Source organism: Amblyomma americanum, chromosome 8 (genome assembly GCF_052857255.1).
Source record: "Amblyomma americanum isolate KBUSLIRL-KWMA chromosome 8, ASM5285725v1, whole genome shotgun sequence".
In the NCBI taxonomy this organism is placed as follows: domain Eukaryota; kingdom Metazoa; phylum Arthropoda; class Arachnida; order Ixodida; family Ixodidae; genus Amblyomma; species Amblyomma americanum.
Window position 1 is genome coordinate 64,917,640 of NC_135504.1, and position 121,896 is coordinate 65,039,535.

Below are 121,896 nucleotides of genomic sequence, written 5' to 3' on the forward strand. Positions count from 1 at the left end.
TTAAGGCGCTGTTGGCAGTTCCTGGCTCCGGTGGCGTGGTCGCCTCCGCAGTTCAGGCACTGTGGTTGTCATGTGTGTCCCTCCGGCGGATTCTGTGCTCCGTATTGCCTGCAGGTCTTGACGTTTGGTGTCGGGCACACGTCCGACCTGTGTCTCTGTTGATGGCATACGTAGCAGACCTGCCTTGTGGGACGGTACGGGTAGCACGTCAGCTCGCCCCCGCAGTAGATTACTTGTTTTGGGGTGTAGGGGCCGTCGAAGGTAATGACGGCTGTCTGTGACTTCCCCAACATCCTGGCTCCGAGGATCGTAACTCCTTGGGACCACAGTCGTAGCTTCGCTTTAATAAATTCTTCCGATGTTCCGGCGTCGATCCCGTGGACCACCGCTCTCTTGAAGTCTTCTGGTACCGCTACGTAGGCGTTTACTGCGTAGTTATGGCCTTGCACGTTCAGAGTGGTTATTCCTCTGATCATTCTGGCGACGTCTTCTTTTGGAGTGCTCGCTATGATGATGTTAGAGCCTGGCCTAAGTCTCATAATGAAGTCCTCGTCCTTACAATGGTTCTTGCACGCTTGCACTATGGCTTGGGCCACTCTGTACCCCTTGAGCGTTCTGACCGGTAGGCCGTTTTTTGGTCTGATGATAATCTTTGCATCGGCTCTCGGGAGTGGCGAGGCCCTGCACCGCGGCTGCCGCGCCGCTTCCCTTTCTCCTGTTTTATTCGAGCCTGTAGCTGGCGTGCCTGACGTCACGCCACCTGTCGCTGCACCGCCGGCTGCGCTGCTCTGCCTTGCGTCATCCGCCGGCGCCATCTTGCCATTGTTCTGCCCCGAGTGGGGCTCCCCGTCTTTCAAAATGGCGGTTTGCCGTTAACCGCACTTGTGAGCCTGTTATTGCCGTCGGGATTGGTATAGGGTCCAAACTAATTCACTTTTTGGCTGTTCGTGCAGTCCGGCCGAAGCGTCCTGCACGCTGGTGTCGCCGCGCTCGCCGGTCCCCGATGCCTCGGAGTCGGAGAGATCGTCGAGGTGATCCGCCTCCATGTCCTCATGAACTTCTGGCGAAATGTGGGTCATTTCGCTGGGGGTGGGTCTGAAATCGGTATTTTCAAACGCGGGTATTGTGCTAGCTCCCGTAGCTACCGTGGGGCTGACTTCCACGTTTGCGGGTGCCGGGCAGGCGCCGGCCCCATGCTAGGCCTAACGGTGCGTTCTCACCTGTGGCTACGTGGCGTCTTCCAGAACGCGATAAAAACCTGAAAAATTGGCCTACCGGTCCGAAAGTGGTATCCTCGTGGTCCTGCCCTTGGGGGGTCTTCGGTCCAACCAACGGTTGATGGCTTGATGAGCTTCTGCGGTCTCGATGGGTCAAAATCTGCGGAGCCCATGCGGCGCACGTCCGCACCCTCCGCCTCGAAGCGTTCCTTCGCACAACACACGGGTGTCTTTTCCGTTTCCCTTCAGTCTCCGAAAGGGAACGTTATCGCGTGCAGGTTCGAACAAGAAAACAAAGAGATCAAACAAAACAAAAAGAAGCCGTATTTATAATTTAAAGTAAAGGGGCCGATATGAAACACACACGCCAACAAGAAAAACACACACTCAACAAGAGTACAACACTACAGAATAAAACGAAAGAGTTCACCAGGTACTGATCGTGGCCGGTGAAGCGGGGATGCCTTGCAGACAGGGCGAACGCAGGTCGATGTAGTGCGACGCGTCGCTGGCGATGCGTCGAAGGAAGCGACGGAATGGAGCCAGGTGGTAATAGGAGCGGAGAGGAACACAGGGAAATGCCGCTGGTCTCCCGTCAAGAGCCCGAAGTACTTGGCAGCAGCAGGAGAATCGTAGTCAGATCCCGTCGACAGCCGCCCAAAACGCCAGAGGCTTTTAACAGGCTATCCAAGGGTGTGTTTAAGCAGTACAGACTCTCAATCATCTCTCATCAGACTCTCATCAGCTGCCACCTCCACACTTGCAAAGAACGCAGGAGGCTTACGTAGGTGATCCAAGGGAGGTCCACGGCAGCACGCACCCAACGTCCGACGGCTGCCACCTCCCCGCTTGAACGACAGGACCTCCGCTGCGCTATCTTCCTTCACACCTCGGTTTTCTGACACGTCAGCTCTCCGCTCCTAGGGCTCGCCACGCTTTTTGTCACCGTCGCCTCGCACACACCATTCGCACGTGCACACGCGCAACGCTGGGCTGGCACGCGCAGCGCTCCGCTGTCCGACGCACCACTGTGGACGCACCGCGTTCACAATTCCTCCGAGGATCTTTTGTGCACCTCATATATGTCCCCCTTCGAAAAAGGTTTTCGCAGAAAGAACTGCCGTCGGTACACACAACACGAATGTTCATGTGAAAAACTCTCAAGTTAGACGCTGCCGTAGCCACCAGAGGCATTTTACGCAGTGACAAATGAAGGCACATGTAAATGCGCACAGAGGGAACTTGTCAAACCTTATACACAGAGGGTCAAACCTTATAGATGTGACAAAAGGGAAAAGAAAACTGTACAAAATATCAGAAACAAACTTTACATATGTCTGTATACCATGACGGTGAATAAGTACACACTGAGCAACCGATAACCGGAGAACTAAGAGAAATAAACAACTTGTAGACACTCCTAGACTACATTTGCACATGTAACCGTTGCAAAAACGCATGGATAGAAGCACTGTACATTAAATTGCGGGAATTTAGGAACAAAACATGCAAGCAGCGCCTGCGTTCTTCGAGCTTGAGCCACCTTCTCCGAATACAAAGGGAGATGACACCTGCACGGTCTCTTGGGACGCACGCTCTTCGTATCTTTTCAGCATATTGATATGGAAAAGCTTTAGTGTGACCCAAGTCGAGCCAATAATCCACGTCGTCTTTTTTCGACAAACCACAAATGGAGCTTTTACAGTGGAAAGAAGGAAGGCGCAATCTCCAACACTTAACTGCCGCTTCTTGCTATTCCTGTCATAGTATCTCTTCTGAGACTGTTGGTCACGCAACAGATTTTGATGTGCCGCTCTCACAGTTTGCTCGAGACGTTCCCTTAGATCGAGAACGTAACCATATGTCGTCTTCGTGTCTTCTCCCAGCTCTTCCCTTGTCCAGAGCTCTCTGAGGACTGCGAGCGGTCCTGACACATCTCCGCCAAATATCAACTCAAAAAGGAGAAAACCCCTGACTCGCCTGCGGTACATCTCTATGTGAACACAAGCAGAGCGATATAATGATCCCATGTTTTGGGCTGCTCCTGACTGAGCATCCGCAGCATCCGCTTGAGTGTGCCGTTAAATTTCGCCATCATACTATTGCCCGCCGGATCGTAAGGGGTGTGCTCAGATGTTTCACAGCTAAGAGATCATTGAGCTCTCTCATCATTTCGGAAGTGAAACAGGAGCCCTGGTCACAAATGATCTCTCTCCGAAAACCGATTCGCGAGAACATAGAACATCTCCACCAAACCTTCAGTTACGGTTGCTTAATCTATCTTTGGCAGAGCCACGGCGTCGGGATACCGCGCGGCAAAATCGGCGAGAGTGAGAATGTATCTGTTCTCTTTCACCGTTGTGGGGGACAGAGGACCGACAATATCGACAGCGACCCGATCAAATGGAGTGTTGATAAGAGGCATGCGTCCTAACGGAGCTTTTCCTGCTTTGCCTTTCGGGCACGTCCTTTGAGAAGGGTCGCACGACCTGACATACCTCTTAATTTTCTCCTGCACTGCCGGCCAGTAGAATTCTTCCAGACCTCGATCTGTAGTTTTCTTAATGCCCTGATGCCCCTCCAACGGGCTATCGTGGGCAAGCCTTGTGGTCGGCAAGACTTGGGAAGTACTACATGTCGAACCTTTCTTCCAGAGGCGAGATGATAGAGGCGGTACAGCAAACCCTTTTCAATAGAATACGAGTGCGAAGTGCCGTGTTTTCCATGGAACACCTTCCCTACTTTCAGCCAACACGCCTTCAATGACTCATCGTCTCTTTGCTGCACTTCTAGCATTTCCTTGGTAAACCTCCTGGGACCAACGTTTAGAGCAGTATTTTCACTCCTTCGTCCAGAAAGTTCCTTTCCAACCAACACCACTTCTGGGCCCTCGGCCTCCCCATTTTCACTGGCGACCTCATCATTGGCTATGCCAGGACATAATTTAGCAATGCCCTCCAATTTCTTCCAATTAATGTCTGGATTTGACGGCTCACGGGCCTCCGGTATATTTACAATTATGACATTGTACAACGGTGTCTCCATGCATTTCACCAGAGCCGTGCCAGTGAAATGAGGGGAAGCGATATAGACTTCTGCCTCGGGAACTTCCACATTACTGACATCCATAAGGAACACCGTAGATGTCGCGCCAGTGAGAGCTGAGCCAGGAACTAGGGCGTTCCGCACAACCACTGCATTGCTCCCTGTGTCCCGTAAAACACGTACTAGTAGACCTCGGAGCTTTCCCTCTAGGGCAGGCATGGGTTGCGCGTCTGCCAGCTTTTCCCGGACAAGCCTGACCACCACCTTATTCTCAGCTGGCTCAAGCCTATCTGCTATTGTGGACACAGTTTCAGCCGCAAAACTCTCTTGTTGGACACCAAAGGACGATCACTTCTGGTTTTCGCGCTTCCTTGCACAGGAACTTTCTTCATGCCCTGTTTTTCGACGGTAAACGCAGTAAAGCTGCTTTTGCTTCGACCGACAGTCGGCAGCCTTGTGTCTCGGTCGGTCACAACTGAGGCACCTTCCTGACTGTCTACTCGATGGTACATCATTCACTCTCGAGACGCCCACCTCGAACGATTATTTGAACAAAAACAAGTTCCTTTGCCTCTGGGCCTCCAGAAAGCTGTCAGCCGCCTCAGCCATTTTGTCCAGCGTCTTGCACTCTCTTCCTCGAAGGAAAATCGCCAGACGACTACGACAGATCCTCATGAACTGTTCGGCCACCACCAGGGCACGTAAATCATTGCACGTTTTGGCCGTTCCGGACACCTCGACCCATCGATCGAAAAGACTGAGCAAGCGTGCTGCGTATTCCTTCCCTGTTTCTTTATCAAGTGGCTTACTTTCACGAAACTTCCTCGCCACTTATCGCCACTTATGTATTTGTGTTTTAGTTCTTTTAGTGTGTCTGACGCGCATGCGTCTTCTGGTGTCCTAACTTGGCCGTTTCTCGATTAAACTTCAGTTGTTAGTCCAGCGTTGTCCTGTGTTGTTCTTCTCTTGGTGTCTCGTGTTCTCGCTGGTGAAGTTATCTCTGAACACTAAGAAACACGTGCTTTGGTACACCTACCCGCTTTGTCGCAATCTCGACGAGTGTAACACTTCCACCGCACAGTCTACACGCACAACTCTGAGTAATTACACCACAAATGGCGTCCATGCTCATTAACGCATACTCGCTGCTGTTCTGAAGCACATCTTCTTCCCGGAAGCACACAAAAAAGCTTTAAAGCTTCGAAGTTAAGGGTCTGACGGGTTCTGCGTTTGACGTCTCAATACGTTGCGTGCATTCATTTGCTTTTTCACGACGAGTGTAATGGTTGCCGCGAAATTCGCGCTTTTTTAATATGTTCTTTGCCCTAGGCATCTCATCAACACCGACGTACACAGGCACAAAGTACAACACTTCTAGAAAGGAAAAGCAAGCGAACGCAGATGCTTGATGGCTGCAGAAACGGCAGAAAAAAAACGTGCGGAGCGTCTTAGGATTTTCTTGGCTAAAAGAGAAAAGAGATATACAATCGTTGCCAGGTCATTTTTTTATGTAGCTGATTCCAGTCAAGTTTTGAAGTCTGCTGGTGGAGAGTTTTGGTTGTAAAAGTTGAGAATAAACGCGGAGCTTATCCGAAAAGGGGGCGTGGTCGCTCGCTACATGGTTTTAAGAAAGTGTTTTTCAGGCCAAAATACTACTCTTTAAGAAAAGCGCGACCACAAAATATGTGCAGAAAGATGTGAACTTCTCAAATTGCTAATAAAAAAAAATGATAGCGCAATGTTCTTGAGGGGAGCATTTATGCTATGCTCCCCTTACCAAATGCACTAGTGTAGAAACACCTTAGATGTATATGATCGCCGATGTGCTCAAACAATGCTTTTTGCCACTCACTCTATTATGCGAAACTGCGTGGAGTTGAAAACATATATATATATACGTTCCTGATTGCAGCTTTTGAAATCGCCGGAAGTCATCTACGTGGTGAAAATTTCGGGCACGATGGAAATGGATTTTTTCACAAAATGTCTCAGATCTACATTCCTACGGTCGACGGATAAGGAAATTCTTCGCGAAATCAAGTACAGAGAGAAGATTGGAGTGAGTATGCGTACATACCCGTAAATTAAACCACACTTATTCGTATAAGCTGCATGGAAATGATGTCCTTCACTTTCCATTATGTGAAGCTTTCAAATGATAGAACAGTTGCGATCTTTACATAAAGGATTCACTACTTCATCCTTTACGACGTCTCCCACTAGAAAAAGACCTGACAATCTTTAAACGCCCGCCTTCTGTTTGCTAGCCCATACCGCCGAAAGATCAGTGTAGAAAGTGTCGTCTTTGTGCTACGCTAAGAAGAAAAATAATTCGTTCCTGTATCTGGGTGGAGCTGTACTTTTTCAGCACTGGCGGAAAATGGATCTGCACTAGCTACACTGTGCAGGTAAAAAACTTGCCCCACATCGCCAACACTGCCCCTTAACTAAGACACGCATCATTAGTAGCTGCCATATAAAAATATCCGACGATCTCTCTTTCTATCAATGACCAAGATGTGAACATCTAATACGGATTTTAAAGCAAAGATGGGATAATGCTGCTCTCTGCTGTCATTAAAAGAGCTGCGCACTAATTTTCGGCCGCTGATACGCACGAACAGTCCTCTTGGAGAACCAATAAACACTAAAAGCTGCAGCAACCACGATGGTAGTGTGTTCAATTACACGTCCTGTTACTCAGTCATCTTCAGTTTGATTTTAAATGCATATAAGCAACTAATTAGCCGACTCACAAATGCAATGCGTGGCCTCACATAAGACTTTAGAATCAAAATTACGACTGGTTCGATATATATCATTTATACAGGTGGGAGTGCACATCGGGTAGCACTGAATTACACACAGCGGTGAATTTTATATATATGACTCTAGAGGAAAGTTAAGCCGTGGTAGGGAACTCAGGTTATTTTCTGCTTCAACTACATCAGCGTATCTGGCAACTCGATGTGAACTGACGCTTAAAACTGAATTATTTCTCCCGACTCACGTAGTGCGATAATGCTGCGGCCAGAGCATAATTTTCTGAGTGATCTGGATACGGAGCTAGTCTTTTTTCGACGGAGGAGGTTCGAATGCTTCTCGGGGATGAAGTTTTTCTTCGGCTGGATACCGTTGTCATGACCACGAAACGGCGCTCTAGTTGGCTTCTTTCTTGCCGCTATGGTTGGAATTGGCGCTGACTTCTGTATTTTCTGGGCAGTGGTGTATATAGAAGTTTCCTACACCTTAGGTAGCGCTCAGCATCAACTGTCTGTGACCTATTTGCTAACGTTGAAAATTGAGAAGAAACGGCAAAGTGGACAGCAGGAAAGTAAAGCAAAATCACAAGGAGTTCGTTAGGGGCAAGCCTTTCGAGTAACTGCAGTGCAAGGCAAGCACACTACGAAAATGGTTACTGTTTATGAGGTTTAACATCGCAAATAAACTCAGACTGTCAGGGGTGCCACAGTAGAGGGATCTGTGCAATTCGACCACCTGGGCTTCTTTAACGTGTACTGACATCACAGAGTACACACGTTTATAGCATTTCTCCTCCATCAAAATGCAACCTCCGCAGCTGTGATCGAACCGGTGTCTTTCGGCTCAGCCGCCGAGCGCCATAACCGCTCAGCCAGCGCGGCGGCCTTCTGCGAAAATGAGCCGTGTGTTTATACTCACGTGCGAATAACGGGAGAAAAGAGGGAACAATAATGTTAGATGTGGTGTCATCATTCGTGCAAAAGTAGTAGATCACACAATATATGTTGTCATATGTTCTGCTATGTATAACACTTTATTACGTATTAATACACAGTAATTGAGCTTTATCAGGAAACTGGAGAGCATTTTGCATCTTTCGAAATTACTGGGCTGCTATAGCGGCCTCGAAGTTACTCCACATTCCTGATAACCTGTTTGCTTGCTGCTCTCCTCGACAGATATACGCCCTTCTAAAAACCACATTCTCGTTTTCTTTCCTCACAGACTACACCAAAGCATCATGTTCATAAGGATTTTAACGGTCATGTAACAGTAACCCAGCTGGTAAGACACAGTCACAGATTAAATTCCGCCCTGCACGTACCTCATTGTCTAAATGCATCAGAAGCCAGGAAGCTAGATACGTTTGCCGACCTTATAAAAAAGAATTTAGAGCACACAAGGGAGGATTTTGCCTGCATCATGAAAGCCTTGCGTTCCTAAAATGAAGTTTTCGGTTCTTCAGGAGGGGTTTTTACCACAAAATAAAGCTGTGGACTTCCTCCAAATTTAAGTTCAGGCTCTCTACAGAGCAGTTTATTTTTTGCACGTAGGTTTAATTTATTATGCAGTGGCACCGTTCTTAATATTGGCCTGTCCAGGCTAAGAACGTACTCTAGTGTTTCGTACAAATCACTAAATGTAAAGAAATCTAACGACAAAAACTCAAGTTTGCACATACTACCGAATTGTGGCCGTAGGTTTGCATGATAGTCGATTTTCAAGAAATTTAAACCTAAGTAACCCACGCAAATGAAACTCATTTTTAGCCTTTCAAAGTGACAGTTAACGAAGTGGCGTCGAAGCTTTACGTATGAGACGTATTCTACTCGCCTAAATTTTCACATAAAGCATTCTCCGTTTCTTTAGCCCTTCTACTTCCAACTAACCCATATAGTGCTGTGAATTTAGCGCTGTATATGAAAGCAAAAGAGCATTTTACCCTTATAGCCCATAGAAATGTATGTTATTGTATAAAATTAATAAATATCATTGGAGAATTTCTGACTTCATATTACGAGCAATAAAGTTTATTTATGGCACTCCTACAACGTTTATTTTCCAGGAACCTAAAGACATTTGGCTGACAAAGTACGTAACTTTCCATACTTTGCTATGTACCCCTTGTTCGAGTGCAGAAGTAGTGTGTTGTCCTATTAGAGTTTCTCAAGAGTGTATGTGCTAAGGCGCATCTTTACACCTCTTCTAAATTCCTCTGCAAAATTAGCATTCGCATTCCTTGGGTTTCTATCTGCACAAGGCAAGCTGAGTTTTCGGGTTCCACAAGTTCCGAGTCGTTTCTTGACCACATTCGATAAGAATTTCGGGGCGCAGGCTACCTTCTCATGTGGTGCACCACTGAAGACCTGGGGACCGAACGCCCGATCTCCGGAATCCGTGGCGAGCACGCACAGACGAGTCCACCGTTGAGTGCTGTGTTTTAGTGCTGAATGACAAGGTTCTGTGTTGTATAGAGGAGTACATTGATGAACTCGGGTGTGTGGCCTTCCAGAACTCCGTGGATATCACAATGAGCAGCTTTTTTGAACTTTTAGCCATTTACTTGAAGAGCCCTTTTATAAACTGGAATGGAAATCCACACCTTCAGAAAGAAGGGATTTGCATCGGGCTGTTCACAGCCCCGATTGTAAATGACATCTTTTTATCTAGAGGCGACAAGGCTGTTGCCAGAGACCTTGGAAGCTTGAACGTAATCAAAATATTTAGATTTGTTGATGATTTTTTAATCCTTGTTAAAGGCGACGCCGACGCACTAGAGTCAAATGCTCGTAGCATTTTCACCGTCATGCAAGAGTGTTTTAATCCTCTTTTTTAACCAATGAATTGCCCATAAATAGCTCCATCAGATTTTTAGACATTAACTTCAGCTTTCATGTTAATCATATTTGCTAGGCCTACCTGCCGCGAAGCAACAAATCTGCGGTGCAATTTCACTCAGCGTGCTCTAAACTGGTGAAAAGAGCCATCGCGAATCTGTGTTTTCAAAATATTCTGCGATAATCGTGTACGCACATGATGTGTGAAAGCTTTCAACAGCATTCAAAAAGGTTGACTAATGCTGGTTACCTTGATCACGTTCACGTGTCTGTTGAGGAAAAGTTGCTCAAGAAACTCAAACCGGAAAAGCAATGTCCTCCACACCAGGCTCTTTGTCAACCGAAGCACATTGAAGTACTTCCATATCTACACAAGATTTCCCACAATCTAAATAAAACTGGTCATCGAGCGAATTCAACTGTCGGGTTTTTTGCCCCAAATAAACTTGCTACGGTATGCAAATTGACAAAACTAACAGCGAAGCACGTGGATGCACAACCAAACTTCAGAATCCGTACGTCACGTGTGAGGAAGGTGTGATCTATCAGATTCCCTTGTCATGCGAGAACTAGTATATCGGCCGGACGGGAAGGTACTTAAACGAGCGCCTCATGAAGCACGCTCGGAACGGCAGAAGCGGACGAGGAGGAACGCTAGTCGATTGCGTTCTCTTGTGCAAGTAAAAACGTTGCGCCTCATTTTGAAAAATGCGTTGTTATAGGAAAGAGAAGGAAAAGGATAACGCGTACGATCATCGAAGCCGAAAAGGTAAATAGTTCAGGTGGCACATGTGCAAGCACACCTTCCGTTTTCCTCTGTGATGAAGAACCTGCATTTCTAAGTAATCGACACTGCCTTTTTTCTGGCATATAAGTATGCGGCTCGTTGCTGAAAGTTGGAAGTTAGCGCTCGTGGTGTTCGTTTTCTGTTCTTTGTGTACTCGTCTTCTGCTGCGCTACAGTGTTTGCAAGACCATGATCGAACAATCCCTCAATGCCGCGCTACTGAGGCCATAATAGGGCTTTTACTGCATGGGCCAGATTTAGGGTTACTTAACGGCGGAACGAATCGCTGGTCCGTCGACGCAACCTGGGCTTAAAGTCTGGCTCCATCGGAGGGGGGTCTTTAGTGATTCGAGCACCGGTGGAGAGGGTAATAGAGAGAGAGAAAGATAAAGCGAATCACAGCCTGTTTTTCGCATAGTTCCATGCAAAGGGAAGAAATAAATTTAAGGATGGTTTTTGTAACATAGTTTATAAAGCATAGTTTATATAACATAGATCAGTTTATAACATAGTTTTATACAAAGTGCATTGAGAAATCATCAGTTTATGACACAGACCTTAAACAAGCGACCCCCACGCTCTGCCAGTGTGCGCGATGGTATCTGAAATAAAATATCTTACAGTGAAACGAAGCGTCGGTAAATCTACGATTTGCATATTTATGAAACCACGACATTACAGTATTTCTGAACAGTATACAGTGTACCGTAGTGCTGCGCGCACGAATTTAGAAGAGGGGTCTTCGTATTCTCGCTTGCAAAAAAAAAAGATCGCTGAGTGCACATTCCGATTCGCCAGTACCCAAACACAGTGAAGGTGAGGGGGTCTCGGAGCCCTCTTCATTATTGAAGGGGGGACTGAGACCTTCTGAGACCTCCCTGACTTTAAGCCCTGAACGCAGCGGTTTTGTCGAAGACCCGTTCCCCAAGCATCTGACCCCAGGAGAGCCGAACGCCAGGCCGGCGCTCAGCTTGTACCCATTAGAAAAACCGGCGGATAAGGCGGATTTAGGGTTGCTTGGCAGCGGAACGAATCACTGGCCCGTCAACGTAACGGCTTGGTCCAGGGCCCTTTTCCCAAGCAGTTCACCCCAGAAAAGACGAGCACCAGGCAGGGAGACATCTTGTACGCATTTGAAAACCGCTGCGTACCCGGCGGCACTGGGGATCGAACCCAGCACCTCGCGAATGCGAAGCGGATGCTCTGCCACAAGACAATCACTTCGGACCATCACATGGTGTCCACGAGGTACCCGGTCGAGGATCGATTTGACACAAAGATTTCTGGTGCGACAATACCGTGGGAATTGATTTGGTGAAGGAGTTGATTCCGTAAACAAACTACAAATTTTATGGTTGATTATTTGTCTGAAATAGAATAGATACGCTAGAAAAATTACAGCCTGTTTCAAGCAAGAACACTATTTTTAAAAGGCAAAACATAACATCCGTTCAAATAGAGGTTTCTACTCCCCTTTTATTCCAAGCCAAATTGTTCACTTTAGATCTTTAGTCAAAACAGGGCACCTTTAGCCTTTGACCTTTGCCATTGCAACAATATTCTGCAATTAGCTTGCTCGTTTTTTTTTTATTCGTCCAATAGTACCAAAGAAAACATGGCTGTATGAGGGAAGGTGGACATCTTCAAATGCCTCGGACAAATTATTAAATAAATCGCAGTTACAAACTATTTGTATCGAAGGGAGCCAAATTGTACATATATTTTCCTTAGATCTTTAAACCTCAAGAAGTCACTGACATGTGCCTTACGCAAGTCAGTCCCTTTATTGTGTTCTAAAGACAGCAAAAAATTTTCAAAGCCAAACAGTGCTATTCCGCATATTACAAAATGAGGTTAGATGAAATTGGCGAAAATTGCCGGCCTGAGTGCGCAACTCCCTTCGTTAAAATGTAACCAAAGGAAAATGTTTAAACGCTTTAGATCTAACTTAGAAGGTGAGATTACATTGATGTGATTTTAAAGATGTTTCTTTTTTTCTTTCAGGAATTTCACCGTTAAACTTAAAAAAGACAAAGACACGCTGACGGTTCAAAACACTGGTAAGACCGCTTTGCCATCTTCTCCCCTGAGATATTAGCAAAAAGGAAATATCAGGGTCCAAAAATTAAGGACGCATTTTTGAACAGTTCTATAAAACGAAAACCTATGAAGAATGTTTACAAAAGATTCAAGCAATGTCGGTGACTATAATACAAACTACACTGCGAACACCGCTCGTATTGACGGGCTGTATACTTATAATTCCTCGTCAGAGCAAATTATGTTACTGAGACGTGCACAGTTATTTCTGTCTCTTCTCCCCGAGCGGAAAAAAAATATTCCATATTTTTTTACTTTCGCCTTACACTTCTAAAGGGGAGCTCGAGGTACCTGGTAGGTTCTACTTCCGGCATTGTTTCTTTATGGTACTCAGAAGCATCCGTGCACAGCCAGGCGAATAAAATTATTCTTCGCATTTCCGAGGAAGTTGAACTGCTAAGGAGAGGACTCGTTCTTTGATGTAATTTGATGTAATTGTCGGGGAGGGAGGAAGGCCGGAAGGGGTTTGCTCATTTGAAACCTGAGGCCTGATTGGACTTGGTAAAAGCCGCTGGACAGTAATCGCTTCTAATGCTGTGCCGATAAGGGGCGCCAAGTGTAGAAGTTTGTATACTTATCATAAGCAACCATTCTGCACCCAAATAAAACTCTGATCGCCTCAAGCTGACAATTCATATCGGACTTTCGCGGTGGGTACTTGGGTATAGATTTATCCTGTCTAAAATGGGGGCTTTTTTCAATAGCGACCGCACTGGCGGCCGAGTTTGGAGGAAGGCGGACTCGGAAAGATGCTAAGTTGTTGTACGATGGTCGTGGACAAATTACCGCATTTTGAAGAAAAACATATTTAAAAAGATAGAGTTCAATTTTTAGAATTGATGAGAGAAGCTTCTTTAGGCGCATCTGTTTCATTCATTACAAAGGTTCAATGTGAGGTGATGTTTTGAGACTTCCGAGACATTTGCTTATTACCTGGCGACACGCCTGCGATCACAGTACTTCATTACGTTGGGCACACTAAAGTGTCTAGGGCTCAAGGTACCGCAGACTAAGCATATCTCTGCACCTGAGTTTTCAATTGGTCGTCTGCTAACTTCTCTCGACAAAAAAGTTGACAGCAATTTGAAACAATAATTGCAAAATTCGGCCTTTTCTAACCGCGTACGTACGGCCACTCTCAGATCTAAGACTTCTCGGCTAGCTTTGGCATCTTTGACCAAGAAGGACAACACGCGCAACAGGCAAGCCAGAAAGGGCAAACCATCCACAGGGACCTTCCAAATCGGCACCCTGTCTCCTCTGGCGCATGGAGATATGCGTCCAAGCCTACGCTCGGCCTCCAGCCTGAAGGCGCGTTCGCACTAGGCGGGTCACGGACAACGCGCGGCATAAGCCGTGTAGTTCGTTCGAAACTGGGGAGTTAACTTGTCGCCAGATGATTTCGCCAAAGAAGCAGCGCTAAAGTTTTTCCCGAAATACGATGCTGTGCCTCCTTCATCCGCTAGTTTAAATATGGCGGGCATTCCAGCGCATGTATATCAAATGCCGTCTGATGTCGACAAAGATGGACTTGCGTGTCTATTGTCTATGGCTGAGTTGCTGGCTGCAATAGATGACGCGAAACGGAAAACAGCGCCCGGCCCGGACAATATTCAGTACGAGGTGTACAAGAACCTGAGTAGCGCTGCACTCCCTCAACTACTTGACACCATAAACAAAGTATGGTTGGATGGCGTAGTGCTTGAGAGCTGGAATTCCGCTGTCGTGATAAACCAAGAAAGCCTCCGACGGACCTTGCCAATTTGCGACCTATCTCCTTAACTCCTACGCTGTGCAAGCTGGCGGAGAAAATGCTAGCCACACGATTGTCATGGTGGCTAGAGCAGCACGATTTTTATCACCCAGAAAATCGGCTTTCGTCCATACACTGGTACAGAGGACGGGTTGACTGTCTTAGCATCTGCAGTTTTGTCATCTACCCGCAGCCGCAATGTGCGTACTGTTTTAGTAATGGACGTTGAAAAGGCATATGACAACATCGGTCATGCAGCCATTCTGAACTCCATTGACATGCTTCATCTCCCTCTGAATATGCGTAGTTTTGTCCAGTCATTTTTGGAAGGCAGAAAATTTGCAATAAGCCTCAGCGGCGAAGCGGTCAGATCTTTTGTTTCTCTCTGCGGCGTGCCCTAGGGATCAGTATTGTCGCCGACGCTATTCAATATTGCTTTCATCCCGCTGGCTTAGCGCTTACATGACATCCGGGACATAAAATTTCTTCAGTACGCTGACGACATCACGATGTGGAGTACTCACCAAGATCTCCGTACTCAGGAGGCTACCCTTCAATCTGCCTTGGATCTTACCTGTAATTACGCATAATCCATCTGACTTCAGCTATCCGTGGATAAAACAACATACACGTCAGTCGCCAACCGCTCGGGACGCCGTAAACTTGCTGCTAGTCTAATCCGTCTTCGTCTATCAGGCACACCACTACAGGAAAGTCCCAGTGAAAAAATCCTTGGATTAATGATTCACCAATCAGGATCAGCGACTGCATGGCTTTCTCGGGCAAAAAAGCAAGCTATTCAGACTTGGGGTTTGATTAGAGGAATTGCCCCTAAAACTGGTGGCGCAGGCTCGTTCGTTGCACGGCAATTGGTGAGGGCCGTTCTGCAGCCACGTATTGTTTATCAAGCACAGTTTCAACATCTTACAAGAGCCCAATGGGATCGCCTTGAAGCCATGAACCGAGAGGTTATGAGGATCATTACGCGCCTTCCACGCGTCACACCGGTCATAGCTTTTCAAGAGAATGCGCAGCTCAATACACTTGATGAGCTGGTGCAGCAGCGCCGTGAAGCGCGCATCCTTAAGGGCAGTCTATCGCACTCCACGTATGCACTGAGGACTTATGCAACGTCACACTCCACTCTTTAGCCGCCAACGCCAGTTCTTACCCCATGGAAGTTTGTACAGCTCAGCGACAACAAGCCAACAGATAATCGCCGGCCAACATCAGCTCATTCGGCATCGTTGCTTCGCCAGAAATTTGAGGAACAAGATGCTTGCCAGCCTGAAGGATCCATTGTTGTCTACGTAGACACAAGCGTGCAAGACTGCAAAGCAACAACAGCTATCTACTGCCCGTGCAGACTTACCCTGAATCAAACCTGTTGGTTTCACCCTTATGGAACCCCCTTCGTCCTTTCGTGCTGAGCTCGTTACAGTTCAAAAAGCACTCTTCTCCGTGGCCGACTTAACTATGCTCCTTGCGGCTCGCATTGTCATCCGCACTGACACCCTTCAAGTAGTCCGGTTGCTACGACGTGTTAGCCACTGTCCAACGATATGTCAGGACATCCACAGGCTTGCGGCACGCATCCCGCTGCCAGTACGTATTGAGTGGGTCCCACTTGATCTGCTGACCTATCATAGCCAGGCAGATTTAGCAACCCGCCTTGCGAATACAAACTCATCACCGCCTCGGCTCCTTCATTTGGACAATATTACCCTCCTTTCATCAAGAAAGGAACTCCTCCGGCGCCGCACACGTGCTCTTATCCCTCCGTGTGCGGTAACCCTCCCCAGCGGTCTTACCCGTGCAGAGGAGGTTGTGCTTAGGAGGATCCGCGTCGGGGTTGCCCTCACACCAGCCATCACTCGGAAGTGACCTCAGTACCGAGAATTGTTTCCTCGGCCAGGGCGTCCGATATGTAAACACGAGGACATTGAGGCCGACATTCATCCCTTACTGTGGGACTGCCCAGCTCTCAAGCCTACAAGGATCCGGCACATGATGGTAGCGGGTCTTTCACCAAGCAACCCTGCTTCATACATTGCCTGGACGCAGGGACCGTACCATCGTTCTTTACTGGACTTCATCAAATCAGCTAACCTTTTTCCATTCATTTAATCTCTTCTGCATCATTCATCACACCACCCATCATTGATGCTCTGGGGCTTAAAAAAACAATAAGACGTGTCGTCACGGCGGGGCATCTTCGAAAAATTGCTAGCAGTCGGCTTGTGGCAATCGCTGGCTGTCCAATGTATAGCGACGCGACATCGTCCACGGCGCGGCTTGCAATGATAAAAATATTTTGGGACTAAGAAAGAATTTAAGGAAAAAGGGCCCCTGCCCATGCAACTGGGTATAACGGGTTTAGGGCTTGCAATGACAACAGGACACGCAAAGGATTCTTACTTCGACTTTAAATTCAAGGATCGGCGCCCGGCACCCGCCTATCCCGAGGACTTTATGGGTGCTCGTGTTCAAAATACCCACTACTGTGGCCCCATATGCAGTGCACCCTCTGCTGCATACGTAAATCATTTTTTTTTATTTTTTAAGCGTTGTGTCTCTGTCAAAATTTTCCGCAGAGGCATTCAACAGTGCCATCAATTATAGTAACAGGAAAAGAAGACGAAGCGGACCGCGGCGCAGGGCAGGGCGTTCTCGCTAGGCCCGCCTGCCAATAAATCATTCATTGATATTCAACCACGTTACATTGTTCTCCTTCAGCTTGCCGCCTCGTTGCAGTTTGGTGTCGGTGTTGGGCATAATTTAAATCTCGCCCCGCAGCTTTGGATCTGGTCGTCCTCTGAGGAATTCGGTGGAGTACTCTTAATACGCGACGCCCTGCTCAACCTCAGGACGACCTGTTGTTTCCCACATCGGCGCTCCCCCTCGCCCTGTACCCAGCCTCACCAAACGACAGGATGACCCGCCCCCAACGAGATGCTGAGCTGCTCGCAACGACCCGATGACGACTCGATGCCGCCTGACGATACAAACACAAGGCAACACGACTAGGACCTCTGGCTGCCCGCTCCGCAGGCCCAAGCACGTCTGCTGTTCGAGGCAGATGGGCCGGAAACTCTGTGGGTCTGCATCCTCGTGGGCTGTCTCATCAGCATTCGCGGCGGCAAGCCATTCAGCCTCTTTTATGGGTTCGCTCTCATGCTCATTCCCCTGGGGTGACGAAACAGAGAAAAAGACGAAGCGTGGAGTAGCACGGTCGCAGCGCTGGCACTAAACCCACCTTCATCTCCAGTTTCAGTCACCTTTCCATGTTCTCTGGGTCGGACTAAATGTAGCAAGAGATCGCAGTTTTTTTCAGTCTAGCACAGAGACAACATGTACAAGCATAAATAGAGTGGCTTTTTATGGCTATAGCATTAGGAACGTCTTCAAGGTGAAACCTGTTTGGCGGCGTCACCGTTGACACCTCTGAGAAGACTCTGCCTTCCACCGTGGCAGACTGTATTCAGAGGGATTGCTTTCTTTTCAGTTGCCACCTGCCAATTGTCCCCCTCTCCCCTTTTAATAGAGAGCGGATACGCTGGATGAAAATGACTTAGCAAAAATGAAAATTACGGGAAGACGATAAAGACGAAATTAAGCTGCGGGCTTATTCACCGCTCTGCTACTTTTGTGCTTCTATGTGCTATGTTTACTTTCCAGTCCGCAATCACCTCTTCACGCGTATTGAAGATCCCACAAAAGCCACAGAATCTCAGGACGATCCCTACTACGTTGCCTCCAAAGCGCCGAGGTTCACTCCGTGAGGCGCGTAGGCCTATCCCAGCCTGGCCAACAGACGTGGGCCGTAATTATGACATGGAAAGATCTGATACTGTGATAAACACCTCTGCTGCTTCGGCCACCCTTCCACCTCAAGAATGCCTCCCCAGTACCTCCTGCACCCGGTATTCCACAGCTACTCAAGTCGCCTTCTTCAATTGTAGGGGACGAATCATCATTACCTCCCACCGCCTTGCCTGCTCCTGTGTCCGCCCTTATGCCACTCCTGCCTATTCCTGTGCGGCCTCTTTCTGATGCCAGCACTGCACCGGCTGTGAATCTGTGAATAAGGTAAGGGTGACTCCGATCGATCCTACCCCTTCGAAGACTCCGCCGTCGAAATACGCACTCTCTGAACTTAACTGCTCCTTAAGAATGCACATTAAGCCTACCTTGCAATATGACATAATCTCAGTTCCTTCACATTCCTTCCTTCACGTTCGCTGCAGCAGCTCATTGGCTGGGCATAGGGCACCTAAGGGTACCCCCCATGGTTTTATTTACCATCGTCCCTCCAGTTTCATCACTGTGCACGTAGCATCACTTGGCGATGCTTGAAAGAGTTAACATATCGATAAATTATATATAAGCGAATCCCAGTATGTACCTGTACGGGCATACGTAGCCTCTGGACTTGGCTTGCAAAGATGTTTCGTTTATAACCTGGATCCTAATACACCTCCGAAGAAATTAATGAGGGACTTCTTCTCCAACACGCACTCAGTACTTAAAGGTGCACTAAAGATTAACCTGAACCAGTCTTTTTACCGCGGTAGCTCTATCTACACGCTGCGGGCATTTTTGGAAACATTGAATTAATTTCCTGTGCCACCTATCACCCTAATTAAATCGGATTAAATGTCCCGGCTCTCGTCTTTTCTTGAACTCAACGCGGGAGGTAGGCCGCGTCAACCAACGCGTGGAGTGCCTTTCAGCCAGTCTAATGGCGGCTTCGCTTTCGCGTTTGTTTCGTTTTTTGGGTTTCTGTGAATAACCAGTTTCAGTCACAGACAATAAAGCTGCAATTAAGCCCAGAGAAATAAAAATACACGTGGATTCCAGTGAATAACCAGTTTCAGTCACAGACAATACAGCTGCAATTAAGCCCAGAGAAATAAAAATACACGTGGATTCCGATCTGCGTATCACTCTGCCGATTACAGAGCGGCAAGCCTCCACGCGGCGGGCTGACGCGCTGGTTGGCTCCTCCTACCTACCGCGTTCAGTTTTAAAACATCCGGTAGCCGGGACGCTTAATCCTATTTAATTATGGCAATCGGGCGCACAGGACAATAAATCAAGTTTCTAAGAATGCCAGGAACGTGTGCATAAAGTTCACGCGGTACAAAGACGAGTTCAGATTCCTCTTTAGTGCTCATTTAATGTCCGCCGACTAGGCAACCGACGCACATTTTTTCTGCTGATGGGAGGTCGTGTTGTCCAAGACTTTCTCTGTTCATATTGTTGGCGCCTGTACTTGTTTACAAAGCACCAATTCGCCCAAATGTCAGTGCTATTGAGCTCCATTAAAACTCCCTACACAATTCGTCTACGACGGAGGTATCGTTCATCCAAAGCCTTTCTGTCCTGCACAAATCTTCTGCTACAAGGTCAAATCAAATATTTTACCCTGCATCATAAGACGCTCTGACCAAACCATCAGCAAACGGTCTTCCCTCCGTCAAGTGTCCGTTCCGTAAGACAAACATCCCATTTACCCCTAGTTCCCCCGAACTAAATGCCTTGCGGAGACTTCGCCTTCTCGGTCTGGAGTCAAGATCTCAACCAGTTTCTGCTCTGCCAACAGATACAGATGAGGCTGATAGTAAAACCCGCCAGCATCTTTGCCTCACCTTCTCAAATCCGCCCTTGTTATGTGTCTGTAACGAAGCCAAGTTCTAGTTCTCATTATCAAAACGAGGATGAATTCCCACCAATAATTTCCCCTCTGGCTGATGAGACCTCTGCCATTGATAACCTTATCGGCAAAGTGCGCCAACTTAACCATCTTTACCGGCGTCGCTTTCCCTTACTACAATACGCAGATCGATCGCCTGGTGAGCCTGTGTGCCACATGCTTCCTTTTTCTAATGTGTAGTCTTTCATGCCCTAAATATGAACAATCCAAGCAATCTGTACCTTCATTTTTGATGACATTCCTGATTATCCTGCCACCGAAACTGCCTCAGATGATCGCATATGTTCTGCAAGCGCCAGTGACGAGGTGAGGAGATCCTAGCGGCGGGCAATGCCCTCACTGCGATGCACCCGTTTAGGAACACCACTATGCACCACCTACAGTTCTTCGAGAAACAGGCCTGTCTTCCAATAATGATTCGCATTTCCACTACTGGTTAAAGAAAACGATTTATGCTCGAAGTTTGACTTTTTGCTCGTAACCAGACTGCATTCTTTTTGTAACACTTCATAGCAATATTTGTTGGAAGGACGTTTTATGCCATGTGCCAAATTTAGCATTTAAAAAAGTGAAAATGACTGTGACTCGTACAACATCAGGCCTGTGTGCACTCCTCCCGAAGAACTGTGTGCAAAACTGAAGCTAGCGTCATCTATTCCTTCTCGCGTTTCTAGGGACGAGCAACCAGTGCTCACAGCCGCATCGGTGGCTATGTTTGGTACCGCCGCCAGCCGATGTAGCGCCAGTAGTGGTGTTATGACTAGGCACGATCTCTCTGTGTTACAGATCTTGCGTGGTTGAGTAGCCAGAGTTGGAATAGAATAAGAATTGGATTAGATTGCGGAGTGAAAGACAAGATTCAGATTCATATATAGCCAGATTTTATAAATACAGGCGAGTAAAAGAAGAATACTATCGCATTTCCTCTCCATAAATCAACTTGATCGCCCCAGAATATTTTAATATTATAATTGCTTCGGGTAACATTTCCTGATTGATGATTACCGGTAGGCTTTTCGAGATTCGGCTAAACGCGGAAGCAGAGGGACAGCAAGTTGTAAGCACAAGTCACCGCAGCTAAAAGAAGCAAACTGACTTTCGGGGGCACAATTCGCACTGCGTGCTCCGCTGGGGAAATAGATGGCTTGCATGGTTGGCTTCTTCGTGCGGCCGCAAGCACGGGCGCACACATAACCGCCGGCTCCATCTATGGTGCACCGCAGCTTTTCGGGCTTCCACTTCCAAAGGCGCCTTACATTCGTGCATGATCACGACCACTTCCCATTGCCGTGTGCTCCCATGGTTGAAGAGAGCAAAATGTGATAGTATTGACAGCACGAAAGAGCAGACGCCAATAAAAGATGGTGCGAACGGCGCCTCGCCCGAAAAATCCCGCAAGGTGGGTGCGTTACGGGAAGCGAGTCGCTAATTGCAGTTGCCTGTGTGAACACTTAATCGCCCTGCGCCAGTCGCGAGTCAAGTACAACTAGACACGCGACCTCCGCGACACGCCACTGTGAAGAAACCTTCACATTTGTTTCGGTGTCTCCTCAACGGCCCTCTCTTCCCAACGTCGGCACGCCCCCGAGCTCGGTGGCTACCTGCAAAGTGGCGCTGAATTCACTCGCGTGCTCAAACCCCGCCGACGCCCGGGCATAAGTGTGCGTTGCGTATGCACGGTGTCTGTCACCAGGAGGGAGACCAAGCGAAAGTAATGGCGGTTGGGCCACGAGAGACAGACTGGTGTAGTTGCTCTCGTCGAAGGGCAGGGATGGGAGCAGTTTAGTAGTTCTGCTGCCCACAAAAGGCATATCTAGGTTTGTGTACAAAAACGCAACCAAACGTAAATACCTTTTTTTACTGTGGAAAACTTGTGTCATGAAATTAAAACATTAAAATGTTCAGTGAATCATGCGAAGTTCCTTCGGCTGACATGAACATTGTTTTCTGAGGTACCAATGACAGCTAGGCCAGCAGATGGCGTTCTGAAAAATAAAATTTTATTTAGCCAAAGTTCTCTTTTCGCTTTCCAGAAACATTGAACCGTTTGACCCGCGCAGGTAAATCTCAGTACAAGATTGTGCATTCTGATGGTGACTGTTTGATATTGGGAGACGAAATTCCCCATGAAGGACGTAAGTATGCATGCATAAAGAACATCGTTTCCTCTATTAATCGCATGCAAAATCATATCATTTGACAAACCTCACACTGATAGAGTTTACGTCTGGATTTTCCTCCGCGGGACGCAATAGAGATGGTAATACAGTAAAACCTTGTCAACTCTGACTTGAAGGGTAGGGTCTGAATTATCCGACGCTTCAGAGAACTACGTCACCAAACCCCCAAAAAATACGCCCGAGACCGAAGACATGAAAGCAAGTTTATCGGAAGTAAACATAGCCATTGGTCGTCTGCATTTTCAATGAGAACCATGCAGCAATAACGATTTTTGCAGCTCCGTCATAAGCTTTGCTACATGCACACGGTGGTAAATATCGGGGCATTTCGTCGACATTCCGCGAAGATTACTTTACAAGCGTATAATGGCGCAGGGTAAAAGCGAAAGAATCACGCGGACAGAAGCGAGTTAAATGCACGCTGTCGCCTTAACGATGAGAGGCCTTCTGTAAAGGAAACGAAAAAGACAATGACGCGCTACATAATGGCTGTAACCTAGCAAAACTCTAGTCAATTGGCTTGTGGATGTCCCCCAAGACCAGAGTGTGGGCTGGCTGGAAGAAAGCTTGGAAAAGCGATACCTGAACATTGTGGCGCCACTATTTTTCGGCCACTTCAATCTCCAGTCGTATCTTCCTGCAAGGTTAGGCTATCTTTTCTCAAAAAATCCGGACAGTTCGCGCACGTCCTCGAGATTGACCCCCATGCCTTCACCTGTCTATGCGCGGCACGTCACGTGACCCTCGGGTGGACTTGTGTCGAGGTCCGTTAAAACGTGCACGCGCCGCTGTGCACCTACTGCGCTCAAGATAGCCACGCTTTGATGCAATGTAAGCTGCATGTCATGCCTTTATCATATAAAGCGTTTCTTGAATATTTCTCACACATGCCCGAATTTGCAGTACGTCCCCACGTGTGGGGTCAGCTGAGCAGAGTAAAAAGTAAGAACACGCCGCCAGCAGGATTCGTACCACCCTCCTCCAGATCCACAGATGAATTTCATAACCACTACACCAGGGTCCGAAGCAGTTGGCACTGTTCTAAAATTACAAGTTTCACTATATTCCGCCAGTTCGGTTTGTTCTGTTGAGTGTAGACTTGCGATCGTAGCAAGACTGTTGTCAACGAAGTACGCCGAGCCGTCTTGCAGCCTCTCGTGATGAGCTACTCATATTGTTGATCTGTACCGAACGGTTGCTGACTTTGCACACTGAATTCATCTTCCTGCTGCTCCATTTTCGCCATCTTATATCACCTCTTCTCTTTCCCCCTGTTGAAGGTAGCAAACCAGTTCATTCTTCCGGTTAACCTCCCTGCCTTTCCTTCTTCTTCCTTCCTTGTAGGTGAAGTGTGACAGCGTCGAATTACACCGGTAAACAATTTCAACGCCGACTTGTTGGTCGGGGTCCCATAGAACTCGCAATTCTTCTTGCGAGCGAAGCTCTGCCAGGAAAATGCCTGGCGATATGCGTTAAGTAGACATGCAGGCGTCTAACAAAGCAGCTGAGGCCACGTTCATCTCCCAACTAAACGTGTATAAAAATAAATCAGAAACGCTGAACGGCAGACATTTTGCCTCATTGCGTTTCGAAAGAGAAAGAGGGCATAAGCTGAGAAACGCGGGAAACGTTTGCGAAGCAAGTCCTGCATTTACTTGATGCACTGCATTGTCGCTTGTGAGTCTCTGCTTTGTCACTGCTTTGTCGCTTCCTTCCGCGTGTTTCACGAAATAAGTACCAGTTTATTCTGGGCACGGATGAGCAGCTATGTGTTTCATACAAGGAAGATGTACACGGCAAATGTGTACACATGTGTGTCTCGTGTCATTTGTGTCATGCTACGCATAAAAGCATACAAGCTTGTGTGCAGCCAAATTTATAAGAGACACTTTCGGCGCGCACGAACTCTTAAACGAAAGATCAGTTTTCTTGCGAGACAACTTTGAGACACATATGAACTTGCATGCAGCGCATATGTGTTCAGACGAGATACTAGTCACACCTAAAACTTATGCAGCACATAGGAGTTCATGCGTCGCAAGTTTGAGCATGCATCTCCATATGTTAGTATGAAACCCGTATTCATCTCCTATATGTTCATACTACATAGAAATGACACGTATGAACTCGTATGTATCACATATGAATTTAAACCAGACGCATATCAATTCATAAGAAATTTTTCCTTAGGGAAACGAAGCCAGGAATTATAATATCAAGAGGATCGAGCAGGCTCCAAATAGGAGAGGCAGCCCTCATTGGCAAAAATTACATACATGCTTAAGAAGCAAGGAGGGCTGTCATTACAAGTACGGATTATATGGTAGAATATCGGGAAAATTTTGAAGTCAGTAAAGTCAGTGGTGCGGACCGAATAAAGGTTTACATTCAATGGAAAAAGGGAAGCGGCTGGTGAGAATTACGTAACTGCAGGTTTATTGTTGAGAGAAACGGACATCCTCTCTGAGAAACATGGCATGCATTATACGCCATGCATCACGACCTCGAGAGTACAGGAATCATAGAACACTGACATCAACCCAATTCATAAGGAAGGGGAAATCAAGGACTAGAAAAATTACTCACCAATAAACTTACCGTCCGCTGTATAGAAGGCATTTACAAATGCAATAGCTAATCGAAATAAATAAACCTTAGTCTCTAATCAACCAAAGAACCAAGCTGGCTTTCAGAAAGACTACTTAAACTCGACAATGGAACAGTGTCTCAGCATCAGTCAGGTTAAACACAAATGCGGAGAATACAATGTCTCTATACGTAGCCTTCCTAGATTACTCCAAAGCATTTGATCTTGTCAAAAGTTGAGCAGTGATGGAGGCATTGCGTAACGGCGGCGTTCAAGAGGTGTATGTAAAGGTAAAAAATATCTAAGAGGCGTTCTTTAATAACCGCGTTTGCCTAGGTGAGACCTAGTAATCGGCGATAACTCCGCCCAGCGGAGTACGAAAGAGGCGACGATTGTCCCAATAGATACGCCGTTCCACAACCGTGAGAGTTTCACAGTGCAATAAATTGTTCAAGTTGAGGGCATAAAATATCATTGAAGAAGACCGTCGACGAGGAAACACGATCTCTTCAGCGCTATTCACTGTGTGTTTGCCGCAGGTATTCGGAGAACTGGAATGAGGATATTTGGAGGACAAAGGTGATGGTGAATCCCTTAGAATCCCTCCGATTTGCTAACATTGCTTTTCTAAGTAACTCAGGGAGCGAACTGCAATGCATGATATTTGACCTAGACAGGCAAGGCAGAAGGTGATTTTAAAAATTATTATGAAGAAATCGAAAGACATCTTCAATCATCGGAAGGGAACAATAGTCTCGATAGGCAGCCCATCAATCAAAGATGTCAGAAAATACGTCTACTTAGGAGAGATAGCTAACGCAGATGCGGACCACAACAGTGGCATAACTATTACGAATTGGGTGGAGTGCAATTGGTAGCCACTCTAAGGTGCTGAAATGCAGTTTATCAACACTTTTGAAGAAAATAGTATAAAACAGCTGAGCCTTACCTATATTAACCAGAAGGGCAGAAACATGAAGGCTAAAGAGAAGGGTTGAACTAATTTGTGGGTGAACTAAATTTGCCCTGGTGACGGCTATAGTGGTATCCTGGTAAATGACGAAAACCGGTTTCGCAGTAGCTGCAACAATGTGCAAAGGCGAGACGCGTGCACGCCAGCAATACCCAAGTAGAACGGAGGGTAGCACGCCTGCTGGAGCTTAGTATAGAGAAGGCAAAACGGTTTCTCGGGCTCCGCAGCCGAGTTGATCGCATGTCGCAGCTGATTTCGCAATGCTGTTTAGCACCGCAATGTGCCGGAGGCGCAGTCGAGCCAAGGTGTCATCGGCTCTGACAAATTAAGTAAAAAATATACGGAGGGCACTTAAGACTGGTTGCGTGCTGTGAAGGCGGAATCGTGAATATCTCATTGAGAGTTCATGTGACGTCGGTAGCGATCCCCATCGCCCGCTAGCCTCCAACTTAACGAGCAGATGTAGGCTATATGCAACGATAAATCGTATGACCCACCCGGAACGCTGTACGACGAAAGTTCGCGTAACAGCTGTGAAACGAAACTCTGGACAAGAAATACAATTAAAGGTACATATGTACCCGAGTGGAATCCCAAACAAAAGCAAAAAAAGCATGTTACAACGCGTCAGAAGCGGCGGTCCTACGCGGTGTCAACAGCCTGGCTATGAAGCGTTTCCCAGGCCGGCACTGGCATTCTTCGGTGATTCTTGCAAAGATCGCGCTGCGCAAACAAGTAAACGCACAATCGGCGCAAAAGAGAAGAGCTTGTTTAACCTAAGTAGAACGCAGCTTGCAATTCATTCCGAACTAACGCGCAATTGCTGCCTGTATACAGATACAGATACGTAAAGAAAAGTAGCGCCGAGATGCAGTCGTCGTCATGCGCGCATTCTCGAGGGAGTTACGTACCGGTGCGGTAAATGCTGAATCCTGTAAAATTGTATAGAAGCAGTCACTTAGCGAATACATGTACTGTTTGCTAAACAAGCAGCAGATATCGTAATCAGCAGCCACAGGACCATGAGCAGCCGCGCGTCTGCTCGGGCGGAGCGAAGTGAAGACAGAGACGGATACTGGTCGGTAGGAAAAGTGAGGCATCGTGTCGCTGTAATGTGGCCACGGTTAGCTACAGGCCACGGAGACAGAAGCCGGAAGCGACAGTAGACGGAAGCGAGCCGCTTCGTTTCAGGACTCCATGTTGTCCCTCTCTCGCTTGGCTTTTCTCAGCATATCGCAGTAACGGCCAAGTTTTCCGGCACATGACTTCGAAAGGCGCTGCTATGCACAGCACGTGTACGAGAGCAGACGACGCAGCAATACGTGCGTCACAATTTTTGGGGCCTATGTGACCAGGGTTGCTTCTCTTTCATGATAATGACGGCACAACATACCCTGGCACCCAGAAACCGAAACCGAAATCGCTCAGTACAAAATATGCAATAAAATGCCATTTACCACACAAATATGAATTGCGCAGCGTGCACCACGCGTCGTGGGCCATTACGCAACGTTTGAAACAAAGAACACGCCAACCATAAGTTTGCTGACTCCACCTCTTTAAGAGACGACAGAATGTTAGAACCCATGAGTTCAGGCCTTTTATACCCAAACACGAAGTCGCTTCCTAGCCAGGAGCCTGGAGGAGACCACGATGCGTGCTAAGCTTATGCCATTCTTGTTGTGCCTTTAGAGATTAACAGCACCATGTTTTTGCTCTCGCGTGGAGCATAAATCGATGTCTGTGTACCGTAACCGTATACACGTTTACGTATGTAAACGCAGGCACATTCCCATTTTTAGTTCAGCGTATGCAGACTCCCATGAAACGCCTAGCCTGGTGGCGCCGTCTGCTTTTCAGGACAGGAACTAGTACTGTCAACAAAATTGGCGCTCCTCTAGCCTAGTAGCGGCAGAATCGTCACTCTAAATAAAAAATAAAGCAAATTTGTCACGTATACGTTTACTTATAGGTGAGGTGAGACGAAGCGATGGACCGGTGTCCGATTTATGGCCAGTGAACGCGCTAAAAAAACCGCGACGACGACGAATTCATTCCGAGGCGAGGGGCCGTACGTGGAAGGGCGCCGCCATGCGTCCGAAAAATTTGGGTCCAGCCCGATCGCCCTCGCCGCTCCGCTTTCCGCCTCGCTCGGCGTCGAAAGCGGCCGAATCCGCTTCGCTCGCCGGATTTTTGGACAAGTGTGAAGCTGAAAAAAAAATAGAGGTGCGGTTCAACTACTGCTCAACCTGGTTAGAGAGCGAAAGCTGTGGTGTATCGGGCAACTAGACCCGGTTCGGAAACTGTAACGTTAAGAGCGTTCCGCACGCTGAATATGCAACGCGCCCACCCTGCCAGGTGGCGGTTAAATTAATGGTTGATCGCGAGAGATTGGCAACCCAATAAACGCTGCGGCTTATTGCTGCAGTGGCGCGTGTTTGCCACAACGTTATCAGCAGCCAATTATGCGCCTTCCTTTCCTCAAAATCTTCGGAGCGTTGTCAACGCTAACGCCGATGGTCCATATTTTCAGCGCCGCGTTTATACTACAACGTTGTGAATGCCAACGCATGCAGCGCGCATCTGTCACTATAACGCCACGTAGCTTAAAGCGCGACTGAGGTGTCCACCGTGTCAGGGGCCAGTTATGCGCTTTCTTTGCTTTCGAAGAAAATTGAAGATTGGTTTTAAAATTTGTTTCGGGGGAAAGGAAATGGCGCAGTAACTGTCTCACATATATCGGTGGACACCAGAAGTGGTTCTGAGGAAAGCAAATGGTGTAGTAACTGTCTCACATACGTCGGTGGACACCCGAACCGCACCGTAAGATGTTTGACCTCTGGCTCACTTCAAGGTCAAAACCACAAGCACTGCGAAATTATTACGAGGTAGCGTAGTACAGCTTCCGCTCCAAAACCAAGTTCGTGGCTTCTTTACTTTTGGCAAAGACGGCAAGTCCCTGATTAGAACCGCGGACCGCGCAACGTATCCTCGTGCAGAAATGTGAGGCGCCAGAGAGTGCTTTTTAACCTTATCCCGGATCCGCAAATGTTCATTTTATAGAAAGCACATCTCTCTACCCCAATGGACATCGTGATCGTCAAGTCAACTTCGTTCGAAATAAGTTATTGTTTGTTGGGCTTTTCTGTGTTTGTAGATCTTTCTTGTATACAACCTACATGATGTCTGGTGAACGTGATTCAGTGCGTCTTAGGTATGACTTGTTCTCAACCTTACTGCCGCTTTTTAAGAGCGTTAGTTCTTACTACTTACGTTCGTCAAGGACGCGTCTGTCTGCTGTGAAGGTTAAATTGACCAAAACAATTACTACGTGACCACACTGTACCACATAGCAACGGTGGGCGCGTATCATCTCCATTGGTACCTATACTTTCGATCCATTATATATGTGCCAGTATAGCGGCCATCGAAGGAGGACACCCCCCCCCCCTTTCCCGGGGGATCACCATTTTCATAAAATTTCGGGGCCACCCGTTTGACGCAGAATTTTCCAAGGGGTGTCAGATGATTTGGCAGGCTCCTGAGGATAAAACTGCTAGTTTAAGTGAAGCCCAAAATATGTGTGGGATTCGCAAAGACCTCGTTTCCGCCCCCAAACCGTGCTTTCCGAGGACTTTCAGATGGCCATTGCGGCCGAACCATTTGTCGTAGGTGATTCTAGATGGCCTCAAACTATTCCAAGTGTTGTGATGCACATATGTTTACAAAATTTACTAACTGATATAACGTATCAATATACTCGATATTGCAAAGGGGGCTCTAAATCGCAATGTTAGTGCAAAATTCATGAGGTGGATAGTGCTGCTTGTGTCTTAGAAGGGATGTTTCCGGAAAGGAAACATCTGCGGATGTTTGTATTTGGTCTTCTCCACGTCTGCTGATCTCACCGATGTAAACACTTGAACCTCCCGTAGCTAACGCTCTTAAGTCGAACACTGAGGTAGTGTTGGCAAAGAATTTTTTAAGGTGTGGCTTTGCATGATGCATCTTTCTGCTCCTTCCAGAAAAAACGGTATGCACAATGTGGGTGAAGCAGAAGTCTTTTGGACAGATCTCTAATGGCTGCGAATTCCTTTTTAAGCATTACTGCGCCAAAGAGAACTTCACTCTGGAAGTGTACGAAGAATGGTGTGACATAGCGCTTCAGCGTCCAACCACGACAACGACTCAGTTGCCTTACGAATACGTAGTAGAAGAAATAAATTAGCAGGCTCCATTCATTGCGTTGCATCCATCTCTGATATGGTACGTTAAGGTCCCGCTATGCGAGCTTTACTACAATAAAAAAAGCATGTTTATACCTGGATTCTACGGCTCCTTTTGTACTAAATAAGCCGCGCAATAGGTAGAAAGAATTTGACAGCTCCGAAAATGCTCAAGCATAAAATCAATACTTCTTCAGGAAGTCGTGGAACCACAAAAACAAGACGGAAACATTTCCCTGCGGAAACATTAGTGGCAATGCCTAATGTCCAGCCTGGTTTGACGATTGCACAAGGTTCTCACAAGGCTCACCAAGCACGGACGACCTAGTACAGACGCACATGCTCCACACTCTAATCGAATATGATTAGTCGTGATCATGGTGGAAGACTATAAGAGGTGTATGAGCGAGTACACACCCGGCAGCACAAAACCCACCTAATAACCCGCCCGCCCGTTTGTCTTTCCGTCCGTCCGTCCGTCCGTCCGTCCGCCCGCCCGTCCGTCCGTCCGTACATCAGCACCTTCCCAAGCACTAAGCTTTGGAAAGTACAAATAAAACTGGTTAGCAATAAAGTCAGCAAGGAGGGTAGAACTTATGTTGATAAGCAATGAGAGTAACTAACTCTAGTACGCCTCTTCGTCAGAATTTGTAAATTACCCAAAAAATAAGATGCATCCTTTGGAAAGATTCCTTGTCACAAGTCATTGTCGTGCACCTTCAGGTTAGGTAGCTTGTGGGATAAGGCCTGAACAACAGCTGCTTTAATGCAACTTGTTACCGCCATGAAATTATTCCTACTTTACGTGTTCTATGTCCAATATTCTGAGACAAATATTTTGAAAATTCAAGAACTTTACGATACGCCTATGGAATTATTGAAGGTAATGGTCTATCCTTCTGACTTGTACCAAAATCGTTCTTTTAGATTTCTTCCATCGATCGCATCGAACAGTTATGATTGCCATAGAGAGCCAATGAGGAAAGGTTTTGACGATAGTAAAAACGTTACCAGAAAAAAAAAATGCGCAAAACTGACTTGGGGTGACCAGCGGCTTTACTGATTATATAGCGAAATCTTGCATGATATAAAAAAAAAGATGTTTCGTAAAAGGTTTTTCCGCTCAAAAACGCTTTTGTGCAGAATTGTTGGCAGTAGACCTAGTATGAAGAAGCGGCTCACGCGCGCGTGACGTGCGCAAGGCTGGCTACGAATCTGTTCACATAATTTCCTTGCTTTCTTTGCAAGTCGGTTAAACTTATCACCATTGACTATAAGTTTGGCAACTAAAATTTGTCGTCCCAGCATAGCGGCCTTAACTATCATATAGACTGCATCGTCTGCCATTCTTGTCGATATGACTCGATATGACTCGAGACGGGACTGAGCGTGCTGTAAAGTGACCAGGAGCTTATATTTTCATTTATTATCCTCCTTCGGGCCAGAGGAGTTACAGAGAAGGAATGATATGTATAAAAAATGCAGCGGCAAAAATTAGAGGCGACACTGCAGGTCTACCTTAAGGGCAGAACGCGATAGCTCAATTGGTTAATTAATATCTACATTTACTAAACTGCTCTATACTAAACTACACCCTTAACAAGGGCTCAGTGTGATCTTCTGCAAGCAGTCAATCGAGAGGCTATGAAAACCATCATTTGCCTTTAACACATCACACCGATCATGACACTTCAAGAGAATGCTCAGCCTAACACTCTTGATGAGCTTGTGCAGCAACGCCGTGATGTTCATAGCCTTAAGGCCACCCTTTTCGTCTCACCACGAGCATTCCAGACTTATGCTTCATCACACACCATACTGTCGCCGCCACCCTCAGTTCTTCCTCCATGGGACTTTGTGCAGCTGAGAGACAACAAACCTACCGACCTACGTCTACCAACCTCACCTTATGCGGCGTCGTCCCTTCACGAGCGAATCGCGGAACACGATATTCACCTACCCCGCGGCTCAACCATTATATTGTCACGGTGTTGGTCACAAGACAGGGACCCGGCAAGAGAGGGCTCGGCAAAACGAAGGAAGGAAGGAAGGAAGGAAGGCCTCAGACGTTGCTGGCACATACCCACTACGGGGGAGTGGCCAAGACACAGGCGGTTAATTACTGGATACAGGAAAGTTTTGACGGGAAAAAAAGTGGTAATAGTATGTAGTCTGATAGATTGGAAGAGGGAAGGAAAGGGGTCCAGTTAACTTGGAGACCAAAGACGGGACAATTGCTTAACGTGCATAATAGTACACAATGCCTGTAATGTTGCAATGTCGTACTGACTGAGGGCGGGAAAAAGAAATTAGAATGGGAGTCGCTGCGTTTCTTGAAGAAAATTTTGCACAGCAGAGCGCACACTCCTGTCGCTTCGCCCAAGCAAAGAAGCGCCAATGGAAAGAACAACCACAGAGGACACAGGCAAGCCGAGTTGATGAAAAGGAATTTGCAAAAGACGCTTCCTCAAATGAGAAAGACGGCGGCAGAACAGCAGGAAGTGATCTATTGTCTCAGGTTCAGCACAAAAAGGGCACAGTGGGGAAGCTGCCAGGCCTGATCTGTGTAGGTAGAAATTTAGAAGGGGAACCCGGCAACGCAAGCGCATGAAAGAGACCTCTAGTATGCGTGAGCGCCAGTCTTTGCTACATCAAGGATGCAGAAGATGCTGATATTCGGGAGACGATGTATGAGCCGAGGCAGCAAATTCCTGAAATATTGTGTAGCTGCGAAACCTCACCGCAGCTGTATATGCACACGATGGCAGGACAGCAACAATTGGGCCGCTGAGAGAGGCTCTTGCTAAGGAATCTGCAGCCTCATTTAAGTGAAAGCCCATGTGACCGGGTACCCAAAGCAACCTTACCGAATTTAGATGGAGCGGAATCAGGAACTTAAAGAGGCGTAATGGCAGAGAGTCAGTGTGTGAGGATAAGGAAGAGCAAATGGACAAAGAGTCTGTCATAACCACGACCTGGGAAACGGTAGATTCTAATTTTCGTAAGGCTAAGATTACTGCTAATAATTCAGCCAGAAAAATTGGAGTGATATCAGGAAGACGGAGAGAAAAAGACCAATCCAGTGAAGGCGAAAAAATTCCCACACCTGCCTTTTCGCGATCCTGCGAGGCATCGGTAGCAATAAGAACATGAGAGGGAAAAGACCTTAGGTGGTCCTGCAACAGACCCTGAAGAAGCGGGAAGGGCTGCAGCTTTGCATTCGACGGGAAAATGTCATCAAATTAAATCTGGCCAGATGAGGAGTTGTTATACATTTGGCGGACATCTGTGAAATTAATATTTATGCGATCAAGGAGGGACTGCACGTAACATATCTGCGGGGTATGAAACCGAGACCAGGCAGCACTAAAAAAGGCGGAAGGTTGACTAAGAAATATTATACTGGAAGCGTGAAGAGGTGAGTTGCACAATGTTAAAAATGTTTGAACTGTTAAAAGGCGAAACCTAGCTGATAACGAAGGCATTCGCGCCTCAAGGTGCAGAACAGCATTGGCGACATATTTTGGAAGCCCCAGACAAAGGCGCAACGCCTCACGCTCCAAAAGCACAAGAGGGCGAAGTTTATAGGCAGAAGCTCCTGAGAATAAAACACACCCGAACTCCAAAATTGGGCGGACGTACATTTTATAAATCATCAGAAGCGTATGCCTTCTCATGCCTGACCTATAGCACTACAAAGCCTGCGCAGGATGCCAATGGCCCGAAATCCTTTTGCAGAAACTTGCTCAATGTGTGGCCGCCAGGAGAGAGTAGAGTCGTATATTACACCGAGATACTTCACTGTCTGAACTTGAGGTATGTTATTTCTATAGACCAGGCAGATATTTACAGGAACCGAAACTGGAAATACTTACAATGCGCATTTCTTCACATTAAGGGACAGATGAATTCTTCCTAGCCAGTTGTCAAGAACATTGAGGTAATTTTGCAGGGTTTGATAAAGAGTGTGAATGTCACCTGCTGATGCAAAAAATGCAATATCGTCGGCGTACACATAAGTTTTCACATTTTGAATGCATGGAATTGAGCTTAGAAAAATGTTAAAAAGAACAGGTGAGAGAACTGATCCTTGCGGAACACCTCTTGTCTGAGGAAATCTCCTTGAGGAAACACCATTTTGGCAGCAGTAAAATTCTCTATTTTCGAAAAAAACAGAAATCCAGGTTACAAAATAGCTTGGGAAGTTGAGTTCCTGTAATCTTAGTAATAGAGTCGAGTGCTCCACGCTGTCGTATGCTTTACTGACATCCAAGGTGACAAGCGCAGCCAACGTTTTTCTATTGCGAGCTAATTTAATACGACTCTCAAGGTCAGTAAGAGCACACCAAATTGAACAACCCGGCCTAAAACCAATTTGGCATGGATTCAATACAGCATTTTCTGAAATGAATGACGTGACACGGCTGAGAAGGACCCTTTCAACCAATTTCACTAGGTTCGATGTTAACGAAATAGGGCGTATAATGTCTAAAGTTAAGCCCTCCCCTTGCTTTTTAAGCAATGGAACTATTTCAGCAAGACGCCACTCATGCGGTAACCAAGGACCTTTAATAGAATAGTTAATTAGAGCCAACAAGTCTGCAGGAGATTCATTGAACAAAATTTTGATCATAGATGAAGTGACCTTATCGGGACCAGGAGCCGCTGGGGATAAGCGCAGAACAATTTGCGACAGCTCAGGCATAGAGACCTCAGTGAAATCACTTGAGGTGCATGTGAATATAGTAGGAGAAGGTAAAGCAGATGTAAACCGAAGCTCTAGGCCACACGCAATATCCTCTAAGGCCTTTGCGATGTCAGCAGGGGACTGAACAAGGGATTCAATGTTGGCAGCCGGAGGAATCACCTTGTTGCGCCTCATGAAATTAAACAAAGCTCGTTTACTCCCTGATTGGGAAAGGAAATCATAATGATTTGTATTATAATCCTCCTTTGCACGGGCGACGGTGCGCTTAAATGTTGCTGCAACATACTTATAATCCAGCCAATTTTTTGGGCATTGATTGATGAGAAGTTTCTTCCAAGCTGCTTTCCGTCGTCTATATGCACGCGTGCACTCAGCATTCCACCAATTGTTCGCGATTGCACCCTTTGTTCTCTTAAGCAAAAATTCAGACTTTTGTCTTGCATGGTCCAGTACTGAGCATAGATGTGCAGCCTTGATTTCGGCACTTCTCTGAGCGCGAGTGTCTGAAGTGATTTTGGAGGGCTGATTTTAGCGTGTCTTTAAAGCAATTGTAATTTATTAACGTGCGCTCATGTCGCTCAGGAAGAGTTAATTTACACGCAAACTTGAAACTAATCGGTAGATGATCACTGTTTGTTGCACAGTCAACAGGCGCCCAAGACATAACAGAGGCTCCTGGGGAGGAAGAAGTTAAATCCAAGGCAGAGCGGCATTGACTGCGAACAAACGTAGGCAATCCGGAATTGTTGCAGATCAAGTTGTTGCCAGAAGCCCAATCAAATAGTCTAGAACCAAAGCTGTCTGTTTTAAACCCCCAAGTCACATGGTGCGAATTGAAGTCGCTAAGTAATAGAACCTGATATCAGCTACTAGACATGAGTGAGTCAAGGGGCCGAGTGCCACGCACACCAGACGGGCAATATGCATTAGCTACCGTAAAGGGCTGTTGACCTGGGACACTGAGGTCAACCGCAAGGATTTCACATTCATTGTCCGCATATTGAAAAGAAATGCATGCCCTGTGGCAAAACTTTGTAGACATGAGCACTAACAACCCTCCCCCTCGTGATGACCGGTCAAGCCGGAACGGATGGTAATCCTTGAGATGATAATTGAAATTTGAAGTTAGCCATGTTTCCTGTAAAGCAACTAAATCTAGTAGAAGCTGATTGCATAGGCAATTTAAATCTGTTGAAGCTGAGAATATAGATCGACAATTCCACTGGAGTACACTTAAGAACCCTATCTTGGCGGGAGTGCCGCAGCCGCGACTGCCTTTTCTAGAATCCTGGTCTTAGCGTTTTGACTTGCGTTACTTTTCTTTGTCTTTGACTGGGGGCAAGATGTACCTGCAATATTCAGAGGAGACGCACTTCATTTCTGGGCGCGGAGATCAGACTCCATATCCATACAATCTATAGAGGATGCGTCCATAACGCTATGCGAAGGAGAGGCCTGAGAGGTCTTTTGTTGCTCACGTTGTTTTTGGCCCTGTGGAGCGGAATCGATTACTACAGAAGGAGGTGTAGCTTCCAAAGCCAAAGAAGGCAAGAGCGGAGCGGTGGACGCCTGCAGAAGATTGGTCATCTGAGCAGCTATGACCTGCGAAATGCACGTGGACACGGCTTCCATAATGCGATCCATTGCATTTGCCACAGCTTTCTCAATTGCCGCTGTAATAGCCTGGGACCAACTAGAATCCATTATGGGTGGACATTTGGCGGCCACACTAGAGTAGGCTGAGGCTTTCTCCTTGACTGCGGCAAAAGCCTCTCTCCGCGTGCACCTTCGCTTGTCTATAAGCTCGAGCACCTGAACTTCTTGTGCTCGTGCAGCACAGTCAGGCGAACTCGCAGAACGTCCTTCGGTTGGAGAAACGGCGAACTTCGACTTCCTTCAATCCACGCGCCAGCAGCGTCGTCTCTTTTGCTTCAGCGCCATCTGGCAATATATGTAGATGCCAGCATCCAGGGCTCTGAAACGACTGCAGTCTACTGTCCCTGCAAGCCTGCACTTGAAAAGGCGGCCAGGTTTCGATTCGCGGAGCCCCCGTCTTCTTTCCGTGCAGAGCTGGTTGCTATACAGGACGCCCTTCATCCCGTAGACGCCCTTACCTTGCTTCCTACAGCCCACATTATCATCCATACTGACGCCCTTCAAGCAACACGTCTACTCCTGCGCGTCATCCGCAGCCCAGAAATCTGCCAGAATAGAAATCGTCTATGGGCTCGCCTCCCGCAAGCCATTCCAACTGAGTGGGTCCCGCTGGACCTGCTCAGTTGCCAAAGCTCTGCAGATTCTGCATCGCGCTTGGCGACCCTACCCACATCAGTGCCTCAATTCCTCAACATAGATGATGCTAGCCTCCCTTTCTCTCAAGAATGGAACACATCCGGCGCCGCACACGTGTTCTCGTCCCTCCATGTGCGATAACCCTCCCCCGCGGTCTTACCCGTGCAGAGGAGGTTGCGCTTCGGAGGATACGGGTCGGGGTTGTCCTCACTCCTGCCGTCACTGGGACGTGGCCTCTCTTTCGCCACTTATGCCCCCGCCCAGGGTGTCCTGCCTGCAACTCGCAAGATACTGAGGCTGGCATTCGCCACTTGTGGATTTGCGCAGCGCTGAAGCCAACCAGAATTCGACACCTGGCAGCAGCGGGTCTCCAGCCGGACAACCCATCCTGATATATTGTTTAGACGCAGGGGCTTCACCACCGCTCCTTCCTCGCCTTCATTAGATCGGCCCACCTTTCCTGCTTAATTTAACACCCACTCATACTTTTCTTTCTCTTTCTACCTTCCAGAACCCCTTATGCCCTGAGGCAATAAAAAACGTTATAAAAAGCTGCTCATTCTCACATTTATACTGATAGGTATATCCATGGGAATGAGTCATCGTACCACGCCTGGTGCAGTAGTGGAGCGGTTAAGCGATGCGTCACTGTTGTGCGATGACGGGTACTACAACGGTGAGGCTTCTGCGAACACGGTTGCTTTTCCCGAGTCACCTATCATTAATTTAACTTCTACTTGCCACTGCGGTAAGTTTGCTGACAATACGGTGGCAGGCTGTGCTGTCGTCGCCACCCGGTCACGTTACCTAGGTGGGCCATTTGGTTGCTTCTCCGGGGCTTATTCGCCCACAACGCCGTCCACGACGGCACGGGATTTTCTGCAGAACGGGACCCTTAAATCATTGCGTTAAAATGACATTAGTTACATGAATATTACGGGATAGCCTATGCAGCTCGTTCATTCGAAAAAACATCGCCGTGACCTGGGATTGACAGCATGGCTTCAGAAACATGCCAGAAAAACCGTGACGATAACATGCGCTACAGAGAGAATTTAAAAAAAAACCCTCAAAGCCAGGCGGGGGATTCAAATCTAGACCAAAGCTAGCAGATCCACTCCTCTGTCTCGTGCTTCGTACCACTACACTATCTTCGCAGTAGAGCACCGCACATGTAAAAGTGCCATTCATGTAGCCAGACGACGCCAACACTAAAATTTGCGATGATTTAGTACGCTGTGGCAACAGGCACACAGATTAAAATTTAAAAACTTCGCAGAAAAAAGTTCAATGGGGGGTGATGGGTGTGAATAAACCACCGCCGTGCAGAGCACAACTAGGTATAGACAAAGAGGAAGAAAGTTATGAAGAACAAGGATGGGGTGTATGAAGCACTGGCGCCGTATGTAGTCCACACAAATAACGTAATGTATAATTTAGAATATAGTGTAGTATGTCGTAACCATAAAAAGCAGATGAGGAAAGGAGCGCGCACGCTATTGCGTAAACTCTAAGGCCAAGCTTAAGCATCCTAGTAATTTGGAAATAGCATAAACGAATTCTGAACAATTAAGAAAACACTGAACACATTTCCTTGACTAACAGTCAATATTTAGTTCCTTAAGTTTGTGAAGTAATAGTTTGTGACATACTTTGTGAAATGCTTCTGAAAATCTAAAAGTGTGCATTCAGCTAGTGATGCTTGGTCTAGAATATGATGCAATGCATGTGTGAACGATATTAGTGCATTTCACACAAGCAAGATTTCCGAAAATCGTGTTGCGCTGACGTAAAAACGATTTAAGTTCAAGTAAACTAATAAGGATGGTAAATAATGTATTTTCCAGCATTTTACAAGTATTAGTGGAGGAAATGGGACGATAATTACCGGATTTCTAGACTGGAACCACGTTTCCTATTTTCCACTCAATAGTGAGCGCGGATTGTCAAGAAATAGTAGAAGAAGCTTAGTTAGCATTATGGAAGCAAAAAGGTGACATGCTTTTTTAAGGAATTTTGAGTTATAAGTCACAACCCGGAGCGGAGTAAACGTTTAATCCATTAGTAAGCTTACTGACAGCAGTTGAGTATAAAATTATAGAGGGCATGTTAACATAGTGGAGGTAAAGTGTTGCTATGCTCATCGGAAATGGCTTTAAAGTTCCAAGAAAATCCACGTTAGAAAATAGTGGCGCAAATGTCGGAAGGAATGGGGTCGCCAAAAAGGTCAGTTAAAACGATGCTATCATCGGTTGAAAGGTTGATGATGCGCCACAATTTTTTAACGGCGGTGCTTTGCCTACAGCGCAGTGCATTCGAGTGTAAGTGTTTTTTTAGCATCTTTGATTGTCTTTACATATGCGGTGGACGCCACCCTGTACGAAGCGCGTGGTTCGCTTCCCAGGTAGCACATTACAGCGGGCCAATATTAGAAATCCGTTGGCAAAGCATGGCCCTTAGTAGGTCCAGAGTTCCCAATGAGCTTCTGATATTGGCTCAAACACTCACTAACATATGCAATGATGGCCCTTGTTATCCGTCACTTTTCCAGTATTCGCTGTGCCGTCATCAAATCATTGCTATCATGAGCCACGTTCGCCAGAATTCTATCCCTTCTTGCCATTGATGCCTGTGCCTTCTTGGAATCATGGCTATCATGGGCCATGTTAGCCAGAGTTCCGCTACTGTTTGCCAGAAATGGCTATGCCATTCTTGAAAGCTCTCTATCATTGACCTAGCTTGGTCATCACTCATCCATTGTTATAAGTATACTGGCAAACGCTGGTCAGCCTTGTGCCATCTGCTGAAATCACATGGCAGCGTTCAATATTGCCACAACAGAGAGAGACTTGTTTATAATTTTGTCGAACTCGTAAAAACTGACTTGAGCTCTCTATAAGAAATTGGAGCCTGTCTCGTCTCAGTTTAACTATAATTGGCATGTATACGTGGCCAAAGTAGATGTTTTAGGTTGATCCTTGAGACCAAAACACATTATTGTGGCACATTATTGCATTTCAGCAGTATTATAGTAGTAGCGCTATGATATTACTCCGCTATTACTTCTGCAATTCTATCATAATACCCATGCTACGCGGACTTTTAAGTGGAATTTGAATCAAATGGTACTCGACACTTCGAATGGCATTCGGACCAAACTGAGTTCTAAGGTGCTTCAAAACGATTTCCAAACGCATTTGGAAGCGTTCCAGACGCATTCGCTCACTGTATAGCAATTGCGCTGATGCCGTCGAGTTTTGTTCTCTCAGTTCGCAGGTTTTGGGTGGCACAACGACGTGACCACGACTTCGCTGGTGGTCAGTAGACTGTGCATATTCTTCCACAGAAGAGCCTGTCTGTCGCATAAGACCGACGACGACACCATCAAGATCAACTAATACAGACCTACAAATTCTATCGTTAATACTCGACAACTAGAAGCGGCAGCAATTAACCGCTAAAATCTCTTGTAAAAGGTCCCGTAAAACTAATAATTAATTAACGAATGTTAATTAATCGCAATCAGTGGGCATGACCCAGTGGTAGCGATTCGTGTAATCATATATGGCTTAGCCAAGCCACTAATCAACAAAATATATTCTTTCTTTAGGAGTGCACAGACAGAGCTAACTCTGTTGCATTTCTCCGATTTCTGGGCATAATAACCCGCCTATGCGTCATTGAATTTATGTATTGAAAGCGTTTTTGTACGCGCTTCTTGTGCGAGTAACTGAAAACTAGTCCAAAGACGCTTCCTTTTAAAAAAATCAAATAACTTTCTTTCAGTAAATTTCTTTTATTTAAAAAGCACTTTTTTTGCTTCGCTCTAGAGAATTCACTGCGACGCTGCGCAGCAGGTGTCTGCTTAATATAGATTCTAAATCAAATGTAATAACTTGGTGCAAGTGCATTCGCTAAGCCGACTTTGTGCGCATTTTTAGCAATATCCAGGAACGAAGCAATGGCTAGTAATTTACAATTATAAGTTGCGCACGCGTGAAATATTAGGCCGCCGCTTCATACACGCACGCGGTCACGCGCTAAGAGATTCCGGCGCTTCCTTACGTCGTTCCCTGTGATCGTGCGTTTCCTTGTGTTTTCTTATTTGATTTTCCTTCCTTTTCTGCGAATCGTAATGTTGTAAATTGTAGTTTTTGTGCATTTTATTCTTCTGTTGCGATTTTCAATTGAAGGCTGCAGCTCTTGCTCACGTCTTTTGGTTATTTCATTTCAAAATATATTTTCTGCTTTTGAACATTGCATTTATTGATGAAAATCATCGGAAATAGTTGCGACTAACAATTCAGCAGGTTTTTGTTTGTTTTTGCTTTTTTTGCGTGAAACTGCGGCAGCAACAAAAAATTTGAGTATTCTTCCACGACCACAAATGGTGTTAGACAGATGTTAACCTAGCTTGTTTGCCACATGTCCCGTATATAATGCTATGAAAAAGCGCGAATTTGCTTGCAGATTATTTTATTTATTGCTTTATATTTTTGTTACTTTATGGCAGTACTCTAAGCCATCTTGAATTAACGCACGGCCCCCCAAAATACGCGAGTGTGCTGGAGTCGTTTTGGCGAAATCCATATCGAAGCTCCGCGTTTTTCGCTTGAAAGTTTTCGAATCACGAACATGGTGCTCTTCTTCTGGCTTTGCTACGATACTTTTACGCTATCCGCGTTTCCCATGCCCTTGTTTCTTATAGATATCGCCTTCCGAACTGGCCATGACTCATTCTCCGAGAATTCAAAACACCCTTCACATTGACATGTTTCGGCCCCCGTCCCCTCTCTCTTTCAAGTCTCCTACCTCCGCAACTCTTCTCCCTGCCGTGCCCTTTTCCATGTAGCGCGCTCACCCGCTACCCCAAGAAGCACATTTCTTTTTTTTGTGATTTTACTCACGTTCTCCTGTTTCCACCATGCCCTGATACGCGCTTCGCCGTTCGTGCACCCCCCCCCGCCCACAATACCTTCCTTTCTCTACCTTCCAGCTCGAAACTTTTTTTTGCCGCCACAAAAGCTGTCTAAAAAATAATGGCTCTCCCCCTTGCAGCCACCAACCCTCCCCCACCACCACCACTGTCGGGTCCCCTGCCACTCGTCACAGCCCGATGCATCACCACGACGCGTCCTTCACTGGAAGGGTCCTGCCTTGTCTTGCACGACGGTGCCCTAGCACACAACCAGCGCGACGAAAAAGCATGCACACTCTAGCTGGCACCGGTCGTAGTCTGCGCAGGTGAAAAGCCACATCTGGGGCCGTATTCTGCACCGTTCTCAATACTAAAACACGACTAAAACGCTCACAATGCCGCCATATTGCGCCGCTCCTATTGACCGACGATTTTGGCGTCACCAGCGGCTGTTATTTACGTAGTGAACACGGCTGAAGTGAGGTCGTTGCGCACCTAATTATGCGGGCTTAAAATTGAGATCGAAAAAGGTAGCACCAAAACCGCTCACAATCTTTGTGTGCGAAAATGGCGGCTGTTTACAGCGTCTTATACGCGGGTGGCCGCGCGAGCAGCGGTGTAAGAGGATGCATGAAGACGACCTTGACGCGCGGGACGAGTTATTTCGACGCTTCGACTTAGGAGGGCTACCTTCGCTTAACCTTTCGCCGCGGCATCGCCATCAGGGAGCATCGCCATCAGGGAGCCGCGAGGCAGTGCTACGAACAAGCCGCAAAGGGTTCTACGCTGCGAGCATGATAGTGAGTTGACCACGGCCACTGTTTTTGACCGCATGAGTTTGGCTACAAGTGCGGGCCTCGGCAACGGGAGTAAGTTCATGCTGTGCGTGTTTTCCCTCAGATCTGTTGCGTGAACATGTGTATTCTGGCCGAGGACATGCGCTGACCGGGATCCTTCCACGACGCGTTCGTCTGGCGGCACTCCAAGGCGGAGGAAGGCCTGCTGGACAGAGGTGAGTATTTTCTGGGTAACGGAAAAAAAGCCGAATCAACCTTCGGGCCACCTCCGTCGCATATATTGAGCTCCAGCACTATGCATGTACCCCGATCTGCTAAAGCTACAAGAATCAGTCTGGTTAGTTATATCTATGCAATAACGTTGCAGTATGAAACAGTGTATTGTCACCCTTTTAACATTGTTGAAATACATAGTATTTCCTGTCTAAGAAACCAAGGCAAAATGCACCTTACGGCCCTTGTGTTGTGCAGGCAATCATAGTGCATCATTTATACCAGTATGATTTTAAAGGTCTGACCTTACAGCAGTACTCACTTATACACCTCAATCATGCATTGTCCGGCTGTGAGCTATATAGCACGAACCTCTATTTTATAGTAAAGCTTCCTGTAATGCTGTTGAGATCACCAAGCAAGGATATGCTTAACTGCGTCATTTTTTGTTATGCAGGAGACAATTTCTACCCACTGGAGCCATGGCTGCCTGCGTCAGTGGCGTGGCATCACAGACCCAACTCAGCAGAAGGCCTGTGCAACACGCCATATGCTTTCAAGCAGTTTGTGGTTGAGAGCTGCCTCAGTGCGCCGAAGAGCCCTGCCATTGGGAGTGGATAGTGCGCATCATCACGGCACGTGTTGCACTTCAAAGCCTCTCTTTGGATGCGCCCATGTCAGCAGAGGGTGCAGGCGACACTGCCATTGGCCGAGATAACAATGGCCCACCTCTAAATGGTGGCTACCTCTTTTCCTCTAAGCTACTTTTCCTCTAAGTATTTAATATCCTAGTCATTTTCAACTGGTTGTTCCCTTTCCTGCTGGAGCGGCCTGTATACAGGGTGGCTGAGATAAGATGGAACATAATTTTAAAAAAAACCTAAATGTTCTTCCGAGCTGAAAGGAAGTGCATGTTGTTAGAAGCTATGTAAAGTATTTAAAGGCCTTCAAACACTGCCCTCGCCAAACCCAGCAATACAAACATCACTACGCCTGCTGCACAAAATACAATAACACATCACACATTACTGCCCTGTCCTACCTACCTCACTGCCCTGGATCATACGCAAACTTGTACATTGCCTCTACACATTCATTGTGGAGAACTCAAGCGCTGTGTACCAGCGAACGTGAACAAACTTTCTCAACTTTCTGCCCTGTTGCAATTATCTTCTGCACAAGCCATACAAGCATCTTCTTGCCGGGTTGACTCCAGATCTATTAAAAGATCAGCAAATTACGCTAATGGAGAAAGCTAGTTCCCTCCTCGGTGACAATAGCGAAGTTATCAAATCAAGTGCTTCCTTTCTATCTAAACAAACTAAGTGTAGCATAAACATCGCAATTAATGCATCTTGCACAGGCAAAAAAGATACCGCAACAATTGAACATCAACTGAACGGAGCAAACAAGAACACCAACGGAACATCAAGAGCTTAACCCGATGTGGGCGACATCACTTGGTTACGAGGCAGAAGAGTGATTGTTGCCACAGAGGCAGGCCGTGTCGGCTCTCATTTCCCGCACCGAAATTGCAAGCTATCAGCAGCGGCACCTGTCTGCTCCCGTCTGCCGGTAGTTGCTTCTGTGTGATGCTTCACGTTTGTCTGGTATATTCTAAAGAGAAATAAACACAACGAGTCGTCACTCGGTCATTCATAGTAGGCGCCGACCGAGAACACAGTTGTCTTCGTCGATTTTCGAGTCGAGCGCTCTTTGTATGTTGATCTCGGCAGGGCCGTAGCATCATTCACTGCCTTCAATAAAATTTTTCTGCGCACTTAAGACATCCGCAAAGTACCTTGATTTTAGACGACACGCAAAAAACGGGAACTAGTCGTGGAATCCACTGTTTTCTTGCATACCGCCATGTTCACGCTATACCACTGCCAGCGTGCCCTCATGGCAAAAGAAGTTACCCAACAGCAAACTTAATTGCAAAACTGAGAACGCTTCATAATTTTCCTTCGTGTTGCTGAGTTTTCAACACAATTTATTACCAGAATGAAACATTATTTGTTTTATTCATTGCGTTTCTGTTTATTTTTAAACTGACAAGGTCACAGTTTACCGCTGACAGCGCACCTTCGCGACAACAAAAGTGACTGAACAGCAAACTTAATTGCAAAACTGAAAACACTGCTTGTTTTGCTTGGGAATGTTGAGTCTTAAATACAGTTTCTTGGCAACATAAAACATTGCTCGTTTCATTCATTGCGTCTTCACAGTAAAACATTAGCCTACGGTTACTTGTCGTGCGAATAAATGGTTCCGGGAGGAGCCCTGCTAATAGCCACCGCAATCTTGCTGCTAATTGGCTGATTCCGCTCTCGGCATTTCGCGGTCTGGTCATTTTAACGTCACGCTATCAAAATTGAGAGCGATTTAGAAAGCGGTACAGGATACGGCCGCTGATACTATATGAGAGCTCCGACGCGGTTCACTATCCTGGCCAGCAATATCTTTTTTGTAAGTACTACAAATCTTTTATCTTGAGATACGTTCGGAAATTAATGTAGTTTTGAGAGTCTAAAAGAAATGCGCGCAAAACAAAACAGGAAGAAAGAGGAGAGGACGCAGAAGCTCTACTAAAGAAGGCACATCACCGGCTTCACAGTTATGCATCTGTACAGATTTAATTACAGTTCGCTCTAAAAGAGTTCGCAAGGTATTACGCTCGGATCGAGGCCGCGACATTCCATTGCGTGATCCCCGTTTTCTACCGCTTGTTGGGCCAGCTAGCAAACCGATCATAAATATTTCACGCAACGGACAGTGGCGAACGATGATTCCGCTGAATATTTGTGCGCAGGTTAGTGAAACAAGCAGTTTTGTTTTCTAGCACGACAGAATAAAAAACGTGTATATGGCGTCAGTTCTTGCCAAAGTACGCGTCCATCATATCGAACACGCGCTGCCGTCGCAGTTGTCCTCCAGAATTCCTTTGCTTCGAATATCTCCTACAAAACTTCATGTAAAACAGGAACGGACCGGCAAACGATACTCCCGTGCGAAATGTCAGCGCTAAAAAAAACTAATAGGGGTTTTGTCGAGCATTCTCCAGAACTGTTTACATGCATGCAGTGCCACGCGAAGTCGACCACACCTGTCTGTCGGCGCACCGTGGCCGGAGTGAACTTGCATCATTTACGAGTGGACTATGGCTTGTCGTGCATGCACACTCCCATGGAACTCGGATCGTGTTTAGCCTCATATCTTTAAAAGCTGTGCCGTACGCCAAGAAATGGCGATTGTCATAAATGCACAACAGAGCCCGCCGTTCGAGCGCGCTCTACACAAGCCACGAAAGGAGCACAGCACAGAGAACGGATAAAAATAAAATACGAGAAGCTCCCAGAAAGAAACTACAAATTCGCCCGTTGCGCACATATATGCGTATATGCGCGCAACGGACGAATTTGTGTTGCATTCGCACAAACTTGCTCAAGTACGAAAAAGCTCCTCCGGCCCCGACCCAAGAAAAAAAAAAGAGACAATCAGAGACGTCACAGCGGCTGACTGCTTGCAAATTCATGCACGATATAGAAGTAATTACCTTTGTCGTTACCAAAGGAAAGATGCAGACTTTCAGCAGGAAACTGCATGGTGTACTACGCAGCAGTGACGAACCAGATTTTGCAGCGTTGCAGCCCGCTGCTGCACTTATCGCACTTACGGAATGATCCTTCTGTCTCCAACTTCTGGGCATTTCTAATATGCTGAAGCATGTTCTTACGCTTAGTAAAGACCTTGTAGCAGACGCTGAAACGTCAATAATGATGAGGATAATCGTGATGCGAGTCACGGTCACCGCGATCAGGTTGATGTCGACCTTCGTTGGGACACTGCCGCCATTCCGTACAGAAGCAGGCAGCGAGAGCGGGGCGCGGAGCGCGCGCCCTCGGAAAATGTGGGGAACTAAAAGAAACATAGGAAAACGTGCTTGTCTCCAACCGGACATGACGTCATATAAAATCACATGACAATGACGTTTGTCACGCGACTATGACGTCATGGTTTTTTGACCAATCAGCGTTTCTAGCCTATATACCCGCAAACGCTTGTTTTGCCTACACCCCGTGTCGCTGCCGACCGCGGCGCCACTTTTGTTTACAAACATGACGCTTGTCTATAGCTGCTGCTACTGCATTTACACACAATGAAAAGGACAAGAAATAACTGCAGCCCCACATATAAGACCAAAAAAGTGTGTCGGTTCCCCGCTGGTGCTGTGGATTTTTTGTTTAGCAGAGTGGGTTGGGGGTCAGAAGGTTGCTGGTTCGAATCCTTCAAGAAACAATTTTTCGGTTCTTTCTTCATTATTTTTGCTGTACTTTCTTATTTTGGCTCTTATTTTCTAGTACTCATCCCAATATTTGCGCCAGGATTTACAACGGCCAGTAAGACATCAGAGCTAAGAGCCAGTCATCAGAAAAGCATTCATTAGGAACACATTAGAACCATAGTGGCCAAATTATTTTTGAAAGCCATTAGGAATACATCAGGAAAAGGCACATGCACAGGGAAAGGGCACAGAAGCTCTCTGCCCCCTACTATATATGTGCTCCACACACTAAAGCCATGCTTAGCCACCACCTCCAGCTTGTTTTTTGGGCGCCGGAGGCCGTAGCCAGCAGTGGCAACGAACTCATATGGTTCTAATTTTATCGCGGCGTATTTTTTCTCGGACTTCTCATCATCTCTATCATTTTTATACTTGCAAGCCATACGACATAACTTTTGTTTTCTTTTTTTCTTTCCTTTCCGCGCCCACAACGAAAACTGCGGAACTCCTCTACCTTGAGGTCTTCTGACCAGTAGCGCAACAAGACAAGGGAGCGGGGAGCGAGTACACACACTCAGCGCTAAGCACAGCTTGAGATCGGCGGCTCTCGACGTCAAGCACATTCCTACAATGAAACGCCAAGTACGCAGAACATCTACATTAAGATGTGCCGCCTCGCAATGCCATTGTGCGAAGCATATTCAAACATGAAATTGTCCTAGTCCGCGGGATTGCTTGCAAGGTACACATTCGTTCTTGAATGCTTGATGTCATATGAAATTCCCCGAATTCGTACTCCGAAGCCAAGGCGCAATTTGTCTTTGAAGCGAGAACAATGGGTTAGATGCTTGAAACAGGTTCTTGCCATAACTTCAGCCAGTTAAATCGTTCAGCGAGGTTGCAGAATGCAGCTAGCAACCGTTTTTTACCTTCTTCACTACGATGTGAGGCATAAAAGCTGCGTGCCACACTAAAAAATTTTTGCTGAAAAAGTACAAAAACCCTCTGGCTGCTGCTTTGCCAGAAATTTTCTACAGTCTTTTTTTTCTGTACGGAGTTTTTTTGTTTGTCGAAATGTTTTTCTGTTTTCACTTCCAGAAAAGTTTTTGAAAAGTTCTGTGTTTTCGCTTTTTCTGTTCGATTTTTTTCTAGTTTCTGCTTATGGCTTAATGATACTTTCGGTTCTGTATTTTCGTTCTCTTGTCCGTTAAACATGCATTATGCCACATAGGCGGTTGGTGCAAAACCATGTTTTTTGAAGAAAACAGCGACGGAAACATCGGAAACATGAAGCGTACTTGACCTCGGATTAATAACCCTGGAGCTCCTGGTGCCAGGCCGTGCTGGTCCTTGAGGGCGTGTCCTTGGTGCAGCTGCCTAAATATCATAAACTTTACGGCTCTGCTGGAAGAACTGGCTCAAGATTAGCATAGTAAAAAAATATCTAAATCATTTACGTCAAATAATGAATTCATAACAAATATCATACTACAATTAAGTAAATGGGGCGGAAAGCCACAAAGCCACTGTTTAATAGTGGCCGGGTCGTCAAATAATGCATGAAACCAACATTGTAGTAATTTGTAGCCGCTATCAGAGGTTTGATGATTAGGTGTTAAATAGTGACTTTTATTATTTGCATCCAATCACCAAGTGTTGAGGCTAATCTCTCTAAATACAGCGTGCCAGATCGAGAGTTATCGCGATCGTTGTGTAGGCGTCAGGAGGTTTCAGGTGAGGGAGATATGAATGGCTACTCGAGAAAGCGTCACAGTGCGGGTTGGTCGCGCGGTGTTCATAAGCGCGAGAGGGCTCGTCCAATTTCAAAAACTGTGCTCCCCGTCCACACTAGATAGTATGCATCGATCAAGCCCTTGATCGTGTACTGCCGCGAGCATTTCCGAGTATGCAACACACATTTTGGACTGCACTTTCCTCCAGTCGTTAGGACGGCCGAAGGCACGCGGACGGCAAGCAGCGCCATGAATTTCTAGGTTCGCTTTCATACCGCGGCCGCCTCTGCACTTTTTACAAGAGCGCGTACATACATTGATCGCCCTTAGCGCACGCTCTCACAGACTGGATATTTTCTAAATAGCATCTCCATGGAGTCTATACATGCACGCTGCTAGAAATATCTCACATCGGCCAGGATCCCGCTTTGTCTAGAGATTAGCAGCACCAACTGGCAGAAAGTGCAGCACGTCATTCATACGGAACGTGTGAATCTAACACCGCGTATACCTTGTTTCGCTAATAGTCCAAACAATAAAAATACGCTGAAAAAGCACGTTGTGTGCGTCAAGTACGATGGTGACTGTCTTGAAGAGTGCAGGACCCCAGGAATACATGGGACCGCACAACACAGAATGCAAATCAATCCCTGCAGAAAAATTGTCTACAAATGTACAAGGTAATCTATAATGCGTTGCATGTATTTTTAATACAATATTTTTATAAAACGGAGTAACTATACTTCCGGTGCAGATGCTGTAAGAGCAGGAATTATAGGCTTTATTCGTTAACGGGTTTCTATCGTGCGTCTTTAAAATATAGTTTCTGTATGGCCACAGATAATTTTTGTACACTTCGTGTAGTTTCACACATTTTTTCCACTGCACATGCGTGCTTCCCTTTAGCCCCTTTGCTCTCAGCTGCTTGCTATACAACATATGGTGAATTCCAATCGCAGTCCCGGAGCGGTTTGCACACTCTGTGACAGAGCGCCTGAATCCGGCGGAGAGCGCGCGACCTGGAATTGCGATCGGAGCACCCTTGCTCCGGCCAGAGAATGTAGGTGGCGCTCGCGAACTGCTGGACGCGCTGGAAACTTCCGGTCGACTCCGCCGGTTTCGGCGGAGCAGTCCGACTGCTCCACGGAGCAATCTCAGCTCGGCAACCGCTCCCTGTCTACGATTGGAAGACTCGATCCGTGCCTCAGATCTGCGTTTGGAATACAGTTGCTTTGAAAAGGGCAGAAAACGCTGCTCCCGAAGTGCCCCTACTTTGCGTTTGGAAGTCACCCATAGTGTCTGACAAAGCTGCAATGATTGTGAGCGCTCATTTGAAACACGATGCAATAATATTACAGGTTTTTGGACGCTACTGAAGAATTCTATCATAGTTCTCTAGAAAACAATCGGCAAAAGCACCACACAGTGGGACATTTCGGTATTCAAGCAGATCCGCTGAGAAATTCAGCGCATATCGCCAGGAAATGTAAAGCCTGCACAAGTAATTTGTAAGGTACCACAGTAAACAGGCCTCGTGTTAGCGGGTAGCTTACGGTTGTGTAAAATATTTTCGCAAGTACAATGTCTTTACTTAGGAATCATGAACAGCTGAGATTATGAGAGCAGTTCTACGTTATTGTTTGTGCCCAGCTTATTTTCTTGACGCAATAACGCCTTTAATGCAGCGGGAAAGCACTTACAGCATTTTATAGTGTCTGCCTATCATATCAACGAAGCCGCCGCGGTGGCTGAGTGGTTTTGCTGCTCGGCAGGTAACCCGAAAAACGCGGGTTCGATCGCATTTTGATGCCGGAGAAATCATAGACGCCCGTGTACTGTGCCATGTCAGTGTAAGTACGTTAAAGAACCCCGGTGGTCGAAATTATTCAGGGCACTCCAATACGGTGTCCCTCATAGCACGGTAACTTTGGGGCGTTGAAAAGCACATAAAGTAGTAGTAGTAGTGCTCATTAAAAGGGGAATATAGAAATCGAAAGGAACGAAAAAACCAAACACGTGGTGAAAACCCCAGGAAGGCGTAAAGAAGTGCGCATTTACCATTGCAACCTAATGAAGCCTTACGTGCAGAGAGAGGCCGGGGTAAATCTAACGCTGAACCTTCCTGGGGAGATGGAAGACAACCTTATCTGTATAAGCGGAGAAGAAAGCAGTGCGCAGGAACTTCTCACCAGCACTGGGCGGAGAGGAGAACTAAGAGAATCTCAGTTATCTGATATCGGCGAACTGATGGCAGAGTTTGATGACTGCTTCGTACACATGACGGGCAGAACTGATATGATTGAGCATAATATTGAGCTAACTTCCGAGGAGCCAGTGCGGTCAAGGTGCTATCGACTCTCTCCAAGGCAGACAGATATACTTGATAGTGAGGCAAAGGGCATGCTAGAATTAGGAGTAATCAAGCACTCCGAAAGCGAATACGCTTCGCCTTTGATCTTGGTGGAAGCTCCGGATAAAGAACCAATGCCTATAGTAGACCACCGGAAGTTAAATGTTTCGATGGAGGCGACATTCTAGAGGCCAGTGTACTGTGCGATGTCAGTGGACGTCAAAGAACGCCAGGTGGTCGAAATTTCCGGAGCACTTCACTACGGCGTCCCTCATAGCCTGAGTCGCTTTGGAACGTTAAACCCCCTGAATCAAGAATCAAGGAAGTTAATTGCTCTAACCAAGAATCAAGTGTGCCCTATATCAAATATCGAGGAGAGAGAGGAAAATGCCAGCCAAGCAGCGTATGTAACTACGCTAGATCTTACTCGAGGGTACTGGCAAGTGCCGCTCTCTGACCGCGCCAGCAGATACGCAGCTTTCGTCACCCCAACGGGAAGCTATCAACCAACAATGATAAGTTTGGGTTCAAAAATGCTCCCTTTTGTTTCTTCCATCTGATGGACAGGGTTCTAATGGGCTGTGAAGCATTTGCGATGCCCTATACTTGGACGACATTGCTCTCTTCTCAGATTCACGGGCGGACCATTTATTGCACCTGAGAGCAGTGCTAAGCCGTTAGCATCAAGCTGTGCTCACTGTAAAGGTCGAGAAGTGTTGACTTGCGAGGGCAACCGTAGACTTTTTGAGTCACAACGTATGCCAAGGTTTCAGGAAACCCAGTGAGGTTAAGATCTCGGCGGTAGCAGACTACACAAGGCCTAGAACAAAGACGGACATACGGGCATTCCGAGGGCTCACGGGATATTGCAATTACTACATCCGTTATTCTTCAGCTTTGGCAAGTCCCCTTACCGATGCTCTGCGCTGGGCAGAGCCGCCAAATCTAGTCTGGAACGAAAAGAAGGAAGCGTCCTTCTTAAACCTGAAGGCTGTACTGATTAGCCGCCCGGTATTGCGAGTTCCTGATTACGACCGAGAATTCACGGTCCAGTGTGATGCGAGTATTTCGAGGGCTTGGGGCCGTTCTCTGCCAGAGGGATGACGTCGGCAACAAACATCCCGTTCTCTGCCTGAGCCGAAAACTGAGCTCTCGAGAGATGGCGCACTGCGTATCTGAAAAAGAGTGCGGAAAAAGAAATAACACCACACTTTTGATCTCTCCTCGCCTGTTCTCACGGGTGGACTCTGCAACAGTGGCTCCGCCTGATACAGTGCTGAGCAACTTTGATTGGTTCAAAAATGTGCCTCGTGTTGTATTGGCAACTCCCTGATGGACGGGCGGAACCTTAGGGCATTTAAGGAGTGCGAAAGGACGCTCTGGCCTCTGGCGACAGCGCTCATCCAGTCTCTCAACGCATGAACTCTTAATTTTTATTGTTTGCTCTTTCTTGAATATATAATTCAGTTTCGTAAAAGTGCAAATAAACCCGCTTGTTTTCGTATTCAAAAACTTCAAGCTTCAGTCTTTCCTCAGTACGAAGACTCAGACACGCCACCCAATGGAGCCCAGGTTCCAGATAGCCTGTGCGCCACGACACTATTTTCAGAACTCTCCTTTTAAGCAACATCCGTTGGGTCGAAGCGCCGGAAAAGGATCACACCATTAAAGTTTGGGTGAGCGAATATTTGGCGGGAAATTGTTTATTAGCGCAATTTTCATTAATAGTGAGATGCCGCTATAACATTCAAAATATCCGCATATCTCAACTTGCAAGACTTGCGTTTCAGAGCTCAGTTCTTGGCGCCCGTTCCAGGATTGAGCGGCGCAACCGAGCGCGGAGCACAGAGCAGATTGAAAGACGCCGATAGCGAAGAGAGCGCGAGGAAGAAAGCATAGGAGGAGAGTACGGCGGTAGCGCGAAGGCAGCACGTGAGGCGGCGACTGGCGCCATCAGAGCACCGCGCGCCGTGGCCTGATTGCCGGTGACGTCATCCGTAAGGTATACGTCGCTTCCAAGAAATAGCACCAGAGTAGCGCACGCTGCAAGTGCGCTGGCCGTTAGCCCGAGGCGAGGCTTATTGGCGGCAGAACGCTGTACTGTATATTACAGTATTCCACACTTGCCTCACAATTAAAATTGAGGTCTAAGAGTCCTGGACTGGGTGGCGGCTTGGCTGCAGCGATACGTATCTAAGAAACCGGATGGTAGAGTGACACACATAGCGTAGGCTCTAAAAAGCAGATGCTTATGAACTCTACTGAGATAAATAGCCAAAATAGCAGCGTGCTCTAGAGCGGCACCTCTCGCTCTGGAATGAACTCATTGGTGGTACTGAGATTTTCGGCACGTCATCTGGCTATAAATTCCCTACATCCTTATTCCGCCCGTAACAAGAAAGGTGGACGATAAACTTAGCATGTTTATCACGTCGTTGGACTACTCAGCAGCTCCTAGTTCTAACAGGAAACAATGAAAAACGGCGCTAGCAGTCCAAACCAAACTGACATCCGCTTCCGGGTTTTAGACCAATCAGATCTCGCCGAAAACGGCGATTCCGAAAACTACAGAACTCGGAATACGTGTCCAAGGCCTTCGGAAACGCAACTGTGCCTTTCTCCAGCGCATTTCATTTCAGAGGGCCAGCATGAACGTTCAGATCAATGTGAACAAGAAGGTGTTCCACCCCGCTTGCGCATGGCACAAGGGGAGGGGGGGGGGGCGGAACAACAGCAAAAAAAAATAAAGGATAAGGTCACCTGTTCAGGCGTCAACGCGAGCACAGAAACGGGCACAAAACCAAACAACATAATGCCGCGTGGCATACCAGTTTCACGTGTACTGAAAAAACGCGACAAATCACCGAGGGTAATCGAGGAAAAACAATATACGGCAGTGAACAGGAATCTAAAAGGCATAAAAGGCCAACATAGAAACGCCTAAACACTGCCGCATTTTGTTCTTCGTTCACCAACTACGTCAATTTTTACTTTTTGCCCGGTTTCCATTATATTTTATTGGGCTTGACTCACATTCCGTCTCAGCTGGAGCCGGGGTCTCGTTATTTTTGTTTTTCCATTTACCATCCTTTTGTTCATCAAGTTTTAAACCCCTTATCTTTGTGAGCGGTGCACTTTTGCGCCTTCTTAGTTTTATGACGCAGCTTTGGTCCTTACAACATCTGGCTTTTGCAGCCTTTGTCAATTTTTTGCCCTTACCTTTTACACACATCCTCGGTTCTCTGTCGGGTTTTGTCTGTACACGTGGAATTGATATGCAACACGGCCTTAAGTCGTTTGGTTTGGTGCTGGTTTCTGTGCTCGCGTTGACACCTGCCAAGGTGACCTTACCCTTTATTTTTATTCATTTTGACCCCTCCCTCTCCCCCCCCCATCTTGTGCCATGCGCCCAATCCTCTCTCCTGCCTCCCATGAATGTATTTTGCCTCGCTTCGCTCCTTTCATTAAAGTTGTCAGTCAGCGATATGTTACGCGTCTCGTCCCAACGTCCACGCTGGCCTTCTCAAATGGAATCGCACAAACTAACCCGTTAGAACAATATTTTGCAGTTGCTTCGCATCGCATTCGTGGCTCTAGGATGGAAAGCTTAATTCCTGAGATAACGTTTTATTGTGCAATGTCGAAATATTTCCAAAATTTTTTTTGCAGTTGCTACGTCTCTTTCACTGTCAATTGGACATATTTTTCGCATGAATTCGCCGAGAATAGGAGCTATGATTACTTGATGCCGAATAAGCGGCTTCTAACAACAGCACTATCATAAACACCTGCGCTTTGAAGCTACGCCCACTGAAGAAAAGTTGCGATAATTATGGTCATGGGTTTATCTAAATAGCGCAGGTATTAAGTCGCTGACAGAGCATTTAAATAAGCTATTTAACTTAGATTACGATATATGGTTACGATTCAGCTATGATCAAAATACGTGAAGCCAAGGAAGGTTCAAATAATATTTTACTTCACACAACAACCACTACGTGAATATAAACGCTTCGACCACGATCGCAGCAATCTTGAATTCGACTTCAACAGAACGAAGTCACGAGAAGGGATAGCATGTCTATGAAAAATGCTGCCAGTTTGGTATTTAAAACTCACGCGCGTAGCTTCTGCTAATGATCAAGTTTAAGCGATGATACCACAGTGATTATATACCTCACTCCAACTCTTGATGGCAATGAATTCGAAAGAAATGAATATACTTGCAATGGCTTTGAGGAATGCGTGTGGGAACGGGCAGTACAGTAAAAATGTTTACTGTATGTGACTTCAGAGGTTGATTGATGTTTTATAGAATTGTTCGACAAGATTTCAATGCATTATTAGGGACAAAGAACGCGCCTTGTCACCGCAGCGGCAAATAAATAGGCTTTCTGGCCATTTATTTCTGCGCGATAATCCGTTCACGTGCTCACATACTCAGCATTCCATAAAAAAACATGCACAGTTCTCTGAACAAATACGTCATTCCACCGCAAAAAAATGGTTATACAAAAATTTATATGCGGCTTTTGAGGTCACACTGCTTTTGCTTTTGTGGTGTGCTGTACGAATTAAGTAAATTTAATATTCTGTGATTCCTGGCTTTTTTTACACGTTATGCTTGATGAGTACGTAACATAAAAAATAAAAAGCGTGCCTTCTTTCGCAGCGGCAGGAATGAACAGAATCGAACCAGCAAAACGATTTACACGGAGGGGATTCTAAAAGAATTTGATGGATGGTGTTGTTATACTGCGCGAAAGCTTAAAGGGTGAAGTTCTTTACTCTTCAGTGAGGCCTGTTGGTTTGAGCGTTTTTTTTATTTATCTTGGCGAGTATTGCGACTCCTGTTCCCGAAAACAGCAAGAAAACGGGAGACTCTCTGAAGGCAATGTTCACCTTTTTTTCTTTAGTTTTCATACTCCCAGAAATCTTTGAGCAGGTTTGGGGAAAGTAGAAAAGCGGCCCGTCAATGGGGATCATTGCTCCTTTGATCGCACGCGCACACCTTCCAACACAACATCTGAAGCGGGGAAGCGCAGAGGAAAGCGCACACCCGTTGAGGGATTCATTACTCCCTCGTTCACACGCATGGCACAACACTACCTGCCCCCCGTGGGGGTTGACAAGGAATTTAATGCAAATAACCTGCCCCCAGTGGCACTGCGCATGACCTTTACGGGACCCCGGGAAGAGCAAACTGCTCTCACGAGGACCAGTGGTAGCTACGTTTTAAATACCTCTGCTTAAACTCGCTGTTTCAAACAGAGCCACCAGTGGACCTTGTGAGACCAGATTGCATTTCTCGGGATCCCGTTAAGTTCATGCGCAGCGCCACGGTAGGCAGGGGGCAACTCCATTGAATTTTTTAAAATTAAATTCCTTGTCACTAGCTATGGGGGGGGGGGGGGGGGGGCAAGTAACTCACAATCCAGTGGGCAGGTTGCAGAGTACCATGGTGACCAGTTTGTGATAGCATCGCGAGGTCACCTGACATGTCTCTTCAGACGCCTCCAGACCCGCTCTCTGTCGTCCCCTCAGCTGTTGTCCCACCACTGTGGCACGTCCACTGCATGCTCCCTATGCGGTAACCCTCACGCCACACTCTCCCACATCCTTTTCGGCTGCCCTGCTGATCCTCCCCTGCAGCGACAGCAGGCCATCTCGAGCTGGGAGGACTGGGGGGTCCTGCTCACGTCTGCAGACCCGGCATCGCAGCTTGCTGCGGTGACTCGGGCTGCCGACGTCATGTCCCGGCATGACCTGCGTGATGCAGTGCGCGACCGCGCAGTGGCCCAGGGTACCATCAAGGTCTAAAACTCACTTGCAGCACTAAAGCTTTTCTGCCTGTCTGTCGACCCAGCATCAAGTCAACGGTTACTTGCCACAGTGGGTAGTTCCTCACACTCAGTTTTGCAGGTTTCCACCTTCCACAGTTGGCAGGTTGCGATGACCTCACAAGGCTACGTGACCTCTCTCGACCACTCAGAGAATGTAATGACAGAGAAGCCGGAAATATTTTATGAAACGACAACGTCAATGCTGTCGTATAAATAACGGTTAAGCGAGTCTTTTACGGTGTTCTCTTTTTGTTCTTCTACAGTATCTCTTCGCAATTCCACACAAACCATCCCAAAGTGCCACCTTAGCCCCGAGCACCAGCTACTGACGCAGCAGCGACAGAGAGAACTGCGACTGCGCCAAATACAGCACAACTACGCTTCTAGGTCAGATGTAATGCAAGCAGGACCATACGTACAGGTGCCACTAAACGAACAAAAACAAGCCACTCCTTCGGTGTGTGTCGAAGAAGCCCAACGCGCTGGGTGGGCCGCACAGCTGACGTCTGTCGTTTAAATCGTGCTAAGCGACACAATTCCACGCCAAGTACAAAGACGCGTGAATAAAGGCAACTATTCTCATTGCAAATTCGATAAAGGCACCACACAAATCCACCACGTTCTGTCGCAAGCACAACGTGCCACCGATACCGCGCATACTATATGGAAAGATCTGACCAAAAGTACGAGCAAAGGAGCAAACACGCTGGGCCAGCAAAATGACAAAAGCGAAATCAATAAAAGCCTGAGGCTCATATCCACTGCTGTTGAAGCTTCGCTGCGCAAGTTTCTAAGATCGCAAAACAATTTTTTTAAAAGTGAGTACCGCACACAGCTCACGTGCATTATGGATTCGGTGGCGCTGCGCAGTAAGCGTTCACTATGAAATCGGATTCCTGCTGCCAACACTGAGTGGCAGCATGGCATCACCATAGAAGGTAAATTGCAGTCGGCAACATTCCCATGCATGCCGACACAATTGCCAAACCACGCATTTAAGATATCAGCAAGCGCTGCAAATTCTCCTCCCAGCCTGCTTTTGCTTGAAAGAATACTGTATATGGAATGCTAGGATAACAGCACGAACACAAAGTGGCTTCGCATGTTGCATTATGCGTTGCCACTCATCTCACGCGTTGTTGTGGTATTTTGTTTCTCACTGATGCGGAAAATGCCACGTTGAACTGATAAATTGTCCCACCATGTCGTATATCCTACGCGGCAATCGCTGATAGAATGAAGTAACCAACTGTTCCATAAACTCGCACTTTCAACCTTATAAAGTAGAACAGTCTCCTGAAAGCCGCCGCGGTGGCTGAGTGGTTATGGCGCTCGGCTGCTGGCCCGAAAGACGCGGGTTCGATCCCGGCCGCGGCGGTCGAATTTCGATGGCGGCGAAATTCTAGAGGCTCGTGTACTGTGCGATGTCAGTGCACGTTAAAGAACCCCAGGTGGTCGAAATTTCCGGAGCCCTTCACTACGGCGTCTCTCATACCCTGAGTCGCTTTGGGACGTTAAACCCCTATAAACCAAACCAAACAGTCTCCTGAAGCTTCAATACAATTTCTTGCTTCGGCTGAACGCTGTTGGTTCTGTGGAATACGATTGCCATTCACTACAACTGAATGAAAGCCTAACGACCATTGCATGAAAAGGAAAATGCACCGTCACCACACGTAGACAACGCCCGCAAAAACTTGTGCTGCAGGGTGGCACTGAGATAAATTGGCTTAAACATGCATGCCTGCAAAGTTCTGCTCAGAGATTTCTGGAATTATGAAAACTAAAGAAAAAGGAGAAGATTGCCTTCTGAGTGTCTCCCGTTTTCTTGCTGTTTTCGGGAACAGGAGTCGCAATACTCGCAAAGATAAATTTAAAAAACCGCTCAAACCACCAGGCCTCAGAGCAAAGTCATTCACCCTTTAAGCTTTCGCATAGTATAACGACACCATCCATCAAATTCTTTTAGATACCCCTCCGTGTACAACGTTTTGCAGGTTTTATTCCGTCTGTTCCTGCCGCAGCGAAAGAAGGAATGCTCTTCTTTTTGATGTTCCGTACTGATCAATTTTGTCGTGTAAAAAAAGCCAGGACTCATAGAATATTAACACACTTAGTTCGTACAGTAAACAACAAAGGCAAAAACAGTGTGACCTAAGAATTCGCATATAAATTCATGTATAGGTATTTTTTGCGGTGGATTGATGTATTACTTCGGAGAACTCTGCATATTTTTCTATGGAATGCTGAGTAGGTGAGCACGTGAATCGATTGTCGCGGCGAAATGAATGGCAGAAAGCCTATTTATTTGCCGCTGTGGTTACAAGGCGCGCCATTTGACATGAAAAATGCACTGAGCTCTTGTCGAAGAATTCTATAAACCAACAATCAAACTTTGGAGTCACATACGGCAAACATTTTTACAGTACTGCCCGTTACTGCACGCATTACTTAAAGTCTTGGTAAGTACATTCGTTTCTTTCGAATTCATTGCCATCAAGAGTTGGAGTCAGGTAGAATCACTGCGGTATTATCGCTTAAAGTTGAGCATTTCCAGAAGCTGCGCACGTAAGTTTGTAATACCAAACTGGCAGCATTTTTCATATACACGCACTGCCCCTTCTCGTGACTTCGTTTTCTTGCAGTTGAATTCAAGATCGTTACAATCGTGATTGAGTCATTTTTAATCACGTAGAAATTATTGTGTGAAGTAGAGAAATATTTGAATCTCCGTGGGCTTCACGTATGTAAATTATAGCTGAATCTTAACCATATATCGCTATCCAAAATATATAGCGTATTTCAACTGCTCTCTCAATGGCATAGAACCTCCGTGATTGAGATAAACGCATGGCCATAATCATTGCAACTGTTCCCCTGTGAGCGTAGTTCACAGCGCAGGTGCTTATTATTTTGTCGTTGATAGAAGTAGCTTATTAAGCATCAAGCAATCTTAGCTTCTATTTTTGGCGAGTTCAAGTGAAAATCACCTCTAATTCGTGGCAAAGGAGACTTAGAAACTGAAAAAATATATTTTTTGTAACATTTTGACATTTGTCAATCAAAGGGTATCTCAGGAAAGAAACCTTTACATCCTAGTGCCCCGCACTTTATGCGAAACAACTGCGCTGGAGGAAGACACAGTTGCGTTTCCGAACGCCTTGGGCACGTATTCCTAGTTTTTTTTTCATTCCCGAAATCGTCGTTTGCAGCCATATCCGATTAGTCTAAAAGCCGGAAGGGGGTGTCAGTTCGGTTGCAACGCGAACGATATGTTTTCCGTTGTTTCCCGTTACAACTCGGAGCTACTGAGTCGTCCAACGACGTGAGAAACAGGCTAAGTTTATTGTGCACCCAACTTGTTATTGGCGAGATAAGCCAAATCGAAAACCCTGTGTCGAATTTACAGCCAGATGACGAGCCGAAAATCTCAGTAACACCAATGAGTTAATTGCAGAGCGAGAGGCTCCGCTTGAGAGCACGCCGCCATGTTGGCTATTTATATCAGTAGAGTTCACAAGCAACTGCTATTTAGAGCCTACGCTAAGTGTGTCACTCTACCGTGCGGTTTCTTAGATACGTTTCACTGCAGCCAAGCCGCCACCAAGTCCAGGACTCTTGGGCCTCAAATTTAATTGTGAGGCAAGTGTGGAATACTGTAATGTACAGTACAGATGCAGATACTGTGAAAGTAATGCTGCATTCTTCCAACGCGAGCAAAACCTTCGTTTAAAATTTGTTCATCGCCGGTCTCGACTTGCTCAGCCTGCCATAGAAAACCAATGGGGAACGGTTTTGACGACAGCAAAAGCGATAATGGAAAAAAAAATTAAACGATTCCACTTAAACGATTTCTCTGTAATGAGAATTTTGAGTGCAGCTGCTGTGGTACTCTCCATTTCGACTTGGCAGCGCGCACAGTGTTCTGCCGCCGACAAGCCTCACCTCGCGATAACGGCCAGCGCACTTGCAGCGCGCGCTACTCTGGTGCTATTTCTTGGAAGCGACGTATTCCTTTCGGATGACGTCACCGGCAATCAGACGACGGCGCGCGGTGCTCTGATGATGCCAGTCGCCGCCGCGCATGCTGCCTTCACGCTACCGCCGTACTCTCCTCCTATGCTTTCCTCCTCGCGCCCCCGTTCGCTATCGCCGCCTTTCATCCTGCGCTGTACTCTGCACTCAGTTGCACCGGTCAATACTGGAACGGGCGCCTAAGAGCTGAGCTGTGAAATGCAATTCTTGCGAGCCGAGCTAGTAAACTCGCAATAGAGGCCTCAGACAGACGGCTAAGTCATCGTTGCTGCGTCTGACGCTGTGTTTTCATTGGTCGGCAGCTTTTCCAGGCTGCTCAATCTTTATCTGAATCTTATTTGCAGTGTAGCTGCGGCGCCTCTGAATGCTAGGGGGCAGTAATGCTGGGGCCTAGCTCTGCAATTAAGCCGCATGAGTCGAGATAAGATGGCCGGCCTATGTCGCCTGCGATTGGTTTCTTTTAACACACACGAAGACAGGAAAACTGTCACGATAGCTGAAAGCTCCTCTGATGCACAAGATACCTCTTGATGTGCTCTTTAAGAGGACAAGAAGCGAGGAACATGATCTCACGGCCCTGAACACAAAACTGATGCGGTTGGAAACTTTGACATTTTACGCTCCAAGAGCGGCGCGTGACCTTAATGCACGTTGCTAAGAAAGTTGTTGGCTAAACACTCGAAGCAAGAACAGCGAGAAATTTGACGCAAGGCCGACGAGGAGAGGGACGAGCTCTCTTAGCGCTATACCTATGAATTTAGGGTGAATAAATGCATAGAAAATAATTTCCATCACAGAGAAACTGGAAGTTTAAAAACACGCAACAACCACCCTCGTCTCCAATTCAGATAGTATGAAGATAGCCGCAGCGGCAAAATCTCGCGAAGTTCAGAAAACATAACTGTGTATCCTGTATCACACATCAACCTGCGATGCACTTTACTGACGCCCGCGAAACAAACGACACGACACACAAAGCGCGAACTAACATCTGTTTATTGGTGATGAAGGTTTCTATTTGTGCACAGGAACGATTTTGCTGTTAGAGCGACAGTAATGAACTGTAAAAAACTGACAGTGCGAAAAGCCCGCAGCTAAAAACTTGCTTGGTTCGATACCCACCGCTGCGCAAGGATGGGTACACGCATCGTCTTGTGGGGCACCCCGCTTTTTTAGTGGTGCACGGTTGGAAGGACAACGCTGCGACTCGCTGGTTCCTTTTCAACAGCCAAAGTGCAAAGTCCAAGCAAATCTTGCAAAGCTGATTGGTGTTAATTATTATTTCGAGCGTTCACATTCGTATGCTCTAACCTGCATGTCTAAACTGACGTACAGGTTCAGTTTCACTGCTGTAAGCGATCTTTGGAAAGATGCGCACTTTAGAGTATCACTGCAGTCCTGGACGAGTCAGGATTCACCTCCGGACGTCTGACCTTGTGAGAGAAAATCAACAGGATATGTATGTAAAAAATCCCTTTTATCACACCAGGGCTAACGTACGCTGTAACTTTGGCGTTAAATACTCGCAACCGCCCTGTAATTTTTGTTTCAGAATTCAAATATCACGCTTTTATCAAGTTTAATGCGTGTCTAGTGAGTCACCATATCTACACAAAGTAGTACTTAGACCATCTCGTCACGTGGGGAACATTTATTCGTCATTTAAAGGAACAGAAACGAAAGCTTCATACTATCTTTGTTTTTTTATTAAAAGCCTGTTGTTCATATTTTCTTTGCGGTGCTGATTTCTTGCCAGCAGCGAAGCATGCATTTATTTGAGTGAAAACACTTTACAAATGGAACAATTTCCAGCAACCCCATTTAATCTTCTGAAGTGCAGCCCGGGGCTGCGGCCCCGTCAAGGTTTTCATGGCAGCATTTACTGCAGCTCCCCTTTCTTTGTGCTTACTGAGGCAGGTATAACTTAATTAATAATATGGTTTTAAAATGTCCAACACACTCTCGCGGTCACCGGACTGAAGTCGATGAGATGTTCCGTAACCGCAACTATAAGCCTACAAAACTAGTTCTTGGCATCCTAGTAATTTGCTTATTTGAACGGCTTATGGCAAGGTTCCTAGCTTGAAACTTTGGTCGCATTTTTAAGGCTATAAAAATAAACAATTATGTACTTCTATACGTAGCCCACTCTTCCCTGGAACACGCTAACCTATCGCTTCACACAAACTTCGTGTTGTTTTCAGTCTGTCTTTAAAATATGATAAAGCTATGCTTGAAAGAGCAGTGCCGTGTTCCACAACGGAAACTGAATATTTTTTGTTTGTAGCAACGCGACCTCTCAGGCGCCTAGTACGTGATCTCGAACTTTTAAGAATTTCACTCTCTTCATTCTGCGCTCTACTCAGCAATCTAATGATTGATCTGCAAAACCGAGTATTCTCATCAAACCTGCAGCTGTAAAGCCACAAGTTGTTTACGACATGAATAGCGCAGCTATCGGCAGGCACTTATATAAAATATAACTGAAAATTTTATTCAATTGTTCTTTACTCCCATACCCCTCTCATTTCAATAGAGGCTTGAGCTACAATGTACCTAGGAATTTTCTTTTTTTTTAGTGGTGTATATTGCCTAAGGGTCGAAAAAGGTAATGATTCAAAGAATGAAAAAGTAATGTGGTTGTATGACGTGAAAAGAGATGTGGAGATCTAATGAAGTTTAGGAGCGAGACACGGCACAGTCCCAGCTTTCAAGCAGCATAGGCTGCAGAACTGTCCGAGGAGAAGCACGCAGTGGTCAAGTGCCAGAATCGCATTGCTTTGAAGAGAGGAAGAAAGACAATAATTAACAGATAGGAAGGATGGTTAACCAGGCGACGCACAGTATGATACCCTACGTGTGGCAAGGGGAACGAAGGAAGGGGACAGGGTACACTCTGAGAGCTTACAGCGTTGAACTCAATCCTCAATATCGGCTGCGATTTCTCGCTACACGCGTGCTGGACACATGGGGTGGAGAAATAAAATTCAAAATAACGTCATTTCCCAGTGACGGCCGGAGTGACAGCAGCACCGACCACTGTGTCCTTCGAAGTGCGCACGGGAAAGAAAGTGGGAGGGGTGTTACCGCGCGCAGAAGGGCAAGAACACGTGTCCAGCGACAGGAATTCTTTCCCGTCAAAACAAGGGTGGCGATAGTCAACTCCTTTCGGAGATTTTGGCGCGAGTAAAAATAACTACCATTTCGCCTTGGCGAAATTGCCTTCCGGTGAAAGTTTTGTTGAACTTTCAAAATATAATCAGTTTCGCCTTTTTTATTCCACCCACTAACAAGATTTTCGTACTCGCGGGATGAGCATCTTCTCTTAAGTAACGTTTATTCAATAAAGAACACCACATGAGTGCGTTATCAGCACGTGCATAGCTGGAGCTAGATTTTTAGAAGGCATGAACAGTTGTATTCGCTAACTCGGCAAACCACCCTGCGCAAAATATAAACAGACTCATGAAATGAACTGTAGCTTTCTATAAAAAAACATTGTTAAAATTTAAATATTCATTTGCATCACCGTGCTCTTATATCACGAAATAAAATATTATTGAATAAATGTATATTGGTATAATGGTTATACTCATATTGCTGCCGTTTGACTGTTCAGAGTTGCTTGAAGGAAAATTAAACACACTATTGTTGTCTCGGGGTCTTCTTAAAGGAGAGTAATAAATGCTCACAATACAGAGTCAGAGGGATGGGATTACTTGAGAAGTCCTAAATTCGTGAGATTAGTCTCCTGACACTTTTATATGTAGCATTCTATGATTTTGAAGCCAAACGTCAGACTTGCAAATGTCAACAGAGAGGCGCCCGCTCTGTATCACCGAATTCTCCCACTCTGAGTAGGAACGCAAGACATCACAAGGCGTACATCGGGAGCCCATGGCTGCAGCGACGCCCCTTGCAGTCTAACAAATTATGTACGGGGCTGCTTTGTGTCACATTCTGTTCTTTAACTTGAAGTTTGTGGCGTTGTTAGAAAGCTACACTCATCACGTGGCATTAACGAATGGGCGAAGCGGTCACAACGATGGGGCACTGTCCACTCTCTGGTCCAATCCACCTCCCATGGTGGTGTCGCGTAACACGTGAAAAACGGCAGAGACAAAATGACATATACGGAGTCTGAAACTGTACCACGCAGATCAAATAAGAAAGTGACATGCTTCTTTTTAGACGTCGTTAATCTGGCGTGAGGACTTTCCCCTAGGATTTCTACCTCTCTTACCCGGGAGGACGACTGAGAGGACTCTGGGATATACCTCTGCATATAGTAAAACCTCTGCATATTGTACAGCGCTACTGTTCTGGTACCTCACATGTTAGCCTGCCTCTTTTAGAGTAGGCAATAATAACTGTTTAGTAAAAATGTAAAAAATAATTTTTGCATCGTCTACAACAATCCTTGAGATCTGCCGGCCCGTTAAGAATATACACGTATTTCGTGCTCCCCGAATAATTTTTTAACGAATCTTTCACGTTGGCTGGTAAATGCATTTCCGCAGCAAAACAAATGAAATGTAAGGCAATTACATATTCGACGCAAGTGGGAAGAGTTTTTTATTTGTGCTTGGAGGTCACAAGCCTATACTCCTCGGGTTTCGCATGAGCCTGGTACAGCGTCTTAGTACATTGCGCCAAGTGAGAACGCTATTTGAGAACGCATTTTAGTCCCTTCTCTCTTTCCAGCCCTAACAAGCCCTCGCCAACACCTCATGGAAACATTTTTTTAGGGAGTAATGCTCTGGCCCAGTGATTTACGCGCCTTGTCCTTCGCTCGAAATTGTGCAGAATGTTGTTCTTCGTGATTTACGTGAGCTTCAGCCGCACATTGCCGCCATGGTACTGGCAGCGAAGCGTCATTAATTTCCGAACGCCTGCAATAAAGATTCTTGTGGCCAAGAGCGGTGTTGCGACAGACCACGTCATACCAGAGCTGCAGACTTCCTTTGTCGAGGCCGCTTCCGGTCGCCTAAAACAAGCAGGAATGCTGCTAAGTGCGTGTCTGTTTCCGTGTTGTTAGTTGTTATAAAGAAACTGAGCAGTAGCGTTCTGTGACGGTGCACACCACAGTCTGTATTCATAGTTTCTGTCATAATCAAAACCGTCATAATCGGCTGCACCGAACGCACCTGGTTGATCGAAACGCCTAAATAGGATGCTGCGGCTCCAATGCAGCGGAAACTGGCGGAGAAATAGGTATGTCACGTCACGCGCACAGTGTATACGCTCTACAGAAGATGCTGAAGGATGCTGAAGGACTGAGATAACAGCCAACATGGCGGCGCACTGTGAAACGCAGCCTCTCGCTTCGTAGTGAGCTCGTCGGTGTTACTGCGTTTTTCGGCTGCGAAGTGCGTACGGGTCTTTCGCTTCGTCTTATCTGGCCTACAGCAAATTAGATGGGCGATAAGTGTGGCGTTTTTTTTTTTTTTTTCACTGGACGATTCGGTAGCTCCTAGGCCTAACGAACACCAGTTTGTTGCAGGAATTGCTCATTTCAGCCAAACTAGATATCGCCACTATGAGAGGAGTTATCGAAGCGTCTGCGTTTGCGCACGTTGAATGATGTAACATAAAGCATGTTTTCTCGCGATATGCATTTGTTTACTTTGCGCAAACGTGCATTCCCTATTCTAGAACTGTCAGTTAGTTGTTGAAGCGTTTTGCACCATGATCGAGTGCAATGTCGCGCAGGTTGACCCCGCTCATCATGTGCACAAACTGTCAGTCGCAAGCGACGCGCCAAAACATTGATACGTTTTACATGCCAGAGGTGTCTGTCGGCTTCCATTACGGTTCTCGTTAGCCGCGGTGCTGTGACTCTGCATTGAGCTCACGAGTAGATAGCCGCTATACGAGAGCACTATGGTCTCGCCGCAGCCGATCACGCCTCATGTTGTTGTTGTTGTTGTTGTTGTTGTTGTTGTTGTTGTTGTTGTTGTTGTTGTTGTTGTTGTTGTTGTTGTTAGCCTATCAAAAGATGGCACATACCCACACTGGGGGATCGGCCAAGAATCGGGTGGCTATTCACGTGAACGCAGTTAATGTTAAACTGTAACACACTGTCGTACATTACACGTCGTCGTTTTCATCAACACCCATCTGTGCGCAAGTCACGAAAGGAAAGGAAACACGCTTTCAGGTACCTGGCGTTGGTGTCCACGAACAAAAACCAGCTTTTTCATAATATTTTGTGATTAGCAGTGTTAAAGCGCCAGCAATTTTTCCTGGACTGAGAACCCTTACCTGATGACTTCAGCATCAACCTTTATCAGAACAATGATGTTTATACTCTCCTCTCTCGAATGGGTGGGCTCATCATTGTGATGGCTTTCATATTTTCAGCAATACACCGAGACTTGAAGCATAAATGGAGAAGACTATTGCCGTAACGATGGCAGTGCTTTTTTTCGCCGCTGCTGTCCAGTGCGAGGAAAGAGGTATGCAACGGCTTGTGGTAAAATCGGAACTTCAAACTTGACTATTAAGCATTTCATTCGCTCTAAAGCATTCAAAATGCTGCGGTTTGAGACAAACAACAGTAAAAAAGCTAGAGTTGTGTACTCTCGTTTTGCTGTTCCTGCCATGCATTTTTTTCACTGTTTATGTCTTGCCCAAGCTGTAGGCTAAGAAATAAGAAAGTAGACAGAGCTCTGTCTATATGTAAAGCCGACCAAATCTTCAGCTGCGTGATTGACAGCCGCGTTTTCCGTGCTCCTGCAGCGTATGAGGGAGCAAACGCGAAAATATCAAATCTAAGCAGAGGCTCACTTAAGCCCGCGCTTAATATTGATCTTTCCGCACGTTGGCTTCGTCCTAAAGCGCAGAACAAGCAGATGTCGCATACGCTAGGTAAAGATTTTGCCGCCTGTACATCATTCGTCCTTTGTCAGCACACTGTTGTTGTAGTGATAACTACATTACGTTAACATTTCGAGCCTTCTGTCACGCTGTCACTTGGTTGGTCACGCCGGTGCGGAGCAGCTGCCGGCGGCGCGGCGCCAGGCTTATCACGTGGTTGGTCACGTGGTTGGTCACGTGAACAACCACGCGGTGCGGAGCAGCTGCTGCTGCTGGCGGCGCGCCCGCGAAACCGAGCTGCAACAGCTGTGCGCATGCGCCGTCTCAAGTGGGACGAAGATGAAGAAGGAACGCCCAGCGAAACGGAGCGGCGAGACTGACTTTGCAATTCAACTGAGCAAGTTCCACCCGGCCATCTGTAGCTATCGCGTCACTCCAGGATTAACCAGCGTTAAACCGCTGCCATTTTTTTTGTGTATGTGTGTGTGGGGGGGGGGGGGTTGTTTGTAAGGTAAGGTCACGAGATCTCTCTGCTATTATTCCAAGTTTTGATAAGTTTGATTAGGAAGAGCTTGGTTAAACTTATAAGGTAAAATCAGAAGTAACCCACGAACGACTGATGAGATCGCTCTGCACGCTGGAGGAATAGTAGTACATGACAAAAGACATAAGTGAGCAAACCTGAACGCGAGGGCTTAAAAATAATTTCATACTAAGACAAAGCTCTAGTGCCTGGAAAAGAAAAAACTGACTAAACTAGGCAAAAAAAAATAGCACAGAACGACATGAGTGCGCATCTATGTATGGTGTGAAGATACCACGACAATAATGCCGGAGGAATCCATTTTTATATATATTTTAGAGCCGTGCGTGAACTTTGATTGGCTTCACAAACTGGTACCAATCATTCATCGCTCGTCTTTGTTCTCGCGGAAGCGAGCTTGTGGTGGTGGTGGTGGAAACTTTTATTGCCAACGATATAAAAGGTGGGGTGAAGCCTCTACATGACACTTGGATGCTCCCTTACTGTGAGGAGGCACCTTTACAAAAGCGAAGGATAGCCCCTGCAGAGCAATCCTTCTCAGAGCGCTGGAGATGAGCCGGCGCTGATCTTGGGGAGAAGTTTCGGTCAGAATTGTCTCCTAGTAAGACTCCGCCACGGTCGGTGATGGGGGACGAGGGAAGGTGGGGCATGTGTGTAGAAAGTCTCCTAGTTTGCCGAAAAGTTTGCATGACGAGGGAATTTGGTCTGGGTATCGGGCATGTAGTAGTATGGAGCAGTCCGAGTTGGCAGTCGTCGCCAGTGTGTGGCCTGCGCTATGGTGAGGGATGGGGCTGGGGGTGCGTACACCCTTCGTTATTTGTTCCCGGTAGTACGAGAGAATATCACGGAAGCAGAGCGGGCGCTCCTCGGCCCGTTTGGCGGGCTGCGCTGAGTATAGAACTATCATTAGAAGCGATGGCTGTCAGTAGTTTTATTTCGTGTTGAATTACACATTTGAGAGGCCATTTTTCGAATTCTGAATTGAAAAATTTAAGTAGCCTTGTGCCACTTACAAAGGATTGGTGCGCAAACCATTCCCGTAAGGAATGAGAAATGATACAACGCCTATGAATTTATCTTCAAGCATATTGCTGCTCAAAAATGATTCGAACGTGATTTTAGAGTTTTTTTCACTCATTCGTATTACCTTCAACGCGTAGGCGTACTGATGCAAGTGTCTTCAAGCTTATCTGTTTTGTAGCGAAAGCTACATCGGCCACGAACTCGCAGTTTCGCCGTGCTTGCATTCCCACCGTGGTCGCACCGCACCACGTGACCAACCACGTGAGTGGTCACGTGACCAACAGTGTAAAGATCCACGTGACAACAACTAGCCAAACAACCAGACTAATCTGGACTTGCAATCAAGATTAACCGAAGGCTAACCAAAAGCTATGCTTTAGCTTTCGCTACTTATATCCTGGCATAGCAGAGCTAAGCCAATGCCAATTTTTTGGAAACGAAAATCTTTGCATCCTCAATAAATAACGATCGTAAAAACACATTGGCCTGAAGTTCTTGAATATTAATTCACTAAAGGATTATTCAAAAGTATTATGCGTGCTTATTCACAATTTTATATTTTTATCTGTAAAGATGCGCTTCTCTATATTTATAGGGACGTGAATCGAACGAACCACTTTCCTAATTCACTTCATTAATTGCTGGCTTAGTAAGGTGGACATCCCGTATCCCGCAAAGCTTTTCTGCCTAGTAAATGTGCATCTTGCATTCACAGCCAACTGCACATACAATGGCACAGAAATTGAAGATTTTGGCTACGCTTCATTTAAGAAACCATGCATGGTTGCGGAGTGCTATAACGGGAAAGTATATGAAACACGGTAAGCTGCTCCTATTTTTAAGCTCAGGGAAATCCAATACTAAAGTTAGCATTTTGAGGAATAGTTTATTTAATTTCTGTGAATGCGCATATGTGTTATGGTACACGTTCCTGCGCTAATGAATTGTTCTCTTCAGCAAGCAATGCAATACGGTTTTTATATGTTATCACGTATGTAAAATATGGTTTTTCTTCATAAATCAGCAAGCATATGCACAATATTTATCGTAATAGAGATTGCGGTATGCACAGCTCCGATGTCGCAGTAAATGTTGCTTTAATTTATTCTTGCGCAATGTGCAATTTTAGTCTTGCGCAATGCGCCGCGTGAGAGTGAGCTGCAGTTCAACACGAGGCGTGTTCGGCCTCGGTGATACCCTATGCTCTCGCGCAGCGCCCAGCGAAACTGATCTCTTCGCGCCCCCTCGAGATTGAATCCCACTCGCGGATATTCATCACAACCAGCAAACATCGCGATACCTTTCTCGGAGTTTACCCATCGGAATATTGCTTTCGCGCAGTTAGAAAGGCCCTGAAGCATAAAATAAAAAAATATGCAAGTACCATTCATGTTCTTAATGCTATGTAAATATCTGTGCTGATGCTTATTTTTCTTGTAAAAAAAATTCAAATACCGAAGAAAACTGTGCAACAAAATGATAAACGTCATCAGAGGCAGTTGTTTACATCGAAACAATGCAGATGTTCACGCGGTAGTTTTTGAATTACTGGAAACAATTTGCTGTGTGGCTTCTCTAACATAGTAATGAATATTGAGAAATATATTTACACGAATATTTTCTTTTGCACAAACAAGTTCCGTGTGGAACGTGTAATCTGCTACAAAAGTAAAGCTAATGGCTGTTTTATAGCCTCATCAATTCGTTGCGATTTGGTAGTCAGTATGCGGCTGAAAAAAAAAAACACTTTATACTTTTAACACTACGTGGCTTCACATCAACAGTGAAGAAAAACTGTACATGGTTTCAGCATTTTATGGAATGCGTTGCGTTGTCCTTCCACACTATTAAGCTTCAAAGCATTACTGTCAAGTAGAGCACATTCGTTTAGACTTATACGGAAGAGAACTAGCATTTTAAAATGTTATACACTGCAGTCATGTTTTTGCAAGCTAATTATCTACAGCGTACTTGTATGTTGGCAATACCAAACAGGATATTTAACCCCGTAAGCAGGATTACGCGCTTTCAGTGTACCCTGTGTCTGCTTGTGCGCTCTCAGATAACCAGATTTTCTTTCATCGAGGCGTATTTTGAGGACACCACTGGTCAAGATACAGAAGCAAGAAAATGCTTATCGTAGTTGAAAACAAGCGCTCTTGCCAAAACGTTATAGCTACTGGACGGAGGCTGCTCTTCTTCCTTTGTTCAAATTGTTTAGTAGTGTCAAGATTCCATTCGTACTGCGTTCTCTTTTCACTGTGGATCACCATACTTTCAGGAATTATTGATGGCGTAGCTTCTTCCTTTAAGAGAGTTGCTTTCTTGGGTGTTTATGGGTCCAGGTAATACTCACGTACTATACGCCTGACAAACCTCACTCGTTATGTAAACAGGCCCTCTCCTACAGTAATACTCGTAATAGACAGAGCCAAATTGAATATTAAATCGTATTTTTTTATAGTCATGCGTATACTAGACGTGATGTCGAGTCCACATGTCCTTAGAATATGATGTTGTCTGAACTCCGAGTTAAACTGTAGCAAGAGATAAAATGCGCTGTGCTCGAGCGGGAGGCAACTGCCTCTGCTATTATTTCGCCTCCATGATGATCTTCACTTTGTACAAGAGACAAAAAATTTCCCGTGCATCTCACCCTATCCAGGAGCCAGGAATTTACGAAAATGGCTCTACGGCCTCCCCAAGCCCATTACCTCCAGCCCCTCCTTCCCCCTTTGTAATTCGTGGGATATTCAAAAGAGTTCACCTCCTTTATGGCACGGGCCATTCTAAAGGAAATACCCCTGACCACCTCGAAAGTTCTGCAGTGTTTCTATAAAACTAACTTCGTCGGCGCCGTGTGCCCCGTAGATGAACCTTTCGTGCAGCAACAAAAAATAACTGTCACTTTTTGATTTTGTAGTAGGCAAAAGCAAGAGCCAGTAGGAGATTGCTTACAGCGGCATCACCGCGCATTCAAGGACGAGTCACTGGGGCTGCTACCCGCGCTCTTTAAATCAGTCTTGGCCTGGTTAAACTCGTATAACACAGCGGCCACCCGTATACCGTTGCGCTTGCTTTAGCCATCGAGTTCACCTTAACTTTATTAATATGGTAATACAGACAAACTGAGTCCACATTTTTCGTATTATAAATGCCAGTGACACCGTTTTATTGGTGAGCAGCGACACGAAAGCCATTTTTACGAGCTTTGAAAGGCCCGCTTATCTCCTTGGACATTCCGGACCACGATGCCGATTCAGAAAATTAAAATTAGAACTCACCTTCGATGCTGACAGCCTTCAAATTCAGTATGTAGTCTTGATACTTGATGAACTAATCATGTGTTAACTAATATCTACGACTTTGATAACATCTGCTTTGTTCAAAAGTACACCAACACTGACTGCCGCAATATCTCTCCAACTAATCTTAAAATAAAAGTCTGTAAAATATAAAATATTCACCTGTTATATCTGCGCACACCATACGGACGCGTGCAAGGAAACTGCACAGCGTCCGAAGAGCATTCATATCAAAAGGTGCAAAAAAAAAACAATTGCAGCTTTTGTCAATAGAGCTTATGTTGAATTACTTGGCTGATACGAATTGCTTTCACTATAAGCGCAACTCTAGGCGTGGTAGCAGTGTTTTTTTTTTAATTTTACTATTCTTGGAAGAAACACGAACATTCCGGGGAGGTGCTCATTAGTACTGCGTATAGTACATCTGCTATTTAGATTATCGAATTTACAACATAGTAACTTGGATATTTTGTTCAATGTGTCCTTAGGAAACAAGAACATCTAATTTAAACTTATTTCCTACTATTCAGTGCTTGTCGTAACGCTGACCATGCCATCCTTTGCGCTCAAAGTCCTACAATTGCTGCAGCTTTCAATCGTACAAGCGAACACGGAGGTTTATGTACACTACTTTCTGGAATTCCGAAACAGCAATTTGCTAGAGTCCACAAGTCTACGGAAGTGCCGGAAGTGCAAGAGTCGAGGCGAAGCCACAAATGACATGTTAAAACAGTATGAGGCCTCAAAAGAAAAAAAAAATAGCCTTATTTATATATTATCATCTGTAGCCGCTAGAAAGCACTAAAAACTTATTTCCATTTTTCCACATAGGTGCCCACCAATAGAGCGCCCTAGGGGTTCCTGCTGGCACAAGGGCTTTGGAACATTCCCCACTTGCTGTCGCTGGTTCTGGATCTGCTAGTGGATCGAGCAGCCAGTTCAGCGCAATGTAATCTATGCGCATGAGTCTGCTGGATGGCACCTTGTTCTTCTCTGCATAACGACACGAATTTGAAATTAGTGCTGCGTATATAAACTTCATTACTTTTAGGTGGGACTGGAGACGCTTTGTAGGTGTTGGCAGCACTGGTGTAAAAAACAAGCAATAAATATTTTTTTTGTCGTGAAGAGACGCACATTGCTTCACGCGTGCCTTGAGTCTGAGTGTGAATCTGACACGCGTAGATACCGGACCAAGTACCTTGATGCAGCTAAGCAAACCTACCACAAATTCACAGAATGTGCAGAAGAATTAATAACACGGTTGTGGTTAAAAAAGCCTCAGTTGTAGAAGCCAAAGAGGCTGTCGTAGTGCTAGACATCACGAATACATACACGCACACAGTCTTGAGTGACTCCAAGCGGGCCATTACGAATTTCTGTAAAGGCACGGTAGGCAAGATGGCGGCCAGCAACTTGGGGGTTGCACTCCATAGCATTTAATATAATTGGTGTGGGTCCCAGCTAATTCAGGGAATCCGGGGAATGAGGAGGAAGATCGTATAGCCCAAGGTTTGACGAAACGGGAGATCAGCCCCTCAGACTCGGACCCCCAGGGTGAAGCACTGAGCACGTACCATGAAATAGCTAACTATTATAAGGATCGAAGACAGATTTATCCACCTCCGCATGCGGGCCTTAGCAAAGCACAGACCACGATGCTAAGATGGATCCGGACTCGATGCATTTTAAGCCCCCTCAGGTTACCGTTATTACGAACGGGGAGTACAGCCCCGCATGCCTAAATTGCCAGCAATTGGCAACCCAAGATCACACATTATCGGGATGTAAGGTCAAGCCTCCACCAACTATGCTCCTGCCAGCTCCCTCCGAAGTGAGTTGGAATCAACCGGTGCTGAAGCAGAAGACACAGGGAGCTCTTGTTAACTGGGCCTTGAAGGTCACCCACGTATGGGCTTCACACTTAGGCACAGTCGGCCACGATCTACAAATTGTTTGATATAAAGTTGTTTTCCTCTCTCTCTAGTCACGTACGCCGCGCGTGCCAGCTATTGTGTAGAGGGTAGCCACGTACTCTGGGCCGCCGCAGAGAGGAGGAAGCGGTTAGCTGCATCCCAGCAGATGAGCGTACCGCCGCGGAGAGGTGGAGAGTAGTTTCCGCACTGCGCATGCGCGCGCTTCCGCGGAGAGCTTCGGCAGATGTGCGCTCCGTCACCGCTTTGCGGAGAGGAGGAAAGGAGGCATCCAAGGTATGCTGCGTACTCCTTCCGTGACGTCACGCACCTTGACCGAGTGGAGAGGGAAAGCGTATGCCGGCGTCGCATACGCAGGGCATCAAAGTAGGTTCTGCATAGAACGGAGGTGCACTTTGATGCGTTCAACGGAACGCTGCTTGTGTTCGACGCAACGCCTGCCGTGGAGAGCTCCGGCAGTTGTGTCCTCCGTCGCCGTCACCGCGTTGCGGAGAGGAAAGAAGGCATCCCAGGTGTACAGCGTGCTCCCTCCGTGACGTCACTTACCTTTACCGAGTGGAGCGGGAAAGCGTCTGCCGGCATCGAATGCGCAGCACTTCACCGAACTGGTATCCCATAAGCCACCGTTGAGGCCGACGAATGCCTTAATTGTCTCTTTCGACGTGGTGTCCTCTTGAAGCGAAAGCTTCACTAAGCAGGTAGCCGATTTCGCCGTTCGTTGCCGGTTGACCTTCAAGTGGGCCAGAGGTCAAGTGTGGCTATAGGCCTTACCATATGTGGTCCACCACGGTGTCGCACCACTTGACCTTTGACCTCTCGATTCGCCGGTAGAGGGTGGTAGAATTGGCCGCAGCGTTCATTGGGTGACCAACCTCTCGTGGTCAACCATTAATTTAACTACCACCGGCCAGGGTGGCAGGGTGGCCGCGCTGCCTATCCTGTGTGCTGAACGCACTCAACTTTACCGACGCCAAGCCGCGTCTGCTTGCCCGATACACCACACGTTCGCTCTCTAACCAGGTTCAGCAGTAGTTAAACCACAGCTAAATTTTTTTCGACAAAAATCCCCGCGAAGCTTGCGGTGACCGCTACCCGAGACGCCCTACAACGCGACGACACACTCAGCGCACAAACCCCGGTGAGTGTAAATGATCTGTGCCACCTCCGGGAGCTGTGCCTATCAAATACATATGTCTCGCCAAACGGAGAATTTTACAGACAAGTGAAAGGAACGGCAATCGGAGCCTCCACCTCCGTCGTCATGGCCAATTTAACCAAGGAATACGTCGTAGAACGAGCCCTCAACTCATTCCACCTGAAACCAAAGATTTTCCTCAGGTATGTCGACGACTGCTTCGCGGTTATCAAGAGATCCGAAATCTAAAATTTCCTATCTGATTTAAGCTCCGTAGAACCAGATATTCAATTCACGCTAGAAGTAGAAAAGGAAAACTCCCTGCCGTTTTTGGACGTCCTCGTATCACGAAAGAACGATGCCCTTCAGACCTTCAATTCTCTTCAATTCTCCGTATACCGCAAACCAGCTAACTCAGGCCGATATCTCCAATTCGCTTCGAATCACCTGACAGTCCATAAAGTATAAGTGCTGAAGACATTGTTCAGAAGAGCTGAGGCATACTGCAGCACAGATCTTAGCAGAAGAAAACAACGCACGATATTCGAAGAAGTCACCATGAACGGTTACCCATAAAAACTTTATTCGAAAAGTCATTCGCCTCCAAAAAAACAGCATGCGCCAAGAAATCAACGCACAACAACCGACGCTACCACCAATATACGTCACTCTGCCTCACCACCATGGTTCCAGCGAAACCAGTGCCCGAATCCTGAAAAAAATTGGTCTCCAGGTTGCGCGCAATCCCACAAACACTGTTGAGCTTTGCCTACCTGTTCCCAAAGACTGGCCACGGAGAGAAAGAGTCCAAGGCGTCGTCTACAAACTTCCTTGCGCCGACTGTGACGCAAGCTACTCGGCGAGACCAAAAATCTAAAAGAAAGATTACGGCAACATATAAACGACGTCAGCAACTTCGCAAGAGAGCGCAATCCTTTAGGCGTACATTCCGAAGTCTCAGACCACGGAATCAACTTTGACGAAACCAGCATGCTCGAAAGCGAAACAAATTGCAAAAAAAGGTTCTTTCTCGATTCCTGGCACATCCATGCCACTCAGAAAAACATCACCCGCACAAAAGAAAACCTGCCAGCAGTGTATGTGCAGGGACTTCGCTCTGCAGCTTAAAGAAGAAAATTCGCCATTCACCCACTCCGCATAATCCGACAACGTGACTCACAGGCTTAACACCCCACCCCCATCCCCAGCGCCTTTCGCATCACAGCTTTCGTTATTTTGACCTCCTGCTTCCCTTCGTGCATATTTAAAGATGCCAGCTACTGCCCCCAGTCACCCTTGAAGAAGGAGCCGAGACGGCTCCGAAACGTTGGGTTTTAAATTGAAATTTATAGTATGAGGTGTATCAGAGTTTATTAGACAAATTTACACAGGCTTCAGTCATTGCAAAAAAGAGAACTGCGCTGCATAGAAGACTGGGAACCGTTGTATCATACATACCCATTTTTCTTAAAGCACAATTTACTGAAGACATACGGAATATTTGAACTAAAGCTTGCAATCCATATCAATAATGAAATTACCCGTGACCAGGTTTACTTTTGTGCTTTATGTCTGCACAGCAACAAACCGTACGATTTCATGTATAGTCCTTTTTAAATTGCGGTGTTGAGAACCCACTATGGAGCACAGAAACTTGATTACTTAATTCCTGAATTACTAAATAAACACCCACGCATTATGGAACATCAGCAGCAGCCTCATTTCCGTCATAAATTCAAGAACAATGTAAAAGCGTACCTCCTGTCTTTATCTCACAGATAAACGTGTTTCGTTCCTTATTTTTGCATAACATGCGTTACCCTTTTACTTGTTTTTTTATGTTATTGGCTATGTTGTTTTTTTCCTGCCACCTTCTTCTCACGGCATGTAAGTATGCAGCGGCACTGCCTCCTTTATTGCTTCATGGACCAGTGTTTACTTTGCATTGAGTGTATCTGTTGATCTAATGCGTTTCGTTGTCATCCTGCTGAGCAAAGTAATGGGTAAGGGGGACCTCGTCAACCAAAATGAATTGCCTTTTGTAGCGAAAGCTACATTTGCCATGTACTGGCAGTTTCTTCGTGCTCGCATTTCCACCGTGCTCGCATTCCTACCATGGTCGCACCGCACCACGTGACCGACCACGGGACTGGTCAAGTGACCAACCGCGTGTCGAACCACGTGACAACAGCTGCCCAGACAACCAGACAAACCTGGACTTGCAATCAAGCTTAACCGAGGTTAACCATGCTACGCCTTAGCTTTTGCTACGTATATCCTGGCATAGCCGAACTAAGCCAGTGTCAGTTTTGTCCCGTCACCTGAAACCAAGATTGTCTGAATGAAATACTAATCAATCAATCATTCAATAAATCAATCAATCAATCAATGTCTTGGTGCGCAACCTGCGTCGAGGTCGAACACTCATGACGACACACTAATGCTTTCGCCTTCGCAGCACATATGCAGTCATAAGTTCGCTCTGAAATTTTTAAAACACAACTTTTAATACGAACTGAAGGTCATCGCATTTCTTCCATCATACAACTTTCAAAAAGTAATTCATTTGGCTTCAAGAAACGTTACAAAAGTTCAGGGAATAATTCGAACCAACAACCCGTGTGTTGCGAGGTAGACACGCTACCAACTAGGCCACGAAAAGCTCTGTTTTTTCCTTATTGCCTTTCTTTTAGGCCGCTAAAATCTCGCTTGAGGGACTTGAGAACAAGTGGGAGTTTATATGCATGCCGTTGGTTTTAGTTATGGTTTCACGGGGTTATTTGCACCATAGAGACTCAGGCTATCAGGGGCGTCACAGTGGACGGTTCCGGATCATTTCGACCACCTGGGGTTCTTTAACGTACACCGACATAACACATTGCACGGGCCTCTAGAACTTCGCCTCTATCGATATTCGACCGCCGTGGCCGGGATCGAATCTGCGTCTTTCGGGTCAGCAATCGAGCGCCACAACCAGTGAGCCAGCGGGGCTTTTTTTCTTTATTGACTGAGCCACCGCGGCGGCTGTATGCCTTGAGGTCATTCACGTAAAGTGGTACCTTCCAACAGTATGCTAATGCGTATGTGTGCAATTTGGGAGCACCACAGGCCGCTATTGCGTCATACCCTTAAGACGGAGCTTAAGTGTCCTTTTAATTTTCGATATGTTCTATCGAACTTATGTCGATTCAGGTATCGATTGTCGAGACCATGTGCAGCTGCGAACTGCAGTGACTTGTCCAATGTAGCCTAGGAATTGTGCCAGGTTTAATGGAGAAATTCCTACGCTCTCATAATTTATGACTGTCACTGGCATTTTTTTTAAAACCTACATTAGTAGCTTTTGCTTTTTTACATTTATTTTTAGAAGCGTCAGATTGGACGTGACATTTAGAGGAATTTGGAACTCGTCAGTTATGTCGTCGGCAGTTGTACGAAATGTTTTGATCTTTGTACGCCGGAGCTCAGAAGGTATGCAATTCGGCGTAAATAACAGAAGCCTTTCCCCGAATTGGACTGTCTCTTACGAAGAAATAAGAATGGTATTTCTGCCTCTCTTCGCCCTGTTCTTGGTGGGTGCAGTTATTCCGCTAGCACTGTGCTGGCTTTGCAAAGTCTCGTGGAATCTGCGGCAGGATGTATTAGTCTACTAACGGAACAATCTGAAGCAACAACGGGACACTCAAAGTGAGTAGCACTTAGCGGCTTCAAACTTTAGTTGCTTCAAATAGTCAGGCTAGTCTGCAAATCCCTTCATTTCTATGAGTAATACTTTGCATGAGAGAGTGTTACATACTACAAATAGTTTTGTATGATGTATAGTTCCTTTCTATAGTTTACTGTTGGAACGGTAGCGAGGTGCTATAAGTGGTAAAGCAATATGTCTACTTATTGCAGGTATTGACCGCTGATCCGGATCGTGAGAGGGAAATAGCTAGAATAATAAGAATGGCTTGGAGCGCATAGGGCAGGTTCTCTCAGATAATGAATGGCAGTTTACCAACATCCCTCAAGAGAAAAGTGTAAAATAGCTATATCTTACCGGAACTCACCTACGCGGTAGAAACGGGGAGGCTAACGAAAAGGGTTAAGCTTAAGTTAAAGGCCACGCATCGAGATAAGGAAAGAAAAATGATAGGTGTAACGTCAAGAGACCGGAAGCGGACACAGTCGGTGAGGGAACAAACACGGATCAATGACATCCTAGTCGATATCAAGAGGAAGAAATGGGCTTGGGCAGGGCATGTAATGCGTAGGCAAGAGAACCGTTGGTCCTTAAGGGCAACGGAGTGGATTCCAAGAGAAAGCAAGCGCAACAGGGGGCGGCAGAAAGTTAGGTGGTCGGATGATATTGAGAAGTTTGCGGACATACGGTAGCCGTAGCTGGCAGAGGACAGGATTAATTGCAGAGACATGGGAGAGGCATTTGCCCTGCAGTGGGCATAGTCAGGCTGATGATGATGGTATTTCTGCTCCGTGACCGTGACAGATTTGAAGATGAGCGGCGACACAGTGATAGGGCATGTCGCGCGTGCGCGAGACCCTGGATCCAATGTCCAGGGCAAACGAGTACCCACGGGTTTTCTAATGAACCCAAGCTTTCCACTGGCATAGTCGTTGCTTTTCTTTGGGGTGAAGTGTTGGGGAAAAGTGTCTTAAACTCCACTGTTGCTTTGTTGCTTTGACGGGTCGGTGGTTCAGGCCGCCTTCAGACGACGTCGAACATTTTGCTCCAAGGACTTTAAAAAAATATTACACTTTTTTGCAGTGACCCCTGCTCGCCGGCTTGCCGGATGGATATGTGGTGCGTGGAGTGCCTGGCCTGTATTGAGTTAACTGCGCAAGGTTCTGAGATAAGATTCAGGAGTCAGAGCCTGACCCTAGCTACTCAATATCAACCAGTGAGCGCCGCGGCACTATTGGGTGCTTCGGCCCCACGATGGAAAGATACTAGTTTAACCTCCATAATAAAAAATATTTACTGAATTATCTCGCTATGAGGCACTTCAACGATGCTCCTTGGCACAACATAGATGTGCAATGCAAGTGTAGAACACTGTGGATTGTTATCCTGCTAAGTATTAACACTTATGCAGCTTACTTTAATTATTTAAAGCTTTTAAAGTGGAAAGCTCGACTATTTGGTGATCTTTAGATTCAGGGCGCATGGTACCTGGCGTTAAAGACAAGGATAGAGGAGAGACGGACACCAAGAACGCTAGACATGAACCGATTTTATTCCCGACGGACACATTATATATGTAGGAAAAAACATGTACAAAGGATCACACCCCAAAGCGCATGTGCAACGGCTCCTTCCAGTTCAAGAATAGCAATTCTTTCGATGAGAAAGATAAGGTTGGGTTGCTTACGCATGACTGTCGTTCCATGTAAATGAGAAAGGCTTTCAGTATTTCACGTTCTTTCTGATCTTAACTTGAAACAAAAAAAATGACCGGTGTCTGATTATATATTGGAGCACAATTATCCTCACAACATTTGCAATGTGCCGCCAAGTGTCCCGCACTTGATAGTGCCTCGACAGCCAGTCTGTGCTCTATTAGCCGAACATTGATACAACGGCCAGTTTGGCCGATTTAGCAATTTTCGCATGACAAGGGAATTCTGTAGACCACATTGATCTTGCAATCCACATACTGCATTTGATCTTTTATCGGGCAATGCGTTTTTTTTTTCGTTTTTTTTCTTGAGGCATTACCAATCTTGCATAGCTTACAGAGTTTATCTGGTACAGCAAGCACAACTCGGACCTTGCCGTTCTGCACTATCTTCTTTAGGCGGTGTATCAGCTGGTGGATTTAGGGCAGTGCCACGCATCTAGCTCACTCATGAGCTTGTAGCTCAGTCGTCCGTTGCCTGTTTCCTTTTTACTTTTAAGCGCTTTTTTTTTCTGCAGCGCTTTTGAATGCCACGAAAACAGGAAAAAGCAAATTTGTAGGCAAAGACCAAACTCACTACTGTATGGCTCGAAAAATACCAAATGTAATATCGCTTTAGGAGCTGATGCTTTTGCGACCACGATTTTGCAAGGTTTGTAAAGCCGAAAATTATAGGATCCCAATAATTGTTTCCTCAAAAGAGAACTGTACATGAAGTGGATCGATAACAATGCAAGTCGGTCGAAGTTGGGCGATCATTAATTGTGGACTCATGTTCTTTGATTTTTTTTTTTGTAGCGAAAGCTACATCGGCCACGAACTCGCAGTTTCGACGTGCTCGCAATCCCACCGTGGTCGCACCGCACCACATGACCAACCACGTGACTGGTGTCACGTGACCAATCGCGGAACAACTAGCCAGACAACCAAACTAGCCTAGACTTGCAATCAAATTAACCACGGCTAGCCAAGCTACGCCTTTGCTTTCGCTACGTATGTCCTGGCAAGCCGAACTAAGCCACTGCCAATTTTTTTAGTAATTGAGCGAAATGAGAGCCTAATTAAGCCTAAGCTAAATTTAAAGAGGAAACTGATATGTACACGACGTTTATTGTGCCGAAATTACAATTTGAGACCTCTTAGAGCGGCATATTGGACACAGTGGAAGGAAAGTGGAAGGTGACAATGGTTGAGTGTGAACCAAAGGAATGAACTAGGAAGTTGCTTTTGCATACTGTGGACACGTGACAGAAAAAATTGGAGGGCAGTGGATTGAGCTGCGGATTCAATCTACTGACGATGATGGTAAAAGCAGTATTTTTGCGTTATGATTAAACTATTTCGAAGACGTGCTTGACGGCCAACCCCGCCTTATTTCGAAGTTGACTTCGAAGCTGAAGAGAGGGCTTCGGATGTACCAAGCATTTGTAGCAGCATCACCCTACATCAAACCACTCCTCTAAAGCTGATGGTCAGCGCAATGAGGACTTCTTTCGATTGTAATTACTGCCTCTGCCGTACTCTTTATCTCGGTTTGTCTGTAATCTTCAGTTTTCCTGCAGCTATAACCTTTAAAGCTTAAGTGACGGTTGCGAATTAAGAAGCTCAAGTTGCTGTTTTACCTCATGACTACTGGGAGGCAAGAGAGGCGCACTGAGGCATCAGTGAGCGTTCATAGCCCCATGTGTACAGGTGCCGCTGATTTCTCACTAGCGCCAGGTATTAAGAGCGCGGAGGCATACTGGTTAGCGCATGTTGCTTGCGACTGCCCCAGAAAGCTGTCGTGTTGAGCGGATAACACGTTCTCCCCGCTTAACCGCGGCTGACAAAGCTCAAAACCGGCGACCACACCCCTTGATCGTGAGCGCTACCGAGCGCAAGCCAACCACGGCGAGCTTTGCTTTTAGAGAAACTAAGGTACGACACTGGCTGACACAAAATGGAATTTATTGCTGCAACAACAATAACGCCGGCAAGCAACAACACATGCAAAGGAATCGAGGTCATCCGACTCACCAAGGCTACGAGCGAATGTTCGCCCACGCGAAGGCAGGGGAGAAGCTCTGCGGTTGGATGGCACGAGCTCGCGAGAGAATATTCCCACGAGGCCTTGCCTCGCTGGCAGAGAGCGCAGCGCCACGTCAAAACGCCTGCACGCGGCGCGTTCCCGAGCCGGAGAGAGCTGTCGAGCGCGCGCGCCGCAACCACGCCATCTGTGTCGCTGGTGTCGCTGCGATGCCGGCGTCCTCCCTTGCTAGTTAAGATAACTAGAAAGGGCGCCACGGAGAAGAGCACCAAAGGCGACGGAGCGGTGAGAGTCCCCATAAACTTAATGAAAATGCATCGAGCATTCGTCACAGGCGCACGCAAAAAGAGACATCTGGGTTCCAAACTTACACCCACATGACGTCTGCGACTGCGACTAAAATGCACTATAGACAGTTTCTAAGGAAGCTCAATTTTGTTCATATCTGCTGACAGCCTACTTTGCCTTGAAATCGCTGCTGTCATTTTCTTTACATCTCATCATAAAACCTTGGGCTATCCTCCCACGGGAGTGTATGCCTGTTCCAAATGTAAACAACATAACAAAGGGCGGTAAGCGTGCTTCGCCGAACTCGGTTTCTTGAGTCCATTGGAACCGAGAACTGCTCTGTGGATAAGAAACTTTATGTTTCGCTCTGATTAACCAATGCGAATTGGCAACGTAATAAAGTACAGAAAGTTTAGAACAAATGTCAGTTTGCTTGCGTAAGCAAATTCACCTCAAGTCAGCGCCTGAGCTGCACTTCTACCTTTCCTTTTTCCTATTGTAGTAATGCCTTTCGATCTCGAAATAACTATTGCCGAGCATCAACTGAAAAATTTAAGGTGACTATATTTCGCCCCCGTGACTACAGGGAGGCGAAACAGCAACTCTGAGATTATTCGACCTGAAGGAGCGCTGACCTCGAAACCACGGAGGGCACTGGTCGACCTTAGAGTTCACAGCTACGAAGAGATGTGGACAGCTGTAATAAGCGTACGGTTTGCACGAGGCTCGTAGCCAGAAATTTTTTTTCGGAAGGGGCCCGAGGTAGTTGTATAGGGCGAAGCCCGGGGGGGGGGGGGGGGGCATGCCTAACATAACACTGCTGGCGGGGGGGGGGGGGGGAGGTTGAGCGCAATGTCGGGGGGGGTGGGGTGCTCTCCGGATAAGTCCCTACTTTGCACAGTGCGTGCCCAAGTTGCCTGCGACTGCATCAAAGAATGCATCTTGTTGCCACGCGAACAAAGGAACGTAGAAGGAAACATACCAGATGTTGCGCAGAAATTCTCGTAATGTTTTGTGATAATTGTCAGTTTTCAGGTGTGCTTACGACAAATATACATATGTGACGTGTCTTTGAAATACTTCTCATCAGCGCTCCGTCCTGTTTCCTTCATCACTTGTCGTTCGCGTGGTTAGAAGATGCACGCAAGAACCAACCAGCTAGCCCGGCTTTCGTCGTTATAGCTGCCTCAAAGAGTGGTCGTGGTGAGGATTTCAGCATCATTCATGAAAAATAGCTGCCCAAAAACCAATAATCGCGATACAATTATATTGCGGCATGAAACGAAAGGAGGATGATAGATTTCTATGGCGCAAGGGCATCTGCGGCCAATGAGCGCCATGGCACAAGGTTTTTCAACTATTCAAGGCGGGGTCGAAGACCCATTTCCCAAGCATTCCACCCCAGATAAGCCGAGCACCATGCCAGGCGAAAGCTTGTACCCATTTTATCACCGGTGGGTAGCCGGCGGCACTGGGTATCAAATCCCGCACCTCCCGCATGCGAGGCAGATGCTCAACCACTTGGCCACCACTGCGATGCATAAGACGAAAGGAACTTTGGTAACAGGGTCGAGCCTCGGTCCATTTCTCCATTAGGGTTCGAACATTTCATAAACCACATAGGTTTATTTTGCGGTTGTGGTGGAACATTGATTGACCCTCAAGGAAAGGTGGTCGGGAGAGGTGATTAGTAATGGTTTCATTCATTCATGGGAGAAGTGCTTAGTCCAAGATCCCTTCGCGGTCGTGCGGCTGCGTACGCTCTTGAGTTTTATTTTGGGCGTGGTGTAAAAACATCGTACACGCTGATCACAACAAGCGGTACATCGATCAATCCAGAAACTTTTATGCAGTACAGCAATGACGCCAACAAAAAGCGGAAAATCATATAAAGCGCAGACAGACAGACAGAAGAGGCAAAAGACAGCATCATGTCTTCTCAACGTAATCTTCGGCGTCGACGTGACGTGGAGCCGACGCTGGGGATCTGCTGGTAGGCACGCCCAACCTCAATAGGACTCGAGGTCGGAAGCACGAGGCCCACGTGCTCATGGCGAGCCGTCCTGAGCACGACTGGCCCATCCTCTTCTAGAGTCGTGTGCCTCCTCACCGAGAATCTTTTTCCTGCGTGGCGGCGTCAGGGACAGCTCTTTCATCATACCAGTCCCGAAACGCCCGATGGCTTTCATGTATCAATGTGCCGATGTAAATGGTTAAATAATCAGGTGTTAGGGGATAGTCACACCCTTCGCGACATTTAGAAGAATTATTCATGGCTGCGCAGAAAGGGGATGTAGTGGATAAGGGCGCCGCCAATAGCTGACTGCCTTGCTGACAGGCGGCACCACAATCAGCTGGCCTCCTGGAACAAGCTGCACATTTACAGTCCACCTTTAATTCCGAAATCAGAGACTATTTCAAGTAAGATATCTGGCATCAGTGACACTCTCATGGCCATCATCTGTCATCTACACTCCACTCTGTGCAACGAAAACTATATTGCACTGTGAACGGCAAGAGTAGTGCCTGCGTCGACAAATGACCGGGCGAACACACAGCACTTCTAGGCATTTTAAGAAAGTTGACCTCAAGAGCAAAACGCTTTCAGCCTTCGGAAGCTGAAGCCAAGGCGGAGCTGCTTTAGAAGAGGCGGCTTCATAACACTAAAAAACTAACAGGATGGTTACCACTGACTAATTCCAGGTTCACCAAGAGCTATTTGCTGCGCTGTGTCATACTTTAATCATGATTTGTCTGCTTTTAAAAACCTACCTATGCCGTCACTGTGTTTGGCCTACTCAGCGGGGTGCGTTGCAATGACGTCGTGCGTGACGTGAGTGCAACTGAGGACGACAACGTTAGTGTTCAAACAGGGATGATGTTCTTAATATAATGCCAGAGTGCGCAATAGAAGGGAGCGATAGGACAACTAGGCAGGACGCTGGCAAGCGTTCCCAGGAGGCCGGAATTAATATGGAGAAACGCCAAAACATGAAAGCTTCTTCCCCCGTTGACAGAAAAGAACTCATCGAATTGCCAAAGCCAATAAATAATAGCAAGTTAGGAAAGAAGGAGTTGTAGCATAGAGATTATGGAGCATGTCCAAAAGAATATAGGTAGTCTAAAAGCCTTAAACAGAAAATAAGACAAGCAAAAATCAAGTGTAAGCGTAAGTGACAAGAGGGGCAGTACCACTACCAGTATAGAAATTAGGTTAATTTTGCGAAATAATCCTATGTTCGCACCTCCGTACAAAAAACAAGGGCGTCATTCAGGTTCATCTGCCGCTTTCCCATTGGCAATGCCTCTAAGGTTTCCTGTGCTTCCTCTATACTTACCGGCGTCACACCTACTTCCTCGGCAAAACCGCGTCTTCCCTATACAGAGATCTAGAGCAGCTGAAGTAATCATGATGCGCCTGACATAGGCGGTATTCCTGAGAAAGTGGATAAATAGCTAGAAACTATGGAGGAAGTACAAAAAACCTCAAAGGTAATGCAAACAGAAAAGCGGCAGCTGGACATTAAGTAACAACATGTTTGTTGCAAGAAGGTGTGAACATGGGGCTGGAAAATTTTCCCATTCTGTTTACGGAATGCCTCACGACACCGGGCATAGGAAAACCTTGCAAAAACGGTAATAATATCCTAATTAAGAAAAAAGGGAGTCGTCTGCAGAGAAAAATGATAAAATTCCGATTAGGAAGCATGTGAGAACGAGAAACAATTTGTCCAGTACTGATGTTTGGGTGCTTTCAGCTGGTATTCGGAGAAATTAATGGGCAAAATTCGGATATAAATGGTATTGGAGAATACTTTAGCAATCCCCGAATTGCTGATGACAACGCCCTGCTAAGTCACTCAGCAGACGAATTACAGATAATGATAATGATATAGGATAATGAGATAGGATGGCAACAGGCAAAGGAGAGAAGTCGTCGTAAGATTAATATGAACAAAACAAGTTATCAACGGCCTCGCTATAGAATAACAGTTAAAAAAAGCAGCGAAGAACTAGGATGGGTAAGCGTATACATCTGCTGAGCACAAATAGTGTACGCAGATCCAGACCACGTCAGTCAAAAAACTAAAAGAATAAGAGTACGGCGGAGTTAATTTTGCAGGTACTCTTAGGTAATGAACGACAGTTCGACTGTATCCTTCAAGAAGAAAGATATAGCATCTATATCTTGCCAGTACTCACACATGGGGTCGGAGATTCAAGGCTGTGCAAAAGAGTTTAATTAAAGTTGAGGATAGCGCAGCGAATTGTTGAACGAAAGCTTGTAGGGGACACTTAATCTCCCCCTAAAGCGTCTGACGCGATGGCTTTAGTGTGTTACTCACATATATGCGTAATTGATCATTCTGAATTTTGCACTCGTTTGAGCCTGGGAGTCATCATACTACTCCTTGCGCAAAGGTGCAATAGCAAACGGATGGGCCACTGTCCTCCGATCGCAGGTGCTGCATTACAGGTTGCTCTTTCCGAGCAACCTCTCGCGCTCATTCATTAGTTTCACTGCCGCCTGCCGGGTTGGTTAGTTTGTTCACAATTCGGCGAGCGTTTTGCGACCACGCCACAAGGTCACGTGACCTAGGTAGCTCACGTAGGTCGCTACGCGACCCTATTTATCGCTCACAAGGACGAGGACCACCCCGACGTCGCCGGATTCTCTGATAACATTTGAAACAGAGCAAAGGACGGGACACGAGGATGGAGACGCCACCAGTGTCGTAGTGTCTCCTTACTTGTGTTCTGTTTTTTTTTGCGCTGTTTAAAATACGAACGTTAACTAACCAGTCCGATTCACAACGCTTCTGTGGATTTTCCGGGCAATGGTAGCTTTGACGATGTCGCTTTAAAATTATTGATGTAAATTTACTTAGCAGAAAGTGAGAAGACTGGAGGCAGGAATCAAAGGAGAGCCGAAATCAAGCACAAGTGCGCGTGTGCAGGAGCCAGTAGAGAGTCAGGTGGCGGAAGGAGATTAGAAAGCTCGCCGAGATCTGTTGGCCGCAGATAACGAGGTACAGGGTTGATAAATGTCAGCGGAGGAGGCATTTAATCTGCAGTTATGCCACAGTTAGGGTGATGACGTTGAATAAATATTAAACGGAATATTACAACTGTACCCAACAACACAGTAATTTCGCGACAGCAGAAAAAGAAGTGAGGTGTTGTATGTTATCGAGATGACAAGTTAAAGAAGGTGCCCTGCATACTTCGTTTCTCTTGATGTATAACGAGTACTTCCACTGGAAGCCAGTCAAAAGGTGAACAGGAGTTTACAGCTCTTTTTTAGTCTTTTCAACCCAAAGCTTCGGCATCACGCTTTGAGAAGCAGTGCAGCTCACCTGCCATCACGACGGCGAGCATGACTGCCAAAGTGAAGAGGAGCAGGCCAACCAGCACCAGCGCAATGTACGATATACACGCCGCCAGGGACCAGTTTCTGTAAGGCAGCACAGGTTCGTATTAAGAGATCAGAAAAAATACCCTGGATCCTGAGGACCAATCTAAATGAGCTGTAAAAGTCGACCACAGTTTAGAGCTTTAAGGCGACTCAGGGTTCCCTCAGCAACCTTGGTTCTTTGATGTAATGGGATAAAGTCAGTATTGCATTTCGCCAAATTATCCGGAATTCAATAGGAATTCTGTGGCTCTGGAAGATTATTCTAATGCAAACCAGAATACGCATGCAGGTAAAAAGGGCAAGCAACTGAGCATACGTTCCTTTCTGCCCTAATAATCCTTCAATCCATGCTGAAACAGCGTACAGCCCCTTTAACACAAACATTTTAGCACAGAACCTTATCACGAGTGAAGTTGTGGCTCAAGAACTCTAAAAATTATGCGGTAATTTGAGAGCACTTCAAAACAGCACCCCTCCAACAAAAAAGTATCCACTTTAATGCGTCTGTGACGTTTGATTTATGTAGTCGAGGTTTCTCAACCTGAAAGGTAATCATTCAGTCGAGGACTTAAGATTCTTAGTGACGTCAATTCGATCCCTTAAGCAATTCTATTGTTCCCTTGCATTTCACCTTCGCTCAGTAATGCGCTCTTAGTCGGCGTCCGTCTTAAGGCAGACAACAAGAGAACGTAAATTTTGTCCGCCTAGCTGCAGCAACTTTTAGCGGAAACCAACCACACCTTGCATGGAATTAAGCATTCGATACGACATAAACAAAACGCGCTTGAGTACTGTTTCCGCGCTCCCACATAGCACTGTTTCTGCGTTGAAGCAGCAGAAACGATATGCCACGAAGGCATCGCAATCATGTATGTACAACAACATTGTTCAGGTAACCCTTTCATTATATTGCAGAAGAAATAAGTGCAACTGCACAAAGATCAGCTATTGCGAACGACATTACCGAAAGGGGAGGCCATTAGGCTCCTGCGGTTAAGCTATCACTATAAACCTATCACGCTACCTCTTTATCATAGCTGTCAGTCTTCTCCCCTGAGGAGAGCAAGAGCTCAGTGATTCAGTTAGGTGGGCCTTCCGTCACTCTAGCGCCCTACACGCAACCTACATCCACCCTACAGCAACTTACTTTCAGGCAACTCCAAAGCAGTAAGTTATCAATATAGTCGTTAATGTGCAGTTCTCGCGCAGAATATCGCCTCAGCTACGCATCCATTACTCTCTCATTTATCGCTTAAATAGTTGAGAAATTGGTGCGAACAGTTGCCAACAAAAGATTTGTTCGACGTGGCGCCTTGACCCGTGTAATGAATGTAGCTTTGTCCTTCGCATGTACACCACGTCTTCGCGAAGGCAACGAGACGGGACAACCGGAACATTTATTCTTATTTCCGCCATACGTGAAAGATCCCCAACTGCTGCCGCTACAGCCATATTAACCCTAAGAATCAATTTATGCAACCGCATCAGATATTCACGCGCTCACCTGTCACTTGTGGTTTGGTCAGTCGTAGCTGGAAAAAAAGACAAAAAGATGTACTATCAAGATTCTCGAGAGTGAATGAAGCGAATGCTGAGCTGAATGATGTAATTTATTATTATAAGTCTTCAAACCAAAACAGACAGGCAAATCTGTCGAAATGTTTAGTTTTTCGCTCGGAAGGCTACTACAAATGTCGGGAAACATGCTCGTAAGGTCCTTCACACCTTAATTTGGAGGCTGGTGAATAGTTCGGAACACAAAGAGATAGCCGTTCAGCCGCTGAAAACAAAAGAGTGTAGAGAATCTGCTCGTGGTTTCCCATATTATTTCTTTCGTGTAAAAATCAACTTCTGCCAACCCCACTGCAATCCAGAGAACGTGATGCCTGCTAGAAAGATCTCATAAACAACGGATGCAAAACCCTGACACAAGCCGTGTGTTAATGCTGCAGGCCGATTGCTTGAGAAGCCGCCCTCAACAGCACAAACTTGCACAGGGGCTATGTACCTGAAATAAAGATACTTGTGACGCCGTATAACTATTTCTTCTAAAATAGTTTTACCTGAAACCACGCAACTTCAGGTAGAATAAGCGGAAAGCCGCTCGCATCGCTGACGAGAGGACAAATTTTGGCACCTGTTTCTGGAATGACACTTGAGCGCGTATGTAAAGTATGCCCTTTCGATAAACTAGCCAATGCTTCTAGTGCGACTGATGCATCTAAGATGAAAAGCATGTTACGGAACAATAAGATATTAAAAACAATGTAGATATTAAAGGGCTACTGTATAGGTTTTAGAAATCAAGGAGCTTAAAAGTGTCGAATGCGTGAACCTCGCAGGTAAAGGATGCGAAGTCTTTTTAGGCTAGCATTCGAAATAGTGAAGTAATCCGCGATAAAATCACGGCGCCCTTCGAGCATCTCCGTTGCGCAGTACGCCAACTGGGCGGCACATGAAGAAGTAATCGTAGGTATCCGTACATATCCAACGCATAAACGCCTGCTTTGAAGGAAAAAAAAAAAACAAACGCCACCGAAGACAAATCCTCAGAACATTCTTTGGCAGCTTCCAACGAGGCATAGCAGGGTGTGGCTGACGATAGCGATAATTTCAAATCATCAGTTCCGTGACGTAACACTGAACTTCTCTGCCTTCCTTCCATGGTATGAGGCAAAGCGCGAAATTCGATCGTCGATTACGTCGCTAATTTAAATGCTAGTGCAAAAACACTCGGTATGCTTTACCTACAGCCTATATAGCTTTGAATTCTGGAATATCGATAAACTCTCAAAAATGGGTGCAGTTGCCCTCTACGTCAAACGTCCCACCTAAATAGAGTTAGTGAGCTAACCGATGAATCGCTACTACGGTGTCAATAATAATAGTAATAAGGAGAATTAATTAAGTTGATTAAGATATTTCTAGGTATATACACTACAGAATAGGCGCATTCCAAGGTTAATCTTATCCAAGTTGTGTACAACCGCAGGGCAACATGGGCGCACAACAGAGCTTTGTATACAGAAAAGTTTATAATACATACCACGCAAAAATGAGCAGTTACAAGATAAATTTTAATAAAAGAATATTGTCAGTGATTCCGCACAGGTTACAAGTTAGAAAATTTATAAACATGGCAAGATGGTTCCGTATAATGAAAGTATGAAGCGCGCTTTACGTACGCACTAGGACTTAAAGTTCACTGCATACCTTAAAAATGTATAATGCCTCTTTAAATAAAGAAGGCTCTGCTCCCGTGACTAAAATGCTCCTGTGTAATGTTTTCCGTTGTGTCATGAATGTAACTAAAGGTGAGGCTTTGTATCTTTTTGCGGGCTGACAAAAATTTTGATTAACCTCGCGGACGTGATCTAAACGAAATAACGAGGAACACCAATTATCACTGGGATAAACGTAGTGGAAAAGAACAATCGGAAGAATCTCGCTCCGTAATGCAAGTAAACAGATTTCTGGTCGTGAAGAGGTGCAAGCTAGACGCATCCCAGAAATGTCATAGATCTGGAGAGATGAGAAGATGAGCACCCCAATCTCACAGCCCCATTCAAATATAAGGAGCCATAGCGGTGTATGACGGCATTTTTTCTCAGCTTAACAGCTCACACTAAGCCTGGCAGTCTTAATCATTACTGTATATCTGTGCACATCCGCCTTAATTACGGCGAGCGAAACTAAACGAGAGATGAGTATTGGCGATATGAAGTTAATTCCGCTTCAGTGTGGCCGGGGCCTCGAATATAAAAGGAGCCATCAACTACGCAACATTTGTTTCTGTCACAGCACAAAATGAAAAAAGTATTTTTTTCAGAGATTACATACTACTGCCGAAACTGTGGCACGAAACTGTTTCGCAGTGAAGACACTGACCGCTGACCGTTGTAAATAAAAAGTGGAGTGCTTACTTCGAACCCTGTCACGCCGAATCGTTGTATTAGCACTGTAGGGTGCAGGACGAGGTGTTCGGACAGGAGCGCTTGGAGCGAGCATCGGAGCTGGTGGGGGTGGAGGAGGACGAGGAGGAGGAGGAGGGTAGTACACCGGCATGTAGTACCCGGGAGGGTTCGCCGGTGGGGACAACGGGTACTCCATGAACCCGGTCTCATCTGTGAGAGGAGCAGGTGAAGAAAAAGACAAAATGACCATTGAACGAAAAGTCGTGTAATTAAACATATGACAAAGAAAAATATTGCACATGGGCTATAAAAACTACCTGCCGTCCTTTCCATCAGCGATTATGACGTGGTGAAAAATACCTTGCTTCGCTCAACATCTCATAATTGTTGGTTTATATATGCCAATCGCCAGGCTTTTGTGTACTTTAGATACTGGCGTGTAGTTAGACATTTTTATTGCTCTCTTTATTTTTTCTCAAAATCCCGCTCTCCGAACTGGGACTCAGTGAAAAGGGCAATCACGACTAGCAGCTTCTGTCACCGTTACAGCTAAAAAGTTCCTCGCTCCTCTTCACTTACAAGGAGGCAAAAACCGGCCAATAAGACGAGGTACAAGAAGTAGGAATGTACACCCGTTCACTGAACTAGTAACTGTGCTTCATTGAACAAGGCGCCTTCCCAGTAAGGCTCACAAGACACGCGCAACGAAGCCAAACCCATCACCGGACAAAGACATAAGACAGATAGGCAGCACAACTATCGCCCGAAAGCAAGTTCTTTTTGAAGCAGCCGTACCGAAGTTGTGCTCATGCAATCTTCACCGTGCAACCTGATGTAGTAGGCTTCTAAAATTTCGCGTTCTTCTTCCCCTCTGCCAAGAGTGCTTACGTTGCCAAACAGCGGGTAGCAGCCACACTCGCGACAATGACGGGGCAAGTTTTGCCCGTCGGCAGAACCCAAAGGGTTATGGTGTTCGCGCAGCCGTTCATTGATACACCGGCCCGTTTGTCCGCCGTAAATCTTTTCGCATCAGATGGGAAACATACCGCAGGCCTGTGGAATATTTCGTCAAAAAACATTTTCATGCTTGGCCGTGCAACCAGGAATTCTCGATTTGCCTCATGATATACGCGAGCACAGGCCAGAGAGCTTGTAGGCAGCAGAGAATGCAACGTTAACACCCTGCTTAAGTGCATTTTTCTTAATGTTGTGGGCTGGCCCGTGCCCATAGGGCATAACTTCAAATCTTTTTTTTGCTCAGTGGCAACAGCATTAACCTGCCTGGCATTCTTTTTTTTTCTTCTTAATCCTTAATTTCTTTTATCCTTAAAATGCTGCATCTTTTGGAGCTAAACTTCCTCACACAGAGGATTATGATTATGTAGTTTCGGATTCGCAAAGATGGGGGCTGCAAGTTGTAGGAAGGCTGTTTTAACGCAGCCTCATAAGTATCTCGGTAATACACGATAACGGCACAAAAATTGCCGCCAAAGCAGGACACTTAATCGCTGATTGGGTCTGACCAAGTTATAGCATAGTCGTTCCAAATGGCCACATATGGAATAGACACCCATAGTGAAATTCGCTCATATGGACGCCTTGGCATGCGTTGGTTCATGGTTCGACTCCCAACGAATGGCTGGCGCAAGCTACGGCTAGCATTTTCTTGCCACATTTCACCTAGATTGCAACGCAATCAGTCTCGCACTGGATCGACAATTATCGCAGCGACAATCTTTGTCCCATTACACCGCCAACTCGCCTAGTGTGACTGCGACACAACGACGGGAAGACGCCTCAACGGGCTCTTGATGCTAGTGCATAAAAGCAAGCATTGAGTGCAGCTGCCTGATGCCTTAGTGCGGCATGGATGCATCGACATCTGCTTCAAAGTATACGGTCGCAATAGCGTACGAGTCAAAAGTAGAATCTGGCTCGCGTCTGACAACAGACATGAATGTTCACGCACACATTGAAATAAACGTGACTTTGACATTAAAAATTCTTCAAGATATTTTTCACCGCCCGCAGTATATCTATGCAAGCTCTGAAGATGTTTGAAAAAGATGTGAGCGGACAGGCTGGCAAATTATTTCGACTCTGCGGAAAATGAGTACGTGTTTGGGAATGCCCCCCGCTAACCTGCACCCACTAAAGCAAATGTGGAAAGAACAAATACCTGCCGTATTCCCGATTTTGGATCTACAGCCGCTCAATAAAGCCTAGGCCTCGTGAAAAAGGAAAGCAATCCTGCATTTAAACAGCTGGTGGAGGCAAATAGGCTTTTAAAGGTGACAACTGTTAGATATGATCCTGAGTGCGCTTTACCTTACACGCATATTACGCTGCATACTCGAAGTTACGAAATCTACTTCTAGATTTTTTTCTTCTCCCTCAACTTTTCACTTATATGCAACGCCATGTTTCTCCGAGACGACATAACTCCGAAACTATAATGGACACAGTGTAAGTTTGCGCAAACACGCTCATGAAGAAGAAAAAATTACCGGGCAGTGGTTTATCCGGCGGATGTGGCCCTGCAATCAAAAACATAAAAAAACAATTCGATAAAGAACAAACTACTCTGAATTACGCTTTCGAAAGATGGAGAAGGAGAAAGCATGCAGTATTTGCTGTCAATGTGATATCGACAATGGCCCGGGTCTTTTTGTGTTAACGCAAAGACACCTAAACCTTTCCAACTAGGGTTTCTACAGTGAAATCACAAGTGACACTATATTTCAGAGCGCTAAGTGCGGTGAAAGTACATATTACTGCAAAAAATGACACCTCTTAGCAGGATTTGTCCAAGCGCAGAAGCTACCCTGTTATTGCACGCCATGTATGAAATAGTTACTATAGTCGGATATAACTCAAGAACGAAGCGGCTTTTCCCCGTCGAAGGAACCCCATTCCAGCCAATGGCCTCGGCCGATTCTCATGACCCTGATAATGTAACAATACAGGGAGTGGCGCCACATTGGAGGGAGGGGTCTATCCCCGACCATAGAGGGAAGGGATTATCTCCTTTCATCTACCACTCCCTGCTTTGTCACACTAGTAGGGTCAATAGAATCGGCCGACGCCAATGGCTGGAAGGGGGTCCTTTGACGGTGAAAAGCAGCTGCGCTCTTGAGTTGTATCCGACTACAGAATTTGGCGTGTAGTTGCCGTGCAACGCGTAAAGCTCGAGTCAGTGTCTACAAGTCCGAGATGATTCCTAAACACACTCTGGCACTGATAAGAGCTACGGGAAAATCAGCGAAGAAATCACTGTCAAATCAACGGGACTGCAGTGGCCAGCGCCTGTTATCGTATATCTATGAGGATTCAAAAGTTCATTGGTTGTAAATACGTTTATATCATGCCAGGCGTACATTTCCTATTCCGACATCAATTATACTACAGTGTTATCGCAATCAAAACTAACCGCCATGGTGCTTAGCGAAGCGGCTGCAATACTTACGTAGAGAAGCCTGATACATCTCGCTAAACAAGGCTGTAAAAAAAATAGAAATTATATGTCGCTTTTTTTCTCGTGACAATAAATAAACAGTCAGTTAAGCGATTACGCAAATGCCGATATGAGCACTTAAGATATTGAAAACGTTCAAAAGCACTCCCCTGTAAAGTCAAATACTTTACACGGCTGCTCTAGCAGAGCGAATTAAACAAATCAGGCAGTTTGTAAGTAAAAGGCAAGCTCGAATGTTGGAACATGCAAATCCAGGCTGAACCGCTCAACTCCAGGATGTGTGAAATGGCTACGAAACCACTGCAGTTTTTCGTGGGACTCGTACTGTATAGACTTCTACTCTGGTGTGGTCTATTATCGGCAGTAATAGTTTGCTGGATGCGGGTGTGCGGAAAAGAAATTATTTCGACGCAATCACGCAAAGCAAATCGACGGAAATGTCTAAAGGTATGTGGCAGCGACCATGCTGCACCAGATGGTATAACATTACCGAGGGGCTGGGCGACGAGGCATAGTCCTACTGCAACTTTTTTTTTTCAGAAACTCAGCCACCAAACTTTTGCTACTGACAGTAAAGACCTGATTACACTTCTGTAGTGAGCTCAAGCAGTGTTGTGGAGAAACTGACAGTAAAGACCTGATTACACTTCTGTAGTGAGCTCAAGCAGTGTTGTGGAGAAACTGACAGTAAAGACCTGATTACACTTCTGTAGTGAGCTCAAGCAGTGTTGTGGAGAAGAAATAAAGGCGAAATTTTAACGTACGTATTATGTTTTGCTAATAATACAAGCGCTAGAGCCCACACGAATAGACATGAGAACCGCACAGGCACAAATCATGGCCCCTCCTCTACACCCACACCAGTCCTCCTCCAATCCGTCACCTCCACTCCCTGTCTAGGGTACATGTTTCCTTTATTTCGCTCTATCTCTCCTCCTCTCCCCTCTCAGCGCGGCCTCACTCGATGGTCGTTTTTTGCCGCCATGGCCCCTCTAATGCTTCAAGGATTGAAAGTAAAGCTGCAGATGGGCCTGGTTGGTTTTTGCTGCTTAACTTCATTAGTGCGCCACTGTTGTGCCCTGTCTGCATGTATGGTTTATGCGTCCACTGTTGTTCGTTCTCAAGAGTACCACACTAATGAAGTTAAAACGCATTAAAGCTCAGCCTTCACCTTGAGCACCGAAGAAGCCGCGTGTGTTACTCTTATCGGCCAAGCGTTCACATGGCTCCCAGTGCCTCTGAAATAAGAGCTCGTGTTCTGCACAGCAGTGCGTTTTCTTGACAGTCTTGCACTGTTATGCATTGTCATCATCATCACCATCAGCCTGACTACACCCACTGCAGGGCAAAGGCCTCCCCATGTCTCTCCGATTAACCCTGTACTTTTCCAGCCGCGCCCACCATGTCCCCACAACTTCTTAATCTCATCCACCCACCTAACCTTCTGCCGCCCCCTGCTACGCTTGCATTCTCCTGGAAACCACTCCGTTACACTTAAGGACCAGCAGCTATCTTGCCTTCGCATTACATGCCCTGCCCAAGCCCATTTCTTCCTCTTGATTTCGACTAGGATGTCATTGACCCGCGTTTTTTCCCTCACCCACTCCACCCGCTTCCGGTGTCTTAACGTTACACCTATCATTTTCCTTTCCATGGCTCGCTGTGCTGTCCTTACCTCGAACCCTTTTGCTTAGCCTCCACCGGGTAAGTACCGGTGACTACCGGTAAGATCCACCGGTAAGATCTGTTGTATAAGCTTGCTGTAAAGCTTAGTATCTCACACTCTGCGCTTTTTCTAAACACGATGCATGCTCAGTGTCATCCACTGATTAAATTACTCGCGAAGCATCTCGACAGGTTGTAATTTGGCATCATAAAAAGAATGAAAAATAATAAAGCATATAGGCACCAGTGAATACCGTGAAATCCACGATTCTTTCGCGCATTGCTTCTAGACTACGGGCGAGAACTGCCCGCAGCCAGCCTAGTGACCCTGCGCGACCATAACTGTGATTTGGGAAAGCCTTCACGCGTTTACTCGCGTCGATAATTTAGTGGGTTATAGAGATAGCGGCAGTTCTAGAAGTACAGCAGGCCGGGCGTCAGGTTGACTCACCTGGCTCAGTCATCGCCGAGAAGCTGGACGCTACGCGTCAGATGGCTGCGCAAACTCTTCTTCGTCTTCTTTGCTCTCGCCACGTGTTCACACGCTGGTCACGTGACCACGAGCGGATTTCACCTGCCAAAATCGAAGCATTTCTCGCCGAAGTGTCTAACGGAGGCAGTAAAGCTGGAGACAAATGATTACTCTAAGATGTTGTGCTTGGCAATGTGGCCCCAGGACCAGCAGGTTTCGATTTTCGTTGAACAGCAGGAAGGCGAGGCCGTTTCCGCTTATGTTAACAGATATCGCTGACAATACCACCAACTGAAGAAAAAGCCCCTTCAACAGCTTTCGCTTCAAGAATCATCATAAGCATTCGAATCTACCCCGAGCCAAAGAAAATAGTCAATTTTCGGTCTCAGTTTCTTTTGGTCTCCCCAACATAAATGCATGCATTAATGTACAACAACCAACGTATTCATGCTACCAGTAGCATCGCCATCAAAAAGAGCGCGAGAGAAGAGGAAGTTGTTCAGCGCGAGGAGACACGGGGTCTTTGCTAGTCTCAGAAGAAGACTGCTTTCGAACGTGCCTGTCGCCAATCTGACGTGCTCGCCCACACTTGCTGTCAGGGAACCACTCTTACCCAGCACTTCGTGTATGGCTGACAGCGACGAAGAAAGCGGGGTGAGTTTGTTCCCTCCGTTGCCTACCACAGCGACGGCGGTAAGGGGGACCTCCGTCAGGGTTAACCGCAGTCTCATTACCGTCCAAGGCTTTCCCTCATCTGCTTTCGTTAGTTATTTCTTTTCCCTGACGTACATTTTTTTTAAATTGGTGACGCACTATCCCGTAAATGGGAACTGCCACGCTCATGTGCCGCTCCATCGATGTTCAGGTGGGTCGAAGGCTCCAGGGCTATGCTGGACGGCGATTAAGAGCTGCCTCTGGAGTCCAAACACTACAACTCTGGCATACTCTGTTTTCCCACGTGGAAGTGATTGCACTCTTCCGCATTTCACACCCCAGATTGCTGCCACCTGGAAAGCTTTCTGAAAAGGTGCCAATGTCCTAACCATGACCGCTGTTCCGCTAACCGTGGCCTGTTTTACTAGAGGTCATAAGTTTCTAGCTGGGCGATCGATTAATAATAACTAATAAAATAAACTTAGCCAACGCAGAGTCTGAATTTCTGAGTTTGCAGGACTAATCATCCAGTAATTATCCCTTCCCCTTGTAGTGCTACGCTGAGGCCAATTAGAATAGCGGGCAGTGGCTTGTCTCACAATGGGAACGCATAGCAACCGAGAAGCAGTTTCACCTGCCGGTGATGTTGACCGGCAAAAAAAAATCCATAAACAACGCCCGCCATTAAATGCCCTACATCTTCAACCACGTTACTGCTAAGCTGTATTGAATTCTCAATTCAAATTGTGCTCAGGGGTGCTATGACAAGCTTTTATAGTCAGATCCTGCTGGCAGATTCACCTTCTGATAACCGCGGTGTTAAACTAAGGTGTTCTTGCGGATCAAAGGCCAATATATTTGGGCAGAGAATTTTCTCTACTTTATGAAATGTTCTACGTGAGACCACATTGGCCTGCGTTTCCACAGAAAACATCGAGAAATGCTTGGGGTATGTACGTCTCCCTAAAATTCTTTCACCACAGCATGTGCCTTACGTAAGCCAAACTCTTAAGGTCCACTCCCTGCATCGCTGTCAAGAAGAAAGGGGCGCCATATCGATCAAATTGCGATCTGCTCCATGCTACAAGCCTTACTCCGCTGCGCCTTTCATACAGCACTCCCAGGACCCTGCGGCGAAGCAGAGCCCAGGCACATACCAGTGCAGCGCCCACAAGCTTGCCACGCTGTTCATGATGACCGCGGGTGGCAGCAATGCCGCCATGTTTCCCATGATGTTCATCTTCTACGGCGGAGGTACGCAACCACGTCACCATACAAGCTACTAAATTCAAAGCGTAATCTCTATTTGCTGGTAGAGAAAGGTACGGGCAAATCGATGCCGTGCTGGTGATCCGTCATCTGAGGTTGCCCAGTTTCACTCAAGGTCTTTTATAGGGTCGCGGAAAAATAAAAGTTGACTGCGACTCTGCTAAGGGCAGACGGCCAGTGCTTCACCTGGGTAGCGTTTCTTTACGCGTCCCGAAATAGCATCAGAACTTAATCGGTATCCCCGGCAACACGCTCATGCCTGGACGGTGAGCCGATAGCGTTCTGCTATAGCATCTTCAGTCTCGACGCTGAACGTTGTCCACCCGCCGCCAGCAGGGGCATTTTGTTCTGTCTCAAGGATGGCAATTGGCGTCTCGACTTAACCGTGACTGCAATAAGAGTAACGACAGAGGAAACTAAAGGGAGGGCTAAGTAATTCTGGAAACGTCGTGCAAAAATTACGGAGGGCTCCTAAGACTACTTACGTCCTTTGAAAGCTAAAGCATTGTTGTTTATTTATTTTTACTTTATATTTCTATTCCTTTTTATTTTTTCTTCCTTTCTAATGACACACCTACTCCTTAGCATATGGTAGTAAGGTAGCGCATATAATGGGTTCACCTTTGTTCGGGAAAAAGCAACGCGGTTTTGTGGCCTATATAATGCGAGCTCGCCTCGCTTTCAGGTCCCCGGTTTAACTCCCCACACCTTCAGAAGAAAATTTTTTATTGATACCACAATGACGTCATCAGGGATTTTTCGGATCACTGCTGCTGGTCAACGCCGACACCGGATTTCATTTCGTTGCCAATGCTTTGTCGTTAATAGCCGGGTCCTCGGGATAAGTTAACAAAGAGAGTACCTCCAAGCTGACACCCTGTACCGGCGACCATGGCGCATGCGCAGCGCCGTTCCTGGTGGCGTACCTGACTCTGCTGGCCACCGTGGCGATGCCCATGATGCAGCTGGAGAGCAACCTGGCCCAGTTTGCTGGGGACGGGAACTGCGGCATCTTCACCACGGTCCCGCTTTTCCTCGGTCAGTGCATGGCGAACTGTCTCTTAGTGTTTAGAGTTTCATATTTCTTTCTTAGTGTTTTTTACACGCAAACCAATCATAACCACGCACTTGATCTTGCCTTGCGTAGCAAAGCAGGTTGTGCAGTGCGCGCGAAGTTAGTCAGCGAGACGAGGATACGCGCAGGATGGAACAGATATTTGAATGTGTCGCTTCAGAATGTTTCTTTTGTGTATGCGCAGTCTACATTTGTATATACTACGACAAGTGCCAGTTACTGTACTACTGACGAGGAAAGCTTTCATGCTGTATCACGCAGCCTGCGTCAGGTGGGTTATATGAATGTGTGTACTGGACTTAAACTTGATGTCGCGCGCAAAATATAGCTAGCCATAGACACCGGCCTAGCTGTCGAGACATGCAGTGTGATCTCCCATTCAGGAACGCTTTCTTTTGTAGAGAATTTGAGGGATAAAATTTTGAGAAAAAAAACTTTTTACCGGAGTTTTAAGAAAATTACAAAAAAATAATTTTTCTGGCTGTTTCCAATTTATTGCAGTTTTCGAGGTGGCGCAGAAAAAAAACGGCCTGATACAGGGCGTTTATGTCTAATTTTGGTAATTTTCGGTAGCGGCATGGGGCATCGCTGAAACATGAAGGCCACTTGACAAACTGAAAGAAGGTGAAGCTGGGCACCGGTTATGTACTAACTACTGATCACTGTTGCGCTATGTACGAAATCAAGTCAGTATATTACCCACTAAAGCTTTGCAGTTTAGCGTCAGGGCAGGTTCGAAGTGTAGCCGTAAGAAAGGTAAACATTCGGCTGCACTTGACGTCCCGTGGGGCGTTTAACTTACCAGGGCCGAGTCTCGGCCATGACGTGGACGCAACGTTGTCTTTCCTGAGGCACGAAAAGGAAAGGGAACTGCTTCTGCTAAGGATAACCGCGTGCCGTGATGTTCCCTTCTAGTTCTCGTTTTCTCCAAGTTCAGTGCTTGTTACCGGGGCGTAGTTGACGGGGCTCAGTCTTTGGTGTTGCCTTGTCTTATCTTCGGCCCCCGCGGCATCGACACAGGCACGGGGTACGCGCTGACGCTGTACGTGCTGCTGCGGGTGGTAGCCGACATGGTGCCGCTGTCCGACGTGCTGGTCCAGATGGCCGGCATGATGGAGACCTTCCCGTGGGGCGGAGGGCAGTGCCCCGGAGGGTGGTCGGTCAACAACCGCACCTGCTACACCATCAGGAAGGGATCGGTGAGTAATGTAACCCAGCGTGCCACGTCGCCGGTCGAGGTGATGAGCGCATTTGAACTAACCGAGAAAGTTAAAAGGACCAATTTGCAGGTCACGAGGGGACAGGGGGCGTCATCTAATGTAATGCATTTCTCTCGCACTTCACCTTTGCAGACGAGCCCGCTGAAGCGGTTCGCAGGTGGGAACTTTAGGCCTAACCTAATCACACTGTATTGCTGTATCAAAGCTTCAGATTTCCCTGGAGTTTCGCACAATGCTCTAATACACAAACCGCCTTCCACTTTCATAATTCCGCACTGTCAGAAATGAGCGAAAGCAGGTACTCACCTTGCTGTTAAAATTGTTGTTTCTGAGCAATGCTAAATTGTCTTAAGTATATTGATCATATCGAATGAGCCAAATCATGCAGAAATGTCTTTAAAGGCTACCTGTCCTTTGCCAATGACACCTAGCCCTCACAGTGTTTCATATCTCTAGCATTCATATCGCTGGATGTCCTCCTTTCGCCCGTTCTCAGCTCATATCTTCCCATGGATCCCGGGATGGCACAAATAGCAGGCACATCTTCATACAGAGACCAAACACTTGATGCACATTACCATCTGACTTGTAACTTCGGTCATGTCTTCGTTCTCCTCGCTTTCACCAGCTTTCACCAGCCTGAAAACCGGGAGAAAGAGTGGATTCTAAACGCTTAATATGTTTTTCACTTACAAGGGCAACCACTCGAAATTTCTTAGTAGTGGTACCGCACCCAGTGTAGCCTTGATGCAAGTATACGTAATCGTTATGAAGAGGCGTAGATTATGGCGCTTAGATTATGACGTGCCTGGGTCGGGCAAAGTAAAAACACACTTGTGCATCCCGAAGTTGCAGATATGCCCTTTAAAGCATGCCACTCTTTTATGCATGGCCTAGCTCTTGTCCGCAAATTCGATTCTACGTGCAGAACGCATGACGAATGCGATTTATGAAGTATTCATATAGTGTAAGCGCATGCTGCCATAAGATTCAAGGATTGGTACTGCTACAAGTTTTTCTTTCTACTCACCGAACAATAGTAATATGTACAGCGACAGATGGTGTCGGGGTATATGATTTCAATATGGGGTACTAGCTTGCTGCATTCGCCTAATCACGAAGGAACGCGGAGCTCTTGAGACCTCGATTGCGTCTCGGGTGCAGACCCTGAAGATTTGACCATCAAAACATTCTTCAATTCACGTTTGGTTTATTGATCTTGCTCAGAGACTAACCAATTTTTCTCCTGACGCTCTTTCTCCTGTGCTCTGGAAGGTCCTGTCTCAAAAATGCCTCCATAAAAATCGGGCAACATTCGTCAAAACACCTTTGACCAAAATTCTCCAATCTGAATGGAACGAAATTTAACCGAACACCTTATATTACTTGGTAGCGCAGTTCTCAGTGCACTACATCTGCGCCAGTAGTGGATTACTCTTGAATACGAGTGCAAAGCAAACCGCCACTACAGGATGTCAAATTTCAAGGCATGGTTTTCTCTGCTGCTGCCCATAATTTAGCACCGTTCTTTTTACCCGTGGGCCACTACTATATTCATCTCCGGAAGTCGCTCATCAAAGCTGCATTTAATTGAGTATTTTTCTGAAAGGAGATTCTGTTCAGCCTGCTCGATTATTACAGCTGGTTAATTTATGGACTCTCGAAGCCATACCGAGGCCATCAATAGCATCTTACAAATATCCCTCGGTAGGAAAGTATGTAGTACATTTGTATGGCCAGAACTCATCTTTGGACGGGCACATATCCAAGGGAGGCCAGGCCCACCCTAAATCTAGTTCAAACCCCTCCCCCTTTTACTTCGCAGTGCTCAGCCAACTGCCAGCACCCTCCCTCCCCCCCTCCCAGCTTTCGAAGCTAGAAGAAATTTCCTAGGGCACCTCCCGAAAGAAATTCTGGACTACGTGCCTGTATGTGCACAGAAACGTAGAAGCTAATGCCTGGTCAGCATGGTACGCTTTTTGCACGCGAAAAGGCCCCGCGTGCCAAGCGCACCCGCCCGCGCCGCCGAAGTTTCGCTGTTATGCATGGCGTGTACTGCTCACTGCTTCTTGCGATGGTCACGGCGCAATTCTGGCGGTACGCACACATGCCTTTCAAACTCAGCGAGTTGTCGCTTGCATAACAGCACTCCATGCAGGCCAGCCCTAAAGAAACGGTTGAAATTGAATGTTGAGAACAATGCTTCACATTTGAAGAAGGAAGATAGCAGAGAGATAAAGAACAACCGCGTGTTAATGACATCTCTGTTCAAACTATGGAAAGCAAATGAACAGGACTGGAGCATGATATACGCAGAAGAGATAATTGATTCGAAGGGAAAGTAAACTAACACATGACAGAAAATCAGGTCCCTAGATGAGATTGAGAAGTCTTGGGTTGTCGGATGGTCGCAGCTAGAACAGGAACCGGTTAATTCCGAGTCCCTGAGAAAGGCCATTGTCCTACAATGCTGCTAAAGGCACGATGAAGGCAATGACGATCACCTTCGGTTCTCTTCGCATTATCCTATCCTCATTACAGACCCTGTGCCGCGCTGTGCGGAGTATGTTCTCGTACTTGTTTGAGCGCGATGAGCTGGTGGAAGGCGTGCCCCTACTCCGCGGAGACCTGGTGGTCCTGGTGCCCTCCAGGGTGTACCGCCATGAGGCCGCGAACTGCACGCCCGACCTGCACACACCAGCCCCCGTATATGACTTGTGAGTACCACGCGTCAGTGGAATCTTGAGCGAGCCGCCGCGGTGGCTCAGTGGTTATGGCGCTCGGCTGCTGACCCGAAAGACGTGGGTTCCATCCCGGCCGCGGCGGTTGAATTTCGATGGAGGCGAAATCCCAGAGGCCCGTGTACTGTGCGATGTCAGTGCACGTTAAAGAACCCCAGGTGGTAGAAATTTCCGGAGACCTTCACTACGGCGTCCCTCATAGCCTGAGTCACTTTAGGACGTTAAACCCCCATAAACCAAAAACAATGGAGCCTTGAGCGACACTTCCACTGAAAGTTCCTGCATGATAGTTAGAATATCACAACGTAAAGAACATGACAAGGCCACCACGAAAGCGCATGTACAGTCGTAAGACATCGTGTGGACACTGATCCGTGATGTCCGCATGTGGTTCACTAGCGGCCGCCAGTTACACGCATTCACGATGACGTCATAATCCACACGCAGCCGCGCTATTCGATTCGGAACGATGATATGGTTTTCATCGTCGCTTAGCGCAAACAGGGAGTGAAGTGCTGAAGTGTACAGCCACAGGTTTTAGTCTCTGTATTTTAAGGTAATTCCTGCCAGTGGAGTAGATTTCAATCAAGCATGAAATTATCAGCATGCGCGCTAAGCCGTCGGCTACAAGGGAAAGCCATTCAGGTTTTTTAGAGCTCTCACTATCGAAGAAACGTTCGCTATGGTGTAGTGCTCGAACCTAAGACCGCAGCATCACTTCAGAAACAGCGAACCGGGAAGAACAGATGTGGCAGTGCTGTTACTCGAGAAATAAAAAATCTTCGCATCGATAACCTATCTAACCTAAAAAACCTCAGAATAGCCTAAAAATCACCTAAAAAAGACCGCGGCCGCTGCGTTTTTATGGAGGCAAAACGCTAAGGCGTCCGTGTGCTGTGCGATGTCAGTGAACGTTAAAGATCCCCAGGTGGTCGAAATTATTCCGGAGCCCTCCACTACGGCACCTCTTTCTTCCTATCTTCTTCCACTCCCTCCTTATCCCTTCCCTTACGGCTCGGTTAAGGTGTCCAACGATATATGAGACATATACTGCGCCATTTTCTTCCCCAAAAACCAATTATTAATTATTATTAACCTCTCTCATAGAGACGGCGCTAAAACACTCACTGAGCATGACGCGCTCACAATGAAGAAACAATCGTATTTTTCAGCGAAGCTTGTTGTTATTGCAATGATGCCACCGCCTCCCTTCCTATTACAGCCGTCGCCAGCACAGCTGGGCGGAGCAGTCGTTCGAGAACATCCGCGCTCAGCCGCTGCTTTGCATCGGCGCCGTGTGGCTGCTCGTGTTCGCTGTCACCCATCGGGGATTCGTCGGAATCAAAAACGTGCGATACGCCGCCTTGATGGCCTTCCCTTCTTGCTGCTGTCTCGGATATTGGCGAAAGTACGCAAGATTAAAATGTCCGCAGGGCACGCGCAGGTCTGTCGAGCCGGATTTTATGACACGGTCATAAGCTTATTGTTCCTCCAGTGCTTACACATACCTCATTAGCCAAACCAGACGCTGAGTAACGCCAGATATCTTGAATGCTTTTCATGGTGGTGAAGCTCCTCCTTGGCGCCATGGGAGAAGGTTCATACGTTGCTCAAGGCTGCTGCGCGGTGGCGCCACCCTCACGTGAAAGGCATCATCATCATCGTCTGAAGGGCGTGACACTGCCGCGCCATTTCAAGTAGTCACTGCGAATGTGGCTCCGCAGTTCAGCTACTACTGATGTTTTTCGGCTCATAACTAGTAGCACAATGCACTTGCCCACATCCACGCGAGAGACAATGGCGACATCTTCTTGTGTGCCGAAGAGCCGTTCTGGCTACGGAGCTACTCCTTAAAAAACCTCCGTGAATATTTCTTCAGTGGTCCAGTAATGAGTGGCAAATAAAGCAATAAAGCAGCGGCATTGTATTGGAGATAAACCCATTGTCCACAAAGAAAACAAGATTAAACTAGAACCGTGTAAGAGGGCAACGTCGCGGCCATTGTCTTTTGCATGGCTTCCAACCGACATAATTCCTCCTCACACATCGTGGTGGGCAAACTAGAGCTCACGCTTCGAGAATACTATTTCCTGCAGTGTAACCAGGGAAACTCCCAAAAGACCGTCGCTAAAAGTTTTCGGCTTAACACTCAAGGATAGGTTTACTTAGCTGTGTCTCACAAGGCCGTCTGTTTCTATGCAGTTCTTCTACGTCATGCTGTCAGTGCACGTAACGACGACGATCATGCTGCTGTCGCGGGCTGCGATGCTGGACGGCTCCACCAGGGGGCTCGACGTGTTCTTCCACGCCGACTGGAGCCACATCACCAACGTCGAGGCGCGTACAAGAACGAGACGCTTGCCCTAGACCCGATAGCAAAGCTCTTCCATGTCTGGGTGCTTCACATTAGAAGTCTGGCGTATCCCCGCTCCTACAATTGTCCATATTTGCACTTCCATCTTATTTATGGGTTTAGTTTGCAGCTAGAATTTGCTTGCTTGAAAGCATTGTCATGAAGCTGTCATAAACTAAGCACTGTCTTTGCAAGCAGACAAGACTATGGTGAGTTTCAGCAGCAGCAGTTGATGCCTTTGACATTTAGGCCTTCTTATTCCAGCAATAAAATGTTTTTAACATTATTTTCTCCTCCGAGTTCCTATGCTCCTCGCTTATTACTCTTTTTTTATGTTGGCGAAAGCCATCGAGTTTGTTAAGCGCAAAATTATCTAATGCGCGTAAATGAATAGTTTTGAGATCACACACTGGCCTGGCCGCAAACGTGTACGCTTTAAATACCAACAATTAGGCTAGTATCCTTCGTACCGCACTGTTCGGAGCTAACTGTTAATAAAAACATGCAGACACGTAATTCTTCGTGTTTTGATTTTCTTTTCACTGATCCACTAAGGAATATTATTCATAATGCGTCACAGCGTGTTATTTTACCGCCCGTAAATAATCTTGCATTGAAATACTTCTGCGGGTGCCTCGGTTTCAACGGCCTGACAACAGATATGACAGCACAAATTAGTCGTGCATTAACTTACAGAATGGCTGCTTTATCAGTTTAATACCTCTCCAGTTGTTACGCTGTTATGCCCACGGTACCGTAATGATGAGTGAACGAACAGCTAATATATCGCAGTTGGTCTCGCGTGATTTCAACCGTACTCTAAATGTTATAACCAGAGTTCAGCAGTGAAACCTACACTATGTAAATTGTTGCAGAAACTTATTTACAAATTGTCTATCGGGTGTTGGCGAATTACACGTGACTTATGTTTACTATTAATATTTCCTGCACAATTCCAAACAGAAAGCATGCAACAAAAAACTGTGCAAAAAACTGCCCCACCACTTCGCTCGCAATCTCTGCATGTAGGAAATATACGCTCTTGGCATGCGATAGCTTGTCGCACTGCAACCAGGGATTTCTTAATTAATCTAAGAACAAAGACAAATCCCTTGAGCAGGCAGCCTGTTCTGCTCGTCATGTAATGCGCAGATGTGGAGCCGCGCGCTCACCACGTGTCTGGAAAGTGTAGGCGTCACGGGAACCATCTACCTGGGTGTCGAAAGGTTCAACTCTTTCAAGAACAAGTTCCAGGAGTGAGTGCGCGGGCTTTCTTTCGTTCTGTTTTTGATTCCCTGACACATGTTCCTTAGAAGTCTCCACCGGACAGCGTGTGCTACGTGTAGATCTGTGTACTATGCGTCTTGGTATGAGTGGCACATTAAAAAATAATTCTACAGCCCGTACAGTAAACAGGAAATATAGAAGGAAAGTTTGCAGTGGTTAGAAGCAAGGTACGCAGCCTCTTCAGCTGCTTAGTATGCAGTGAAAATGCTAAGAATGTGCAAGCCCTCCACCGCGCTGTCACCACCTGCCACTCTGTAACTCACCTCCTGCGGCGCGTGGTCACTCGACGCTCAGGTCTCCACGAGGCTCACGCGTGCCGCGTTGCCCACGCGCTGGCCCTCAACAAAGTCTTGTACTTTGCACCCTACGCTTCCTTCAATCAGACTCAACTTAACACTCTCGAGACTGCCCTTGTGGGCCTCTACAAGGCAGCTCTCAACCTCCCTATCACTACCTCTACCACTAAGCTCTTTGCCACAGGCCTCTTCCATCCTCTTCGTTCTCTTCTCAGTCTCCATCGTGACTCGCAACTTGCCCGGCTTTCCCTTACCCGTCAGGGTCAGTGGTTATTGATTCAAGCGGGTATCTCGCCCATTCCAATCTCCCCGTTTACCTCTCCTATTCCCAACCCCGCTCCCAATCTTCGTATCCTTCCCCTCCCGACCAACATGTCCCCCGTCCTGCACGCCGGACGTCGTCATGCGGCCGCACAGCACCATTCCCCTCTCTTTGATACCCAGGGTGTAGCTTACACGGATGCCTCCTTCGTGGCTCCTCGAGGTTCCTGCGGCTACGCCCTGTACCATCCACACCTCCCTGCTCCTGAAACCCACACCAGCGGGCCGTATCTACACCCTCCAGACGCATTGTCCCTCGAGGTCCTCGCCATTGCGCATGCCCTCCAGTCATTTGCCCTCCTTCCCTCTCTCCAAGAGTACACACTCTATTCAGACTCACAAGCCGCTATACACCACATACAGAAACGCACCCTGACCCCTTCTCTCCAACAGGAGGTCGAACGAGCGGTCTCCGCACTGCAGCCTTCCATCGTTTTCCTCCGCTGGGTCCCTGGGCATTCGGGGATTGACGGCAATGAGCTGGCTCATCAGCTCGCCCGCGACACACTTTTCCGGGCACCGTTGATCCCCTGGCCCAAGCCCTCGTAGAACGGTGGGAGGCTCACCCTTCGCCGCACCATAAAAGAGGTCTACCTTGAGCTCCGCCTCGACAAACGCCTTTACCCTCCTCCTCATCCATCACTCACGGTGCCGGAGTCTCGCCTTCTTCGGCACATTCAGATGAATGCAGTTATCACCCCGTCCCGCCTCTTCCTCTATCGCTATCGATCGGACCCTTCCTGTCCCAACTGCCCCTGCATCTATGCGGACCTGGCCCATTGCCTCTTCTATTGCCCGGCTGCTCAGCAGTCGGGTTCCTTCCCCCCACCCTTTCTATCCATCACCACCTGGCTCGACTGGCTTGGCGCTGAAGGGGAAGAAGAACAGCGGCTTCTGGTCGCCCAGGCGGTCGACATGCTCGGCCTATAAATTATGGTCGAATAAAAGTCTTTACTACTACTACTACTACTACTGAGACAAAACGAAAATTGACTGACGATCCTTTAGTCTTCACCTCTGTTGCCCCCTGAAACGAAAGAAAAATGTTCACGTAATGTAACACGGGTGTAAGCGTCATGTGTGAAAAGGGTCATTAGAATCGTGCATGTGTAATGGTGTAATGTCGACGTGTAAGAGGTGTACGATGGTGACATTTCCCACGTCGGTCATGTGAGCGATGAAAATCGATCGTATAACCTTGCAGTGTGATGTTTTTTATCTGACTATCCGCGATAACGCTCTAAAAACTCTCAAACAGCCCGAACCTCCACAATGTGGTGCTTCCTCTGCAATCGCCTAATGAGCCTTTTTTCCCACAGTGGTGGCACATCATCTTTGGGGCACGGGGAAAATTCGGCTACACAGCATTTCTCCCAGATTGTGCTACACGGAATTTCACCTAGATTATGGTATACGAAATTTCAACCGCGTTCCTGCTACACAAAAGCCTCGTTGAAAAACTTCAGCTGCCTGCAATCGTTCGACTTGTGCTTTTACACTTCCGTGCAAATTCGGGTTGTTTTGGCTGTGTTGACGCTTACTGTAGCACAGCAGCTCGACGATGCAAAAGGCTTCTTTTACACGAATAACGCATTGGAAACAAACTGAAGTAGTTTATGAAGGCTGCAGCCACCGCTGAACTAATTCAACATACTAATTCACTCGGCGATGCCGAGTGCTCTTCTTTTAAACGGTAGACGAATTGAACAACGCGTAAACCGTTCAAATGTAATGCGCAGTATTTAAGCAAACTGTAGAATATCCGTTTAATCGCCCGTTGTTTCGAAATGCCAACTATAAACATCAGAGGGCGCCTTGCAGAGGCAGCTGGTAGCTTAGAGGCCAAAAAAAAAAACCCAGCTGAGTGACTAGAGGCATCAGCCAAGTGCGCTTCCGGTAATACATGCAACAGGTATGGGTTCGAATCTCCTTCAAAGCTACTCTTTTCGGGGCTTTATTTCGTTTTCGCGAAGTTTCTAGTTGTGTGGACGGACGGTTAGACGGACGGACATGCAGAAATGAGCGGACAAGGAGAGGCGCTAAATGCGCTCCTGCATTAAAACACGTTCATGTGAATGCGGCGTGTTGGATCCGCTGCCACGGGGCGTGAACTGTGCAGTGCGAAGGGGCAGGTGTGCTTTCGAAATTGGGACTGTTTGTGGAAGCGACAGCAACTTTGCCAGCAGTCATGCACTCGTATGGGGTTACACGTCATGTCTTCCACTTTGTGCTGCTAACCATAATTATAGAGAACTGATTATAAGGCGCCACAATCGTGTGGAAGCCACCCAGGTAGGATAGACGTTGCTGTAAAAAAATGTGTAAGATGCAGAACCATTAGGCTATTTTTATGTTGGCACGTTATGCTAATGTTGACAAATAACCAAACTTCGTGTGTAGCATGTTAAATACTAGTTTATCGTTTATATTGATTATGCTGATGCTGCGTTCAAAGTATTAATCTAATGTTCAAATCATAATTAGAAAGCATTAGAATTTTAATGATTTATACTCTTAAAATCATAACGGTAAAAACACATTGCCAATATTTTCAAGCAACGTGTCACAATACGCTTCCCACTGTTTCTGCAGTAATCATATTTTCGTCTAACCGAATTTTGCCGTGGAACATAAGATAAGATGCCAGCCCTAAACTGTATGCAACGCCACAAAATTTCATCCAGCAATTACGATAGGCAGCGAAGTGTTGGAAGTCGTAAGAGCTTAAATCTACCAAGGGCAGGTAGTGAGTGCACATCCGGACCTCAAGAATGAAAACACAGGAAGATTAAGAATACGGTGGAGCGCATTTGGCAAGTTCTCTCTGATCATAATCACAGTTTACCAGTACAGCTCAAGAGGAAAGTGTGCAACGGCTGCATCCTGATCAAAGTAAATTTCGGACTACCCAGGAACCTATGGAAAGGAAAACGGCAGGCGTAAAGTTAAGAGACCGGCAGACTGCAGAGTGATCACGGAACAAAATCGAGTTTAATTACATCCTAGTCGAAATCACGAATAAAAAATTGGCACGCGCAGGAAATGTGATGCGAAGGCAAGACAACCGATAATCGTTAAGAGCAACAAACTAAATTCCAAGAGCAGGAACGCGTAGCAGAGGGCGACAGAAAGTCAGGTCGGACGATGAGATTAAGGTGTTTTCTGGAATAAGATGGCAGCAGCTTGCACAGGACAAGGTTAATAAAGGAATATGGAGAAGCATTTTTCCTGCAGTGGGCGTGGTTAGCCTGACGAGGATGATGATATCGCACACCGCATGTTTGTCTACGGATTAGGGACAGCGAATGACGGTGAGGGTGGGCGCTGTTATTCGCCTGCATTTGGGGGACCACCTTGTGCTCACCCAGTATACGCGCTTCGCGCCTTGGGCACCATTCGTTGTCGGAAGAGCGATCGTAAGAAATCGCCAAATGCTCAGAAAAGCCTCTCAAATGGTTTGTGCGCTCTTGTGCATGAGTTATACGAGGTTAGAAAAGACGCGATAGGCATGCATACAACGATAAAAGGAATTGCAGACGATTGAAAGGGGCAGCGATTTACGAAAGCAGGCCGTTTACGCGTCGGGTCTCGCGACTTGCAGAGCATAGCGTAGGTGTAGTCAATTTTTATATGGTACTCATCCAACAGGGACGTGACGTTTGTGTTGGTGGCCGACGTTGCGTCCAAGGGCATCGTCACCACCATGGCCTTCCTCTTCCTTGGACACCTGTCCTCCAGCGTTGGCATCGACATCGCCACGCTCATCGACACCCGTACGTTGTCCCTGGCTTTCACTACATCGGTAGCCGTTTGTTGAGAAAAATTAAAGGATCGGCCACGCTTAGCGTTGCGAGGGGGAGGAGGAGGTTATGGTGCAAGACTCTGCCACGCTTAGCAGCACAAATGCGATAAGGAGGTAATGAAATTAGACGTGGTAGGTCAAGATTAGCGTTAATGGAGCGAGGATGAGGTTATGAAATAATAAAGGCATCTCTAATGCTTTGTTGATTTACAATTCGTAAGTTCAAAGAGGTTCAGGGATAACATACGTAGCACCGAGCTGCTGAATCTAAACTGCAAATCGTGCAGCCAATTACACACCTCACACAACTATTTCACGAAACCTATTAGTTAACCACAAAGAGTGGTTAACAGAAATTTGAAAAAATAGTATTGAAAAAGCGTGCCCACGCAAAACATGCGCCCCGTTTATAAGCAACCGTTGTTTGTGCGGTCTCAACGGTCATACATATACCAAAACGACATAAAGTATCGTCGCTTGAGCCACCATCAATGTTTATTGTAATAGTAATTTACACTACAGTAAACTTAAAGCTTTAATAGCTGCAATTGTAATTTAAAGCAATGTACGCGTTGTCAAACATTTCACTGCTGCAAAGGACCGACGCGCAACGTGGTTTGCCACATTCGTTCAACCAAAGCATTAGAGAACCAGGTGAAAACTTTTGTCTCGTCTTCTTTGGCAGGGAACAACTTCATCGTCAGCATCACGCCGCAGGCCATCAGTCTGGCTACGGACCCGGAGTTTTGGAGTCAGGTCCACCTGCTGTGGCGGATATCTATGATGCTACCGAAGTTCGTGAGTGAACTTTGAAGCAAGCATGCTCATCACTACTAAAGAGCATAACTATCATATGACCTGAAGACTAAGTGTGGTTGTGTGCCAGCTGAGTGCTTCCGCCCATTTCTGCAGTACTCGTCAGTCTGCCAAAAGCTTTTTACTAGTCTTAATGTTTTAGTCTAAGTGCGCCGTGTATTCATCGCCCCGTTCACCCTAATTTCTGCCACAAGAAACCTGGTTGCATCGGCTATTAGGAAATATACTCAAAGAATCTAGAACGTCAGGACCTGCGAAAGGTTTGTAGGTCATCCAGTAAATCATGTTTCTGAACCGCCAAGTGACCAGTATTCATTCCGTTATACTTGATAAACCAGTATGCATTCTGTGGTTCATCGATCATCACTCGACAAACTGCTCGAACGCAAGGGCGGACACAAATCAAGTAAAACCCGCCTAGAATATCGATAGACACGCATGGGGTATGCCGCGTGTTTTAAAGATATTTTGAAGCCAATATTTAGAGATAATTTTGCTTTTAAGGCAGTGGAGGGATCATACGAACCATCTGGAGCTTAAAAGAGCAATGTGCATTATTTGAACCCATAGCCTACAGTTTGCACAATTCTCATCTGAAGCGCGGCTTCGGCTACGGGTTCATGTGCCTCACAACATTCATCTAGAAAATCATTGAAAGTGTTTCTGCGTCAGCACAAGTCAGCAGTCGAGCCCACGTTGCTCTGTCTAGCCACAAGTGCGCTGAACTTTTTGGATCTTAGGGACTCCAACCGACGCCAGAAGTAAAGTGAATGGAACTGCACACTCAGACACTGTTTCAGCTGAAGCTCAAGCAGTCCGTCCTGTTAGGGTTGCTACAATACTTGGGCCGTGAAGTTTTATCTCCATTCGCTGGTAATGGGACCCACAAGAAATGAGGCCCACAAAATGACGGCGGTCTTCGCAAGCAAAGCACAATCGCAGGTACGCTTGAAAATATATCTCAAGCAAGACTAAATAAAGTAAGAAATTACAGCCAAAGAGCGACGCTTTATTAAATAGCCAAAATTATAGCCAATGAGACGCAGGAAGTAGTGAAAAGGCAAAGCAATCACGGAAGGCCTTGACCGCCGTGACGAAATCAGTGAAAAAATTAAAATGCGTTTCAGAGTATTTTGCAAGGACTGTCAAGGCCTTAACATTAACTTACCATATGCTCCCAAACCAAGGCATGTAACCGTTGCCTGTGGCGCTGATAGTTGAAGGCTAATGAAGAAAAAAATCAAAGCAGGTGAGGCTATGACGAGCGCTGCGAGCAATGAATAGAAAATAATAGGTGTAATCTTGAGGGGAAAACTGAAATGATCATGAATTTCATGTGAAAAAAAAGCCTCACAATGACTCCCATGCATAGTTGAGAGGTTGAAACAAGTAGCACAGGAAGTGCAACCTCAAGGAAAAATAATTCATCTGTTGCAGCGACGGAGTACGCTCCGATGCTAACGATAAATATTGAGGAGTGGCAAACGCTAATGTGCACTGAAGGTAGTTATTTTAACAGCCGAGATATGGTCTTATTAAAACGTTCTTGCGGACTAGTTGGTTCATTTCCGTGGAAAGTTATAAACTGCGCTAAAGGACGAGGAAAAGAGGTAAAGGAACGAGTACGACACCACGGGCGCAACGCATGAAACTGCTGCATCTAGGTTGGGTTGCGTAGAAGAAATATGCTTTATATGACACATGAAATATGAACATATATGCTGCTCCCATGGTGTCGTATTCGTTTGCTTCCTGCCTTCGTCCTTTAGCGCAGTCTCTAACTTTCCTGAGGTATGGTGGCCCAGAAGAGAGGAAGAGCATTTCTCCCGTAGTGGTTATGACTCTACTGTTGACTGCGACGGTGAGGAACTCTTTCCAAAGTAGCCCGGAAGTTTATCCCTCATTGCTGTTTTTAGACGTCCGCTTCAAGTACGCAAGACCAGTGATGCTATGCTTACCTGCAGAACATGTAATGTGGCAAGGAGGTAACAGATGGTCCTTTAAGGCAACGGTGATTTCTAAGGGACGGAAAGCCCACGGCTACGAAGGGCTGGAAAACAGACTTCAGAAGGGATATATTCCTACTTAAATGTTTCCTTTAGGCTGCGCCTAGATGCGCAGTTCACTCGATATCCGTGTAATCCGCATGCTTTCCGCCCGTTTCCGGGGTGGTCTTCATATCCTGTCCGTATAATTTGCACATGGCATCAATACCAGGTTAAGAGGTGATATAGAGTCCGCAAACGTATTTCGATTTTTGCGCATGCGTTTTTCGCACGGAGTTCGTGTGCTCCTTGTGAGCCGTTAAGTACCATGTGATCCACGTAGGCAGTTATAGAAAGGGTTTGTGGTTTATGAGGGTTTGACGTCCCAAAACGACTCAGGCTATGAGGAACGCCGTAATGAAGGGCTCTGGAAATTTCGACCACCTGGGGTTCTTTAACGTGCACTGACAACGCACAGTACACGGGCCTATAGAATTTCGCCTCCATCGATATTCAGCCGCCGCGGCCGGGATCGAACCCGCGTCTTTCCGGTCAGCATGCCGAGCGCCGTAGCCACTCAGTCACCACGGCGGCCAACACTTATAAGAATGGTAAAATAGAAGGTGTCCCCATGGTAGCAGTGGCTGGAGCAGAACAGACATATTTGGAAAGCACTGAGAGAGCCCTCGTCCAGTCTACACAGTCCGGCTAGTGCCGGTGATGATGATGGTGATGATTACGATGTTGATGATGATTTGGGATGGATCTAAGACAAAACATTCGCGCACAAAGCAGTTTAGATATCTTCCATGTGCAAATGTCTATGCCTGTATTGACCGGAGTGAACCGATTTCTCTTCAGCGCAAGCGAGAGAAGCCTAGCTGTTGTAGTGTAATCGTGGAGTTCATTTCTCGCAGTTGATTGTCCCCGACATCGTCATTGAGGTGCTGTCGGCATCGCACCCGACGCTTCTGCTGCACCGTGGCGCCGTGCACCTCTTCATCTGCACATCAATGTTCGTCATGAGCATTGCCGCCTGCAGCCCGGTAAGCGATTGCGCCGATTGCACTGCTCATTAAAAAGAATAATTAGCGTTGTCTTTAATCACCCCTCCAAGGTGTAATTGTAACGGCATGTGTGCATCTGCTGAAATATCTCGAGGCTATCACAATTGGTGTATGTAATTTAATCACGGACGAAGAATTCTTAGATGTAAAACTCGTAGCTACTACTTTACTACCCGTGACACCGCCCCATTTTTCCATACATACTCACAAAAACATGGTCATCAATTACGCCTAAAATGTGTTTCGTAGCTCTTCATAGCGTAACAGCTGTACGCATCTTACAAGCATAGCCTTTGTTATCCCGAGTCGCTAGCTTGCAAGGAGAGTAGCCCAATCGAGCCACAATAGCCGCACGGCTATTCTGCCCTTCAGCGCCTTGTTTCGCTCAGAGCGCAGTTGCACGGCAACGATAGGTACAAAGTTCGTTTTCGTGCGTTTCAGAAACGTCCCTGTAAGCTGTAAGCGCTCCGTTTCCTTCTAGTCGTCAAGAGCGATATCCTTTTGTAAAATAAAAAGTCATTTGCCCGGCACTATCGTCAATGCCAACTAAAACAGGTCCTTGTATACACGAAATCAGTGGACTTATCATTTGATAACAAAACTCGCCGCTAGATGGCATGACATTTACTGTAAAAAAAACGAAAAGGCGACGGGGACAGTACGGCCAACCAATGCGCCCAAATAGCCTCTACGCCCGATAACAAGCGTTTGTAATTGTAACAAACGTTTACATACAACAGCAGCCTTTCTTCTGTTTGCGCTCTGTCCAACAGGGCGGCGCAAGCGGCGTCTCCGTTCTGGCCTACACACAGGACAGCAGATTCCGGTTATTGATGGTTGCGCTGGAGACCGTCGTTATCCTTCAGTTCTACGGTGGGTGGAACACTTCCGGAAGTGCCCTTCCTCACTCACGCTCTTACGCGTAACCGATGTGCTTTGGCAATTTCTCTCCCCGGTGTTTCTAAACATATCTTCAGTGCATATAGTCTGACGTTTAACCAGGTAATTCTAGTACACCGGCTAGTGCATCAACATCACAGCAGGATTGCTGTCTCCGCTGCATGACAAAGGCCTCTCGTGTTCGTATATGTAATTAGCCCTGCGATGAGCTATGCGCTTCTGCACTATAGCAGCAAATACTCTAATCTCGCCTCACTCGCCGATACTGTCTTTCTCAGTTGAATACATTTCCTTTTCCTTGGATTCCACTCTGTGACATTAACAAGATACCGATTATGTCCTGTGCACTGCATGTAACGCCGGAGCCTATTTGTTCCACTTTAGCTAAGATACCGCTCCCCCAAATGTATTCCCTGTCCCGATTAGCCTCCCTTTACCCAAGCAGCACACAGCACCGTCCCAATATTGGTATTTGTCGACAAAGACCGGTCCTACAAAGGACCAGTCTTTGCCAACACGTTTCTAATACTAGATCGATGTCCTGTGCTGCTAGAGTACAAACTTCTCAGTGACGATCAATGAACAATTTGTAGTATATCGACTCTTTAAAATATATCGCCCATTAATATAATGCCCATTAAAATTTCCTCAATTCCTTCGGCACCGAAGCTCGCCAGGCGAGAACCGCCGCAAGGCTGTAGTTTGGTTGCCTCCGCCACATGACAAGGATTTGGTGTGAAAAATTGGTACCAGAAATCGAAGACCCCTCTCAAGCACACCCGAACTTGATAACCTTGTAACATGGATTCTCAAGGCTAGCGTTGCAATAAAGTGCCCAAAACCACAAAGCATTTCTAGTTCCGCGCACGATAATTGACTAAGGAGTGCAGTTCGATATATCAAGTGAGAACAAAATTGGAGTTCGATATACTGCACATCTTTCCCATACTTCTGCACCGGATGTTTGTGGAAATAAGCTCTGCGTTCCATATAGCTAAAATTCGAAATAGCTAGGTTCCATATATGCGGGCTCACTGTAGATACAACTTATCGTGACAAATACGAAGTAGCATATATGGGGCACGCCATTGTAAGGTGTGTCGCGTTTCTTTCATTCACATTAATCGGTACACAAGCATTTTTTTGCATTTCGCCTCCATTTAGAGGATGCTGCCCCGGCTGGTGTTTAGTTCGAACTACCGACTTCGTGTTCTGTAATAACTATCATAGACAACACTGTCACCATCATGGGACCTGGTTTAAGCTCATAAATACTGGAAATATAAGCTGGACCCTCTGCTTCGAGGGCTGAAGAAACGGTAAGGTACTTGCATATTCATTTTTCAGGCTTCCGAAGACTGTCCCTCAGCTCCCGCTTGATGACCAATGGCGCTCCGAGCACATTCGTCAAGGTCTGCTGGACGTCGATCATTCCGGTCACCGTCGCCGTGAGTGTTCGTAAACGGAGGTGCCCAGAGTACGGTGGAAGCAATTTGCAGCACTCGTAGCAGTGTGGATCAAATGTTTAGGGGAATCCTCCAAGGTGGAGTAGATTTGTTATAAGGGATAATTACTCATTGGCATCTACCCAAGCGCGGCCATACGGCTACAGAGGAAACCTATACAGCTTTCTCAGAAAATATTTAAAAAAAATAGTCCTGGTCCGGTGTTCGAACCAGAGACCAACGCTTCACCGGAGCAGTCGCTCTACCAACTGAGCTACCCGAGGCGGAAAACCTATGGTAGGGCGAGAGCGAATTGATCAACGAGTCGAAGTGGGAACAGTGTTGGTCAAATGTTTAGGGGAATCCCCCAAGCTGGAGTAAATCTGTAATAAGACTGTAATAGGTTTGTAATAGTGATTACCTCCTTGTTAGCACTCCTAGCAGCTAGACTCCTCCTCGTGTTGAAGACCATTTTTGCGGAACTATCTTCGTGAAATGTAACATTTACTAGCAACAACAAAAAGCAAATTTTGCTCATTCCGCCCATTTCAAAAGTAAAGTTGCGGCATGGTATGAGTTGCTGTGCTTGTTGCGGTATGTTGTGGCGTCAGACATAGCGTACAGACGTGAGCAATATTAGAAGGAACAAACTTTTTGTACAAAATTGCGAATTTTATCGTTAAATCTCGACTAAACTTGCTAATGACGTTTGTATATTATACGCCGTTAGAAAAAACAGTTAGAAAAAAGAAAAAAATGTAAACCAAAATATGGAGCAATCAACAAATGAATGCCCAGGCCTAGCTCCCTTTCATCATGCTTACGACTGTTCATGGTCGCCGATGAAAGCACGTCCTTTACAAATTAGCAAACGCAGGCATTACGAAACATCGCTGCGCGATCTACCGTTCAAACTGCAAACTGAAATGCGGAACATCTCAGACATCACGAAGTCGAGGTCGTTCAACTTGTCACTTACAGTGGATATTTTTAATATGGCGTGCATACTTGCGGATCATTCGTTTGACAAATTGTAAAGACGTGTCCAACATTTTTGACAAACATTTTGAATATTGGAGAACTGTGAGGTACTGATATGGAAATATTGAAAATAGTGGTCCATTTTTTTTATATGTAGCAAAATATTTCTTTTGTATTGTTTCCGTCACTCGCATCGAACAGTTAAGACTGCCATAGAAAACTAATGGGAAACGCTTTTGACCAAAGCAAAAACGTTAATAGTAATAAAATGCAAGCCTGCCGATGAGAGTTCTGCGAAAATATTGATTCTAATAGTGAAATCTTGCAATATACGAAAAAATTGCGTTCATAACCTCTTTCCCGTTCAAAAATGCTTTTGTCCAGAATTGTTGGGTATATAAAGAGGAAATCTCTGAAAGCACAGGCTTGTGAGGAACCAATCCGGAAAATTGTTCAATTCCTAAAGATTTAAACTGTCATCTAACGTCGCCACGTGAGCACTCTAATCTTTCGAGAGCTTTAAGTTAACAGAGGTTCGCGTAATAGTCATCAGTAGTCGTTTGTTTCTGCCTGCAAAATGAATCCTACAGCCTTCTTATCTCTTCGGTAATTTGTAACCATGCGCAGAAATACATTGCTTTTCGGTAAAAATAAGTGCGGGAAAAAGGGAAAAGTAGCTATCACTGGATGTAAGCAGAAAAGCCAGTCGCGCTTGCATGATATCCAAAAATTTATTCGAAGCCATTGTCCAGAACTATGAGCCGTGTGGCAACAAATAACACAGGCTTTCTTTGTCTTACCTTTAACAATTGCGGACTGGCCAGAGCTCGTCACAAAGATCTACTGACCGTCGGCTCAACATATTAAACTTTTCTGCTTTATAAAAAAGTTTTTTTTCATTTATAATCTGCA

The 121,896-nt window shown here is 46.4% G+C and overlaps 2 protein-coding genes and 1 long non-coding RNA gene across 4 annotated transcripts; 2 read left to right on the forward strand and 1 right to left on the reverse strand.

Annotated features, from left to right (window-relative positions):
* The first annotated feature begins 59,664 nt into the window (after positions 1 to 59,664).
* LOC144100390 (uncharacterized) lies at positions 59,665 to 80,974 on the forward strand. Of its 2 annotated transcripts, none has more exons than XR_013307639.1 (4): positions 59,665 to 59,784; positions 67,721 to 67,815; positions 70,459 to 70,564; positions 80,886 to 80,974. It is a non-coding gene; the product is annotated as an uncharacterized LOC144100390 (long non-coding RNA). The 2 variants fall into 2 exon arrangements; XR_013307638.1 differs by lacking the exon at positions 80,886 to 80,974 and adding an exon at positions 73,880 to 74,114.
* Positions 80,975 to 85,729: 4,755 nt separating this feature from the next.
* Positions 85,730 to 98,887, reverse strand: LOC144102451 (uncharacterized). Its single transcript, XM_077635718.1, has 7 exons — positions 98,752 to 98,887; positions 96,627 to 96,659; positions 95,668 to 95,697; positions 93,170 to 93,370; positions 90,751 to 90,778; positions 89,188 to 89,285; positions 85,730 to 85,954 (listed from the first exon to the last, which is right to left on the reverse strand). Exons 1-7 carry the CDS (start codon positions 98,762 to 98,764, stop codon positions 85,770 to 85,772), a joined length of 588 nt encoding a protein of 195 aa, XP_077491844.1. The 5' UTR covers positions 98,765 to 98,887; the 3' UTR covers positions 85,730 to 85,769.
* An 8,072-nt stretch (positions 98,888 to 106,959) lies between these two features.
* On the forward strand, positions 106,960 to 117,922 carry LOC144102452 (sodium- and chloride-dependent GABA transporter ine-like). Its single transcript, XM_077635719.1, has 7 exons — positions 106,960 to 107,080; positions 107,934 to 108,068; positions 109,237 to 109,340; positions 113,637 to 113,761; positions 114,476 to 114,588; positions 117,509 to 117,637; positions 117,908 to 117,922. Exons 2-7 carry the CDS (start codon positions 107,946 to 107,948, stop codon positions 117,920 to 117,922), a joined length of 609 nt encoding a protein of 202 aa, XP_077491845.1. The 5' UTR covers positions 106,960 to 107,080; positions 107,934 to 107,945.
* Positions 117,923 to 121,896: the final 3,974 nt, after the last annotated feature.

Bases quoted from the DNA above. Each gene is read 5' to 3' on its own strand.
- LOC144102452 (XM_077635719.1), top strand. From the start codon at position 107,946: ATGCTGTCAGTGCACGTAACGACGACGATCATGCTGCTGTCGCGGGCT. The intron at 108,069-109,236 runs GCGCGTACAAGA...TGTAATGCGCAG, and splicing joins GCCACATCACCAACGTCGAG to ATGTGGAGCCGCGCGCTCAC. The intron at 113,762-114,475 runs GTACGTTGTCCC...CTTCTTTGGCAG, and splicing joins CGCCACGCTCATCGACACCC to GGAACAACTTCATCGTCAGC.
- LOC144102451 (XM_077635718.1), bottom strand. The intron at 90,779-93,169 runs GTAAGCACTCCA...CTTTTTTTCCAG, and splicing joins TCGGCGTGACAGGGTTCGAA to CTACGACTGACCAAACCACA. The intron at 85,955-89,187 runs GTGAGCTGCACT...GCCGCCACGCAG, and splicing joins GCTCGCCGTCGTGATGGCAG to GAAAAAGATTCTCGGTGAGG.